General features: G+C 40.6%; 4 long non-coding RNA genes across 9 annotated transcripts; 2 read left to right on the forward strand and 2 right to left on the reverse strand.

Annotated features, from left to right (window-relative positions):
• The first annotated feature begins 12,129 nt into the window (after positions 1 to 12,129).
• On the forward strand, positions 12,130 to 15,125 carry LOC126994700 (uncharacterized). Its single transcript, XR_007749476.1, has 3 exons — positions 12,130 to 12,587; positions 13,390 to 13,521; positions 14,834 to 15,125. It is a non-coding gene; the product is annotated as an uncharacterized LOC126994700 (long non-coding RNA).
• A 4,011-nt stretch (positions 15,126 to 19,136) lies between these two features.
• LOC126994701 (uncharacterized) lies at positions 19,137 to 24,597 on the reverse strand. The gene is made up of 3 exons (XR_007749477.1): positions 22,977 to 24,597; positions 22,794 to 22,923; positions 19,137 to 22,403 (listed from the first exon to the last, which is right to left on the reverse strand). It is a non-coding gene; the product is annotated as an uncharacterized LOC126994701 (long non-coding RNA).
• A 2,689-nt stretch (positions 24,598 to 27,286) lies between these two features.
• On the forward strand, positions 27,287 to 55,990 carry LOC126994704 (uncharacterized). Of its 4 annotated transcripts, XR_007749480.1 has the most exons (7): positions 27,288 to 27,392; positions 30,367 to 30,583; positions 31,105 to 31,221; positions 35,320 to 35,386; positions 37,515 to 37,631; positions 51,096 to 51,167; positions 55,847 to 55,990. It is a non-coding gene; the product is annotated as an uncharacterized LOC126994704 (long non-coding RNA). The 4 variants fall into 4 exon arrangements; XR_007749481.1 differs by lacking the exon at positions 30,367 to 30,583 and having other exon boundaries at positions 27,287 to 27,392; XR_007749479.1 differs by lacking the exon at positions 27,288 to 27,392 and having other exon boundaries at positions 30,332 to 30,583.
• Positions 55,716 to 95,342, reverse strand: LOC126994705 (uncharacterized). 3 transcript variants are annotated; one of them, XR_007749484.1, is made up of 8 exons: positions 94,948 to 95,342; positions 91,859 to 92,075; positions 90,522 to 90,636; positions 82,517 to 82,588; positions 82,083 to 82,138; positions 78,081 to 78,197; positions 64,865 to 64,942; positions 55,716 to 55,896 (listed from the first exon to the last, which is right to left on the reverse strand). It is a non-coding gene; the product is annotated as an uncharacterized LOC126994705 (long non-coding RNA). The 3 variants fall into 3 exon arrangements; XR_007749485.1 differs by lacking the exons at positions 82,083 to 82,138; positions 82,517 to 82,588; positions 90,522 to 90,636 and adding an exon at positions 57,761 to 57,860 and having other exon boundaries at positions 94,948 to 95,328; XR_007749483.1 differs by lacking the exons at positions 82,083 to 82,138; positions 82,517 to 82,588; positions 90,522 to 90,636 and having other exon boundaries at positions 94,948 to 95,319.
• Positions 95,343 to 122,500: the final 27,158 nt, after the last annotated feature.

Consider the following 122,500-nt stretch of genomic DNA (forward strand, 5'->3'; position numbering starts at 1 on the left):
AGAAAATATTTTGGATTTGTCGTTAACTAATAGAGAGGACATAATAAGCAACATTGAGGTTGGGGATTCATTAGGTAACAGTGATCATAAGGAAATTAGATTTAATATTAAATGGGAGGATAGAGTAAGCAGTAACAACACATTAATACCTGACTTCAGGAAGGCAGACTATGAGGGTTAAGAAATCAGCTGCAGAAGCTTAGGGGAGTGTAGAGGCCAGTAGGAGCACAACAAACACTTTTCTCTGCAGTGCAGTTTATTTGCAGTGCAATTAAATTGAGTAACAGCAATAAGTAACAAGGGCTGCGCCAGTCGTCAGTAGCCAGTGGTCCGCTTCCCCTGATTCGCCGCCGCCGTCGTAGGCCTTCCCAACAGCGGGCACTCCGGACTCCGGCACACAGCCGACGGTGCCTCGCACAGAACCTCGCCCCGGGCGGTATGAAGGCCTTCTTTGCGGGGCCTCCTTCTGGTGTGCTTGCTGGCGGCCAACTGCCCCTCTCATAATCGGGAACAGCTTCTTCACCTCGCTTCATTCCTCAGGCCTTTCCGCTGCTAACACAGCGCGCATGACTCACATCACTTAAATGAGAAGAGGCTATTAATTACACAAACGAGCAATTCTCTCTCTCTCTCTCTCTCTCTCTCTCTCTCTCTCTCTCTCTCTCTCTCTCTCTCTCTCTCTCTCTCTCTCTCTCTCTCTATTTAATCACCCAACAAACCATTCTCACTTCCACACATACACTCCCCCCTGATATATCAATCACATACTAAACACTGTCGCCGTCTTGCTATCCTGGTCGAACGTCTTAATGGTTGTTCTGCCTCCCCTTCCTCGATAACCCTCCGTTGACCCACGTCGGCATCATCTTGAACAGGGAACGCCATTATCAATTCATCGTCACTACTTTCAGAGGCGATAATATCTTGCTCTTGTCGTTGACGGCTCGAACTACGCTTCCGGAGATCCTTGACATGCCGCGGAATTTGATCCACCTCCGCAACTTGATCAGAAACAATACTGGTCACCGTGCCCTCCTTATATCGGTCGTCGCAGCGTCCTCTTGGCGGCTTCACCCATACATTATCTCCCATTTGGTAAGGATTGTGTTGTACCCTGACATTTCTTTCTATTTCAGCCTCTCCTCGCACTCTCATGGCGTAATTGTAGATTACATTTCCTGGAGCGGAAGACTGCGTACAATCATCAGAAGGCGTGATGTTGTATAGATACACTGCCTCTGCTATCGAACAGCCTTTCCTTGCCGCAATCACCTTCACAGTACGGTGGCAGCGTTCCACTATACCATTACCAGATGGGGCATAGGCTCCCCTATAGTGGACACGCACATTCCACCGCAAGGCGAACTGAGAAAACAACTTACTGCGAAAAGCTGTGTCGTTATCCGTCAGTAGCTCCTGCGGCGCCCCACGTTCAAAGAACACCGCTTCCAGGTGCTTAATGACGCAATCACTTGTCTGAAGCTGAAGCAGGCGCCAAATGGTGAAGCGTGATGGTCCACAGTCTATCAGTGAGAGATAAGACTGTCCTCTGCAGTGCGTGATGTCCATCCCGACTCTTTGCCAAATGCCAGTCACGGGCAAGTCACCAGTATGCCACTTCGCAGGCGCCGGGTCGATAGATAGGCATTCCTGACAGGTGGTAGTAATTGAGCGCACCTGTCCCCTGGTTACTGCCGGGTTGACCCTCCTCGCGAAGTAAAGAGTCCGTCTCACACCAGGATGACCTCGAGAATGGTGAACGTCTGCCACTAACTGATCAATAGCAGGGTCTGCAGCAATGGCACAAACTGACGGTGACAGATCGACTGTTGATGATGCTTTCAGCCATCGCTGGGGCACACGTGTGAGGGAGTCTGCTTTGTTCTCCGCGGACGATATTCGCGTGATGGAAAGCGATAGACCGCACTCCTTGACCAGGGACACAATGATGCCAAGGCGTCTACGTATCAACATTTCGCTAGCCGCTTTCGTTTTCAGCCTTGCACGACCAGTGAGGGCATCCTCTACCCACCGACACACAGTGGTAGAGTCACTCATTAATTCTACAGTTTTCATCTGCCAAGCTAGTGCAAGGTTGAGTCCCTTGATGACTGAATCGAGTTCTGCCATATTTATATGATCCGTGCCTTCAGGGCGAAGCCAGCTAGCGTCTTCGATGATGCACCCGTCCACCTCAACCGCTGCGCCTAGAGCCAGGGAACTTGCATCCACCCACACTCTTGCAGTGTCTCCTTTAACATCCCACCTGCCTCGAGCTGGGTCGTCCTTCTTTACCCTAGTCAAGATCTCTGTTAGCAGCATCCGTGGTTCCTCACCAACAACGGCATCATCCCATCCTCGCGTTGAAAGATTAACCCTTCTCTTCACATAGGCAGATGCCACTCTCAACCATCCGCACACTGGAAAGTGACCAACCAATTTTCCACAGTAGGAAAACACACTTCTTCGAGTGAGCTGTTCAGGTAATTCGCTTATCCTGCCATCACGACCCCAAGCCAGTGAGTGATGCTCCCCCCAAACCTTCAAGCCCAACACTCTTGCTCCTTCAGCCACACGCTCGGGGGTTTTGGCAGCCAGTCCATATTGTTCAAGATGTTCTAAAACACGGTTGGCAGCAACGATGTCTTCGTTTACTATGATGTCGTCAATGTAGGCCGACGTTCCCCGCCTCACATCAGGATCTTGTGATAACACGCTGTTGAGCACTGCTTTCATCACTAATGGAGCAACATTCAGGCCGAATCCCAGACGGGTAAGGCAATACCTGCGGCCTTTATACATCACAGTCTGATATGGCCAGAGAGATTCGTGAATGTGTATTTGTAGGTAGGCCTTCTTTAGATCTACAATAGACACGTTTGTTCCTTTCCTTCGCCATTCCCGTATTTTGTCTGCACAGACATCCGCATCCGCTGTAAAGGTGTCTATGTAGGAATTCAGCTCCCTGAAATCGAGTACGGGCCTCACCTTCCCTTTGTTGTGTTGTATAACAACCATCAAAGGGATGAGTCCTAACTGGACCGTGTTTTCTTTCGTCGAATGGCACCATCCATTTGTCTTCTATCCACTTATCGATTTCTTCTTCATACTGTGCTCTCACTCCGCGGGGGACTCCGTATGCCTCCATCTGGTTTCTCAGAAGGCCTGGCTCTTTACCGTTTGACCACTTCCATGCCGCTGTCCAGGAGCGACTTGCTGTGTCGTAAGATGCAGTGAAGTCTCGTTCCTCTATCACTTTACCAACCGCTGCGGCACACACATTTGTATTTGCTGTCCCAAACCGCACTTCACGTCCATTGATGAAAACACCACCGAGTGCAGTAATGCCGTTCATTCCTAGTATAAACGTGAATCCTAGTGGTTTGACACTAACAACAATCACTTCAACCTCGGCAACAGCACCGTTACCCAATTGGATTCTTACAACACCTGTGCCCTCACACTGCTGCTCCTTCCCACTAATATTCAGGATGGACACTGCCTCTTTCTTCCAATTCTTACAGCAGGAGACATGAGCCACGCATCGAGAGCAGCCAGTATCAACCAATACGCTGTGCTTGTCCCCGTTCAATGTCACTACTGTAGTTGGTAGCGCCTCTTTCACTAATCTTTCTGAGGAGAGACTGGCGCTGACGCCTCCCTCCACTCGCGTTTCCCGAGCACGCTGATGAAACATGGCCCCAAACACCACAACGATAGCACCGCACACGGCGTCTCTGAGAAAGTCCTCTGTTGGTGCCTGCTTCCCCACGACGAGCCAAGCAGTTCCTGGCAAAGTGGTTCACGCCGTCGCAGATGTAACATCGTTGATTGGAGGCGCTGATCTGTTTACCGTCTCCTTGGGCGGCAAGACATGCTTCCTGAATACCAGAAGTCCCATCATCTCGTATGACAGCCCTCGCTCGAGTTAGGAGCTGTCCAATGTCCAGTGCCTCCATTCGTGATCCAGCTCTAAGTAACTGCCGAACACTCTCTGGAAGGCCAGAAACAAATGCACAAGCCAGGCCCTTCTCAGACATCCCGCCAAACAGAGAAGACAGGCGCCGCAGCTCAGCTAGAAAGACGTCAGGACTTTCACCTGGTGTCAATTTTCGGCTGACGAACTGTTCATAGGCTGCATAGGGGTCCGCGGCAAATGCGGCCAGAAGTGCTTCCTTTATCTTCTCTTTCTTCTTCTTTTCCTCTTCTCCTAATTGAAGATAAACAGCAAATGCACCCCCAGAAAGGCGAAGAGGGATCACACTGGCCACATCATCAATTTTCCGTAACTTGCAGACGAGTTCTAGTTTTTCTATCCATTCCACCACAGACGCAGTGCCACTGCCGTCATACTGTGGTATCAATTTCAGGTCGAGGGAGTGCTCAGACATAATGCCTAGATAGCTTGTAGAGGCCAGTAGGAGCACAACAAACACTTTTCTCTGCAGTGCAGTTTATTTGCAGTGCAATTAAATTGAGTAACAGCAATAAGTAACAAGGGCTGCGCCAGTCGTCAGTAGCCAGTGGTCCGCTTCCCCTGATTCGCCGCCGCCGTCGTAGGCCTTCCCAACAGCGGGCACTCCGGACTCCGGCACACAGCCGACGGTGCCTCGCACAGAACCTCGCCCCGGGCGGTATGAAGGCCTTCTTTGCGGGGCCTCCTTCTGGTGTGCTTGCTGGCGGCCAACTGCCCCTCTCATAATCGGGAACAGCTTCTTCACCTCGCTTCATTCCTCAGGCCTTTCCGCTGCTAACACAGCGCGCATGACTCACATCACTTAAATGAGAAGAGACTATTAATTACACAAACGAGCAATTCTCTCTCTCTCTCTCTCTCTCTCTCTCTCTCTCTCTCTCTCTCTCTCTCTCTCTCTCTCTCTCTCTCTCTCTCTCTCTCTCTCTCTCTCTCTCTCTCTCTCTCTCTCTCTCTCTCTCTCTCTCTCTCTCTCTCTCGTTTTAATCACCCAACAAACCATTCTCACTTCCACACACATACAGGGAGTGAGATCAGAAGTAGGTCAGGACCCAGAGCAGGGAGGGGCGGTAATCTCTGGTGAGGTCACTAGTCAGGTCAGTAGCTTGAAGGGTGAGTACAATAGTCTGGTCAGGGAGATTAAATTAGGACAGAAACAGTTTATACCTCACAGGGAAGTCAGGTCAACAGGTAATTACCCGCGATGGATGACAGACAGGCTAAAAACTGAAATAGGAAGGAAAAGAGGACTATATGTTTCATCCTGGGTGTGATCCACGGGGTGTCTGAGGGATGGACTCTTCGTGCTTTCAATGGGAAGAAGTGTTGGTAGGCTGTGGTGATGGTGGCGGTGTAGCGTTTCCACTTGTCATGGACATCTTCCACGGTGAGAACCTCAGTCCAGCGGTGGTGCGTGATCCACTGTCCGAAAGAACGGGTGGCTGAATCCGTTACCGGCCTGTAGGTCTTGGTGATGGGTGGAGCCTTGCTGGAAATGGTGGGTGCAGGTGTCCACAGGACTGAGGTGTGTGCTCCGTCCCATGGGGGGGGAGGGGCTTAGGGGGGAGGTAGAGGTGCGTCAGGTCAGTGAGGATTAGATCTAAGGTGTTTGGGCCGTGTGTGGGGAAATTAACCACCTGTGTGAGGTTTAGTTGTTCTTCTATGTCACTAGTTTTAAGCTGATTGAAGTCACCACAAACCATTACTTTTGCTGACGGAATAAGTGTGCGCTGTTGGTCCATGTTTTCTATGACGTGTTCGATTAGCGTGGAGGCGGAGGCAGCACGAGGAGGATGATACACAAGGCAGATGAGCATCGAGGCAACGTTGCGGGGGTGGGAGGAGGGGGACAGCCTCACCCAGAGGGTTTCGACACCCTCAGGGGGCTCCACCGGAAGGAGGGTGGGGTGCAGATGGGAGCGGCAGTAAAGCACTAACCCCCCACCTCGCTTGCCTGTCCTGAGGCGATGAAATAGTTGGTAGTCGGTGATGCTGCAAACTTCTGGAATTATCTGCCATGCTTCTGTTATCGCCACAACGTCGGCACTGGTGGACTTGATGGTAGTGATAACCTCGTCAAGCTTGTTAGTGAGTCTTTTCTCGCACTGCGGTTTCGGAAGAGTTTAGTTTCTTGATCATTTTCACTGGCGGGTAGGCAGAGGCACGGCGCAGGCGGTATAAGTCCGTTGCACTGTATCGTAGTGCTGGAGGGCACATTGCACTTAGCACCGATAACGAGAAGAGTAGTAAGATGATGATGAGCGTGGGCAGGGGGAAGGTCGACACCTGACCCGGGCTGCTCCGAGGAGCGCCAGCAACCATGTCCTTCCCGTGTGAGGTCGGAACACTACTACTGTAGTCGCCATTGCGACTGGAGCAGGATTAATCACACAAGACCTTGTCGCACACTCGCTTTAATGCGGTTTACCTGCGGGATAAGCGATACATTCACTTAATCATACAGCACACGCCACAGCATAACAGATAATTGATACAGACACATCGAGTATACCAAATTTGTCACCTTATCCTAACAGATCATTAACAATGCACTCTTAAACTCACGACATTGAGGGTCTAATGACAGCCTTTGCAGCAAGACTGCACAAGGAATCAGAGTGGCAAGACTGCACAAGGAATCAGAGTGGCAAGACTGCACAAGGAAGCAGAGTGGCAAGACTGCACTAATTAATCAGAGTGGCAAGACTGCACAAGAAATCAGAGTAGCAAGACTACACGATGGAGGCAGAGTGGCATGACTGCACAAATGTATCAGGGTGGCAAGACTGCAAAAAGAATCAGAATGGCAAGACTACGCAATGTGACAGAGTGGGAAGACCGCCCAAGCAATCAGAGAGGCAAAATCGTACAAAGTCGCAGCGTGGCGGGACCGCCCAAGTTAGTGTGGCGAGACCGCCCAAATCAGTATGGCGAGACCGCCCGAGTCTGTGTGGCGAGACCGCCCGAGTCTGTGTGGCGAGACCGCCCAAGTCAGTGTGGCGAGACCGCCCAAGTCAGTGTGGCGAGACCGCCCAAGTCAGTGTGGCGAGACCGCCCAAATCAGTATGGCGAGACCGCCCAAGTCTGTGTGGCGAGACCGCCCAAGTCAGTGTGGCGAGACCGCCCAAGTCAGTGTGGCGAGACCGCCCAAGTCAGAGCAGAGTGGCGAGAGAACCCACAATTCCGACATGGCGAGACTGCCCGCGGAATCAGGTCCCCATCCCTCTTGTCCTCTCCTTCGGTTGCCAATGTAAAGGTATACCACCTCCACCAGAACTCCTGTTGAGGGGTCTTGTCTCTTGTCCTCCTCTTCGGTTGCCAATATAGAGGCATGCCACCGCCTCCGTAACTCCCGTTGAGGACTCTGGTCTAGAAACCTTAAACATCAGGCTCAGGGCGTTGCAGTTGAGAGGTAGGCTCTACCCTCGCCGAACAGATGTATATCATCGCCCATTAGACTCTGCTCGTACTACCAAAGAAACCCTAGAGCGTCCGCGTGCTCTCCTTGCTACTCTTCATGAACAGGCCTCGATATCCGCCGACACTGTAGCGAGCTCCCTCCTGCCTTAGGTTGACCAGTAGTACTCCCAGTAACTAACTGCCCATGTCGTGTCCTTGATGACCCTCTGGAGAATCCACCAGATACCTTCACCTCCCAGAGAGTTCATTCGTTCCTGTAGTAGTGTAACATGTGTATCGTTCCCCTCCCCTTCTTTCTCTCTTGTGAGCAAGCAACTGAGTGCAGAAGCCGACCCCATCGTTATGAGTGGCTCGTTGACCATCCACCCCGATAGTGCGTAAAGACTCTGGCTACGGAGGTCCTGCTGAAGGACCTCTGCGTCATCGTCCGATTGGAGTAGTCTTCTTCAATTTCAATTCTTCAATTTGCGTCATCCCCAACCTGCTTATGGCACTGGTTTTCCGCCAACTGTTCCCTGCGAAACACCACTAGTAACTCGTGCCCAAACTGATAAACCCAGACTCTATCCTTCGACCGCGTTCCCGGTCCCTAGAAGTCTACTCTCCACGCTCTCTGTCCGTATCGCGGCGTGCCCTTGTTCTCGGCGTCTGCGGGCCTCCCAGAACGTGGCTCCTGTACTCCTCCCCCGGTAAGGTGGCCTCCCGCTACACTCCGCCGAGCCCTCGTGCACCTCAACCGCTTAGGGTGAGTCTTGGCTACCGATATTACTAAGTTAATATGGTGCCCACCGCTCACATGTCTACTATTCACGGACATGCCTTTGTCTACCTGACCCACACAGGCTGATTACGGCCCTGGTCACTATTTCCCCTTCCTCTCTATCTCCGCCGTTGCAGAGCGGCTCTCCACTCCAGGTTTCTCTCAGTGGTCGCCACATTCCAGCCACAGTCATCCTTGACAGCTCCTGCTTTGGCTCACAAAAGACTCTAGTGCCCGGGTCTATGGCAGTGTCATGCGTGTCAATACTTGTGTCGAAGATCTGGTCTAAAGTCCGTAAAGAGAGTCCTCGGCAGAACAGCCAGAGCTTGTAGCACGTAAATGCTAGTCTCAACGCAAACAGCATGCCCTCCATAGGTGTTGACCTCTCAGACAACCTGTCCAGCCTTTATACATACCCGTAAGACCCTGCGGAACCTTAATCAGTAGTCAGCGCTCTATTACTCTACTGCATACTTAGTAACAGACGGCGGAAGGCTCCCAGCTGACCCCTACTTGCCATGCATGAGTCACGCTGGAGGTCTAACATGACAACACAACTAATAACAAACGAACCACAGGATCCACAAACAGCGGACGCACCTAAATTGCATGTATCGTCAGTTGACCATTATCCCATTCAAACACCGCGCGCAACACCACTGTCGTGCACACTACTCTCACTACCACCGCCGTGCACACCGCGCTCAAAATCACTGTCGTGCACACCGCACTTATTACCACTGCCGTGCACACTGTGCTTATTACTGTCGTGCACGCCGCGCTTATTACGACTGTCGTGCACACTGCTTATTACTGTCGTGCACGCCGCGCTTATTACCACTGTCGTGCACACTGTGCTTATTACTGTCGTGCACGCCGCGCTTATTACCACTGTCGTGCACACTGCTTATTACTGTCGTGCACGCCGCGCTTATTACCACTGTCGTGCACACTGTGCTTATTACTGTCGTGCACGCTGCGCTTATTACCACTGTCGTGCACACTGCTTATTACTGTCGTGCACGCCGCGCTTATTACCACTGTCGTGCACACTGTGCTTATTACTGTCGTGCACGCCGCGCTTATTACCACTGTCGTGCACACTGCACTCAATACTACTGTCGTGCACACCGCACTTTTTACCACTGTCGTGCACACTGCACTCAATACTACTGTCGTGCACACCGCACCTTTTACCACTGTCGTGCACACTGCACTCAATACTACTGTCGTGCACACTGCACTCAATACTACTGTCGTGCACACCGCACCTTTTACCACTGTCGTGCACACTGCACTCAATACTACTGTCGTGCACACCGTACTAATTACCACTGTCGTGCACACTGTGCTTATTACTGTCGTGCACACTGTGCTTATTACTGCCGTGCACACTGCACTCAAGACTACTGTCGTGCACACTGCACTCAAGACTACTGTCGTGCACACTGCACTCAATACCACTGTCGTGCACGTCGCGTTTATTACCACAGCCGTGCACACTGCACTCAATACTACTGTCGTGCACGTCGCGTTTATTACCACAGCCGTGCACACTGCACTCAATACTACTGTCGTGCACGTCGCGTTTATTACCACAGCCGTGCACACTGCACTCAAGACTACTGTCGTGCACACTGCACTCAAGACTACTGTCGTGCACACTGCACTCAAGACTACTGTCGTGCACACTGCACTCAATACCACTGTCGTGCACGTCGCGTTTATTACCACAGCCGTGCACACTGCACTCAATACTACTGTCGTGCACGTCGCGTTTATTACCACAGCCGTGCACACTGCACTCAATACTACTGTCGTGCACGTCGCGTTTATTACCACAGCCGTGCACACTGCACTCAATACTACTGTCGTGCACGTCGCGTTTATTACCACAGCCGTGCACACTGCACTCAAGACTACTGTCGTGCACACTGTGCTTATTACTGTCGTGCACACTGCACTCAAGACTACTGTCGTGCACGTCGCGTTTATTACCCCAGCCGTGCACACTGCACTCAAGACTACTGTCGTGCACGTCGCGTTTATTACCACAGCCGTGCACACTGCACTCAAGACTACTGTCGTGCACACTGTGCTTATTACTGTCGTGCACACTGCACTCAATACTACTGCCGTGCACGTCGCGTTTATTACCACAGCCGTGCACACTGCACTCAGTACCACCGTCGTGCACGTCGCGTTTATTACCACAGCCGTGCACACTGCACTCAATACCACTGTCGTGCACGTCGCGTTTATTACCACAGCCGTGCACATTGCACTAATACTACTGTCGTGCACGTCGCGTTTATTACCACAGCCGTGCACACTGCACTCAAGACTACTGTCGTGCACACTGCACTCAAGACTACTGTCGTGCACACTGTCTAAGTAATGTCTTAATGTCGGGCATGATTTGGAGAGGGAAAATAACGAGGAATCCATTTCTGGTCTTGGTTTTGCGGTAGCTTAATTATTATAGAAATTATTAGCTATATTCTGAGAAATGGTCGTAACCCTCAATTTTATCCTCTCGTTTTTTCTCGTGTTCGTTGCACTCAGCTGGTGTAGAATTTGACGCTGAACATTTTGATGCTTATTAGAATCGGATCGGTAGAGTATTAACGGAGCTATGAACGATTTTGTGTTTCTACCGTTATGAAACTCTCCGGTGTTTACAGCCAGAATTTCACCTCCTCTAAAACCATCTTTTTTCAAATATGCAAGTTTCGTTATTCTTGCCTGCAGCTTGATCAGAGAGGTTCATAGACGTGAAGAAAACAATATTAGAATTTCTGGTGCTATCAGAATTGCGCTAGGCCTAAAACTGACGGAGATATCCACGATTTAAAAAAACGTGCTGAAACTTTGAAGGCCTATAACTCCATTAATACTGAAATGTTTTGTATGCCCAATTGTCGCCTGGGAGAACCAGTTACGGGGAACACGCTGGTGCCTTCAGAATGACGCTACGACCAATAGTTATGGAGTTATTATGATCTGTTTTTCGCGGTTTTTTTTAACTTTGATCCAACGTTCATCGTTTAATATCTATTTTTTCTCATTCGTCAATAGATAATGAAAGTTTTAGAATTTAACGATGAATACAACGCTGGTCTCGAATCTTCGCTACGACCTTTAGTTTTGGAGACAACACGTCATTTCTTTAACCACCTGTCACGCCTTTACTAGTGAAGATACGTTTATGGAAATAAGTATCACGAGTTGAACCGACATGAGCTATAATTTGACGTTTTCAAATTTAACTTTGAACGTGTTTGGTTCTTTTTTTTTATTTCTTGATATTTCTTGATGAACAACTGATACAAGGTGTAGAGTTTGCCGGAGAACACGATGGCGCTGTCAGAATCAAGATAGCTTTTTTCGTTATTGAGCTATACCGGTCCAAAGTTTGGTCTTAACGGTTTTCGCCTGCGCCTCTTGCTGTGTCCATGTTTTCCTCATGTTCGTGGAGCTCCCCGGGTGTAGTATTCGACGCTGAACATTTTGGTCTTTACTAGAATCCGATCGGTTGAGTATTAACGGAGTAATCAACGATTTTGTGTTTAGGGGGGGGGGAGTGGTCGGGTGGTATCACCGGGGTGGTGGTAGTGGCCTGGGGCGTGGGGGGGTGTCTGTAGGGTAACCCGGGGGAGGGGGCGTAGCGGGCGGAGGGGTAGGGTGAACGATGTCTCTTTTTTTTCGTTTAGTTTAAAAATGTTTCGTGCTGTGAATTCATGTGCTGTGTTTAGTTTTTATAATGTATCGTGTATTTTTTTTTTTATATTGGTGGCGTGTTTTACCATTTTTGAAGGGGCGCTGTAGACTTTTCTTACGTTACTGAGCCTAGAAATAAATAATATGTTCTCTGACGTTCCTAAAATTGGTGAATAAGCTTTAATATTGTCGATAGAGGTTTGTTTTGATCAAACCCTTACGGAATGATATACTCTTTTAAGTTTTTCATTTCGACTTGGTGATCTAAAATGGCGGCAGTCCAGTCCTGCTTATAACACCTTCTCCACTGCCTTGTCCACCTCCTGCTCCACCTCAACATTCTCCACAGCCTTCCCCTTGACCTGCACGGCCTACTAAACGCTCGTCGTTGCCCAACACGCGTTAATATTAAGCCATTAGACGGAAGATATTGTGGGCCATGGTGCCAAGTTGTGATTTTCAAGGGTGGTTTAAGCGCCAAGTGTCTACGAGAGTGCCACAAAGGGTATGGCCGTAGTATTCAAGGGCCATGGACCACCGAAGGGCCATTAGAGGGAAGATACTGTGTGCCATGGTGCCAAGTGTACGAGGGTGCCACAGAGAGTTAGGTAGACGCCCCTGCCATGGCCTTACTCAACCAGGGCCATGGACCACCGGAGGGCCATTGGAGGGGAGAAATAATGGTCCATAGTGCCGTATTTTGTGATTTTCAAGGTTAGTATCAGTGCCATGGTGCCTGGGTAGGCCTATATAAAGGTGCCATGGTCGAGGGATGCCACGTACCTACAGCCTGGGCCATAGTAAACAAGGCCTATGGACCAGAGGATGGCCATAGTGTGTGTGTGTGTGTGTTTTGAGGATATTGTGTAAGTATTTTAAGCCTGTGTGTGTGTGTGTGTGTGTGTGTGTGTGTGTGTGTGTGTGTGTGTGTGTCCTGGTAAAACTATTGAATCACACCCGGAAGTGCCTCTTTCATGTGCGTTTTTGTGTGTGTGTGTGTGTGTGTGTGTCTCCTGGTAAAACTATAGAATCACACCCGGAAGTGCCTCTTTCATGTGTGTTTTTGTGTGTGTGTGTGTGTGTGTGTGTGTGTGTGTGTGTGTGTGTGTGTGTGTCCTGGTAAAACTATAGAATCACACCCCGTAGCAGCTTCTTTCCATTTGTGTTTTTGTCATGTATGTTTTTTTTTTTTTTTTGTGTGTGTGTGTGTGTGTGTGTTTTGAGGAGATTGTGTAAATATTTTAAGGCTGTGTGTGTGTGTGTGTGTGTGTGTGTGTGTGTGTGTGTTGAGGAGATTGTGTAAATATTTTAAGGCTGTGTGTGTGTGTGTGTGTGTTTTGAGAAGATTGTGTAAATATTTTAAGGCTGTGTGTGTGTGTGTGTGTGTGTGCTGGAGTTTAATGGTGGTGTGGTGGGTAACACACACTGGGGATAATAGGTTACTATGCTAAATTCACTGTGGAATGTATTGTTATTATTATTATTATTATTATTATTATTATTATTATTATTGCAGGAGTAGCTGTGAATGGCCTCAATGAAGAATGCGAGAAGTCTGAACATGAGATACAGGAGGAGGAGGAGGAGGAGGAGGGCCTGATACGACAAGAATGTGGCTTCACCTACAGGGGATGCATTTGAGATTAAGGTAGGCCTATGTGTGTATTTACCTTGTTGTATATACCTCGTGAAATACTGGAAAAGAGATGTACTAGGTTCGTGCTGTCCCGTCTCCATAACGCTTAGTAGGCCTATGTGTGTGTGTGTGTGTGTGTGTTTAAGGTTAGATTAAGTTAGGCAAAGCTAGGTTAGGCAAGGTTAGATTAGGTTAGGCAAGGTTAGATTAGGTGAGGTAAGGTTAGTTTAGGTTAGGCATGGTTAATCAGCCTTCCAGCAGCTACTCGTAATGTGAGACTTTGTGAGACTGTACAGGGCAACGCTTACTGGTCTGAACATGCGTTGTTCATGAGAGACTAGTGTTTGTAAACTAAAGCGCCAGCTTTTGACGATGGGACACCAAATAACACAACACCGGGTGCCTTCAATACCATGGCATGCTCGCAAACGAATGTGGAATATCAAATTTGAGGCAGTGAATAATCATTTTTTGGGCAAAGTTAAATGATTTTTCTCTTTGATATATTGATTTTTGAGTCTAAAATAAAAAATAAGCTAGTGTTTTAATGTTGATGATCTAAGTATGAAATCTCTTCACTGAAGATATTTCATACCCCGAAGTTTTTTCATACAACGGAGATGTTTTTTCTGAGAGGCGGAAAAAAGTAGCGATTATTGCTAGTTTGGTTACAAAAGTAACGAAGATACTGATATATATTTAATTAAGTAACGGATGGCCGATAACCCAATTTTATTATCAGCAATAAAGTATCGCGATAACTTACCACGATAACGCCCAGCTATGAGATTATGTTAGGTAAGGTTAGATTAGGTTAGGGAAGGTTAGGTAAGGTTAGATTAGGTTAGGGAAGGTTAGGTAAGGTTAGATTAGGTTAGGGAAGGTTTAAGTAAGGTTAGGTTAGGTTAGGGAAGGTTAGGTTAGGTAAGGTTAGATTAGGTTAGGGAAGGCTAGGTAAGGTTAGATTAGGTTAGGGAAGGTTAGGTAAGGTTAGATTAGGTTAGGGAAGGTTAGGTAAGGTTAGATTAGGTTAGGGAAGGTTAGGTAAGGTTAGATTAGGTTAGGGAAGGTTAGATTAGGTTAGGGAAGGTTAGGTAAGGTTAGATTAGGTGAGGTAAGGAAAACCGAGGTTTGACTATTTTTATTTTATTTTATTTTCTCTTTTTTTGTGTGTGTTTCTCTTTCCTCTCTCTCTCTCTGTAATTACCTTTCTGTCTACCTATTTCTGGTTTTATTCTTTTCTCTCTCTCTCTCTCTCTCTCTCTCTCTCTCTCTCTCTCTCTCTCTCTCTCTCTCTTTCTTACTATTATTATTATTATTGCAGGAGTAGCTGTGAATGGCCTCAATGAAGAACATGAGACACAAGCAAAGATAGGAGGAGGAGGAATACATACATAGGAAGAATACATAGGAAGAACAGACACCAGAAGACCTATCGGTCTATGGCGAGGGTGTCTGTTTAAGGAGGAGGAGAGAAGGAGGAGGGCCTGATACAACATGAAAGCCTTCCCAAATGTGTGTGTGTATTTACCTAGTTGTATTTACCTAGTTGTAGTTTTACAGGGCCTGGGCATTATGCTCGTGTGGTCCCGTCTCCGTGTCTGCATTTATCCAACTTATCTGTAAGCTTGCACACTCCTCGCTGATACTATATCCTCGCTCAGACTGTTCCAAACCTCTACATTTCTTTGCGGGAAGCTATACTTCTTTGTGTCTCTCAAGCATCTCCCCTTCTCAATTTTTTACTGTGTCCTCTTGTATTTCTGCTTATGTTTCCTTCTGTTAGTAGCAGTTCTTCATTATCTACTTCATCTATTTTGTTTAATAATTTATAAATTTGGATTAGGTCTCCCCTTTCTCTTCTTTGTTCCAGTGTTGTTAAGTTCATTTCCTTTAATCTTTCCTCGTATATTAATCCCTCCAACTCTGGGACCATTTTTGATGCCATCCTCTGTATTCTTTCTAGTTTCTTTATATGCTTCTTCTTATGGGGGGACCACACTACCTCTGCATATTCTAATTTTGGTCTAATCATGGTAGTGATTAGCCTTCTCATCATGTCCTTGTCCATGTAGTTAAATGCTACTCCAATATTTTTCACCAAGTTATATGTGTCTCTAAAGATCCGATTTATATGACTCTCTGGTTGATTACACTGGGTAACAAAAAAATATTTTTTGAAAATCGTCCAGGGTTTTCCAGCTGAATTAGACTAATTTTGATGCTCTGAGTCCGAAAATGACCTTGGTTTTGCTCAATCAGGTCAAGATTTTTTGCTACAGAATTTTTTTTATAATCGATTTTTCGTAAAAAAACAAATTTCTGTGGATCATCAGCTGAGAAACCCTGACGATTTTTTCCGTTTTCCTCAAGAAATAAAAGTCAACGTATCCAAATTCATTCCGTTTTTATTTACTCCATCAAATTTGATAAGCATATAATACTTCTAAATAAACGTTACGTGACACAAAATTTCAGAGTTCACGGCATAAATCGGCGTTTCTTCGATTCCCGTGCGTGAGCAGCTGCTGGGTTGTCTCTTCAGCGACCAGCAGTAGTCCGCCAGCATGACTGCATCCCACCTCCCCTGGTACCTCTCCTCCATTTGGCGCATGTCCTGATGGAACCTTTCTCCCTGCTCGTCGCTCATCGCCCCAAGGTTTTCAGGAAACTTCTCCATGTGTGAGAATAGGAAGTGCATCTTTATACTCATCAAACACCCGAGTTTTTGAAAAGCCTCTATCATGCTGCTGATGAGTCTGGCGTGGTTTGCTGCCTTCGTGTTCCCCAGGAAGTTGTTCACCACCTCCACAAACGATTTCCAGGCGGCGCACTCTAGCGTGTTCATGGAGTTTTGGAACTCTGTGTCGTTGATGAGCTGCCGTATCTGTGGGCCATCGAAAATGCCGGCCTTCAGCTTCTCAATGGTCAGTCGAGGAAAGGCTCGGCACAGGTAGTTGAAGCACCTCCCATCCTTGTCCAAAGCGCGTGAACTGTTTCATTAACCCAAGCTTCATGTGCAGCGGTGGGATCAATATCTTCTCCCGGTCAACAAGAGGTTCGTTTATGATGTTTCTCGCCCCAGGTACTAACTGCTCTCGCGCCGGCCACTCTTTCTTTACATAGTGCTGGGCTCTGTCTCGACTGTCCCACATACATATAAAGCATGGGTACTTTGTGAACCCGTACTGCTGACCAAGTAGAAAGTTCACCATCTTGAGGTCGACGCAGATGATCCATTGGTGCTGCTCATATTGGATTTTGTCGAGCACGTACTTCACTGCTTCATAGTTCTCTTCGAGAGTTGTGGAGTGCAAGAGGGATTGAGGCGAACTGGTTCCCGTTGTGGAGGAGCACACACTTCAAAGAGCGCTTGCAGCTGTCAATGAAGAGTCGCCAATCTCTCGGATCGTATTGAGAAGCGCCGAGTTTAACAAAAAGACCGGCGACATCTCGGCAGTACACGAGGTCTTCCTCCTGGCAGAAGTAGCCCATGTAGTCCTCATGCCTTCTACGAAAGAAAGTGATACGCGTCCTCGCCAAGTAGATTTTTCTCTTTGAGTCTAGAGGCCAACAGCTCGGAGGAAGTCTTCACAAGCTGAGATCCCGAACCAGATCATTAAGCTCACCTTGTGAAAAGGGCTGCGGACCATACTCTTCTGTATCTCCTCCCTCGTCTGTAGTGGTGGCCTCGTCGTCGCTGTCAGGAAGCTCTCTGAACGCTGGTACAGGAATTTCTTCGCAGTGAGCAACTGGACGGCGGGCAGATGGAAGGTCGGGTACTGGAGGCTGTGCCGATTCTTCCGGTTGATGCCAGTAGTATTGATGGCGCAGAAGTAACAATCCGATGCATGGTCAAACGGCTCTCCAAACCATCGGAATCCCAAACTTCAGTGAAGTTTTCGCCTTCGTCCACCGCCGAGGTATTCCACGCACGTCTTGCACACCGTGTGCGGTGCCCAGGACTTATCTTGGTCACCCAGCTTGACTTCAAAGTAAGCCTGGTAGGCGCTTCACAAATCCTGTGATGTTCTTCCTGTCCACTGACAGCGTGTATTCTCCGCAGATGTAGCAGAAAACGTCAGGATTATTCCGGCATGACCGTCGCCAAGCCATATCAATGACCTGAAAAATATTAAAAAAAATATATGTAATATGTAAGAGCCGGATGCAGCTGACTGTCAGCAGGATGACTGACTGACACGTATGCAGCTAATTTAGAGAAGTTAGTTTTGTAATTCGATATATTCTTCAAGAAAAATATGATTGAACTCAAAACCCCTGATATTAGCATATGTATAGCTCGTCAGGTAGGCCTATGGCTGTATCTCAAAAAGTTGACCTGATAGAGCAAAATCAGTGTGATATTCGGACTCAGAACACCAAAATTAGTCAGAATCAGCTGAGAAACCCCTGACGATTTTTTGGTTGTTACCCTGTGTTATCATCCCTCATCACTACTCCCAGATCTCTCTCTTCATGCACTTTTTTTAATGTTTCACCATTTCCCATTTTGTATATCCAGATTGGTCTTGTTTCACTTTTACCCATTTCCATAACATGACATTTTTTCACATTAAATTCCATCTCCCAATCCATACTCCATTTCCAAATTTTGTATAGGTCTTCTTGCAATATTTCACAATCTTCTTTGTTTCTTATATGTTTTTGTAATTTAGCGTCGTCAGCAAACAGGTTTATGTAGCTATTAACTCCTTCAGCCATGTCATTTACATATACCAGGAAGATTATCGGTGCTAATACTGAACCCTGTGGTACTCCGTGTGTGTGTGTGTGCTTGCAGGGAGATGAACCTTTATCTGACTAATGAGACTTTCTTTCAGGTCTGTGCGGAGGTGGGGGAGGAAGACTGCAGGAGGCTGTAGAGGGGTGGATTGGGTGAGGGGGGACTTGACAACACTACCATGCAAGCTGGGCTAAGGTAATGTATGATTGGTTTTGTTACGCTCAAAGGGAAGGGCGATCCCAGATACGTCGAGGAGGCGCTGTTTTGGCCTGGCCGTAGTGAGTTTCTTTATGTGCACCATTTAATTCTGCATGTTTTCGTATATAATACATGATGATTATGTTGAGTTTATGGCTGAAAACTTGTTATATTCAATAGCGACATTTGAAATTTGGCGCGCACGGTGATCTCGGATACGGTCCGGGGCGCTGTTTTGGCCCGGCCGTAGTGAAGGGGTTAAGTGTAATCTATGAAGGCTAATTATCTATAAGTATTTAAGTGTAAGGTTCTGTGGGAATTACTTAAGTGTAATCTATGAAGGCTACATCTATAAGTATATAAGTGTGTAAGGTCCTGTGGGGTAACTAATCTAAGGTTATGTGCAACTACTGGTTCTGGTGCTGTGGGTAACTCCTACAAACCCTTTCTACTATGGCTATTAATTAACAAAAACCTCTTACTTTCAGCTTGTGTACTGGGTTAAAAAATAGTTAATGTTAGAGCCGGAAGCATCTGACAATTCCATCTTTTCTTACAGGCCAAGCACTGCGGAGGAGGAGGAGGAGAAGAAGGAGGAAGAAGAAGAAGAAGAAGAAGAAGAAGAAGAAGGAGGAGGAGGAGGAGGAGGAAGAAGAAGGAGGAGAAGGAGGAAGAAGAAGGAGGAGTAGGAGGAAGAAGAAGGAGAAAGAGGAGGAGGAGGAGGAAGAAGAAGGAGGAGAAGGAGGAAGAAGAAGGAGGAGTAGGAGGAGGAGGAGGAGGAGGCAACTTATAAATACAGGCAGAAGTATATGTGCCAAGGAAAATATTTAAATGATCTGTATTATGTAAAGTATTGAATTTAAAATATATCTACTAATAATTTCTATGCATGTTTACAGGGTTACATATTTAAGCTGTAATATAATTTGTATGTATTTAAATGGGGTTTTAGTTATAAGGTGTTTGGTATTGCTATACTTATAAAATCTTCGGTTTTGGGGTATATAATTCTAAGTAAGTGTTTCCCTACGTTATTTAAGTGTAAAGTAAGTGTGTAAGGTATTAAGTTATATATTAAAGTGTGTACCGGGTTCTCTAATAAGTGTGTAGTGATTGGAATCATTTAAGTGTAATGTATAAAGGTTACATATATATATATATATAAGTATTTAAGTGGGAGCAGCAAGTAGTGGGCTTTATTTTTCTACACGTTTTTGCCCTTGAAAAAAAAATACTGTGAAATCCTTAAGTGTACTGTATGAAGGCTATACATTTATAAGTATGTGTAACGTCCTGTGGGGGCTAACTAATGTAAGGGTGATTTCATAAGTGTTACCGTAGTGGTGTGACTTAATCAGCAACCTCTACTGCAATTAGTCTGAGTACAATTACTGGTTCTGGTACTCTGAGTATTAACAAAACCTTTTAATTTCAGCTACCAAGGACAACCTCTGCTTTTTTTTTTTTTTTTTTTTTACATTGCAGCCTATTGCGCCGGTAGGCTTCTTCCAGGTGGATCCTGATGGTCGGTCCAAGACTTCTTTCCGGTAGTTCCTGATGGTCGGCCCAGCCCGTTCTGGCGCAGGCGAGTGTTTATAGTGGCGCCATCTTGCATTGCATTGCATTGCGGGTATCAACTCCTGCACTCCTGGGACTGGTGTAACATCTGCATGCTCTCTTTTACAACTCACTCTGCTTCTGCTGTTCGTAACACCTCGCTCTGCGTCTGCTGTGGCTTCTGTGTACTAACTCCTGCTCGCTTAACCCGCATGGATTTTGTATAACGCCTCTTGTAGTTTTCGTGTGATGGTTCTCTTCGCCCTTCCTTCATAACTAATCGCACGGCTTTGCATGAACACTCCGGCAACTTACGGCTTAAATTTCGCATGAGAACTACTCCTGCTTGCGTATGACAATTCTCTCCGGCTTTCGTAACAACACATGGATTTTTCATAACCCCATTCCATTTCCGCTGTCATGCTAACCCATACTAATGCTGGCTGGAGTATCCTAACCCATAGTCTAAGCTGCCGGCCAGAGCTTCGGGTGACCCCTAACTTGAAGCCTGTCGGATCAGCGTCTAGCGAGGGAGGTTCCGTCAGGTTCCGTTCCCCCCTAGACCTGTCTCCCTTCACCTTAAAAAATAGTTTGACATCATTTGAGAGCAGCAGTACAGGCCAGGTATCAGAGAGGGGTTCAGGCCTATATGGGGGCACCTCCGTTAGGCTTGTACCTCAAAAAATAAAAGATTGAAAATTAAAAAAGACTGTATGTGAGAATCCTGACTATGGAAGGAGATTATCCTCAAACACGTACGGTTATATATATGTGTCTTTTACCCACCCATGCGTGCAGTACGGTTGAACGTAAGAACGTGGTGGTGGTGGTAGGGGGTCATGTTTCTTAATGGTCCCTCTAAGCGAGAAAAATGAGAAAAAAATCATCACTCACACAAACCATTTCATAATACATATCAAAGCATTTGTCATCACATTATGTATCATCTATTTTGGGGGGTTTATATCATGGCACAAATTTGGCCCGTCGCCGCTACATGGTAAAGCCACAAATTTGGCCCGTCACTGCTACACGGTAAAGCCACAAATTTGACCCGTCGCTGCTACCGTTTTAAAAAGCATTACCAAGCACATCAGACGCCCGGGAAACATACTATACTATATGAAACCCTTACCAAGCACATGCAACCTCTACCAAGCCTTACCTCATAAAATAATCTACCAATTAATATATTTGCCTACTCTAACAGTCTACATTTTCAGGACTTGTATTTATGTATTAATTTTTATTGTGTTATTTTACTGTTCAGCTGTATGTCTGTTGTTGATTGTATAATTCCAAGGCAGAAAAGGTCCGTAATTGGGTTCTCAAGGGTGTGTTTTGAGGTTGATGGTACAGAGGAAGGGTCACATTCCAACTGGGTCATAAAAGCACCCCTGCCTGTATATAACACCTCTGAAAGCCTTGTCAAATATGTGTTTTTTAGGTTGATGGTACAGAGGAAGGGTCACATTCCAACCGGGTCATAAAAGCACCCCTGCCTGTATATAACACCTCTGAAAGCCTTGTCAAATATGTGTTTTTTAGGTTGATGGTACAGAGGAAGGGTCACATTTCTACAGATCATAAAAGCATCTCGGAAAATGCCCAAACCTCCACTGAAAGCCTTGTCAAATATGTTTTATTTTTTTTACGTCATGGCCTATTGCACTGGTAGGCTTCTTCCCGGTGGATCCTGATGGTCGGCCCAAGGCTTCTTCCCGGTGGGGCCTGATGGTCGGCCCAGCCCGTTCTGGCGCAGGCAAGTGTTTATAGTGGCGCCATCTTGCATTGGCTCATGCTGCCCTCCCAGAGCGCATCTTTAATCCTAGAATCTAGAGTCCGGGTTGATAGGTGGTCTTCTGGACAGCATGTGGGTAGTTTTAACCCGGTAGCAGCGGGGATCATGTTTCTTAATGGTCCCTCTGAGCAAGAAAAATGGGAAAAAATCATCACTCACGCAAACCATTTCATAATAATATATATCAGCATTTGTGATAATTTTATGTATCATCTATTTTGGGGGGTTTAAATCATGGCACAAATTTGGCCCGTCGCTGCTACACAGTAAAGCCACAAATTTGGCCCCTCGCTGCTACCGGGTTAAGCCACTTGGCACCCATTGGTCTGGGTAAGTTATATTTTATTGGTGAACATTTTAAAGTAAGTGTTTTTTCCTTCATAGCCGGAGAACAGATGCAGCCACTCAGCCACTCAGCCCTTGGAAACTGCAAATAGCTTAAATTCATGCGAGGATCTAACCTAACTCCCAGCTTAACTCAGCCCTTGGAAACTGCAAATAGCTTAAATTCATGCGAGGATCTAACCTAACTCCCAGCTTAACTCAGCCCTTGGAAACTGCAAATAGCTTAAATTCATGTGAGGATCTAACCTAACTCCCAGCTCAACTCAGCCCTTGGAAACTGGAAATAGCTTAAATTCATGCGAGGATCTAACCTAACTCCCAGCTCAACTCAGCCCTTGGAAACTGGAAATAGCTTAAATTCATGTGAGGATCTAACCTAACTCCCAGCTCAACTCAGCCCTTGGAAACTGGAAATAGCTTAAATTCATGTGAGGATCTAACCTAACTCCCAGCTCAACTCAGCCCTTGGAAACTGGAAATAGCTTAAATTCATGCGAGGATCTAACCTAACTCCCAGCTCAACTCAGCCCTTGGAAACTGGAAATAGCTTAAATTCATGCGAGGATCTAACCTAACTCCCAGCTCAACTCAGCCCTTGGAAACTGGAAATAGCTTAAATTCATGCGAGGATCTAACCTAACTCCCAGCTTAACTCAGCCCTTGGAAACTGGAAATAGCTTAAATTCATGTGAGGATCTAACCTAACTCCCAGCTTAACTCAGCCCTTGGAAACTGGAAATAGCTTAAATTCATGTGAGGATCTAACCTAACTCAGCCCTTGGAAACTGGAAATAGCTTAAATTCATGTGAGGATCTAACCTAACTCCCAGCTTAACTCAGCCCTTGGAAACTGGAAATAGCTTAAATTCATGTGAGGATCTAACCTAACTCCCAGCTTAACTCAGCCCTTGGAAACTGGAAATAGCTTAAATTCATGCGAGGATCTAACCTAACTCCCAGCTAACTCAGCCCTTGGAAACTGGAAATAGCTTAAATTCATGCGAGGATCTAACCTAACTCCCAGCTTAACTCAGCCCTTGGAAACTGGAAATAGCTTAACTTGTGAGGTTCTGTCTACATATATCTATATTAATTTCATCTATAGCTTATCTTGGTCATTATTCTGCTTAGATGCTTATTACTGACTTAATAACAATGAGTCTATTCTTATGTGAGGAGAACTGTGTGTAGGAAGGGATTGAGTGAGGGAGTCTAGCCATCTGCAAAGGACTTGTATTCAGAATTTGCTATATATTTAACACTTGAAAGCTTATAATTAGTACCGGCAAAAATTCAAGGGGCTAAACCATCACATTGAAAGAGGGAGGGTTGACCTAGGAGAATGAATTAGCTCCCCAGCCACCCACAAACTATTTATATAGAGGGAATTTGACTGTTTGGAAAAGTCCTGTGCTGTCAGAATTTACTATGTATTTACTGTTGAAAGTTCAGACTTGTTTATAATCCAAGTTCCTGAGCATATCAATGAACAAGGATTGACCGAGAAGAATTAATGATGTCCCCAAACAGTATTTATCAGGATCAAGTAAGTGATTAATTACCCAACACAGCACTCGGATATATTAATACTGACTATGTATCCAAGTTCCAAGGCATCAGATTGAGTGAGGATTGGCCTACAAATTAATTACACCCCCAAAGGAAGAATTTTAATTGCTAAATCCAGTTGGTATAGAAAGAGAGAGGATCGAGGTTAGGTTGAATATGGAATGACTATATAGGCCTACACAGAATCACAAAAGTAGCCTATAAGTATTGCAAGTAATTTATAAGAACAGTTCATAAGGAAGAATTTTAATGTCTAAATCCAGTTGGTATAGAGAGAGAGAGGATTGAGGTTAGGTTGAGTATTATGGAATGTAGGCCTACACAGAGTCACAAAAGTAGCCTATAAGTATTGCAAGTAATTTATAAGTGGGGAAGGATTGGTCAACAACCTCATGGCCCAGAATCAGTCAGCATGTGTTAGTTTCCCATCTGAGCTCAGCATATGGGGGTTTATTAAGTCAGTAATGTTAATTCTCACTCAGCATAGCCTGTGTATCAATGCTGACTATTTTGAACTCAGGATGGTCAAGATATCAGCATGACAGCATTAAAGATTCAATGATGTCAGGCTGTACTCAGCATGACCGATTTTTTCATACCAATTCTATGCTATAAATATAATATGCTGACTTTGTTAATCTGAGTTTAGTAAGGATTTGATCAGCATGGCTTAATTAACATACAAGTTACAGCATGGCCATTTTTTATGCTCAATTTATATCAGCTCAGCATAAACGTTTTTGAGTGCTGTACGTGACCTTCCTTTAAGTCAGCATGCATTAATTGTCTGAAGCCAGTATCCATGGCCTCGTCCAACTCAGCATATGTTGTTAAATAGGAAGATTTTTGTAGCAATATGCTTCAGCTCGATCAGCATATGTATGGCCTCTATTTTCAGAGCTCAGCCTAGGCTTGATTGTTATAGATAGATGTCTTGTGGCTCTCAGCATTCAGCATGGCTCAGCTAGACTCGATGAAGAAAAGTGATATATGAAGTCAGCATTTAAAGTCAGCATCTCTCTCTCTTCCCGTATTTAGGGGGTAAACCTTACGAACGATCTTCCCATCACGGCTTAATTCGATATCAGCCCTTAATTGGTGTTACCGTTAAGTGGGGGCGAGAAAGGTGGAAAAATAATAAGATATGACGAGGCGGAAGCATTATTAAGGCAAGCGGGCGGTGTTGCCATTCTGAAAAAAAACGTTATTTTTTCGTAAGTCTATAAGATTATTTCAGCCATCCACCGGTCTTGGTATGGTAGGTCACAGGTCAAGTCATGCAATAGACATGTTCCGTACGAGTGTGATGACTCCGGAAACGATATATCAGTAGTGTGCTGAGGTGACCGATCAGCTGATTAAAACAGCTGATTGGGTACGCGGAGATTTAAACATTACATCATAGCTGTCGGATGGGTTTTAATTTACAGATTTACATAGAAAATCAGACCCCATGGTCCAGACTAAGTGGCCTGTCCTTAAACTAAGTGATTCTACATTAATCCGATGGCTCCATAACGTTGCATTTCAACTCTAGTTAATATATTGAGTTGAAGGAAGTGACGGCCGAGCTTGTTTTTAAAGGAAATCAATCGTGTGAGCACTGAAGGAAGGCAGGGAGCTTATTCCATTCTCGCACTACAACGTTGATGAAGAAAAATTTGGTTCAGTCTGAATTTACTTGTCTACATTTGAGTTTTACGCCTTAATTTGTTCCTCGTACGCAAAGTGTCATCGATCATAAACAATATTGATCTGTCTACATTCGTGAAACATATGGAGCCAAGCTCAGCAAATTCAGCATGGCCCAGAATTTCTTTAAGTCGGCATGGTCTGAAGTCAGCATGGCCTATAGCTGGCTCGCCCAACTCGGCATATGTCGGTACAGGAAGCTTTTTTGTAGCGATATGCTTAATTCAACTCAGCCTATGACCTTTTCTGAGCTCAGCATATTACTACTACTACTACTACTACTACTACTACTACTACTACTACTACTACTACTACTACTACTACTACTACTACTACTACTACTACTACTACTACTACTACTACTATTACTACTACTACTACTACTACTACTACTACTACTACTACTACTACTACTACTACTACTACTATTACTAGGGGTTTAATTATGAACAAGTCAGCAATGCTCACTCAGGATGGCGTCTAGCTGTTTCTCAATGCTGATCCTATTTTGAACTCAGCATGCATTAAAGAGTTACTGATTTCAGTCTGTATAGCCACTCTGAGCTCAGCATGGTGGTCTATATATGACAGCATGATCGTTTTCTTGATATGCTGAGTTCGGAGTTCAACATGGATTTAAGTTAAGATTAGCATATGAGTCAGCATGGCCATAAGTTTAAATCAGCTTGCATAAGATCGAGTCAGCATGGCTATCTCTTTTAATGCTGACTTTTTATAGGCTCAGCATAGGAGTTACAAGTGAACAATGCCGTCATTGAACTCAACCTGCTGAATGTTGTGACCTTTATTTCAAGTCAGCATGCATCATATGAAGTCAGCATGTGTGGCCGTAAGTTTAAATCAGCTTGATACCATAAGATATATCATTTCAGCATATATCCTTCAACTTAATATCAACTAGAGTAGAAATGCAACGTTTTGGAGTCTTCTGATTAATGTAAAATCACTTAGGTTTAAGGACAGACCACCAAGTCTGGACCATGGGGTCTGTGTGGTCTGATTTTCTATGTAAATCTATGTAAAGGTTGGAACAATTAGTTTTGAGGTACAACAATGAGTTTTCCTGTTCCAACGTCCACCTTCCCTTATTAAACATTTCAAAGCCATTATTTACACGGTTTTAGGTTTAATAAAAGAGAAAAAGCGATATAATGACCCGTTTATACAGGAAGAAACGTTGTAACCTATAAGATCTAATTAATACGTGATTCATTCCCCTTCCTCCCTTTATCTCTCTCTCCCTCTCTCCATGCTTCACTTAAGGGAGACTAAGTGTATTAAGAACTCCCTGAAGCCATTATTCCCACATATAAGCTCATTATATCATATTGTAAACCCGTCCTGAAGGGTGATAGAATTTTACACTTTCTGCAGTTTCGTTCGCAAAGTGTCAAGACTTAGACCTAAAGTACAGCAAGAGCAAGAGCAGCAGTGGTGTCGTTTTTTCGTGCGAAATAACTCCTTAAAAGATACCTCATCACACACCAGAAAGACTTATTGATTTGCCTTATTTTGATGTTATTTGTCCACCCGTGATCTTTATAAGGGTTAATATTGCCTGTAAGATAATAATACACCAGACACACGGACCATAGATGCAAGGAATGAGGGAAAATAACGTCTGCTATAATTCTGTCAATAATCAACCCTATTCCTTTGTTATTTAGCCTTCCAGTGATAACAAATGTTTCTCTGATGTTTGTGCCGTGTATTGGAGACGAAATAAGGTCATAGAACGATAGAAATGACACTGAAATATGGAAAAAATGGGAAGGTAAACATGTGAGAGCTATTTCGTGGAAGTTGGCGAAGTTATTCCCTTATGATCACGTGACTGCCCTTACTTCCTCCCTGTGTATTTGCTCCGTATAGACGCCATTACGAGTCATATTTGTTTTATGTGATTCCGTGGGATTTACCCGCCGCTTTAAAGACGCCATGGAGATCAAAGAGGTGAGGAATGCCTTGTGCTTGTTCTGACATGGGTGATAACGGCGAGAAGTGTGATGAACGTGATCAAAAGGGGATTTAAATGTGGGCTGACCGCGGGGCCTCGGGTTAAGATGGCGGCGCGGGTTGGTGAGGAAAATATTTGTATATATATATATTTTTTTTTTTTCTCTTAAACTACTGGGTATACCGAGACGGGGCTTGAGGTCATGACATATAAGGTCACTATGCTTCTTGAGGTCAAGCGGTGATGTGGGGAAAAGGCGGAAAATGTGTGATCTATGCAAGATAAGAGGCGGCCATCAGCTTAACGTGTGAACTTTTATCATCGATACCCAGTAAGCCCTTTGACCTCTACAGAGTGAAGAATTAAGGGGGATTGACCTGATATATGTGGTCAGATGAGGCGTGAATGTCGTAAACAATGAATTAGGTTTAGGGGTGAGCTCACAAAGGCGACCGTGTGACCTTATTTCAATGGCCGCCGTGGTCGTTCAGAAGCTCATCGTTTTTTACTGATTTCCGGTAAAGTAGAGTACGGGGCTTGAGGGGCAGGGCGACACGTGCATTGCATTCCTGTGTGTGTGAAGTTGGAGAGCGGGATATAAGCCGGTAAGGTCAGAAAGGTCACGTATATAACTGGCTTGGGGTGTCCGGCTCCATATATGACCTTAATTATTAATGACCTCTAAGACCTCCGGGCACTATGATAGGGAGAACTGAGATGAATGACCTAATGTATGGGGTCAAATGAGGTGTGAGGGTCTTAAATATTGAATTATGGGCGTTTAGCGGTGAGGTCATAAGGGCGTAACCGGGGGATGGGAGCGAACCATACGTGACCTTATATCCGTGAGTTTTGACCAGTGTAAGATGCCTGGGTACTCCTGTATTAAGGATTAGGGTGTATTTGTGTTGTATTATTGCAGATATGAGGTGTGGGTTGTGTTACTCAGGAAATATTGGAGGTTAACGTGAGCTAGAAGTGTTTTAAGGGTGACTCGTCTAGCGGGCGGGGTGAATTTTACGAATTTTTCAGATTTATTTATTTCAGTGTTATTTCTCTTGATTTTTTTGCGTTTTCATCGTCATGGTTGTGATTTCATGTGTGTCTGAGGTGGTATTGATGGTGATTGTGGTGATTTTAGGTGATGCATGTGGTGGTGATGACCCAGGGTGGTGAACCTATTAACTCTAAGGGGAATATGTAGGTTAGCGTTGTTGCCTTGACCACATGTGCTTACCCTAGACCACCGGGTGTCATTCTAGAGTTATACATGCTCCTGGTACTGTGAAGGCTGGCATGAACCTATATTTTGGCTGTCAACATTTTCTTTGCTCTCACAGGAGGTTAAGGTTAAAATCTAAGTTTAATCCAAGGTTAGGATAACTTAGCCATGACCAGTATCTTATCCTAGACCTGGGGGCTTCGTGGTGCAGTGGTTAGCAGTTAGCACACTCGGCTCACAACCGAGAGAGCCTGGGTTCGATTCCCGGGCAGAGTGGGAAAATTTGGGAGGCTTTTCAGATACCCTAGGCCCCTGTCCACCCAGCAGTGTACCAGGTATTAATCAGGGGTTGTGTCCCGTCTCCTGGGATCTGTTCCCTTCTTTAATTCCTTCCCCTTCTGTCTCTCTCTGGCATATGACCACAGATGTTGCGCCGACTAAATGAAATTTTCCAACTTTTTTATCCTAGACCATCGGGTGTTTTTCTAGAGGTCTGTTCATGGTACCGTGAGGGCAGGAATTGACCTTTGTCTGTCAATTTTTATCTTGCTCTCACAGGAGGTTACGTTAAAATCTAAGTTTAATCCAAGGTTAGGATAACTTAGTGCTGACCGAGCATTTTTTTGTTAATGTTTCCGATATTTTTTAGCCCTTGAATATATAAATAAGTGTGAAGTGATGAGACGTGGGTGTTTTTTCTGGAATAACACCCACTTGTTTAGGATAAATAGGCAGGATAGGCCTCTCACCACACTGCCGTTGATGTCACTGGCGGGAGAGGTGGCTACGGTCATCTCCATACTCCCCGCCTCTTAAAATATTGTCTTGGGGTGCAACTCAGTATATATTTGTTTTATTTCATTGTGGTAGTAGAGCGCACGGCAGGTACGGTTAATCCAGTAGCTGTGGGGATCATGTTTCTTAAGTCGGTAGCAGCGATGGGCCAAATTTGTGTCTTTACCGTGTAGCAGCGATGGGCCAAATTTGTGGCTTTACCGTGTAGCAGCGACGGGCCAAATTTGTGCCATGATATAAACCCCCCAAAATAGATGATACATAATCTGATCACAAATGCTTTATATATAACATGAAATGGTTTGTGTGAGGGGTGATTTTTCCATTTTTCACGCTTGGATGGACCATTAAGAAACAAGATCCCTGCTGCTACCACTGGGTTAAAGGCCTTCCTCAAAGCGAAAAATGAGAAAAATTCATCACTCACACAAACCACTTCATAATATATATCAATGCATTTGTGATCAGTTTATGGATCATCTATTTATTTATTTATTTATTTATTTATTTATTTTTACGTCTTGGCCTATTGCGCCGGTAGGCTTCTTCCCGGTGGATCCTAATGGTTGATGGTGGGGTTTATATCCTTCTTAATATATCAAGTTACATATCATGGCAAGAATTTGGCTCGTCGCTGGTACACTGTAAAGCCACAAATTTGGGCCCTTGTTGCTACCGGGTTAAGTTAGGTCTTGTTAGGATAGCTCAGCAAGTTTGGGCAGTTTAGGATGGCTTAGATTTAATTCTCTAAATATATGGTCTTGGGGGGGACACACCTGGAGATACATTTATGTTTATATTGTGTTTTGATAGTGGCTTGCTAAGACTAGATTAGGTTCATTAAAGTTTGGTTAGGTTAGGATGACTTAGATTTAATTCTCTTTATATATAGTCTGGGATGACACATTGAGGCATATGTTTTTACTTTTTGCATATTTGGCGTCGGAACACAGGCTGGGGAAGGAGACGGTGGCTGAGTGGTTAGCGTGCCGGTCCTGCGTTCGCCGCATCAAGGATGAGGAGGGTTTGAATCCACCGCTGCCACAGTCTACCTGTCCTGAAGACCACCACCATCATCCTGGACTGTATGGGACTGTCCAAGGGAAAGCAAGATGGGGCCGCTATAAACACTTGCCGGCTTGGGCCCACCACCAGGCCCAGCCAAGGGAGGTAAGGAAAAAAAGTATGGCTAGGTTTGAATAAGTTTTAGGTTAGAATAGCTTAGTATTAAATTATCTTGTAACTATTATTATTGTCAATATTATCATTCCTATTACGTGTAATATTATCCAGCTTGTAAGGGACTGTATGCATATACAAATACACTGTATTGCCAAAAAACAAGAGGAATTAACTATTTTAATGATAAATATAAGTGAATCTCGTTATTGAGGACCAGGAGACAGATTTTGTGTTGGAAGTCCGTAAATATAAGAGGCTGAGTACAACAGTCTGGCAATGTTGGCACTGCCTCAAAGTATAGGCCTGGCTGTATGTATAGACTTATGAGGGGAGAGAGAGAGAGAGGGAGGGTAGAGGAAGAAAAGTATGTAAAAAAACAAATATGAGAGAGAGAGTATCAATTAATTATCTTAATTATACAGCCCTTGATAGAGAGAGAGATTTCATAATATATTATCCCATGCTGTCTTTCCCGGTACAAGACTTTGAGAGTGGACACATATTTGCAGGTTGGTGTAGCAGTGCTGGGAGGTGCCATAACACAGGGCACTCCTCACCTCAACAACAGTCTCTTCACCGACAAGTAATTCTTCACCAACAAGCTTTTCAGCAGCTTGGAGAAATAGGTAAGCTTTCTCTACTCATTTCCTGCCCTGCCTTCATTACCCCCGCCAGAAGCCCCCAAAGGGTGAACCCGTTATATTGAGCTGTAAAATGTTCAGCAGCTCACTTAGTAACCCAGTGTGTTGTAAAATGTTCACTACCTCCCATTGCTTAGAGGGAAAGGCCTTTTAACCCAGTGGTGGTAGCAGCAGGGATCATGTATCTTAATGGTCCCCCCAAGCGAGAAAAATGAGAAAAAATCATCCCTCACACAAACCATTTCATAATACATATCAAAGCATTTGTGATCAGTTTACACATCATCTATTTTTGGGGGTTTAAATCATGGCACAAATTTGGCCCGTTGCTGCTACACGGTAAGGCCACAAATTTGGCCCGTTGCTGCTACACGGTAAAGCCACAAATTTGTCCCGTTGCTGCTACACGGTAAAGCCGCAAATTTGGCCCGTTGCTGCTACACGGTAAAGCCACAAATTTGTCCCGTTGCTGCTACACGGTAAAGCCACAAATTTGTCCCGTTGCTGCTACACGGTAAAGCCACAAATTTGGCCCGTTGCTGCTACACGGTAAAGCCGCAAATTTGGCCCGTTGCTGCTACACGGTAAAGCCACAAATTTGGCCCGTTGCTGCTACACGGTAAAGCCACAAATTTGGCCCGTTGCTGCTACACGGTAAAGCCACAAATTTGGCCCGTTGCTGCTACACGGTAAAGCCACAAATTTGGCCCGTTGCTGCTACACGGTAAAGCCACAAATTTGGCCCGTTGCTGCTACACGGTAAAGCCACAAATTTGGCCCGTTGCTGCTACACGGTAAAGCCACAAATTTGGCCCGTCGCTGCTACCGGGTAAGAAACATGATCCCCGCAGCTACCGTGTTAAGCATAGGGTGCATGATATATGTTTGCCAAAGTGCTTACTACACACTGGATACATATTATGCATGCAAGATTGGTTTTGCTTTATAATATAGTTAGATTAATTTAATTTATTTATTCAGCCCTTGACAGAGAGGAAAGTAATATTTCTTATTGTACAAGGGACTTACCACAGACATGTCGCCAACCTGATTTTGTATAAGTTTAAACCCAGGAATAAGTCACCTCCAATCCTGGCATCAAAGTTCCTTAAGCCCCTAACTCACTCACCGGTGCTAATGCAGGAGTCAAGTCATCATTATACAGTAAATATTGGTGTGAAAAAGACTCCTAATATTGGCCGCATCATGTGTGGAAATACATATTAAAAGGAAGCCTAGCCAGCAGGGAGGGAGGAGGAGGCTCACTACATGGTTTGGTCTCAAAAGCTAACAGGCTATATTTTCACCTGCAAGGGTAGATATATATTTTTCTACTTACTTTTTGCCTTATTTTACAGCCTTTGACAGAGAGGAAAGTAACACACACAAACTGATCACAAATGCTTTGATATATAATATGAAATGGTTTGTGTGAGGGGTGATTTTTTCTCATTTTTCTTGCTTGGAGGGACCATTAAGAAACATGATCCCTGCCACCACCGGGTTAAGTTAAAGTTTTCTAAAGAAAGAATTGCTACATTACATTTGTAAGTCACTGACACAACAAAAACACGTCCTCACACTCACCACCATCACTTTGTTGATGCGTCATGGACAGCGATATTAGGTAGGGTTAGATACACGGGAGCCAAGGTTCAGAGGAGCTGCCTCGTGCAGGTCTACCGGCCTCTTGCAGACTCCTATGTTCTTATGTCACTGGACGAGGTGGAAGGATGCTTGGGTGCCATAGTAGGGGTCAAAATGCAGTGTGTGTATTCCAGAGAAACGTTCCACTCACAGTGCTGGCTAGCTTCAGACTGAGGAGAAAGACAGCGTCTCCGCCATAGCAGGGCACGATAACAGAAAACCTTATTCCCGATAACCGATAACTGATAATGAAAAACCTTAACAACACCCTGCGCCGTATCCGAGATCGCCACGCTCGCCAAATTTCAAATGTCGCTATTGAATATAACAAGCTTTCAGCCATAAACTCAGCATAATCATCATTTTTATATATGAAAACATGCAGAATTAAATGGTGCACATAAAGAAACTCACTACGGCCAGGCCAAAACAACACCGCACCGTATCCGAGATCGCCACAGCGCTTAAATTTCAAATGTCGCTATTGAATATAACAAGCTTTCAGCCATAAACTCAACATAATCATCATGTATTATATATGAAAACATGCAGAATTACATGGTGCACATAAAGAAACTCACTACGGCCAGGCCAAAACAGCGCCCTCTGCTGTGTCCGAGATCGCCGCTAAATTTCAAATGTCGCTATTGAATATAACAAGCTTTCAGCCATAAACTCAACATAATCATCATGTATTATATATGAAAACATGCAGAATTACATGGTTCACATAAAGAAACTCACTACGGCCGGGCCAAAACAGCGCCCTCAGCAGTGTCCGAGATCGCCGCGCTAAATTTCAAATGTCGCTATTGAATATAACAAGCTTTCAGCCATAAACTCAACATAATCATCATGTATTATATATGAAAACATGCAGAATTAAATGGTGCACATAAAGAAACTCACTACGGCCGGGCCAAAACAGCGCCCTGCGCCGTATCTGAGATCGCCACGCGCTACAAATTTCAAATGTCGCTATTGAATATAACAAGCTTTCAGCCATAAACTCAGCATAATCATCATGTATTATATGAAAACATGAAGAATTAAATGGTACACATAAAGAAACTCACTACGGCCGGGCCAAAACAACACCCGCACCGTATCCGAGATCGCCATTCATGTAAATTTCAAATGTCGCTATTGAATATAACCAGGTTTCAGCCATAAACTCAACATAATCATCATGTATTATATGTGAAAACATGCAGAATTACATGGTGCACATAAAGAAATTCACTACGGCCGGGCCAAAACAGTGCCCTGCGCCGTATCCGAGATCGCCACGCTCTCCAAATTTCAAATGTCGCTATTGAATATAACAAGCTTTCAGCCATAAACTCAGCATAATCATCATTTTTATATATGAAAACATGCAGAATTAAATGGTGCACATAAAGAAACTCACTACGGCCAGGCCAAAACAACACCTCGCATTATCCGAGATCGCGTGTGCCAAATTTCAAATGTCGCTATTGAATATAACAAGCTTTCAGCCATAAACTCAACATAATCATCATGTATTATATATGAAAACATGCAGAATTACATGGTGCACATAAAGAAACTCACTACGGCCGGGCCAAAACAGCGCCCTGCACCGTATCCGAGATCGCCACGCGCGCCAAATTTCAAATGTCGCTATTGAATATAACAAGCTTTCAGCCATAAACTCAACATAATCATCATGTATTATATATGAAAACATGCAGAATTACATGGTGCACATAAAGAAGTATAAATTAATTGATAATTTTGAGATGTAAGCATAAATATAGAGATAAAATAACTCGTATATTGGCTAAAGCAAGCCAGTATGCGTCCTGTGATATGGTACGGGGCACACAAGGACACAGTATACTCGTGTTGAAGGGGTTAAACCCATTACTACGTGTCCTTCCCGGTTCTCTTACCAACAAAACCCTATGAATATCCCCCTTATTACAGGCCCTTCCTTCCCTCTAAGTGTGAAATATGAGAAAAAAAATCATCACTCCCACAAACCATTTCATGATATATATATATATATATATATATATATATATATATATATATATATATATATATATATATATATATATATATATATTATATATATACACATCATCTCATTTGTCATCACATTATGCAGCATATATTTTGTGTGTGTGTGTGTGTGAGAGAGAGAGAGAGAGAGAGAGAGAGAGAGAGAGAGAGTTATGCTTTCACAGTTATTGAGAAAATTTCTAAAGCTGAGAAAGTAAAGAGATTATTTTTTAAGATGAAAGAAAAAGTGAGCAAGTATGGCACCAGAATTAAATCTCTCTCTCTCTCTCTCTCTCTCTCTCTCTCTACCAATATCTATCTATATATTTTTTTACCTTGAAAATAATTTATTATCTCAAAAAATCCCAATTATTTTACAGCTGACTTATTTCCTTACCCTGTTTACAGAGGAAGAAGAGGAGGAAGAAGAAGAGAAGATGAAGAGGAAGAAGAGGAGGAGGAGGATAAGGACTTGGTGAGTGTTCAAATCAATTCTCTTTCCATTGCAAACTTCTTCCTTCCTTCCTTCCTTCCCTCTTGGCTCTTAGACCACTGAATAAAGAAAGGAGAGACAGAAGAGATGGTTAGATTATGATAATGCATTGCAACACCCAAACTCACATGTAATATTTAAGTCTTTTGTTGAGGTTTGGGGCATTTCCAGGGGTAGTTTTATGAGGCTGGTGGTGGTGTGACCCTTCCTCTGTGCTATGAAGCTAAAAAACACACATTTGACATGTTTTTTGTAGGAGTTTAGGGCATTTCCAGGGGTAGTTTTATGAGGCTGGTGGTGGTGTGACCCTTCCTCTGTGCTATGAAGCTAAAAAACACACATTTGACATTAGAGGGTAGCAGGACGCCTATCAGGTCAGGGGCAAGAACAAACACATGTTATCTAATAGGAGTGGCCATACAGGACGCGGGTAGCAGGTAAGCTTGGAGGGAACCCGCTACCTGCGTCCTGTATGGCCACTCCTATTAGATAACGTGTTTGTTCTTGCCTCTGACCCGCTAGGCGTCCCGCTACCCTCTACTGGGAACTCGCAGGGAGGGTTTAGCACCAGCGGCAAGTTACGCTAGTCCTCCCTGCAAGTATTTAGCAACCAAAGGGTTAATTTACAGTCCTTGATAGAGAGAGACTATAGAATATCTTATCCAGTGCTGTCTTTCCCAATACAAGACTTTGACAGTGGACACATATTTGCAGGGGGGCTTTGTGGTGCAGTGGTTAGCACACTCGGGTCACAACCGAGAGAGCCCGGGTTCGATTCCCAGGCGGAGTGGAAAAATTTGGGCGGCTTTTCCGATACCCTACATAGCCCCTGTCCACCCAGCAGTGTACCAGGTATTAATCAGGGGTTGTGTCCCGTCTCCTGGGGTCTGTTCCCTTCTATAATTCCTTCCCCCTCCTGTCTCTCTCCGGCATATGACCACAGATGTTGTGCTGCCCACAAAACCAAACTTTCCAAACTTAATAATTTGTGGGTTGTGTCATAACCTTGAAATAGTCATAGGTGGAGGGCATCATAGCTGAGGATCCCCTGTACAGTGCCTTGAATATGTAGCTTTCTGGATAATAGCAAAATTTGTCACTAAAGAAATAATCGCCTAAGCAGGGTTGGCAATGATTAAATCAAATTGATTTAATCAGATGATTAAATCTTTGATTTCTTTACTAAAAAATCATGATTGTTATTACCAAACAAAATCATGATTTTTTTTTTTATTTGATTTTTTTTAGTAAAAGTATTCCATGAGTTAAATGGTGTGCTCCAAAGATGGTAAAGGAAAACAACGTATTCATTTGCAATGATTCATTTATTCTCTTCAAGGTATATACCACAAAACAACAAGAAGAATCCTACATTATTATAAATTTATAAGTAGGCTTTGACAATTGATATGAATTAATCCTTGAACTCACTATTTAAAGTTTTGAACTCTCGATATAAAGTTATTGTACTTGCTAAAGTCCTGCTCTTGCCTTTCCTCCAACACTGAGGGAATTTTAAAAAGATAGGTTAGTAAGCTTTGGTCTGCCAGCTGATCAGCTGCAGGAAAACCCTTTTTCAGGTTAACCCTTTGAATCTCACTTTGTATGTCTCTGGTAAAGCAAAGAAAGCAACAGGACTTAACAAGCATACACGTAGATGCCACTGAGCTGGTAATCTCACAAAAGCAAACTGCCGAGGCACTGACTGTGACTGACCAACTGGTGGAAAATACATGTACTGAGTTTAGTGAGTTCTCTTGTGCTAATGTTGCCAACTGTTTCAGATATCAATATTCAACAGAAAGGACATATTTTATGAAATTAATGGAATATTGAGTTCCATATAGTTTTTTTGGGGGGGTGGCTTCGTGGTGCAGTGGTTGGCACTGCCTCAAAGTATAGGCCTGACTGTATGTATAGAGTTATGAGGGGGGAGAGAGAGAGAGGGAGGGTAGAGGAAGAAAAGTATGTAAAAAAACAAATATGAGAGAGAGAGTATCAATTAATTATCTTAATTATACAGCCCTTGATAGAGAGAGAGATTTTATAATATATTATCCCATGCTGTCTTTCCCGGTACAAGACTTTGAGAGTGGACACATATTTGCAGGTTGGTGTAGCAGTGCTGGGAGGTGCCATAACACAGGGCACTCCTCACCTCAACAACAGTCTCTTCACCGACAAGTAATTCTTCACCAACAAGCTTTTCAGCAGCTTGGAGAAATAGGTAAGCTTTCTCTACTCACTTCCTGCCCTGCCTTCATTACCCCTGCCAGAAGCCCCCAAAGGGTGAACCCGTTATATTGAGCTGTAAAATGTTCAGCAGCTCACTTAGTAACCCAGTGTGTTGTAAAATGTTCACTACCTCCCCTTGCTTAGAGGGAAAGGCCTTTTAACCCAGTGGTTGTAGCAGTGGGGATCATGTTTCTTAATGGTCCCCCAAGCGAGAAAAATGAGACAAAATCACCCTCACACAAACCATTTCATAATACATATCAAAGCATTTGTGATCAGTTTACACATCATCTATTTTGGGGGGTTTAAATCATGGCACAAATTTGGCCCGTTGCTGCTACACGGTAAAGCCACAAATTTGGCCCGTTGCTGCTACACGGTAAAGCCACAAATTTGGCCCGTTGCTGCTACACGGTAAAGCCACAAATTTGGCCCGTTGCTGCTACACGGTAAAGCCACAAATTTGGCCTGTCGCTGCTACACGGTAAAGCCACAAATTTGTCCCATTGCTGCTACACGGTAAAGCCACAAATTTGTTCCATTGCTGCTACACGGTAAAGCCACAAATTTGTTCCATTGCTGCTACACGGTAAAGCCACAAATTTGGCCCGTCGCTGCTACCGGGTAAGAAACATGATCCCCGCAGGGTTAAGCATAGGATGCATGATATATGTTTGCCAAAGTGCTTACTACACACTGGATACATATTATGCATGCAAGATTGGTTTTGCTTTATAATATAGTTAGATTAATTTGATTTATTTATTCAGCCCTTGACAGAGAGGAAAGTAATATTTCTTATTGTACAAGGGACTTACCACAGACATGTCGCCAACCTGATTTTGTATAAGTTTAAACCCAGGAATAAGTCACCTCCAATCCTGGCATCAAAGTTCCTTAAGCCCCTAACTCACTCACCGGTGCTAATGCAGGAGTCAAGTCATCATTATACAGTAAATATTGGTGTGAAAAAGACTCCTAATATTGGCCGCATCATGTGTGGAAATACATATTAAAAGGAAGCCTAGCCAGCAGGGGAGGAGGAGGCTCACTACATGGTTTGGTCTCAAAAGCTAACAGGCTATATTTTCACCTGCAAGGGTAGATATATATTTTCTGCTTACTTTTTGCCTTATTTTACAGCCTTTGACAGAGAGGAAAGTAATACATAAACTGATCACAAATGCTTTGATATATAATATGAAATGGTTTGTGTGAGGGTGATTTTTCTCATTTTTCTTGCTTGAGGGACCATTAAGAAACATGATCCCTGCCACCACCGGGTTAAGTTAAAGTTTTCTAAAGAAAGAATTGCTACATTACATTTGTAAGTCACTGACACAACAAAAACACTCACCACCATCACTTTGTTGATGCGTCATGGACAGCGATATTAGGTAGGGTTAGATACACGGGAGCCAAGGTTCAGAGGAGCTGCTTCGTGCAGACTCCTATGTTCTTATGTCACTGGACGAGGTGGAAGGATGCTTGGGTGCCATAGTAGGGTCAAAATGCAGTGTGTGTATTCCAGAGAAACGTTCCACTCACAGTGCTGGCTAGCTTCAGACTGAGGAGAAAGACAGCGTCTCCGCCATAGCAGGGCACGATAACAGAAAACCTTATTCCCGATAACCGATAACTGATAATGAAAACCTTAACAACACCCTGCGCCGTATCCGAGATCGCCACGCGCGCTAAATTTCAAATGTCGCTATTGAATATGACAAGCTTTCAGCCATAAACTCAACATAATCATCATGTATTATATATGAAAACATGCAGAATTAAATGGTACACATAAAGAAACTCACTACGGCCAGGCCAAAACAACACCCCGCACTGTATCCGAGATCGCCACTCTAGCTAACTTTCAAATGTCGCTATTGAATATGACAAGCTTTCAGCCATAAACTCAACATAATCATCATGTATTATATATGAAAACATGCAGAATTACATGGTGCACATAAAGAAATTCACTACGGCCGGGCCAAACAGCGCCCTCTGCTGTGTCCGAGATCGCCGCCGCTAAATTTCAAATGTCGCTATTGAATATAACAAGCTTTCAGCCATAAACTCAACATAATCATCATGTATTATATATGAAAACATGCAGAATTAAATGGTGCACATAAAGAAACTCATTACGGCCGGGCCAAAACAGCGCCCTGCGCCGTATCCGAGATCGCCACGCCAAATTTCAAATGTCGCTATTGAATATAACAAGCTTTCAGCCATAAACTCAGCATAATCATCATGTATTTTATATGAAAACATGCAGAATTAAATGGTACACATAAAGAAACTCACTATGGCCGAGCCAAAACAACACCCCGCACCGTATCCGAGATCGCCATTCGCGCTAAATTTCAAATGTCGCTATTGAATATAACAAGGTTTCAGCCATAAACTCAACATAATCATCATGTATTATATATGAAAACATGCAGAATTACATGGTGCACATAAAGAAATTCACTACGGCCGGGCCAAAACAGTGCCCCTGCGCCGTATCCGAGATCGCCACGCTCGCCAAATTTCAAATGTCGCTATTGAATATAACAAGCTTTCAGCCATAAACTCAGCATAATCATCATTTTTATATATGAAAACATGCAGAATTAAATGGTGCACATAAAGAAACTCACTACGGCCAGGCCAAAAGAACACCTCGCACCGTATCCGAGATCGCCGCGTGTGCCAAATTTCAAATGTCGCTATTGAATATAACAAGCTTTCAGCCATAAACTCAACATAATCATCATGTATTATATATGAAAACATGCAGAATTACATGGTGCACATAAAGAAACTCACTACGGCCGGGCCAAAACAGCGCCCTCTGCTGTGTCCGAGATCGCCATTCGCGCTAAATTTCAAATGTCGCTATTGAATATAACAAGCTTTCAGCCATAAACTCAACATAATCATCATGTATTATATATGAAAACATGCAGAATTAAATGGTGCACATAAAGAAACTCACTACGGCCGGGCCAAAACAGCGCCCAGCTCCGTATCCGAGATCGCCACGCGCGCCAAATTTCAAATGTCGCTATTGAATATAACAAGCTTTCAGCCATAAACTCAGCATAATCATCATGTATTATATATGAAAACATGCAGAATTAAATGGTACACATAAAGAAACTCACTGCGGCCGGGCCAAAACAACGCCCCGCACCGTATCCGAGATCGCCATTCGCGCTAAATTTCAAATGTCGCTATTGAATATAACAAGGTTTCAGCCATAAACTCAACATAATCATCATGTATTATATATGAAAACATGCAGAATTACATGGTGCACATAAAGTAATTCACTACGGCGGGCCAAAACAGTGCCCTGCGCCGTATCCGAGATCGCCACGCGCCAAATTTCAAATGTCGCTATAGAATCTAACAAGCTTTCAGCCATAAACTCAGCATAATTATCATTTTATATATGAAAACATGCAGAATTAAATGGTGCACATAAAGAAACTCACTACGGCCAGGCCAAAACAACACCTCGCACCGTATCCGAGATCGCCGCGTGAGCCAAATTTCAAATGTCGCTATTGAATATAACAAGGTTTCAGCCATAAACTCAACATAATCATCATGTATTATATATGAAAACATGCAGAATTACATGGTGCACATAAAGAAACTCACTACGGTTGGCCAAAACAGCGCCATCATCCGTTTCCGAGATCGCCGCGGGTGCTAAATTTCAAATGTCGCTATTGAATATAACAAGCTTTCAGCCATAAACTCAACATAATCATCATGTATTATATATGAAAACATGCAGAATTAAATGGTGCACATAAAGAAACTCACTACGGCCGGGCCAAAACAGCGCCCTGCGCCGTATCCGAGATCGCCACGCGCCAAATTTCAAATGTTGCTATTGAATATAACAAGCTTTCAGCCATAAACTCAGCATAATCATCATGTATTATATATGAAAACATGCAGAATTAAATGGTACACATAAAGAAACTCACTACGGCCGGGCCAAAACAACACCCGCACCGTATCCGAGATCGCCATTCGCTAAATTTCAAATGTCGCTATTGAATATAACAAGGTTTCAGCCATAAACTCAACATAATCATCATGTATTATATATGAAAACATGCAGAATTACATGGTGCACATAAAGAAATTCACTACGGCCGGGCCAAAACAGTGCCCTGCGCCGTATCCGAGATCGCCACGCCGCCAAATTTCAAATGTCGCTATTGAATATAACAAGCTTTCAGCCATAAACTCAGCATAATCATCATTTTATATATGAAAACATGCAGAATTAAATGTTGCACATAAAGAAACTCACTACGGCCAGGCCACAACAACACCTCGCACCGTATCCGAGATCGCGTGTGCCAAATTTCAAATGTCGCTATCGAATATAACAAGCTTTCAGCCATAAACTCAACATAATCATCATGTATTATATATGAAAACATGCAGAATTACATGGTGCACATAAAGAAACTCACTACGGCCGGGCCAAAACAGCGCCCTCTACTGTGTCCGAGATCGCCACGCGCTAAATTTCAAATGTCGCTATTGAATATAACAAGCTTTCAGCCATAAACTCAGCATAATCATCATTTTATATATGAAAACATGCAGAATTAAATGGTGCACATAAAGAAACTCACTACGGCCAGGCCAAAACAACACCTGCACCGTATCCGAGATCGCCAGCCAAATTTCAAATGTCGCTATCGAATATAACAAGCTTTCAGCCATAAACTCAACATAATCATCATGTATTATATATGAAAACATGCAGAATTACATGGTGCACATAAAGAAACTCACTACGGCCGGCCAAAACAGCGCCCTCTGCTGTGTCCGAGATCGCCACGCTAAATTTCAAATGTCGCTATTGAATATAACAAGCTTTCAGCCATAAACTCAACATAATCATCATGTATTATATATGAAAACATGCAGAATTAAATGGTGCACATAAAGAAACTCACTACGGCCGGGCCAAAACATCGCCTCTGCTGTGTCCGAGATCGCCGCTCTAAATTTCAAATGTCGCTATTGAATATAACAAGCTTTCAGCCATAAACTCAACATAATCATCATGTATTATATATGAAAACATGCAGAATTAAATGGTGCACATAAAGAAACTCACTACGGCCGGGCCAAAACAGCGCCCTGCGCCGTATCCGAGATCGCCACGCCGCCAAATTTCAAATGTTGCTATTGAATATAACAAGCTTTCAGCCATAAACTCAGCATAATCATCATGTATTATATATGAAAACATGCAGAATTAAATGGTACACATAAAGAAACTCACTACGGCCGGGCCAAAACAACACCCCGCACCGTATCCGAGATCGCCATTCGCGCTAAATTTCAAATGTCGCTATTGAATATAACAAGGTTTCAGCCATAAACTCAACATAATCATCATGTATTATATATGAAAACATGCAGAATTACATGGTGCACATAAAGAAATTCACTACGGCCGGGCCAAAACAGTGCCCTGCGCCGTATCCGAGATCGCCACGCCGCCAACTTACAAATGTCGCTATTGACTATAACAAGCTTTCAGACATAAACTCCGCATAAGCATCATGTTTATATATGAAAACATGCAGAATTAAATGGTGCACATAAAGAAACTCACTACGGCCAGGCCAAAAGAACACCTCGCACCGTATCCGAGATCGCCGTGTGGGCCAAATTTCAAATGTCGCTATTGAATATAACAAGCTTTCAGCCATAAACTCAACATAATCATCATGTATTATATATGAAAACATGCAGAATTACATGGTGCACATAAAGAAACTCACTACGCCGGGCCAAAACAGCGCCTCTGCTGTGTCCGAGATCGCCACGCCGCTAAATTTCAAATGTCGCTATTGAAAATAACAAGCTTTCAGCCATAAACTCAACATAATCATCATTTATATATGAAAACATGCAGAATTAAATGGTGCACATAAAGAAACTCACTACGGCCAGGCCAAAACAGCCCTGCGCCGTATCCGAGATCGCCACGCGCGCTAAATTTCAAATGTCGCTATTGAATATAACAAGCTTTCAGCCATAAACTCAACATAATCATCATGTATTATATATGAAAACATGCAGAATTAAATGGTACATAAAGAAACTCACTACGGCCGGGCCAAAACAACGCCCTCTGCTGTCCGAGATCGCCATTAGCTAAATTTCAAATGTCGCTATTGAATATAACAAGCTTTCAGCCATAAACTCAACATAATCATCATGTATTATATATGAAAACATGCAGAATTAAATGGTGCACATAAAGAAACTCACTACGGCCGGGCCAAAAAAGTGCCCTGCTATCCGAGATCGCCACGCCAAATTTCAAATGTCGCTATTGAATATAACAAGCTTTCAGCCATAAACTCAACATAATCATCATGTATTATATATGAAAACATGCAGAATTAAATGGTGCACATAAAGAAACTCACTACGGCCAGGCCAAAACAACGCCCTCTGCTGTGTCCGAGATCGCCACGTGCCAAATTTCAAATGTCGCTATTGAATATAACAAGCTTTCAGCCATAAACTCAACATAATCATCATGTATTATATATGAAAACATGCAGAATTAAATGGTGCACATAAAGAAACTCACTACGGCCGGGCCAAAACAGCGCCCTCTGCTGTGTCCGAGATCGCCATTCGCTTAAATGTCAAATGTCGCTATTGAATATAACAAGCTTTCAGCCATAAACTCAACATAATCATCATGTATTATATATGAAAACATGCAGAATTAAATGGTGCACATAAAGAAACTCACTACGGCCGGGCCAAAACAGCGCCCTGCTCCGTATCCGAGATCGCCACGCAGCCAAATTTCAAATGTTGCTATTGAATATAACAAGCTTTCAGCCATAAACTCAGCATAATCATCATGTATTATATATGAAAACATGCAGAATTAAATGGTACACATAAAGAAACTCACTACGGCCGGCCAAAACAACACCCGCACCGTATCCGAGATCGCCATTCGCTAAATTTCAAATGTCGCTATTGAATATAACAAGGTTTCAGCCATAAACTCAACATAATCATCATGTATTATATATGAAAACATGCAGAATTACATGGTGCACATAAAGAAATTCACTACGGCCGGGCCAAAACAGTGCCCTGCCGTATCCGAGATCGCCACGCGCTAAATTTCAAATGTCGCTATTGAATATAACAAGCTTTCAGCCATAAACTCAACATAATAATCATGTATATATGAAAACATGCAGAATTAAATGGTGCACATAAAGAAACTCACTACGGCCGGGCCAAAACACGTATCCGAGATCGCCACGCCAAATTTCAAATGTCGCTATTGAATATAACAAGCTTTCAGCCATAAACTCAGCATAATCATCATGTATTATATATGAAAACATGCAGAATTAAATGGTGCATAAAGAAACTCACTACGGCCAGGCCAAAACAACACCTCTGCCGTATCCGAGATCGCCAGCCAAATTTCAAATGTCGCTATTGAATATAACAAGCTTTCAGCCATAAACTCAACATAATCATCATGTATTATATATGAAAACATGCAGAATTACATGGTGCACATAAAGAAACTCACTACGGCCGGGCCAAAACAGCGCCTGCGCTGTATCCGAGATCGCCACGCCGCCAAATTTCAAATATCGCTATTGAATATAACAAGCTTTCAGCCATAAACTCAGCATAATCATCATTTTATATATGAAAACATGCAGAATTAAATGGTACATAAAGAAACTCACTACGGCCAGGCCAAAACAACACCTGCACCGTATCCGAGATCGCCATTAGCCAAATTTCAAATGTCGCTATTGAATATAACAAGCTTTCAGCCATAAACTCAACATAATCATCATGTATTATATATGAAAACATGCAGAATTACATGGTGCACATAAAGAAACTCACTACGGCCGGGCCAAAACAGCGCCCTGCTGTGTCCGAGATCACGCCGCCAAATTTCAAATGTCGCTATTGAATATAACAAGCTTTCAGCCATAAACTCAGCATAATCATCATTTTATATATGAAAACATGCAGAATTAAATGGTGAACATAAAGAAACTCACTACGGCCAGGCCAAAACAACACCTACCACCGTATCAGAGATCGCCGTGCCAAATTTCAAATGTCGCTATCGAATATAACAAGCTTTCAGCCATAAACTCAACATAATCATCATGTATTATATATGAAAACATGCAGAATTACATGGTGCACATAAAGAAACTCACTACGGCGGGCCAAAACAGCGCCCTCTGCTGTGTCCGAGATCGCCACGCTTAAATTTCAAATGTCGCTATTGAATATAACAAGCTTTCAGCCATAAACTCAACATAATCATCATGTATTATATATGAAAACATGCAGAATTAAATGGTGCACATAAAGAAACTCACTACGGCCGGGCCAAAACAGCGCCCTCTGCTGTGTCCGAGATCGCGAGATCTAAATTTCAAATGTCGCTATTGAATATAACAAGCTTTCAGCCATAAACTCAACATAATCATCATGTATTATATATGAAAACATGCAGAATTAAATGGTGCACATAAAGAAACTCACTACGGCCGGGCCAAAACAGCGCCCTGCGCCGTATCCGAGATCACCACACGCGCCAAATTTCAAATGTTGCTATTGAATATAACAAGCTTTCAGCCATAAACTCAGCATAATCATCATGTATTATATATGAAAACATGCAGAATTAAATGGTACACATAAAGAAACTCACTACGGCCGGGCCAAAACAACACCCCGCACCGTATCCGAGATCGCCATTCGTGCTAAATTTCAAATGTCGCTATTGAATATAACAAGGTTTCAGCCATAAACTCAACATAATCATCATGTATTATATATGAAAACATGCAGAATTACATGGTGCACAAAGAAATTCACTACGGCCGGGCCAAAACAGTGCCCTGCGCCGTATCCGAGATCGCCACGCTCGCCAAATTTCAAATGTCGCTATTGAATATAACAAGCTTTCAGCCATAAACTCAGCATAATCATCATTTTTATATATGAAAACATGCAGAATTAAATGGTGCACATAAAGAAACTCACTACGGCCAGGCCAAAAGAACACCTCGCACCGTATCCGAGATCGCCAAGGTGCCAAATTTCAAATGTCGCTATTGAATATAACAAGCTTTCAGCCATAAACTCAACATAATCATCATGTATTATATATGAAAACATGCAGAATTACATGGTGCACATAAAGAAACTCACTACGGTTGGCCAAAACAGCGCCCTCTGCTGTGTCCGAGATCGCTGCCATTAAATTTCAAATGTCGCTATTGAATATAACAAGCTTTCAGCCATAAACTCAACATAATCATCATGTATTATATATGAAAACATGCAGAATTAAATGGTGCACATAAAGAAACTCACTCCGGCCGGGCCAAAACAGCGCCCTGCGCCGTATCCGAGATCGCCACGCTCGTCAAATTTCAAATGTCGCTATTGAATATAACAAGCTTTCAGCCATAAACTCAGCATAATTATCATTTTTATATATGAAAACATGCAGAATTAAATGGTACACATAAAGAAACTCACTGCGGCCGGGCCAAAACAGCGCCCTGCGCCGTATCCGAGATCGCCATTACGCTAAATTTCAAATGTCGCTATTGAATATAACAAGGTTTCAGCCATAAACTCAACATAATCATCATGTATTATATATGAAAACATGCAGAATTACATGGTGCACATAAAGTAATTCACTACGGCCGGGCCAAAACAGTGCCCTGCGCCGTATCCGAGATCGCCACGCTCGTCAAATTTCAAATGTCGCTATTGAATATAACAAGCTTTCAGCCATAAACTCAGCATAATTATCATTTTTATATATGAAAACATGCAGAATTAAATGGTGCACATAAAGAAACTCACTACGGCCAGGCCAAAACAACACCTCGCACCGTATCCGAGATCGCCACGTGTGCCAAATTTCAAATGTCGCTATTGAATATAACAAGGTTTCAGCCATAAACTCAACATAATCATCATGTATTATATATGAAAACATGCAGAATTACATGGTGCACATAAAGAAACTCACTACGTTGGCCAAAACAGCGCCCTATGCTGTGTCCGATATCGCCGCTAGAGTTAAATTTCAAATGTCGCTATTGAATATAACAAGCTTTCAGCCATAAACTCAACATAATCATCATGTATTATATATGAAAACATGCAGAATTAAATGGTGCACATAAAGAAACTCACTACGGCCCGGCCAAAACAGCGCCCTGCTCCGTATCCGAGATCGCCACGCGCGCCAAATTTCAAATGTTGCTATTGAATATAACAAGCTTTCAGCCATAAACTCAGCATAATCATCATGTATTATATATGAAAACATGCAGAATTAAATGGTACACATAAAGAAACTCACTACGGCCGGGCCAAAACAACACCCCGCACCGTATCCGAGATCGCCATTCGCGCTAAATTTCAAATGTCGCTATTGAATATAACAAGGTTTCAGCCATAAACTCAACATAATCATCATGTATTATATATGAAAACATGCAGAATTACATGGTGCACATAAAGAAATTCACTACGGCCGGGCCAAAACAGTGCCCTGCGCCGTATCCGAGATCGCCACGCTCGCCAAATTTCAAATGTCGCTATTGAATATAACAAGCTTTCAGCCATAAACTCAGCATAATCATCATTTTTATATATGAAAACATGCAGAATTAAATGGTGCACATAAAGAAACTCACTACGGCCAGGCCAAAACAACACCTCGCACCGTATCCGAGATCGCCGCGTGTGCCAAATTTCAAATGTCGCTATCGAATATAACAAGCTTTCAGCCATAAACTCAACATAATCATCATGTATTATATATGAAAACATGCAGAATTACATGGTGCACATAAAGAAACTCACTACGGCCGTGCCAAAACAGCGCCCTCTGCTGTGTCCGAGATTGCCTTGGCATAAATTTCAAATGTCGCTATTGAATATAACAAGCTTTCAGCCATAAACTCAACATAATCATCATGTAAGTCTAGGTGAGTAGGTAGTAGTAGCCTATTATAGAAAAATCACAGAGAGCTTATTTCTACATATATATATATATATATATATAGATATATATATATATATATATATATATATATATATATATATATATATATATATATATATATATTTATATATGTAGTGGGTATTGGGTATATCACACACACACACACACACACACACACGTCAATATGGTCACTGGGCACAGCATGGTGAGCTCTCTTCCTCTCCTTGCCAGCCTCACTGGTTATTTGTTTTCCTGAGACAGATTTATTTACGATAATGACCATTTTTTAGTAAGTATTAAACTGTTTGCATGGAGAAAATAAGGAGAAAGAAAAGGTGTGAAATATGCACTTTAAATTTGGTATTGGCCAGCAGCCTCATCAGTGGCTGTCAGCCAGTGAGGAACAGGGAAAACTGACACGCTCTCCCTGTGGAAGGTGCTTCTCCTCAGCCAATCCATTTTAGTAGTACTGGGAATGAGGAGGCGCAACAGAGGTGAGCGGGGGAGGACAGGTCGACTGGTGTTCAGTAAAATTGTAAGATACGAATACCCTACGACGTGACGTGTTATATTAAGTGTTAGCAGTACTACATTGTAATTGCAGGAAGGTGGGTGGTGAGTTATGCGCATAGCTGGGCGTTATCGCGATACTTTATCGCTGATAACAAAATCGGGTTGTCGGCCATCCGCTGCTTATTTAAATATATATCGGTATCTTCGTTATTTTTGTAACCAAACTAGTGATAATCGCTACTTTTTTTCCGCCTCAGAAAAAAAAAAACGTTGTCTCCTCCCTACTCGCATGCGTGGCCCGGGTGCCCGGTATTTTATGAAAAAACTTGGGGGTATGAATTATCTTTGGCGAAGAGATTTCGTACTTAGATCATCAACATTAAAATACTAGGTTATTTTTTTATGTTAGACTCAAAAATCAATATGTCAAAGAGAAAAATCATTTAACTTTGCCCCCAAAATGATTATTCACTGCCTCAAATTTGATATTCCATATTCGTTTGTGAGCATGCCATGATATTGAAGGCACCCGGTGTTGTGTTATTTGGTGTCCCATCGTCAAAAGCTGGCGCTTGTGTTAACAAACACTGGTCTCTCGTGAACTGCATGTTCAGACCAGTAAGCATAGACCTGTACAGTATCACAAAGCTTTTAACACATTAAGTTGCTGGAAGGCTGAATCAGACATACAGTACAACCATCCTCGCTGTTTCTAGAACGACACTCTGTACATATAAATACAACTCGTACAGAGTGTCGATCTAGAAACATCGGGGATGGTGGTAGTGGTACTGTATGTCTGATTCAGCCTTCCAGCAACTCTAAATTACGGTTAAAAAGCTTTGTGAGACTGTTCAGGTCTACGCTTGCTGGTCTGAGCATGTGCAGTTCACGAGAGACCAGTGTTTGTCGGTGGGGACGCCAAATAACACAACACCGGTTCAGGCGTTTCTAGTATTACCGTCCATATGTACGTGTCAACGTGTGGTTTTCAGATTTTGTAAGTTTTTAAAAATACAGATAATGAAAATATGAATTCATCTATGTTTTTTATTTGAAATATCAATATAGTATCGTTTTCGCCTATCGGACTTATCGCTAGCTAGTATCGGAGTTGTGGATTAATATCGGGTATCGGTTATCGCCTATATTTGTGTTTCCAGTTAACGAATATCGGTTATCACCGATAAGGTTTTCCATTATCAGTTATCGGTTATCGGGAATAAGGTTTTCTGTTATCGCGCCCTGCTATGGTTATGCGAGCCAGGGTGGGCACCTGCTGGAGGCTAGGTGGGCGCGGGGTGGATAGGTTTAGTAGGGTTGAGTAAACGTGAGAATTACAATAACATTAATCCTCATGATTCCCTGGTAGCACGTATATAATTTGTTTAATATTATTAGGTAGTATTAATGGTTTATATGGATCATGTGTCCCTCGTTCAGTAAAAATAGTAGTAGTTGCTAATAGGCGCACCTAACACAACCAAAATATGGGCTACACACTTGGCGCAGGGACTGTTTTGGGGCGTCATTGAAGGTAACGGGCTCAAGAGTGGCCTGTCCAGATATTTTGTTTTTTATTTATTGATGATCCACGAGACATCCTAGAGTTAAATCAAAGTATGTGGTTATCTTTGTATTCATTCCTACACACTCTGGTAATATCTCTGTGGGGTCTGATTCACTTATTAGAGTGAAATTCTATTGTGGAAATTCGTGTTACTGGTGAAAATGAAACTGACAATTTAAATTTTGCCACCATGAAATATATACAAATAGATAAATTTGAGTGACTTCACCTGCTTGATGTTTACACAGTTAATTGACACCAAACTTGATTTGCAGACACTACCAAACGAAGAAGAGGAGGAGGAGGAGGAGGAAGAAGAAGACGAGGAACACAGGAGGAACCCATTGGTGAGTGTTAATTTATTTTTTTCTAAAATGGTTAACGAGCAATCAAGGAATTTTTATAATAAGGAGGGAAAGTGTGATGCTTTTTTGTAGTTTTGATAAGTTGTTGAGGGGGAGAAGGCCCCCATTAGATAGCTTACACTATAGCTGGTCTGTTTCATTAGGGGGGTCCATGGGCGCAAAGGGGGGATTATATACATCCATTTAGACTTTGTGGATCATTTTAGTGGAGGTAATTCTCTCTCTCTCTCTCTCTCTCTCTCTCTCTCTCTCTCTCTCTCTCTCTCTCTCTCTCTCTCTCTCTCCATTATCTATCTTGGTCGCTTCCATTAAAATCTTTCTTATATTTTCTCCCTCTCAGCAACAGCTTTCTCCCTCTCCGTTCCATCCTTCTTGCCTCTTAAACAAGGCGTCACAGTGCAGGGAGGCGTTAACATGAGCCCAATCAGAGTGGGATGGACGCAGGAGAGGATTGAATTTAATCTGGGTTTTGATGACACAGTATTAACTATATCCTGGGATTGGTTTTATGAGACACTTTTGCTTCTCATGTCAACTATGTACTGTATTTCTGAAGGTCAAAGAGGGGGCAATCGGGTTCTAATGAGTGTTACTTCATGTTCAGGGTACAGAGGAAGGGTCAAACTACCACCAGGTCATAAAACTATACTCCTGGAAATGTCAAAGACTCCTAGGAAAGCCTTGCCAAATATGTGTTTCTTTAGTTCATGGTACAGAGGAAGGGTCAAACTACCACCAGGGTCATAAAACTACCCCTGGAAATACCCAAACTCCTATGAAAGCCTTGCCAAATATGTTTTTTTAGGTTCATGGTACAGAGGAAGGGTCAAACTACCACCAGGGTCATAAAACTTCTACTGGAAATACTCAAAACTCCCTTGAAAGCCTTGTCAAATGTGTGTTTCTTTAGGTTCGCGGTACAGAGGAAGGGTCACACTACCACCAGGATCGTAAAACTACCCCTGGAAATACCCAAAACTCCCTCGAAAGCCTTGTCAAATGTGTGTTTCTTAAAGTTCATGGTACAGAAGAATGATCAAACTACCACAAGTGTCCTAAAACTACCCCTGGAAATGCCCCAAACTCCTACGAAAGCCTTGCCAAATATGTTTTTTAGGTTCATGGTACAGAGGAAGGGTCACACTACCACCAGGGTCATAAAACTACCCCCTGGAAATGCCCTAAACTCCCTTGAAAGCCTTGTCAAATGTGTGTTTCTTTAGGTTCATGGTACAGAGGAAGGGTCACATTACCACTAGGGTCATAAAACTACCCCCTGGAAATGCCCTAAACTCCCTTGAAAGCCTTGTCAAATGTGTGTTTCTCTAGGTTCACGGTACAGAAGAAGGGTCACACTACCACCAGGGCCATAAAACTACCCCTGGAGATGACCAAAACTCCTACGAAAGCTTTGCCAAATGTGTGTTTCTTTAGGTTCATGGTACAGAGGAAGGGTCAAACTACCACAAGTGTCCTAAAACTACCCCTGGAAATGCCCCAAACTCCTACGAAAGCCTTGCCAAATATGTTTTTTTAGGTTCATGGTACAGAGGAAGGGTCACACTACCACCTGTGTCCTAAAACTACCCCTGGAAATGCCCCAAACTCCTACGAAAGCCTTGCCAAATATGTTTCTTTAGGTTCATGGTACAGAGGAAGGGTCACACTACCACCATGCATAAAACTACCCCTGGAAATACCCAAAACTCCTACGAAAGCCTTGCCAAATATGTTTCTTTAGGTTCATGGTACAGAGGAAGGGTCACACTACCACCAGGGTCATAAAACTACCCCCTGGAAATGCCCTAAACTCCCTTGAAAGCCTTGTCAAATGTGTGTTTCTCTAGGTTCAAGGTACAGAAGAATGGTCACACTACCACTAGGGCCATAAAACTACCCCTGGAGATGACCAAAACTCCTACGAAAGCTTTGCCAAATGTGTGTGTCTTTATGTTCATGGTACAGAGGAAGGGTCAAACTACCACCAGTGTCTTATAACTACCCCTGGACATATCCTACAAACACTCGCCACTCCATTCACTCACCAAGAGGGTACTTTCATGAGTCCAGTACCTTGATTCACTTCCTTTAAAGTTCCTTGATTCACTTCCTGATGTCCAGCACTCTATAAGTCTTTCTCCTTGGGTGCACCTTCTGAAAGCCCAGTCCATGTTCAGATGTTTTCGTACAGTGCACTTCTTATCAAAAGTTAGCCTGTTCTCACGCCAAGCATCTTTCATTCTCCTTAAACATGATATTATTGTACCGTGTGGGACCCAGCCTCCTGGTACTGAAGGGAAGTGTGCTGTTACGTATATGCGGTTACAGGTATGTGGTACCTAACATTGGGACCTGTTTGGGTGAGCTACGAGTGCGGATCTTTGCTCTATCTCCAGAGTCTGTGTAGTCCACTGTAAGTCAGATTATACTGCTTACTGTACCAGGAATGACCTTCTGAATAAAGCCTGTATTCTTGAACTTCATGACACCGCAGTTTGCTTGTTTGAAAAGCTGTTATGACTGTTTCCCAAAGCCACAGAGAAGGCTAACCGGGTTTTCATGGGTGGTTTAACCGTTCATGGTGCAGAGGGAGTGTAACCCTTCTACTGTACCAAGAACCTCAAACATTGTATTGGTTGTAATAGTGTCGTATTCAAAAACATTTTGTCCCCTGAGTGAGGTCAACTGACAGGGCTTTCATAGGAGTTTTGGGCATTTCCAGGGGTAGTTTTATGACCCTAGTTGTAGCAAGACCTTTCCTCTTTACCATGAACCTATAAAACAAGTCAAAAGAACCCAATTCATCTCCTTTACGGCCTTTGGAAGTAGCTGATGTGAGGAGCGGAAATGTCCGAGGCTCACATTCTTGAAAAAGCCATCCCGAGAGACTTGTATTTAAGGCTTCCGTAGGAGGTTTGGGCATTTCCAGGGGTAGTTTTATGACCCTGGTGATAGATTAACCCTTCCTATGTACCATGAACCTTCAAAACCACTCAATTAGAACCCGATTGATCTCTTTTTTGGCATCTGACAGTCACATTCTTAAAAAATATTGTTCCAAGCGCACACATTTGACAGGCTTTTGTAGGAGTTGTGAGAATTTCCAGGGGCAGTTTTATGACCCAGGTGGTAGTTTTAACTCTCCTTACCATGAATCTTAAAACAAGACTCGTGAGACCTTGATTGATCTCCTTATTGACCTTTGCAAGTAGCTGACGTGAGGGGCGGAAGGGTCTGCCTAATAGATCTTAGGAAGGGAAGTTTGAGACGTACCTTGAATCAGCTCCTTGACGCTAGTAGACTCCACGGCTGGCGTTCCTTCCTCCTTGTCTTCCTCAAATTCCAGACTTTCCTCCTCTGTGATGTACCTTTCTCTCTCTCTCTCTCAGTTCTAATCATTCCTTCTTTATTTAGTTTTATTTATATATATCCTCATCGTCAGTTTTACTTCCCTTTACTTACCTTAATCTCTCTCTTCTCCGCCTCCTCCTCCTCTCATACGTACATCCTTCTCGGTAAATCCTTTTCACTGTATCGTATATATAGAGTTCCATTATTTGCTTGTTTCCCTTCCTCCTCATCTCTTAACGTATAAACGAGGCTTACGGCAGAGAAATCCTAAGGCACGATGACCTATTCTTACGTATACTAGAGTACGTTCACACACTGAGAACAGATTACGAGACTTCCAGCCCTCCGCTCATCCTATGCAAGGTTTATTTTCCCTTGCAAGTAACTATATCTTGTTCTTCCTTTCCCCCCTTGCTAACTAGAACATAATTATTGTTATATTGCTCGTCATGATGTACGTTACAAGGGAAAGTGACCCTCCGTCTGCCCCATAAAAGTTGAGCTTCCATTTTGATTCGTCCCTTGTTCATCCTTGGAGGGGTAGTCTGTCTTTCCCAGTGCAAATTAGAGTTAAATTGCTATGTTATGATACTAATTGCGTACAATTTACACAAGGGTCGCCATTCCTAATGTCACCTCACTTCTCTGCCGTACGCCTCAAATATTTTAGTCTGTGATATGTTATCTGCTTTCTCTTTGTCTAAGGTATTATGTCATAGTAATAATCTCATGTCTGATTTTCTTCTTGGTTGTATATCTAAGGTCTCGTCTTCCTCTGTCTTTGAGTTCTCATCTTTTAGAGTACTTGTTTCCACGTCTTTTATTTCATATGTTATTATTGTCTCTTAATTTCCATTGCTTTTTCAATGACTTTTGAGCTCTTTATGTATACAATCTCTCCTCTTGTTAGTTCCCTTCGTTGTCTTCTCTTATATCTTGTTTCCAATTCATATATAATTCTTTTTATATTATAAGTTTTTTTTTCTGTATGAAAATTAGTTCCTCCCTTTAATATATATAGAATTAGCTTTTAAAAAAGATCAAAGCAATTAGATATATCAGCTTACAGCTCAAAAACATCTTGAAAAGTAGCCTGAAAAATGTACTTAAGTCAATTATACCTAAAAAAGTGTCCGGGGATATTAGCTAAATGGGTTTGAGGCAAGATAAAGTCATAGGTGTAGCCTTTAACTTTATTTATAAGACTTCATAGTACAGATACAGTTCACATCTTCTGTGACTGGCTTACAGAACAGGTAGAAAAGTACAAGTCATCAGAGTTGACTAACACGACTTCCTTCCCTCGGCAGAATTGAATGGCTGGCGTCTCGGTCTGCCTGCCTGCGGGACACCCCACACTCTGGAAGAAGAAAGAACAAGATGTCAAGTTCCTGCATAATCAGCCTCTTAGTGAAGGAAATGTGCTCTATTTATTTAATAAATGATTGACAAAAAAATAATTTTGTATTTATTTTAGATAAATATATATATATATATATATATATATATATGTTGCAATACTATGCAATAAGTATATCATATATATATATATATATATATATATATATATATATATATATATATATATATATATATATATATATATATATATATATATATATATATATATATATATATATATATATACTATAACATATCAATATAATAGTAAGTAAAATGTTTAAAGTTCTTAACAAAACCTATTAGAAGAGGAATGGAAAGAGGAGATGAGTAAAAGAAGGTTGAGTAAAAGATGAGTCAAAATGAGGGAGAAAATGAGTTAAAAGTAGAATAAAAAACAAGGAAAAGTTGAGAGGAGGAGCTTGGAGAGAGAGCAGAAGAGAGGAGTGGTAATGAGAGCATAGACGTATAAACAATTACCAAAACGCCAAATGAAATTAAACAAATATGTCAGCAAGAGAAGCCTGAACCACACACAGAAAGAGAACAGAGGTGAAATCTGTGACAGCCGAAGCAAATTTTACATAAACTACAAGACGTCCAGCTAAGATAGGCAGAGAGAGAGAGAGAGGATTTATTGAGAAGGGAGAGGATTTATTGAGGAGAGAGAGAGAGAGAATTTATTGAGGAGGGGATTTATTGAGAAGAGAGGATTTATTGAGGAGAGAGAGAGAGAGAGAGGGGATTTATTGAGAAGAGAGGATTTATTGAGGAGAGAGAGAGAGAGAGAGAGAGAGAGAGAGAATTTATTGAGGAGAGAGGATTTATTGAGAGGGGGATTTATTGAGAAGAGAGGATTTATTGAGGAGAGAGAGGAGATTTATTGAGAAAATTAATTGAGGAGAGAGAGAGAGAGAGAGAGAGAGAGAGAGAGAGAGAGAGAGAGAGAGAGAGAGAGAGAGGGGATTTATTGAGGAGAGAGAGAGAGAGATGATTTATTGAGAAGGGAGAGGATTTATTGAGGAGAGAGAGAGAGAGAGAGAATTTATTGAGGAAAGAGGATTTATTGAGAAGAGAGGATTTATTGAGGAGAGAGAGGAGATTTATTGAGAGGATTTATTGAGTAGAGAGAGAGAGAGAGTGAGAGAGAGAGAGAGAGAGAGAGAGAGAGAGAGAGAGAGAGAGAGAGAGAGAGAGAGAGAGAGAGAGAGAGAATTTATTAAGGAGAGGATTTATTGAGTAGATATAGAGAGAGAGAGAGAGAGAGAGAGAGAGAGAGAGAGAGAGAGAGAGAGAGAGAGAGAGAGAGAGAGAGAATTTATTGAGGAAAGAGGATTTATTGAGAGAGGGGATTTATTGAGAAGAGAGGATTTATTGAGGAGAGAGAGGAGATTTATTGAGAGGATTTATTGAGTAGAGAGAGAGGGGATTTATTGAGGAGAGAGAGAGAGAGAGAGAGAGAGAGAGAGAGAGAGAGAGAGAGAGAGAGAGAGAGAGAGAGAGAGAGAGAATTTATTAAGGAGAGAGAGGATTTATTGAGTAGAGAGAGAGGGGATTTATTGAGGAGAGAGAGAGAGGCTGTATGTCGAAGGGAGAGTATGTATGTAGGAGAGAGAGAGAGAGAGAGAGAGAGAGAGAGAGAGAGAGAGAGAGAGAGAGAGAGAGTGAGGTTTTATTGCTGATAATGGTGATATTGAGGAGAGAGAGAGAGAGAGAGAGAGAGAGAGAGAGAGAGAGAGAGAGAGAGAGAGAGAGAGAGAGAGAGAGAGAGGATGAACAAAATACTATATGATAGACAAGAACATTTATATAATCTTAATTACCAGGCACACCATGAGGCACTCAACAGGAGAGAGGAAGTCCTCCACCGCTTCAAGCTAACCTCCACAATGGGTTAAGTAGCTCACTCCTTCAGACACTTCCCTAAGGTATAAAATCTCCTTCAACGAATGTATTTTCCTCCCTTACTGACGTACAGAATCTTCATCCTAGGAGCTGCTATAGAAAGGTTACTAAGGTAGGTATACTTAGATGCCTCACTCCTTAACATCAGATATTTCCAAAGGCCAAAAATGAGGTCAGTTAAGTCTTATTGAATGTTTTGGCAAGTTCATGGTTCAGAAGAATGGTCACACTACCACCAGGGTCATTAAACTACCCCTGGAAATGCCCCAAACTCCTCCGAAAGCCTTTTCAAATATGTGTTTTTCAGGTTCGTGGTACAGAAGAAGGGTCACACTACCACCAGGGTCATTAAACTACCCCTGGAAATGCGCAAAACTCATCCGAAAGCCTTCTCAAATGTGCATTTCTTCTGTTCATGGTACAGAAGTCACATTACCAGAAGGGTCATTAAACTACCTCTGGAAATGCCCCAGACTCCTCCGAAAGCCTTGCCATGTATGTGCTGCTGGGTGCAATACAGGCTTAGTCCTCACGCAGGAGCCCAGCCAATGCGAGACTAGACTAGCCGTGCCGTGTGAGGTCAGAGCGTCAAAATACAATTAACCCGGTATCAGCGACGGGCCAATTTTATGACTTTACCGTGTAGCAGCGACGGGCCAAATTTTTGCCATGACATAAACCCCCTAAAATAGATGATACATAGGGTCGCATTATAAGACATTTCGCCGCCCAAGAACATATATTTGACAAGGCTTTCCTCGGAGTTGTGGGTATATCCAGGAGTAGTTTTATGACCCTGGTGGTAGTTTAACCATTCTTCCGCACCGTGAACCTCAAGAAACACTCATTAGAACCCGACTGACCCCCTCTTTGGCCTTTTGAAATAGCTGATGTGGGAAGCAAAAGTGTCTTATGATACCGGGCATAAACTGATCACAAATGCGTTGATATATATTATGAAATGGTTTGCGTGAGTGATGATTTTTTCTCATTTTTCTCGCTTTGATGGAGGAGCCTTTAACCCGAGAAGTTTCTGGTCCCTACAGAGTTTGGGATGAATAACTCTGTAGGGACCCAAAACTCCTCGGATTGGCCCTGTAAAACGGCCCCTAAACCGACCTTTGGAGGGACCCAAAACTTCTCGGGTTTAACTCGTAATACTTTGCACAGTCCCAACACTTATTTTTCCCTCTCATGTATTACCTATAGATAACATAGGAGAGGGAGGGAGTCCAACACCCAAACAGACTATTTGAAATGGTTATACTGAAGTCGTTTGATCCTAATTCTGTCCTTTCATGGGTTTTTTCTTTATTTCCAGGGGTAGATTTGTGACCTCGATGGTAGTTTGATCCTTCCTCTGTATCATGAACCTAAAAACACAGATTTGCCAAGGTTTTCGTAGGAGTTTTGAACATTTCCAGGAGCAGTTTTGTGGCCCTGGTGGTAGTGTGACCTTTCCTCTGTACCATGAACCTATAGAAACACACATTTGTCAAGGATTTCCTAGGAGTTGTGGGCATTTCCAGGGGTAGTTTTGTGGCCCTGGTGGTAGTGTGACCCTTCCTCTGTACCATGACCCTGAAGAAACACACATCTGGCAAGGCCTTCCTAGGAATTGTGGGCATTTCCAGGGGTAGTTTTATAACCCTGGTGCTGGCCTAACCCTTCTTCAGTTGCATGAACCCCACAAAACACTCATTGCAACCCAACTGATCCCCTCTTTAGCCCTTAGAAATAGCTGATGTAAGAAGCAAAACTGTCTTACTATACTGGCCAAAGACATGCCCAAGTTGGTGGCAATGCAGACCCCACAAGACCGCCACAAAGTCATCATTATCCTTGACGGTGAAGGCCTCAGTCATCATCAAATAGCACAGCTGATTAGTGTGTCCATCTCTAACGTATGAATGGGTCTGCAGACAACATGTGGTCACAGGCTCCACTAGTGACAGGCCTCAAAGCCTTGCAGCAGATTTTTAACAGTGTAATCACAGCAGGGGTGCATAGACTCATTATTAAATAGATACCTATCATCCTCATATATCGTATAGCTATGGTGCAGTATGTGCTTTACGTATTAATTTTGGCAGATATTATAATTCTGTATACTTTTACCGGTAATTATGGTTCTATACCACCACCTAGAGTTATCATTGACTCAATTAAATAAGGATGAGGTCAGCCCCAGCATTTAAACTGCCTGAGAATGGTCCATGTTATTAAGGATGTACCAATACCAAAATTTTTACCGATACCGATACCCCAATATTTGACCTATACTTGTGCATTAATTTTTTTATACAATAATTCCAGCAGCTAAAAGGCAATATCAAATGTTAATAAAAAAAAACACTACTCATTGTTCCCCCATAGAAGGGAAGAAAAAGGAAAGTACATTAGTACTCTTAAAATGTGCCGATACCACCCATACCGATACATCCCTACATGTTATCAAGGGTTTCTGCACCCAAGCACACACACACACACACACACACACACACACACTTAACATGGCTTTGGTAGGAGTTGTGGGCCTTTCCACGGCTAGTGTTTTGACCCTGGTGGGAGTCTGACAAGGCTTCTGTACCCATAACTCTAAAAACTCCTGAGAACACATTTTCCTCTTTTTTGGCATTTAGTCGGAAGCGTCTCAGAATAGCGATCAATGTCCTGAGTGGAATGGCTGACAAAATAATTGCATCCACACCACAGTCTCATAATAACTGTCAATAATCTCTGTAATGCATTGAGGACCAAATGTCAGTGACTGAGCTGAGTTAGTTAGCACCAGAATGACATCTTACATACGAACAAGCACCCTTACGGTCAAGAATTATCAATTAGTATAGTACGCTTACGTCAACAATGTATTCACAGCATATGAGCAATGCATTATCTTGTCAAGGCTCATCAGTGCACTTGTGATCCTGAGTCACTGGCACCTCTCTCCTTCACTGAGCTTGGGTACACAGGGCTAACACGTAGTTTGGAAAGTTTTGTTTAGTGTGCAGGGACGAGGGGCCAAATTTGTGGCTTATTGTGTAGCAGAAATTTGGCTTATTGTGTAGCAGCGACGGGCCAAATTTGGCTTATTGTGTAGCAGTGACGGGCCAAATTTGTGGCTTATTGTGTAGCAGTGACGGGCCAAATTTGTGGCTTATTGTGTAGCAGTGACGGGCCAAATTTGTGGCTTATTGTGTAGCAGTGACGGGCCAAATTTGTGGCTTATTGTGTAGCAGCGACGGGCCAAATTTGTGGCTTATTGTGTAGCAGTGACGGGCCAAATTTGTGGCTTATTGTGTAGCAGCGACGGGCCAAATTTGTGGCTTTACCGTGTAGCAGCGACGGGCCAAATTTGTGCCATGTTGTAAACCCCCCAAAACAGATGATACATAATCTGATCACAAATGCTTTGATATATATTATGAAATGGTTTGTGTGAGGGGTGATTTTTTCTCATTTTTCTCGCTTGGAGGGACCATTAAGAAACATGATCCACGCTGCTACCGGGATAAACCTCTCAAGGTGACACTACCAATGGCTCTGAAGGAATAAGGCACAGGACTTTTATTGCAGAACCTGTGCAGGGACCAGAACTGACCACTACATCAATAAAACTACCACTGGTGTCATCAAACTACCCCTGGAAATACCGAGAACTCCAACAAAAGTCTTCTCAAATGAGTGTTTCTCAGGTTCATGGTACAGAACAAGGGTCTCTCTACCACCAGTGTCATAAAACTACCCCTGGAAATGGTGAGAACTCCCACAAAAGTCTTCTCAAAAGTGTGTTTTTTAGGTTCATGGTACAGAAGCAGGGTCACACTACCAGCAGGGTCATCAAACTACCTCTGGAAATGCTGCAAACCTTCATGAAAGCCTCGTCAAATGTGTGTTTCTTAGGTTTATGGTACAGAAGGAGGGTGTCTCTCTACCACCAGGGTCATACAAGTGCAGCATACAATAACTAATGAGGGAGTCACCTATATGCCTGATGGAGGTCACAAAATCTGCAGTCAGAACCAGCTTCCCAGGATTCAGAATACCCAGGCTAAGACATTAGTGGTAACAGCTCCATACCATAGTGCCCTGATACTGCCGCTTCATGCCATATAGCATAGTAAGACACACTCGTAGGACTCGACGGAACTTTTATTAGTATTAGTATTCATTTTATCAGTTATTATTATTCGTATATATTAATCTGTGCTTTAATAGGTCAAGTAAGTTCAGCGCACACAAGTTTTAGCTGGAAATACTTGTGGTTGAGGCTGACATTTTATCCTAGCCATAGAAGTGGACCCATAGTTATGGAGGGATTTTTTCAGGCTCAAAAAGTAGACTTGTACACTAAAATTTAGGTCATATCTTCTTCATCTGCTATCTAACTCTACCTGGTATTATAATTTGCTATGTAACTCTACCTGCGACATATTCTATTTGGTATTATAATCTGCTATTGTATTCCAGCATCCATCTTGCTCTCTCGTGGTACAGAGGAGAATTATCTGTGCCATTACCAAGATGGCACGTGCCGCCACCATGCCAGTTAACCTCTGAGGGTGCCACGGCCCTGCTGTCAAGATCCTGAGCCCTAAGGAAAGCTGCGTCAGGGAGCACATCATTCTTTTCCAGGGCTTAATGCTACATGGCCTAAGACTGTACCTTTGGCCACACAGAGGGGAAAACAATGAACGAGGGAGTTGTCTTTACGCCCACTGACTACAAGGAGGCCACAAAATCTCCTGTGGTAATTAGTTTCCCGGGGAATAGAGTGACTCAACAGGGCTTCCTAGACTACAGTGCCCTTGGAATATTAATTCATCACCAAACGCAAGGCACCGGGAACACCCTTCGGAGACTGCCTGCTTCATCTGGGGTATGGGGAAGGGGCAGGTTCATATCATTAAACATTGCCACACACGCACACACACTTGACAAGGCTTTCAGTGGAGTCTTTGACATTTCCAGGGTAGTTTTGTGACCCTGGAACCCATGAACCTAAACACACAGATTTGATATGGCTTTTGTAAAAGTTTTAGGCTTCCCTCTGTACCATGAAGAGAATCACACATTTGACAAGGCTTTCATTCCTAGGGGTAGTTTAATGACCCTGGTGGAAGTTCAACCCTCACCTCAACCGCCGGAGGTTAGAAGGACCGAAAAGATGTTAAGTGGCGTGCTCATCGTAGAAAGTGACATTTTACGCACAATTGAAAAGATTAAAGTAAGCAAAGCTCCTGGTCCGGACAAAATTACCCCTAGGGTCTTAAAAGAAATCAAACATCAAATTTGTAAACCGCGCTCCATCATATTCAATAAATCTTTAACAGCTGGAAAAGTTCCGTCAGATTGGAAACTTGCAAATGTCACACCAATTTTCAAAAAGGGGGACAAGTCTCATCCAGGAAACTATCGACCAATTAGCCTGACATCTATTGTTTGTAAGTTAATGGAGACTATCATTCGCGACAATATGGTGAAATTCTTCGAAGAAAATAATATAATAAATAATTCGCAACATGGCTTTCGTAGTAAACGTTCGTGTTTGACTAACTTACTTGATTTTTTTCACTATATTTTTGAGGTGTTCGATGAAAGCAGATCAGTAGATATCATATATTTGGATTTTCAAAAGGCATTTGATAAGGTCCCCCACCAACGATTGCTCAGCAAACTACTGGCGCACAGTATCTCGGGTAACATTCACAATTGGCTTGCGGACTGGCTCTCTGAGCGGAAACAGAGAGTAGTTCTAAACGGTGTTACATCTAACTGGCTCGATGTCAAAAGCGGCGTACCTCAAGGATCAGTGCTTGGCCCCATGCTCTGCTTAATCTATGTTAATGATATCGATGATGGGCTCACTTGCAAAGTATCAAAATTTGCTGATGACACAAAAATTGCTAGTAAAGTAACTGCGATACTTGACGAAGAAGCTTTACAATCAGATATAGATCGACTTGCACGTTGGGCCAATCAATGGCAAATGAAATTTAACGTTGAGAAATGTAAAGTGTTGCACATCGGAAAAAATAACAATCGCGTTCGGTACGTAATGAATGGCCAACAACTTTCTGCAGTAAGTAAAGAAAAGGATCTTGGAATCACTATATCAAGCGATTTAAAGCCCGGTCAGCATTGTTCAGAGGTAGTTAAAACTGTTAAAACCCTTCCTCTGTACCCTGAACATGAAGAAACACATATTTGGCAAGGCTTTCCTAGGAGTCTTTGACATTTCCAGGAGTATAGTTTTATGACCAGGTGGTAGTTTGACCCTTGCTCTGTACCCTGAACCTAAAGAAACACATATTTGGCAAGGCTTTCCAAGGAGTCTTTGACATTTCCAGGAGTATAGTTTTATGACCAGGTGATAGTTTGACCCTTCCTCTGTACCCTGAACATGAAGAAACACTCATTAGAACCCGATTGCCCCCTCTTTGACCTTCAGAAATACGGAACATAGTTGACATGAGAAGCGAAAGTGTCTTATAATACCAATCCCAGGATATAGTTAATATTGTGTCATCAAAACCCAGATTAAATTCAAACCTCTCCTGCGTCCATCCCACTCTGATTGGGCTCATGTTAACGCCTCCCTGCACTGTGACGCCTTGTTTAAGAGCCCCCGAGCCAAGAAGGACGGAACAGAGAGGGAGAAAGCTGTTGCTGGGAGGGAGAAAATATAAGAAAGATTTTAATGGAAGCGACCAAGATAGATAATGGAGAGAGAGAGAGAGAGAGAGAGAGAGAGAGAGAGAGAGAGAGAGAGAGAGAGAGAGAGAATTACCTCCACTAAAATGATCCACAAAGTCTAAATGGATGTATATAATGCCCCCTTTGCGCCCATGGACCCCCCTAATGAAACAGACCAGCTATAGTGTAAGCTATCTAATGGGGGCCTTCTCCCCCTCGACAACTTAACAAAACTACAAAAAAACATCACACTTTCCCTCCTTATTATAAAAATTCCTTGATTGCTCGTTAACCATTTTAGAAAAAAATAAATTAACACTCACCAATGGGCTCCTCCTGTGTTCCTCGTCTTCTTCCCAGTCCTCCTCCTCCTCCTCCTCCTCTTCTTCGTTTGGTAGTGTCTGCAAATCAAGTTTGGTGTCAATTAACTGTGTAAACATCAAGCAGGTGAAGTCACTCAAATTTATCTATTTGTATATATTTCATGGTGGCAAAATTTAAATTATCAGTTTCATTTTCACCAGTGACACGAATTTGTGGCTGTTTTCCACAATAGAATTTCACTCTAATAAGTGAATCAGACCCCACAGAGATATTACCAGAGTGTGTAGGAATGAATACAAAGATAACCACATACTTTGATTTAACTCTAGGATGTCTCGTGGATCATCAATAAATAAAAAACAAAATATCTGGACAGGCCACTCTTGAGCCCGTTACCTTCAATGACACCCCAAAACAGTCCCTGTGCCAAGTGTGTACCCCATATTTTGGTTGTGTTAGGTGCGCCTATTAGCAACTACTACTATTTTTACTGAACGAGGGACACATGATCCATATAAACCATTAATACTACCTAATAATATTAAACAAATTATATACGTGCTACCAGGGAATCATGAGGATTAATGTTATTGTAATTCTCACGTTTACTCAACCCTACTAAACCTATCCACCCCGCGCCCACCTAGCCTCCAGCAGGTGCCCACCCTGGCTCGCATAACCATAGCAGGGCACGATAACAGAAAACCTTATTCCCGATAACCGATAACTGATAATGGAAAACCTTATCGGTGATAACCGATATTCGTTAACTGGAAACACAAATATAGGCGATAACCGATACCCGATATTAATCCACAATTCCGATACTAGCTAGCGATAAGTCCGATAGGCGAAAACGATACTATATTGATATTTCAAATAAAAAACATAGATGAATTCATATTTTCATTATCTGTATTTTTAAAAACTTACAAAATCTGAAAACCACACGTTGACACGTACATATGGACGGTAATACTAGAAACGCCTGAACCGGTGTTGTGTTATTTGGCGTCCCCACCGACAAACAGTGGTCTCGTGAACTGCACATGCTCAGACCAGCAAGCGTAGACCTGAACAGTCTCACAAAGCTTTTAACCGTAATTTAGAGTTGCTGGAAGGCTGAATCAGACAACCAGTACCACTACCACCATCCCCGATGTTTCTAGAACGACACTCTGTACGAGTTGTATTTATATGTACAGAGTGTCGTTCTAGAAACAGCGAGGATGGTGGTACTGTATGTCTGATTCAGCCTTGCAGCAACTGCTCTTAATGTGTTAAAAAGCTTTGTGATACTGTACAGGTCTATGCTTACTGGTCTGAACATGCGCAGTTCACGAGAGACCAGTGTTTGTTAACACAAGCGCCAGCTTTTGACGATGGGACACCAAATAACACAACACCGGGTGCCTTCAATACCATGGCATGCTCACAAACGAATATGGAATATCAAATTTGAGGTAGTGAATAATCATTTTGGGGCAAAGCTAAATGATTTTTCTCTTTGATGTATTGATTTTTGAGTCTAACATAAAAAAATAACCTAGTATTTTAATGTTCATGATCTAAGTACGAAATCTCTTCGCCAAAAATAATTCATACCCCCAAGTTTTTTCATAAAATACCGGACGCATGCGAGTAGGGAGGAGACAACGTTTTCTTTTTTTTCTGAGGCGGAAAAAAAGTAGCGATTATCACTAGTTTGGTTACAAAAATAACGAAGATACCGATATATATTTAAATAAGCAGCGGATGGCCGACAACCCGATTTTGTTATCAGCGATAAAGTATCGCGATAACGCCCAGCTATGCGCATAACTCACCACCCACCTTCCTGCAATTACAATGTAGTACTGCGAACACTTAATATAACACGTCACGTCGTAGGGTATTCGTATCTTACAATTTTACTGAACACCAGTCGACCTGTCCTCCCCCGCTCACCTCTGTTGCGCCTCCTCATTCCCAGTACTACTAAAATGGATTGGCTGAGGAGAAGCACCTTCCACAGGGAGAGCGTGTCAGTTTTCCCTGTTCCTCACTGGCTGACAGCCACTGATGAGGCTGCTGGCCAATACCAAATTTAAAGTGCATATTTCACACCTTTTCTTTCTCCTTATTTTCTCCATGCAAACAGTTTAATACTTACTAAAAATGGGTCATTATCGTAAATAAATCTGTCTCAGGAAAACAAATAACCAGTGAGGCTGGCAAGGAGAGGAAGAGAGCTCACCATGCTGTGCCCAGTGACCATATTGACGTGTGTGTGTGTGTGTGTGTGTGTGTGTGTGATATACCCAATACCCACTACATATATAAATATATATATATATATATATATATATATATATATATATATATATATATATATATATATATATATATATATATGTAGGCATCAGCTCTCAGTGATTTTACTATACTAGGCTACTACTACCCTACTCACCTAGACTTACATGATGATTATGTTGAGTTTATGGCTGAAAGCTTGTTATATTCAATAGCGACATTTGAAATTTAGCGCGCGCGGCAATCTCGGACACAGCAGAGGGCGCTGTTTTGGCCCGGCCGTAGTGAGTTTCTTTATGTGCACCATGTAATTCTGCATGTTTTCATATATAATACATGATGATTATGTTGAGTTTATGGCTGAAAGCTTGTTATATTCGATAGCGACATTTGAAATTTGGCACACGCGGCGATCTCGGATACGGTGCGAGGTGTTGTTTGGCCTGGCCGTAGTGAGTTTCTTTATGTGCACCATTTAATTCTGCATGTTTTCATATATAAAAATGATGATTATGCTGAGTTTATGGCTGAAAGCTTGTTATATTCAATAGCGACATTTGAAATTTGGCGCGCGTGGCGATCTCGGATACGGCGCAGGGCACTGTTTTGGCCCGGCCGTAGTGAATTTCTTTATGTGCACCATGTAATTCTGCATGTTTTCATATATAATACATGATGATTATGTTGAGTTTATGGCTGAAACCTTGTTATATTCAATAGCGACATTTGAAATTTAGCGCGAATGGCGATCTCGGATACGGTGCGGGGTGTTGTTTTGGCCCGGCCGTAGTGAGTTTCTTTATGTGTACCATTTAATTCTGCATGTTTTCATATATAATACATGATGATTATGCTGAGTTTATGGCTGAAAGCTTGTTATATTCAATAGCAACATTTGAAATTTTGCGCGAGTGGCGATCTCGGATACGGCGCAGGGCGCTGTTTTGGCCCGGCCGTAGTGAGTTTCTTTATGTGCACCATTTAATTCTGCATGTTTTCATATATAATACATGATGATTATGTTGAGTTTATGGCTGAAAGCTTGTTATATTCAATAGCGACATTTGAAATTTAGCGCGAGAGGCGATCTCGGACACAGCAGAGGGCGCTGTTTTGGCCCGGCCGTAGTGAGTTTCTTTATGTGCACCATGTAATTCTGCATGTTTTCATATATAATACATGATGATTATGTTGAGTTTATGGCTGAAACCTTGTTATATTCAATAGCGACATTTGAAATTTTGCTCTCTTGGCGATCTCGGATACGGTGCGAGGTGTTGTTTTGGCCTGGCCGTAGTGAGTTTCTTTATGTGCACCATTTAATTCTGCATGTTTGCATATATAAAAATGATAATTATGCTGAGTTTATGGCTGAAAGCTTGTTATATTCAATAGCGACATTTGAAATTTGGCTAGCGTGGCGATCTCGGATACGGCGCAGGGCACTGTTTTGGCCCGGCCGTAGTGAATTACTTTATGTGCACCATGTAATTCTGCATGTTTTCATATATAATACATGATGATTATGTTGAGTTTATGGCTGAAACCTTGTTATATTCAATAGCGACATTTGAAATTTGACGAGCGTGGCGATCTCGGATACGGTGCGGGGCGTTGTTTTGGCCCGGCCGCAGTGAGTTTCTTTATGTGTACCATTTAATTCTGCATGTTTTCATATATAATACATGATGATTATGCTGAGTTTATGGCTGAAAGCTTGTTATATTCAATAGCGACATTTGAAATTTGGCGCGCGTGGCGATCTCGGATACGGCGCAGGGCGCTGTTTTGGCCCGGCCGTAGTGAGTTTCTTTATGTGCACCATTTAATTCTGCATGTTTTCATATAATACATGATGATTATGTTGAGTTTATGGCTGAAAGCTTGTTATATTCAATAGCGACATTTGAAATGTGAAATTTCGAGCGCGCGGCGATCTCGGACACAGCAGAGGGCGCTGTTTTGGCCCGGCCGTAGTGAGTTTCTTTATGTGCACCATGTAATTCTGCATGTTTTCATATATAATACATGATGATTATGTTGAGTTTATGGCTGAAAGCTTGTTATATTCAATAGCGACATTTGAAATTTGGCCCGAGAGGCGATCTCGGATACGGTGCGAGGTGTTCTTTTGGCCTGGCCGTAGTGAGTTTCTTTATGTGCACCATTTAATTCTGCATGTTTTCATATATAAAAATGATGATTATGCTGAGTTTATGGCTGAAAGCTTGTTATATTCAATAGCGACATTTGAAATTTGGCGTGGCGATCTCGGATACGGCGCAGGGCACTGTTTTGGCCCGGCCGTAGTGAATTTCTTTGTGCACCATGTAATTCTGCATGTTTTCATATATAATACATGATGATTATGTTGAGTTTATGGCTGAAACCTTGTTATATTCAATAGCGACATTTGAAATTTAGCGCGAATGGCGATCTCGGATACGGTGCGGGGTGTTGTTTTGGCCCGGCCGTAGTGAGTTTCTTTATGTGTACCATTTAATTCTGCATGTTTTCATATATAATACATGATGATTATGCTGAGTTTATGGCTGAAAGCTTGTTATATTCAATAGCAACATTTGAAATTTGGCGCGCGTGGCGATCTCGGATACGGCGCAGGGCGCTGTTTTGGCCCGGCCGTAGTGAGTTTCTTTATGTGCACCATTTAATTCTGCATGTTTTCATATATAATACATGATGATTATGTTGAGTTTATGGCTGAAAGCTTGTTATATTCAATAGCGACATTTGAAATTTTGAGCGCGTGGCGATCTCGGACACAGCAGAGGGCGCTGTTTTGGCCCGGCCGTAGTGAGTTTCTTTATGTGCACCATTTAATTCTGCATGTTTTCATATAATACATGATGATTATGTTGAGTTTATGGCTGAAAGCTTGTTATATTCAATAGCGACATTTGAAATTTAGCGGCGATCTCGGACACAGCAGGGCGCTGTTTTGGCCCGGCCGTAGTGATGTTATTTATGTGCACCATGTAATTCTGCATGTTTTCATATATAATACATGATGATTATGTTGAGTTTATGGCTGAAAGCTTGTTATATTCAATAGCGACATTTGAAATTTGGCACACGCGGCGATCTCGGATACGGTGCGAGGTGTTGTTTTGGCCTGGCCGTAGTGAGTTTCTTTATGTGCACCATTTAATTCTGCATGTTTTCATATAAAATACATGATGATTATGCTGAGTTTATGGCTGAAAGCTTGTTATATTCAATAGCGACATTTGAAATTTTGGGCGCGTGGCGATCTCGGATACGGCGCAGGGCACTGTTTTGGCCCGGCCGTAGTGAATTTCTTTATGTGCACCATGTAATTCTGCATGTTTTCATATATAATACATGATGATTATGTTGAGTTTATGGCTGAAACCTTGTTATATTCAATAGCGACATTTGAAATTTAGCGCGAATGGCGATCTCGGATACGGAGCCGGGTGGTGTTTTGGCCCGGCCGTAGTGAGTTTCTTTTTGTGTACCATTTAATTGTGCATGTTTTCATTTATAATAAATGATGATTATGCTGAGTTTATGGCTGAAAGCTTGTTATATTCAATAGCGACATTTGAAATTTGGCACGCGTGGCGATCTCGGATACGGCGCAGGGCGCTGTTTTGGCCCGGCCGTAGTGAGTTTCTTTATGTGCACCATTTAATTCTGCATGTTTTCATATAATACATGATGATTATGTTGAGTTTATGGCTGAAAGCTTGTTATATTCAATAGCGACATTTGAAATTTAACGCGCGATCTCGGACACAGCAGAGGGCGCTGTTTTGGCCCGGCCGTAGTGAGTTTCTTTATGTGCACCATGTAATTCTGCATGTTTTCATATATAATACATGATGATTATGTTGAGTTTATGGCTGAAACCTTGTTATATTCAATAGCGACATTTGAAATTTAGCGCGACTGGCTCTCTCTGATACGGAGCTGGGTGTTGTTTTGGCCCGGCCGTAGTGAGTTTCTTTATGTGTACCATTTAATTCTGCATGTTTTCATATTTAATACATGATGATTATGCTGAGTTTATGGCTGAAAGCTTGTTATATTCAATAGCAACATTTGAAATTTGGTGCGTGGCGATCTCGGATACGGCGGAGGGCGCTGTTTTGGCCCGGCCGTAGTGAGTTTCTTTATGTGCACCATTTAATTCTGCATGTTTTCATATATAATACATGATGATTATGTTGAGTTTATGGCTGAAAGCTTGTTATATTCAATAGCGACATTTGAAATTTAGCGCGCGGCGATCTCGGACACAGCAGAGGGCGCTGTTTTGGCCCGGCCGTAGTGAGTTTCTTTATGTGCACCATTTAATTCTGCATGTTTTCATATAATACATGATGATTATGTCGAGTTTATGGCTGAAAGCTTGTTATATTCAATAGCTACATTTGAAATTTAGCGCGCGGTGCGATCTCGGACACAGCAGAGGGCGCTGTTTTGGCCCGGCCGTAGTGAGTTTCTTTATGTGCACCATGTAATTCTGCATGTTTTCATATAATCCATGATGATTATGTTGAGTATATGGCTGCCTGATTGTTCTAGTCGAGTGCGAAATTTGTAATTTGGACCTCGCGGCGATCTCGGATACGGTGCGAGGTGTTGTTTTGGCCTGGCCGTAGTGAGTTTCTTTATGTGCACCATTTAATTCTGCATGTTTTCATATATAAAATGATGATTATGCTGAGTTTATGGCTGAAAGCTTGTTATATTCAATAGCGACATTTGAAATTTAGCGTGGCGATCTCGGACACAGCAGAGGGCGCTGTTTTGGCCCGGCCGTAGTGAGTTTCTTTATGTGCACCATGTAATTCTGCATGTTTTCATATATAATACATGATGATTATGTTGAGTTTATGGCTGAAAGCTTGTTATATTCAATAGCGACATTTGAAATTTGGCACACGAGGCGATCTCGGATACGGTGCGAGGTGTTGTTTTGGCCTGGCCGTAGTGAGTTTCTTTATGTGCACCATTTAATTCTGCATGTTTTCATATATAAAAATGATGATTATGCTGAGTTTATGGCTGAAAGCTTGTTATATTCAATAGCGACATTTGAAATTTGGCGAGCGTGGCGATCTCGGATACGGCGCAGGGCACTGTTTTGGCCCGGCCGTAGTGAATTTCTTTATGTGCACCATGTAATTCTGCATGTTTTCATATATAATACATGATGATTATGTTGAGTTTATGGCTGAAACCTTGTTATATTCAATAGCGACATTTGAAATTTAGCGCGAATGGCGATCTCGGATACGGTGCGGGGTGTTGTTTTGGCCCGGCCGTAGTGAGTTTCTTTATGTGCACCATTTAATTCTGCATGTTTTCATATATAATACATGATGATTATGTTGAGTTTATGGCTGAAAGCTTGTTATATTCAATAGCGACATTTGAAATTTAGCTCGCGATCTCGGACACAGCAGAGGCGCTGTTTTGGCCCGGCCGTAGTGAGTTTCTTTATGTGCACCATGTAATTCTGCATGTTTTCATATATAATACATGATGATTATGTTGAGTTTATGGCTGAAAGCTTGTTATATTCAATAGCGACATTTGAAATTTGGCGCGCGTGGCGATCTCGGATACGGCGCAGGGCACTGTTTTGGCCCGGCCGTAGTGAATTTCTTTATGTGCACCATGTAATTCTGCATGTTTTCACATATAATACATGATGATTATGTTGAGTTTATGGCTGAAACCTTGTTATATTCAATAGCGACATTTGAAATTTAGCGCTAATGGCGATATAGGATACGGGGTGTTGTTTTGGCCCGGCCGTAGTGAGTTTCTTTATGTGTACCATTTAATTCTGCATGTTTTCATATATAATACATGATGATTATGCTGAGTTTATGGCTGAAAGCTTGTTATATTCAATAGCGACATTTGAAATTTGGAGAGCGTGGCGATCTCGGATACGGCGCAGGGCGCTGTTTTGGCCCGGCCGTAGTGAGTTTCTTTATGTGCACCATTTAATTTTGCATGTTTTCATATATAATACATGATGATTATGTTGAGTTTATGGCTGAAAGCTTGTTATATTCAATAGCGACATTTGAAATTTAGCGCGGAGATCTCGGACACAGCAGAGGGCGCTGTTTTGGCCCGGCCGTAGTGAGTTTCTTTATGTGCACCATGTAATTCTGCATGTTTTCATATATAATACATGATGATTATGTTGAGTTTATGGCTGAAAGCTTGTTATATTCAATAGCGACATTTGAAATTTAGCACAAGCGATCTCGGACACAGCAGAGGGCGCTGTTTTGGCCCGGCCGTAGTGAGTTTCTTTATGTGCACCATGTAATTCTGCATGTTTTCATATATAATACATGATGATTATGTTGAGTTTATGGCTGAAAGCTTGTTATATTCAATAGCGACATTTGAAATTTGGCGCGCGTGGCGATCTCGGATACGGTGCGAGGTGTTGTTTTGGCCTGGCCGTAGTGAGTTTCTTTATGTGCACCATTTAATTCTGCATGTTTTCATATATAAAAATGATAATTATGCTGAGTTTATGGCTGAAAGCTTGTTATATTCAATAGCGACATTTGAAATTTGGCGAGCGTGGCGATCTCGGATACGGCGCAGGGCACTGTTTTGGCCCGGCCGTAGTGAATTTCTTTATGTGCACCATGTAATTCTGCATGTTTTCATATATAATACATGATGATTATGTTGAGTTTATGGCTGAAACCTTGTTATATTCAATAGCGACATTTGAAATTTAGCACGAATGGCGATCTCGGATACGGTGCGGGGTGTTGTTTTGGCCCGGCCGTAGTGAGTTTCTTTATGTGTACCATTTAATTCTGCATGTTTTCATATATAATACATGATGATTATGCTGAGTTTATGGCTGAAAGCTTGTTATATTCAATAGCGACATTTGAAATTTGGCGTTCATGGCGATCTCGGATACGGCGCAGGGCGCTGTTTTGGCCCGGCCGTAGTGAGTTTCTTTATGTGCACCATTTAATTCTGCATGTTTTCATATATAATACATGATGATTATGTTGAGTTTATGGCTGAAAGCTTGTTATATTCAATAGCGACATTTGAAATTTTGAGCGCTAGGCGATCTCGGACACAGCAGAGGGCGCTGTTTTGGCCCGGCCGTAGTGAGTTTCTTTATGTGCACCATGTAATTCTGCATGTTTTCATATATAATACATGATGATTATGTTGAGTTTATGGCTGAAAGCTTGTTATATTCAATAGCGACATTTGAAATTTGGCACGTGGCGATCTCGGATACGGTGCTGGGTGTTGTTTTGGCCTGGCCGTAGTGAGTTTCTTTATGTGCACCATTTAATTCTGCATGTTTTCATATATAATACATGATGATTATGTTGAGTTTATGGCTGAAAACTTGTTATATTCAATAGCAACATTTGAAATTTGGCGTGCGCGACAATCCCAGATACGGCACGAGGCACTGTTTTGGCCCGGCCGTAGTGAGTTTCATTATGTGCACCATTTAATTCTGCATGTTTTCATATATAATACATGATGATTGTGTTGAGTTTATGGCTGAAAACATGTTATATTCAATAGCGACATTTGAAATTTAGCTCGTGGCGATCTCGGATACGGTGCGGGGTGTTGTTTTGGCCCGGCCGTAGTGAGTTTCTTTATGTGCACCATTTAATTCTGCATGTTTTCATATATAATACATGATGATTATGTTGAGTTTATGGCTGAAAGCTTGTTATATTCAATAGCGACATTTGAAATTTAGCGCGCGTGGAGATCTCAGATACTGCGAAGGGCGCTGTTTTGGCCCGGCCGTAGTGAGTTTCTTTATGTGCACCATTTAATTCTGCATGTTTTCATATATAATACATGATGATTATGTTGAGTTTATGGCTGAAAGCTTGTTATATTCAATAGCGACATTTGAAATTTAGCGCGCTGAGATCTCGGACACAGCAGAGGGCGCTGTTTTGGCCCGGCCGTAGTGAGTTTCTTTATGTGCACCATGTAATTCTGCATGTTTTCATATATAATACATGATGATTATGTTGAGTTTATGGCTGAAAGCTTGTTATATTCAATAGCGACATTTGAAATTTAGCGGCTGGCGATCTCGGACACAGCAGAGGGCGCTGTTTTGGCCCGGCCGTAGTGAGTTTCTTTATGTGCACCATGTAATTCTGCATGTTTTCATATATAATACATGATGATTATGTTGAGTTTATGGCTGAAAGCTTGTTATATTCAATAGCGACATTTGAAATTTGGCACGTGGCGATCTCGGATACGGTGCAGGTGTTGTTTTGGCCTGGCCGTAGTGAGTTTCTTTATGTGCACCATTTAATTCTGCATGTTTTCATATAAAATGATGATTATGCTGAGTTTATGGCTGAAAGCTTGTTATATTCAATAGCGACATTTGAAATTTGGAAGCGTGGCGATCTCGGATACGGCTCAGGGCTCTGTTTTGGCCCGGCCGTAGTGAATTTCTTTATGTGCACCATGTAATTCTGCATGTTTTCATATAATACATGATGATTATGTTGCTTTTATCGCTGAAACATTGTTATATTCAATAGCGACAATTGAAATTTAGCTCGATAGGCGATCTCGGATACGGTTCTGGGTGTTGTTTTGGCCCGTCCGTAGTGAGTTTCTTTATTTGTACCATTTAATTCTGCATGTTTTCATATAAAATACATGATGATTATGCTGAGTTTATGGCTGAAAGCTTGTTATATTCAATAGCGACATTTGAAATTTAGCGCGCGTGGCGATCTCGGATACGGCGCAGGGCGCTGTTTTGGCCCGGCCGTAATGAGTTTCTTTATGTGCACCATTTAATTCTGCATGTTTTCATATATAATACATGATGATTATGTTGAGTTTATGGCTGAAAGCTTGTTATATTCAATAGCGACATTTGAAATTTATATAGCTCGTAGATCTCGGACACAGCAGAGGGCGCTGTTTTGGCCCGGCCGTAGTGAGTTTCTTTATGTGCACCATGTAATTCTGCATGTTTTCATATATAATACATGATGATTATGTTGAGTTTATGGCTGAAAGCTTGTCATATTCAATAGCGACATTTGAAATTTTGCGTGCGTGGCGATCTCGGATACGGTGCGGGGTGTTGTTTTGGCCTGGCCGTAGTGAGTTTCTTTATGTGCACCATTTAATTCTGCATGTTTTCATATATAATACATGATGATTATGTTGAGTTTATGGCTGAAAGCTTGTCATATTCAATAGCGACATTTGAAATTTGGCGAGCGTGGCGATCTCGGATACGGCGCAGGGTGTTGTTAAGGTTTTTCATTATCAGTTATCGGTTATCGGGAATAAGGTTTTCTGTTATCGTGCCCTGCTATGGCGGAGACGCTGTCTTTCTCCTCAGTCTGAAGCTAGCCAGCACTGTGAGTGGAACGTTTCTCTGGAATACACACACTGCATTTTGACCCCTACTATGGCACCCAAGCATCCTTCCACCTCGTCCAGTGACATAAGAACATAGGAGTCTGCACGAAGCAGCTCCTCTGAACCTTGGCTCCCGTGTATCTAACCCTACCTAATATCGCTGTCCATGACGCATCAACAAAGTGATGGTGGTGAGTGTTTTTGTTGTGTCAGTGACTTACAAATGTAATGTAGCAATTCTTTCTTTAGAAAACTTTAACTTAACCCGGTGGTGGCAGGGATCATGTTTCTTAATGGTCCCTCCAAGCAAGAAAAATGAGAAAAAATCACCCCTCACACAAACCATTTCATATTATATATCAAAGCATTTGTGATCAGTTTGTGTGTGTTACTTTCCTCTCTGTCAAAGGCTGTAAAATAAGGCAAAAAGTAAGCAGAAAATATATATCTACCCTTGCAGGTGAAAATATAGCCTGTTAGCTTTTGAGACCAAACCATGTAGTGAGCCTCCTCCTCCCTGCTGGCTAGGCTTCCTTTTAATATGTATTTCCACACATGATGCGGCCAATATTAGGAGTCTTTTTCACACCAATATTTACTGTATAATGATGACTTGACTCCTGCATTAGCACCGGTGAGTGAGTTAGGGGCTTAAGGAACTTTGATGCCAGGATTGGAGGTGACTTATTCCTGGGTTTAAACTTATACAAAATCAGGTTGGCGACATGTCTGTGGTAAGTCCCTTGTACAATAAGAAATATTACTTTCCTCTCTGTCAAGGGCTGAATAAATAAATCAAATTAATCTAACTATATTATAAAGCAAAACCAATCTTGCATGCATAATATGTATCCAGTGTGTAGTAAGCACTTTGGCAAACATATATCATGCACCCTATGCTTAACCCTGCGGGGATCATGTTTCTTACCCGGTAGCAGCGACGGGCCAAATTTGTGGCTTTACCGTGTAGCAGCAATGGAACAAATTTGTGGCTTTACCGTGTAGCAGCAATGGAACAAATTTGTGGCTTTACCGTGTAGCAGCAATGGAACAAATTTGTGGCTTTACCGTGTAGCAGCAACGGGCCAAATTTGTGGCTTTACCGTGTAGCAGCAACGGGCCAAATTTGTGGCTTTACCGTGTAGCAGCAACGGGCCAAATTTGTGCCATGATTTAAACCCCCCAAAATAGATGATGTGTAAACTGATCACAAATGCTTTGATATGTATTATGAAATGGTTTGTGTGAGGGGTGATTTTTTCTCATTTTTCTCGCTTGGGGGACCATTAAGAAACATGATCCCCACTGCTACAACCACTGGGTTAAAAGGCCTTTCCCTCTAAGCAAGGGGATGTACTGAACATTTTACAACACACTGGGTTACTAAGTGAGCTGCTGAACATTTTACAGCTCAATATAACGGGTTCACCCTTTGGGGGCTTCTGGCGGGGGTAATGAAGGCAGGGCAGGAAGTGAGTAGAGAAAGCTTACCTATTTCTCCAAGCTGCTGAAAAGCTTGTTGGTGAAGAATTACTTGTCGGTGAAGAGACTGTTGTTGAGGTGAGGAGTGCCCTGTGTTATGGCACCTCCCAGCACTGCTACACCAACCTGCAAATATGTGTCCACTCTCAAAGTCTTGTACCGGGAAAGACGGCATGGGATAATATATTATAAAATCTCTCTCTCTATCAAGGGCTGTATAAGATAATTAATTGATACTCTCTCTCTCATATTTGTTTTTTTACATAAAGAAAACATTTGACAAGGCTTTCAAGGGAGTTTAGGGGCATTTCCAAGGATAGTTTTAAGACACTGGAGGTGGTAGTATGACCATAGGTCTGTGCCGTGAAGCCAAAAAACACATATCTGACACACTTTTTCTAGGAATTTAGTGCATTTCCAGGGGTAGTTTTAAGAGCCTGGTGGCGGTGTGACCCTTCCTCTGTGCCATTAAGGAACAGTGACCCCTGCAAACACACAAAAACTATCTATTTATAACTATCTATCACCCTTTATCTATCTATCCTTCTATCCACTGGTTCCCAAACTGGGGACCATATAGCACAATGAAGGGCGCCGTAGGTTAAGGTTAGTTCAAGACTTAAACTAACCTTGAACTATGGGCTCCTTCAGTCTGCTATATGGGCCCCAGTTTGGGAATGGCAAAGACATGGATTTTAAAGGAAATTACATAGATTTTAGAGGAAATTACATGGATTATAGTGCAAGCAACTGAAGTACAGGCCCACAAGATTATATGAGATGAAGTCCATGCATGTGAGGGCCCCAGACATTGTGTGTGTGTGTGTGCAGGCTGCCTTCATGGTACCATTTTAGCACATTGAAATAAGGTACCATCTCTCCATCTCCTTCAATGTGTCATTACATGTTTTTCCCAAGGCCACAGAGAAGGTTTTCATGGGCAGATCATAGCCATGGATGGAGGTTTTGCAAGTACTCTACTGGTATATTTTCCCACACACTAAATGCAAACAAACACCAACTTGGATATTTTGTAAGCTCATCCCGGCGCTAATTCAGCGATATTTCTTTGCTTCCTGCATGTTTATCTAACAAACACTAGTACTATGGTATTCTTGTATACCAATACTGCACTAACATAACTACAGTAGAGCCCCACTTAGCGCGAGATCAATTAGCGTGAACCGCATAACTGATGACTGCGTATTTTGAGTAATTATCAAACCCAAAAGTCAGACCCACGTGTGCACCAAATAACTTTTTTTCATATTGGTTACTTTATTCAATTAGCGCGAATTTAGTTAGCGCGACCGCGTTCATCCACCTAATTCTCACGCTAAATGGGGCTCTACTGTACTAACATAGCTCATAGTAGTATTCCCACTTTTAATTAACATCTTGTACAGCAGTGTTTCTCTCTCCCTGTGAACTGTTTCCCTGCACATGAATGCCTCGGCTGTGACGGGTCTTCATCAACAGTGCTGCCAGTGAGTGGCCTCACCTGAACACGAGTCATCGCTCCACACAGCAGGTGACCTGACGAGCCTGCCCTGACAAGCACCTGACAGCTGACCACCACCTTAACAATGAGGGAAATGACACTTGAGCGGCTTGACAGTTCAGGGCCAAGGCCGCCTCCACCCCCATTCCTATTCAAATACACTGGAATACCATATTTGGGTGTGTTTGTATTGGTATAACTATTGATAGAAATCAAAGCATTCTCATTGTGATAGGAATACAAGGGAAAAGTATTTGTATTGTGCAAATAATTATCTGAGGAACACTTCAAAATCTATCATCTGTAATAGCAGGCGTTACAAGTCCACACAGCCTCCCGGGGGACTTGTTAGCACTGTGTTGAGTACAGGGTTATGAGCTCTTGTACATCTTTACAACACTGCTGCTGTTATGCCAAGAAGGTGTATTCATTCATATCAAAACAGCCTTCTTGTTAGCACTGTGTTGAGTACAGGGTTATGAGCTACACTACCTTGTACATCTTTAGAACACTGCTGTTATGCCAAGAAGGTGTATTCATTCATATCAAAACAGTATTTCTATTCACTGTAATTTGAAGTACTGTATTGGTATTGTAATCCACAACACTTGTATTCCCTCCCTGATCTTAGATAACTTTACAACACTGCTAAACCCAATTATGACAAGAAGGTATTTGTATTCATATTAAAACAACTTCATATGTATTCAATGTAATTTGAAGTAATTGTATCCCCTCCCTCCCTGGTCAGGGGGAGTCGCTTGGGGGGGGGGTTGAGCCCACGGCACATCTTCCCGGCCCCACACAGCGTGGTAGCGTGAGGATTCGAACCCGCGTCGTCCATCACGCGGCGAATGTGGGTCCAGTACGCTATCACTTCGGCCTATTATTATTTTGTCATGTTGTTGTTGCCTGATGAGTGATATACCACCTTTACTGAGTCAGGTTCATCTGCTAGAGTTTAATGTGACCCTGCTGACAGTTTCACAAGACTTCTGCACCTGGAACAGGAAACCAACACATGAAAAGTTCTGTTAGTAGTATTACACCGCACTGCTATATAAAACCTTCACTTTTGGGGCACTGCGGAGGACATTTCTCGGGTATGGCGGACATGGGATTCAATTGGTGGACGGTGTACCCCACTCTGACTGGGTTCATTTCAGTGGCCACATGCAATGACTGAACACGGGCGGTGGTCTGCCCACACCAAGGCTGTCTCAGGCTGGGCTGGGTCATGGGCGCGTAACATTGACCGTAAAGTGTCGGCAAATACGACACCTTGTGGTCACTTACGCCTGTGTCGGACGCGTCTTGGATTTTTTTCCTTGGAGTAACCAATCTTGAATGTGGGAAAGAAATGGCGGACATTGCCAACAACTGACTGACGCACAAGATAGTCCTACATTCATTTTCTCTCCCTCTTTCCCTCCCTCCTTCCTTTTCTCTCCTCTCCCTCCCTCCCTTCCTTCCTTCCTTCCTCCTTCCTTCCCTCCCTCCTCCTTTAGTCCTTGCCTCCCTTCCTTCATTCCATCCTTTCCTCCATTCCTTCCTTTCCTTTTCTCCTCTTCCCTCCTTCTTTCCTTCAATCCTTCCTTCCTTCCTTTCCCTCCCTCCCTCCTTTAGTCCTTGCCTCCCTTCCTTCATTCCATCCTTTCCTCCATTCCTTCCTTTCCTTTTCTCTCCCTCTTTCCCTCCTTCTTTCCTTCAATCCCTCCTTCCTTCCCTCCCTCCCTCCTTTAGTCCTTCCCTCCCTCCCTCCTTTAGTCCTTGCCTCCCTTCCTTCATTCCATCCTTTCCTCCATTCCTTCCTTTCCTTTTCTCTCCCTCTTTCCTTCAATCCCTCCTTCCTTCCCTCCCTCCCTCCTTAAGTCCTTGCCTCCCTTCCTTCATTCCATCCTTTCCTCCCTCATTCCTCTCCCTCCCGTCCCTCTTTCCTTCCTTCCTTCCCTTCCCCTCCTACATACATACATACATACATAGTGAAGGAAGGCAGGAAGGTGACCTCTCTCCCCTGACCTCTCCTTGACCTTTTAATTGCTATTTCTGTGTTTAGTAAAAAAAAATTGATCCCATGTTTGTGTTCTTACAAACTGATACATTCTTACTGAGCTTCCTTCCTTCCCTCCCTCCCTTCCTTCCTTCCTTTATTACTGTTCTTTCTGTTATTCACTTGTTCTTTTCTCTCTCTGTTCCTTCCTTCTCTCCTTCCCTTTCCTTCCTATCTTTTTCCTTCCTTCCTTCACTCCTTCATTCCTTCTTTCTCTCCCTCCTTCCTTCCATTCTTTCCCTTCCTTCCTTCATCCCTCCCTCCCTCCTTCCTTCCTCCCTTCTTTCCCTTCCCATTGCTCCTTCCTTCCTTCCTTCCTTCCTTTCCTCTCCCTCCCTCCCTCCTTCCTTCCTTCCTCAGAACAATCCATTACAGAAAGAAAATGAAGACAGGAAAACAAAGAAGCAAGGAAAATATTGATAAATGGAAAAGAAATAGAGGAAAATAAATTAACACTTACCAAGGAATTCCTGTGTCCTCCTCTTCTTCTTCTTCTTCTTCTTCTTCTTGTTCTCTCTGTAATTCAAGTAAGGAGTCATTGCTCTGTGTAAACCTTAAGATACATTTTACATATAAATATAAATTCCTTTCAACTTTGAACCCTTCCTTCCTTCCTTCCTTCCACACAGCCACTACCACCAGAGGGTCACTTCAGGGGTCGGGGTCAGAACCTTCCCAAGACACAGGGTCATAGTTTTAAACATTTTCCTGCCCAAACTTACAAATTTAAAACAACATTGTGGTATTAAGGCATCTTGAAAACATTCCAGTTGATGTGTGTGTGTGTGTGTGTTTGCAGTACCAAGGTGTTCCTGGCTGCAAACTTTCCCTCCTTATTATCAAAATTCCTTGACTGCTCGTTAACCATTTTAGAAAAAATAAATTAACACTCACCAATGGGCTCCTCCTGTGTTCCTCGTCTTCTTCCCAGTCCTCCTCCTCCTCCTCTTCTTCGTTTGGTAGTGTCTGCAAATCAAGTTTGGTGTCAATTAACTGTGTAAACATCAACATACTTTTTATTTTTACAGTAAAAAAAAAGCCCATCACTCACTGCTCCAAAATGATATCATTATAAACTGGGTGCAACTCCAGCGTGTGGTGTACCCAGTGCAGTCTAGCCCAGTATCACAAGTCTACAAAATGACCTGACCTGTCTCCCAAAACCTAGTCCTGATTTGAGTATGTAATGACCTAACCACAATGTCCAGGCTGAAGCTCCTAGGCCAGAGGAGTGCGCACGCCTTTTTGAGGGTGTCAGATGCCTGAAATAGCATATTTTTACTGTGCAAAGCAGGTGAAGTCACTCAAATTTATCTATTTGTATATATTTCATGGTGGCAAAATTTAAATTATCAGTTTCATTTTCACCAGTGACACGAATTTGTGGCTGTTTTTCACAATAGAATTTCACTCTAATAAGTGAATCAGACCCCACAGAGATATTACCAGAGTGTGTAGGAATGAATACAAAGATAACCACATACTTTGATTTAACTCTAGGATGTCTCGTGGATCATCAATAAATAAAAAACAAAATATCTGGACAGGCCACTCTTGAGCCTGTTACCTTCAATGACACCCCAAAACAGTCCCTGCGCCAAGTGTGTAGCCCATATTTTGGTTGTGTTAGGTGCGCCTATTAGCAACTACTACTATTTTTACTGAACGAGGGACACATGATCCATATAAACCATTAATACTACCTAATAATATTAAACAAATTATATACGTGCTACCAGGGAATCATGAGGATTAATGTTATTGTAATTCTCACGTTTACTCAACCCTACTAAACCTATCCACCCCGCGCCCACCTAGCCTCCAGCAGGTGCCCACCCTGGCTCGCATAACCATAGCAGGGCACGATAACAGAAAACCTTATTCCCGATAACTGATAATGGAAAACCTTATCGGTGATAACCGATATTCGTTAACTGGAAACACAAATATAGGCGATAACCGATACCCGATATTAATCCACAATTCCGATACTAGCTAGCGATAAGTCCGATAGGCGAAAACGATACTATATTGATATTTCAAATAAAAAACATAGATGAATTCATATTTTCATTATCTGTATTTTTAAAAACTTACAAAATCTGAAAACCACACGTTGACACGTACATATGGACGGTAATACTAGAAACGCCTGAACCGGTGTTGTGTTATTTGGCGTCCCCACCGACAAACACTGGTCTCGTGAACTGCGCATGCTCAGACCAGCAAGCGTAGACCTGAACAGTCTCACAAAGCTTTTTAACTGTATTTAGAGTTGCTGGAAGGCTGAATCAGACCAACAGTACCACTACCACCATCCCCGATGTTTCTAGATCGACACTCTGTACGAGTTGTATTTATATGTACAGAGTGTCGTTCTAGAAACAGCGAGGATGGTGGTACTGTATGTCTGATTCAGCCTTCCAGCAACTGGTCTTAATGTGTTAAAAAGCTTTGTGATACTGTACAGGTCTATGCTTACTGGTCTGAACATGCGCAGTTCACGAGAGACCAGTGTTTGTTAACACAAGCGCCAGCTTTTGACGATGGGACACCAAATAACACAACACCGGGTGCCTTCAATACCATGGCATGCTCACAAACGAATATGGAATATCAAATTTGAGGCAGTGAATAATCATTTTGGGGCAAAGCTAAATGATTTTTCTCTTTGATGTATTGATTTTTGAGTCTAACAAAAAAACAACCTAGTATTTTAATGTTGATGATCTAAGTACGAAATCTCTTCGCCAAAGATAATTCATACCCCCAAGTTTTTTCATAAAATACCGGGCACCCGGGCCACGCATGCGAGTAGGGAGGAGACGGTTTTTTTTTTCTGAGGCGGAAAAAAAGTAGCGATTATCACTAGTTTGGTTACAAAAATAACGAAGATACCGATATATATTTAAATAAGCAGCGGATGGCCGACAACCCGATTTTGTTATCAGCGATAAAGTATCGCGATAACGCCCAGCTATGCGCATAACTCACCACCCACCTTCCTGCAATTACAAATGTAGTGCTGCTAACACTTAATATAACACGTCACGTCGTAGGGTATTCGTATCTTACAATTTTACTGAACACCAGTCGACCTGTCCTCCCCCGCTCACCTCTGTTGCGCCTCCTCATTCCCAGTACTACTAAAATGGATTGGCTGAGGAGAAGCACCTTCCACAGGGAGAGCGTGTCAGTTTTCCCTGTTCCTCACTGGCTGACAGCCACTGATGAGGCTGCTGGCCAATACCAAATTTAAAGTGCATATTTCACACCTTTTCTTTCTCCTTATTTTCTCCATGCAAACAGTTTAATACTTACTAAAAAATGGTCATTATCGTAAATAAATCTGTCTCAGGAAAACAAATAACCAGTGAGGCTGGCAAGGAGAGGAAGAGAGCTCACCATGCTGTGCCCAGTGACCATATTGACGTGTGTGTGTGTGTGTGTGTGTGTGTGTGTGTGATATACCCAATACCCACTACATATATATATATATATATATATATATATATATATATATATATATATATATATATATATAGGCAACAGCTCTCAGTGATTTTACTATACTAGGCTACTACTACCCTACTCACCGAGACTTACATGTTGATTGTGTTGTGTTTATGGCTGAAATCTTGTTAGATTCCAGAGCGACATTTGAAATTTAGCTGCGCAATCTCGGACACAGCAGAGGGCGCTGTTTTGGCACGGCCGTAGTGAGTTTCTTTATGTGCACCATGTAATTCTGCATGTTTTCATATATAATACATGATGATTATGTTGAGTTTATGGCTGAAACCTTGTTATATTCAATATAGACATTTGAAATTTGGCACAATGGCGATCTCGGATACGAGCAGAGGTGTTGTTTTGGCCTGGCCGTAGTGAGTTTCTTTATGTGCACCATTTAATTCTGCATGTTTTCATATATAATACATGATGATTATGTTGAGTTTATGGCTGAAAGCTTGTTATATTCAATAGCGACATTTGAAATTTGGCACACGTGGCGATCTCGGATACGGAGCCTGGTTCCGTTTTGGACCGGCCGTAGTGATTTTCTTTATGTGCACCACTTAATTCTGCATGTTTTCATAGATAATACATGATGATTATGTTGAGTTTATGGCTGAAAGCTTGTTATATTCAATAGCGACATTTGAAATTTGGCGAGCGTGGCGATCTCGGATACGGCGCAGGGCGCTGTTTTGGCCCGGCCGTAGTGAGTTTCTTTATGTGCACCATTTAATTCTGCATGTTTTCATATATAATACATGATGATTATGTTGAGTTTATGGCTGAAAGCTTGTTATATTCAATAGCGACATTTGAAATTTAGCGCGCGCGGCGATCTCGGACACAGCAGAGGGCGCTGTTTTGGCCCGGCCGTAGTGAGTTTCTTTATGTGCACCATTTAATTCTGCATGTTTTCATATATAATACATGATGATTATGTTGAGTTTATGGCTGAAAGCTTGTTATATTCAATAGCGACATTTGAAATTTGGCGCGCGTGGCGATCTCGGATACTGCTGAGGGCGCTGTTTTGGCCCGGCCGTAGTGAGTTTCTTTATGTGCACCATTTAATTCTGCATGTTTTCATATATAATACATGATGATTATGTTGAGTTTATGGCTGAAAGCTTGTTATATTCAATAGCGACATTTGAAATTTAAGCGCTGTGGCGATCTCGGAGACAGCAGAGGGCGCTGTTTTGGCCCGGCCGTAGTGAGTTTCTTTATGTGCACCATTTAATTCTGCATGTTTTCATATATAATACATGATGATTATGTTGAGTTTATGGCTGAAAGCTTGTTATATTCAATAGCGACATTTGAAATTTGGCGCGCGTGGCGATCTCGGACACAGCAGAGGGCGCTGTTTTGGCCCGGCCGTAGTGAGTTTCTTTATGTGCACCATGTAATTCTGCATGTTTTCATATATAATACATGATGATTATGTTGAGTTTATGGCTGAAACCTTGTTATATTCAATAGCGACATTTGAAATTTGGCACACGCGGCGATCTCGGACACGGCGAGGTGTTGTTTTGGCCTGGCCGTAGTGAGTTTCTTTATGTGCAGCATTTAATTCTGCATGTTTTCATATATAAAATGATGATTATGCTGAGTTTATGGCTGAAAGCTTGTTATATTCAATAGCGACATTTGAAATTTGGCGAGCGTGGCGATCTCGGATACGGCGCAGGGCACTGTTTTGGCCCGGCCGTAGTGAATTTCTTTATGTGCACCATGTAATTCTGCATGTTTTCATATATAATACATGATGATTATGTTGAGTTTATGGCTGAAACCTTGTTATATTCAATAGCGACATTTGAAATTTTGCGCGATTGGCGATCTCGGATACGGTGCGGGGCGTTGTTTTGGCCCGGCCGTAGTGAGTTTCTTTATGTGCACCATTTAATTCTGCATGTTTTCATATAATACATGATGATTATGATTAGTGTATGGCTGAAAGCTTGTTATATTCAATAGATACATTTGAAATTTGTGGCGCGTGGCGATCTCGGATACGGCGCAGGGCGCTGTTTTGGCCCGGCCGTAGTGAGTTTCTTTATGTGCACCATTTAATTCTGCATGTTTTCATATATAATACATGATGATTATGTTGAGTTTATGGCTGAAAGCTTGTTATATTCAATAGCGACATTTGAAATTTAGCGCGGCGATCTCGGACACAGCAGAGGGCTGTTTTGGCCCGGCCGTAGTGAGTTTCTTTATGTGCACCATGTAATTCTGCATGTTTTCATATATAATACATGATGATTATGTTGAGTTTATGGCTGAAAGCTTGTTATATTCAATAGCGACATTTGAAATTTGGCACACGCGGCGATCTCGGATACGGTGCGAGGTGTTGTTTTGGCCTGGCCGTAGTGAGTTTCTTTATGTGCACCATTTAATTCTGCATGTTTTCATATATAAAAATGATGATTATGCTGAGTTTATGGCTGAAAGCTTGTTATATTCAATAGCGACATTTGAAATTTGGCGAGCGGCGATCTCGGATACGGCGCAGGGCACTGTTTTGGCCGTAGTGAATTTCTTTATGTGCACCATGTAATTCTGCATGTTTTCATATATAATACATGATGATTATGTTGAGTTTATGGCTGAAACCTTGTTATATTCAATAGCGACATTTGAAATTTAGCGCGAATGGCGATCTCGGATACGGTGCGGGGTGTTGTTTTGGCCCGGCCGTAGTGAGTTTCTTTATGTGTACCATTTAATTCTGCATGTTTTCATATAATACATGATGATTATGCTGAGTTTATGGCTGAAAGCTTGTTATATTCAATAGCGACATTTGAAATTTGGCGCGCGTGGCGATCTCGGATACGGCGCAGGGCGCTGTTTTGGCCCGGCCGTAGTGAGTTTCTTTATGTGCACCATTTAATTCTGCATGTTTTCATATAATACATGATGATTATGTTGAGTTTATGGCTGAAAGCTTGTTATATTCAATAGCGACATTTGAAATTTTGCGCGCGTGGCGATCTCGGACACAGCAGAGGGCGCTGTTTTGGCCCGGCCGTAGTGAGTTTCTTTATGTGCACCATGTAATTCTGCATGTTTTCATATATAATACATGATGATTATGTTGAGTTTATGGCTGAAAGCTTGTTATATTCAATAGCGACATTTGAAATTTAGCGCGGCGATCTCGGACACAGCAGAGGAGCTGTTTTGGCCCGGCCGTAGTGAGTTTCTTTATGTGCACCATGTAATTCTGCATGTTTTCATATATAATACATGATGATTATGTTGAGTTTATGGCTGAAAGCTTGTTATATTCAATAGCGACATTTGAAATTTGGCTGCGGCGATCTCGGACACAGCAGAGGGCGCTGTTTGGCCGTAGTGAGTTTCTTTATGTGCACCATGTAATTCTGCATGTTTTCATATATAATACATGATGATTATGTTGAGTTTATGGCTGAAAGCTTGTTATATTCAATAGCGACATTTGAAATTTGGGCGTGGCGATCTCGGACACAGCGCAGGGCGCTGTTTTGGCCCGGCCGTAGTGAGTTTCTTTATGTGCACCATGTAATTCTGCATGTTTTCATATATAATACATGATGATTATGTTGAGTTTATGGCTGAAAGCTTGTTATATTCAATAGCGACATTTGAAATTTTGCGCGCGTGGCGATCTCGGATACGGTGCGAGGTGTTGTTTTGGCCTGGCCGTAGTGAGTTTCTTTATGTGTACCATTTAATTCTGCATGTTTTCATATATAATACATGATGATTATGTTGAGTTTATGGCTGAAAGCTTGTTATATTCAATAGCGACATTTGAAATTTGGCGCGCGTGGCGATCTCGGATACGGCGCAGGGTGTTGTTAAGGTTTTTCATTATCAGTTATCGGTTATCGGGAATAAGGTTTTCTGTTATCGTGCCCTGCTATGGCGGAGACGCTGTCTTTCTCCTCAGTCTGAAGCTAGCCAGCACTGTGGAACGTTTCTCTGGAATACACACACTGCATTTTGACCCCTACTATGGCACCCAAGCATCCTTCCACCTCGTCCAGTGACATAAGAACATAGGAGTCTGCACGAGGCAGCTCCTCTGAACCTTGGCTCCCGTGTATCTAACCCTACCTAATATCGCTGTCCATGACGCATCAACAAAGTGATGGTGGTGAGTGTTTTTGTTGTGTCAGTGACTTACAAATGTAATGTAGCAATTCTTTCTTTAGAAAACTTTAACTTAACCCGGTGGTGGCAGGGATCATGTTTCTTAATGGTCCCTCCAAGCAAGAAAATGAGAAAAATCACCCTCACACAAACCATTTCATATTATATATCAAAGCATTTGTGATCAGTTTGTGTGTTACTTTCCTCTCTGTCAAAGGCTGTAAAATAAGGCAAAAAGTAAGCAGAAAAATATATATCTACCCTTGCAGGTGAAAATATAGCCTGTTAGCTTTTGAGACCAAACCATGTAGTGAGCCTCCTCCTCCCTCCCTGCTGGCTAGGCTTCCTTTTAATATGTATTTCCACACATGATGTGGCCAATATCAGGAGTCTTTTTCACACCAATATTTACTGTATAATGATGACTTGACTCCTGCATTAGCACCGGTGAGTGAGTTAGGGGCTTAAGGAACTTTGATGCCAGGATTGGAGGTGACTTATTCCTGGGTTTAAACTTATACAAAATCAGGTTGGCGACATGTCTGTGGTAAGTCCCTTGTACAATAAGAAATATTACTTTCCTCTCTGTCAAGGGCTGAATAAATAAATCAAATTAATCTAACTATATTATAAAGCAAAACCAATTTTGCATCCATAATATGTATCCAGTGCATAGTAAGCACTTTGGGAAACATATATCATGCACCCTATGCTTAACCCTGCGGGGATCATGTTTCTTACCCGGTAGCAGAGACGGGCCAAATTTGTGGCTTTACCGTGTAGCAGCAACGGGCCAAATTTGTGGCTTTGCCGTGTAGCAGCAACGGGACAAATTTGTGGCTTTACCGTGTAGCAGCAACGGGCCAAATTTTTGGCTTTACCGTGTAGCAGCAACGGGACAAATTTGTGCCATGATTTAAACCCCCCAAAATAGATGATGTGTAAACTGATCACAAATGCTTTGATATGTATTATGAAATGGTTTGTGTGAGGGGTGATTTTTTCTCATTTTTCTCGCTTGGGGGACCATTAAGAAACATGATCCCCACTGCTACAACCACTGGGTTAAAAGGCCTTTCCCTCTAAGCAAGGGGATGTACTGAACATTTTACAACACAATGGGTTACTAAGTGAGCTGCTGAACATTTTACAGCTCAATATAACGGGTTCACCTTTGGGGCTTCTGGGGTAATGAAGGCAGGGCAGGAAGTGAGTGAAAGCTTACCTATTTCTCCAAGCTGCTGAAAGCTTGTTGGTGAAGAATTACTTGTCGGTGAAGAGACTGTTGTTGAGGTGAGGAGTGCCTGTGTTATGGCACCTCCCAGCACTGCTACACCAACCTGCAAATATGTGTCCACTCTCAAAGTCTTGTACCAGGAAAGACAGCATGGGATAATATATTATGAAATCTCTCTCTATCAAGGGCTGTATAATATAATTAATTGATACTCTCTCTCATATTTGTTTTTTACATACTTTTCTTCCTCTACCCTCTCTCTCTCTCCCCTCATAACTCTATACATACAGCCAGGCCTATACTAGCTTTACCGTGTAGCAAGCAACAGGCCAAATTTGTGCCATGATTTAAACCCCAAAATAGATGATGTGTAAACTGATCACAAATGCTTTGATATGTATTATGAAATGGTTTGCGTGAGGGATGATTTTTTTCTCATTTTTCTCGCTTGGGGGGACCATTAAGAAACATGATCCCCGCTGCTACCGGGTTAAGAAACATGATCCCCGCTGCTACCACCACCACTGGGTTAAAAGGCCTTTCCCTCTAAGCAAGGGAAGTAGTGAACATTTTACAACACACTGGGTTACTAAGTGAGCTGCTGAACATTTTACAGCTCAATATAACAGGTTCACCCTTTGGAGGCTTCTGGCGGGGGTAATGAAGGCAGGGCAGGAAATGAGTGAAAGCACCTATTTCTCAGGCTGCTGAAAAGCTTGTTGGTGAAGAATTACTTGTCGGTGAAGAGACTGTTGTTGAGGTGAGGAGTGCCTGTGTTATGGCACCTCTCCAGCACTGCTACACCAACCTGCAAATATGTGTCCACTCTCAAAGTCTTGTACTGGGAAAGACAGCATGGGATAATATATTATGAAATCTCTCTCTCTATCAAGGGCTGTATAATTAAGATAATTAATTGATACTCTCTCTCTCATATTTGTTTTTTTACATACTTTTCTTCCTCTACCCTCCCTCTCTCTCTCTCTCCCCTCATAAGTCTATACATACAGCCAGGCCTATACTTTGAGGCAGTGCCAACATTGCCAGACTGTTGTACTCAGCCTCTTATATTTACGGACTTCCAACACAAAATCTGTCTCCTGGTCCTCAATAACGAGATTCACTTATATTTATCATTAAAATAGTTAATTCCTCTTGTTTCTTGGCAATACAGTGTATTTGTATATGCATACAGTCCCTCTCCATTAACATGAGTTGCAATAGGAATGATAATAATGACAATAATAATAATTACAAGATAATTTAATACTTAGCTATTCTAACCTAAAACTTATTCAAACCTAGCCATACTTTTTTTTCCTTACCTCCCTTGGCTGGGCCTGGTGGTGGGCCCAAGCCGGCAAGTGTTTATAGCGGCCCCATCTTGCTTTCCCTTGGACAGTCCCATACAGTCCAGGATGATGGTGGTGGTCTTCAGGACAGGTAGACTGTGGCAGCGACAGATTCAAACCCTCATCATCCATGACGCAGTGAACGCAGGACCGGCACACTAACCACTCAGCCACCGTCTCCTTCCCCAGCCTGTGTTCCGACGCCAAATATGCAAAAAGTAAAAACATATGCCTCAATGTGTCATCCCAGACTATATATAAAGAGAATTAAATCTAAGTCATCCTAACCTAATGAAACTTTAATGAAACTAATCTAGCCTTAGCAAGCCACTGTCAAAACAATATAAACAGAAATATATCTCCAGGTGTGTCCCCCCCAAGACCATATATTTAGAGAATTAAATCTAAGCTATCCTAACCTGCCCAAACTTGCTGAGCTATCCTAACAAGACCTAACTTAACCTGGTAGTAACAAGGGCCCAAATTTGTGGCTTTACAGTGTACCAGCGACGGGCCAAATTCTTGCCATGATATGTAACTTGATATATTAAGAAGGATATAAACCCCACCATCAACCATTAGGATCCACCGGGAAGAAGCCTACCGGCGCAATAGGCCAAGACGTAAAAAAAAAAAAAAAGAAAATATATGATGCATAAACTGATCACAAATGCATTGATATATATTATGAAGTGGTTTGTGTGAGTGATGATTTTTTTCTCATTTTTCTCGCTTAGAGGGAAGGGCCTTTAACCCAGTGGTAGCAGCAGGGATCATGTTTCTTAATGGTCCCTCCAAGCGAGAAAAATGGAAAAAAATCACCCCTCACACAAACCATTTCATATTATATATAAAGCATTTGTGATCAGATTATGTATCATCTATTTTGGGGGGTTTATATCATGGCACAAATTTGGCCCGTCGCTGCTACACGGTAAAGACACAAATTTGGCCCGTCGCTGCTACACAGTAAAGCCACAAATTTGGCCCGTCGCTGCTACACGGCAAAGACATAAATTTGGCCCGTCGCTGCTACACGGTAAAGACACAAATTTGACCCATCGCTGCTACCAAGTTAAGAAACATGATCCCCACAGCTACCGGGTTAACCGTACCTGCCGTGCACTCTACTACCACAATGAAATAAAACAAATATATACTGTGTTGCACCCCAAGACAATATTTTAAGAGGCGGGGAGTATGGAGATGACCGTAGCCACCTCTCCCGCCAGTGACATCAACGGCAGTGTGGTGAGAGGCCTATCCTGCCTATTTATCCTAAACAAGTGGGTGTTATTCCAGAAAAAACACCCAAGTCTCATCACTTCACACTTATTTATATATTCAAGGGCTGAAAAATATCGGAAACATTAACAAAAAAAATGCCCGGTCAGCACTAAGTTATCCTAACCTTGGATTAAACTTAGATTTTAACATAACCTCCTGTGAGAGCAAGATAAAAATTGACAGACAAAATAGGTCAATTCCGGCCCTCACGGTATCATGAGCAGACCTCCAGAATAACACCCGATGGTCTAGGATAAAAAAGTTGGAAAATTTCATTTAGTCGGCGCAACATCTGTGGTCATATGCCGGAGAGAGACAGAAGGGGAAGGAATTAAAGAAGGGAACAGATCCCAGGAGACGGGACACAACCCCCAATTAATACCTGGTACACTGCTGGGTGGACAGGGGCGTAGGGTATTGGAAAAGCCTCCCAAATTTTCCCACTCTGCCCGGGAATCGAGCCCAGGCTCTCTCGGTTGTGAGCCGGGTGTGCTAACTGCTTATAACCACTGCACCACGAAGCCCTCAGGTCTAGGATAAGATACTGGTCATCACTAAGTTATCCTAACCTTGGATTAAACTTAGATTTTAACCTTAACCTCCTGTGAGAGCAAAGTAAATATTGACAGGCAAAATATAGGTTCATGCCAGCCTTCGCAGTACCAGGAGCATGTATAACTCTAGAATGACACCCGATGGTCTAGGGTAAGCACATGTGGTCAAGGCAACAACGCTAACCTACATATTCCCCCTTAGAGTTAATAGGTTCACCACCCCGGGTCATCACCACCACATGCATCACCTAAAATCACCACAATCACCATCAATACCACCTCAGACACACATGAAATCACAACCATGACGATGAAAACGCAAAAAAATCAAGAGAAATAACACTGAAATAAATAAATCTGAAAAATTCGTAAAATTCACCCCGCCCGCTAGACGAGTCACCCTTAAAACACTTCTAGCTCACGTTAACCTTCAATATTTCCTGAGTAACACAACCCACACCTCATATCTGCAATAATACAACACAAATACACCCTAATCCTTAATATAGGAGTACCCAGGCATCTTACACTGGTCAAAACTCACGGATATAAGGTCACGTATGGTTCGCTCCCATCCGCCGGTTACGCCCTTATGACCTCATGACCTCACCGCTAAACGCCCATAATTCAATATCTAAGACACTCACACCTCATTTGACCCCATACATTAGGTCATTCAGCTTAGTTCTCCCTATCATAGTGTTCAAAGTTCTTAGGTGTTATTGATAACTGAGATAATACGTCACATATGGTTCGCTCCATCCGCCGGTTACGCCCTTATGACCTCACCGCTAAACGCCCATAATTCAATATTTAAGACACTCACACCTCATTTGACCCCATACATTAGGTCATTCATCTCAGTTCTCCCTATCATAGTGCCCGAAGGTCTTAGAGGTCATTAATAATTAAGGTCATATATGGAGCCGGACACCCCAAGCCAGTTATATACGTGACCTTTCTGACCTTACCGGCTTATATCCCGCTCTCCAACTTCACACACAGGAATGCAATGCACGTGTCGCCCTGCCCCTCAAGCCCCGTGCCGCCACGTACTCTACTTTACCGGAAATCAGTAAAAAACGATGAACTTCTGCACGACCACGGCGGCCATTGAAATCCACCTCTCTCCCCCACCGATACATTTTCCCTATTTCCACCTATTACAAGCCTTCATTCACTGCCCTCACCCGCCCAAAACAATCACGAGGGACTATTTACCGTTTCCAGATGCATGGCTCCCTCGGCAACAGGATAATTCGCTTCAAAAAACACAAAAATAACACACCAGCCTCCTCCCTCCACGGCTGGGGCCGGGTGTGTACGAGAAATGCCTCCTCGGGGAAATAAGTCGCGATACTACCCACTACACATGTCCAATGGGGTAAAGACAGCAAAAAACGTCTTAATTTGCCTTGATTTATGTCTCTTTAACCACCTGTGATCTATATATAAGCGTTGAGATTGCCCAAACCAGGAGTGAGTATCAGCTCAGAGTAGTTCCTCCTATGTAATCTCCTATGTGTTTGTTTTAAAGCCTTCTACTGATTTTAAGTGTTTATCTGATGTATTTGCAGTGTATTGAAGTCGCAAAGGGACAGTTAAACGATAGCAGTGAGTGATATATTGAAAATTAAGGATGTTTCAAGTCCCCTTCGCGAGCTATTTTCCGGCTGCGAGCTGATTCCTGCCAGCTCAATAGATTCTCGTACTTGAATTAAATGACCCTGGAACTGTCTTTTCCGCTCCAATAACTAGATTTATTTAGAGATAGGGTCGAAATGTTTAATTAATAGGGCTTTTTTTTGCAGTCCTTAGGTATATTATCGCTGACATAAATAGTTTTAGTTTAACCTCGGAAACATTAATTACTCTATTTAACTGCCCCTTTGCCCTTTTATCGCGTGTTCTGTCATTAGTAAACCCCAATTAAGTCCTGCCGGGGCCTTAATAACAGCGGTAAGGCCTTGGAATCATTATTATTCGTTATTAATGGGTTGGTCTGGGTCTGGGTCTCGGCACATGTTGTGAACGAAACTGCAGAAAGTATAAAATCCTATCACTCTTCAGCACGGGCTTACAATATGATGTAATGAGCTTATATGTGGGAATAATGGCTTCAGGGAGTTCTTAATACACTTTTTTGTCTCCGTTCCGTGAAGCATGGAGGGAGGGAGGGAGGGAGAGGGAGATAGAGGGAGGGAGGAAGGGAAATGAATCACGTATTAATTAGATCTTAAAGCCATTGGTTACAACGTTTCTTCCTGTATAAACTGGTAATTATATCGCTTTTTCTCTTTAATTAAACCTAAAACCGTGTAAATAATGGCTTTGAAATATTTAATAAGGGAAGATGGACGTTGGAACAGGAAAACTCATTGTTGTACCTCAAAACTAATTGTTCCAACCTTTACATAGATTTACATAGAAAATCAGACCACACAGACCCCATGGTCCAGACTTGGTGGTCTGTCCTTAAACCTAAGTGATTTTACATTAATCAGAAGACTCCAAAACGTTGCATTTCTACTCTAGTTGATATTAAGTTGAAGGATATATGCTGAAATGCTATATCTTATGCTATCAAGCTGATTTAAACTTACGGTCACATGCTGACTTCATGATGCATGCTGACTTGAAATAAAGGTCACAATATATGCAGTAAGTTGAGTTCAATGACGGCATTGTTCACTTGTATAACTCCTATGCTGAGCCTATAAAAAGTCAGCATTGAAAGAGATAGCCATGCTGACTCGATCTTATGCAAGCTGATTTAAACTTATGGCCATGCTGACTCATATGCTAATCTTAACTTAAATCCATGTTGAACTCCGAACTCAGCATATCAAGAAAACGATCATGCTGTCATATATAGACCACCATGCTGAGCTCAGAGTGGCTATACAGACTGAAATCAGTAACTCTTTAATGCATGCTGAGTTCAAAATAGGATCAGCATTGAGAAACAGCTAGGCGCCATTCTGAGTGAGCATTGCTGACTTAATTGTTCATAATTAAACCCCTATTAATAGTAGTAGTATACAGTAGTAATAGTAGTAGTAGTAGTAGTAGTAGTAGTAGTAGTAGTAGTAGTAGTAGTAGTAGTAGTAGTAGTAGTAGTAGTAGTAGTAGTAGTAGTAGTAGTAGTAGTAGTAGTAGTAGTAGTAGTAGTAGTAGTAGTAGTAGTAGTATGCTGAGCTCAGAAAAGGTCATAGGCTGAGTTGAATTAAGCATATCGCTACAAAAAAGCTTCCTGTACCGACATGCTGAGTTGGGGGATCGAGCCAGCTATAGGCCATGCTGACTTCAGACCATGCCGACTTAAAGAAATTCTGGGCCATGCTGAATTTGCTGAGCTTGGCTCCATATGTTTCACGAATGTAGACAGATCAACATTGTTTATGATCGATGACACTTTGCGTACGAGGAACAAATTAAGGCGTAAAACTCAAATGTAGACAAGTAAATTCAGACTGAACCAAATTTTTCTTCACCAATTAACGTTGTAGTGCGAGAATGGAATAAGCTCCCTGCCTTCCTTCAGTGGTCACACGATTGATCTCCTTTAAAAACAAGCTCGATCGGCCGTCACTTCCTTCAACTCAATATATTAACTAGAGTTGAAATGCAACGTTATGGAGCCATCGGATTAATGTAGAATCACTTAGTTTAAGGACAGGCCACTTAGTCTGGACCATGGGGTCTGATTTTCTATGTAAATCTGTAAATTTAACCCATCCGAAAGCTATGACGTAATGTTTAAACCTCCGCGTACCCAATCAGCTGTTTTAATCAGCTGATCGGTCACCTCGGCACGCTACTGATATATTGTTTCCGGAGTCATCACACTCGTACAGAACATGTTTATTGCATGACTTGACCTGTGACCTAGCATACCGAGACACAGGGATGAATGAGATTCTCTAATATATAGACTTACGAGAAAATAACAAGTTTTTTTTATCTCAGAATGGCAACACCCCCGCCAATGGACTCGATCGCTCGCCATATATAATTCTTCCGCCTCGTCATTTTACTTTTTTCTTCAGCTTTCTCGTCCCCTGCATGCATAATATTTAATGCTATACTTAACGGCAACATCAATTAAGGGCTGATATCGAATTAAGCCGTGCTGGGAAGAGAGAGAGAGAGAGAGAGAGAGAGAGAGAGAGAGAGAGAGAGAGATGCTGACTTTAAATGCCGACTTCATAAATGCTGACTGATTCTGGGCCATGAGTTTATTGACCTTATAACACAAATGCATGCTGACTTGAGGTACGTGTTGGCCGATCGACATGAAGGATACTCAGCACTCAGCATAAAACTGATTTTCACTGCTGAACTAATTAACTATAAGAGATGAAGAACCCTTAGAATATATATCATTCTAGATCTCTTCCTTTCCTCTATGAAACACATAGGAATGTATAACTATCTCCTATAAGTCACCCTAAGGACCTTGCTCATGGTACAAGATACAGTAATGTCTTTGATAAACTAAAAGATGGACAATTGTAACCTATATGAGTGATAATATATATTGAACAAGCCCTCTTTCCATTATTTTTGCAGTATTAAGGAATATATATCAAGCTGCTAACTCATCCCTTGCTCATGGTGGAAGGTTCAGTGATATGTCTTTGATAAACTAACTCAAAAGATGGACAATTGTGCCTGATATATATATACTGAACAAGCCCTCGATCCATTGTCTATGCAGTATTAAGGAATATATATCAAGCTGCTAACTCATCCCTTGCTCATGGTAGAAGATTGTGATATGTCTTTGATAAACTAACTCAAAAGATGGACAATTGTGCCTGATATATATACTGAACAAGACCTCGATCCATTGTCTATGCAGTATTAAGGAATATATATCAAGCTGCTAACTCATCCCTTGCTCATGGTAGAAGATTCAGTGATATGTCTTTGATAAACTAACTCAAAAGATGGACAATTGTGCCTGATATATATATACTGAACAAGACCTCGATCCATTGTCTATGCAGTATTGAGGGATAGGTATATCAGTTTCCTAACTCACCCCTTGCTCATGGTATCTTCCTAAGGCATTGCTAGACTTGTTTTTATATGCCAAAGATTGAGTACATTAAGACCTTCTCAAAGTCTTACCCAAGAGTTAGTGCTTGATATAAAACTATGCTCATGATAATTAAGGCTTCACAAATGCTGACACTGCCCATGGGAAGACTTAATGTCAGGTAATTATCAAAACTAACACATAATTAATGGTTTTGATCCCCCAGAAAATAAGGTAGCTACTGGGGGGGTCTGGAAGAGGCTGATCGAGGGTCTGGGGGCTTGAGCTAGGGGGCTTCAGGTAAGAGAAAATACATATAATTAATAGCTTGGACATCAATAATCTAGACCAACCCTTGCTTATGGTAGCTTTCCAAGGCATCGCTTATAGACTTTTTATAATATAGCAAAAATAGAGTACCATCAAGGCTTTCTCAGTCCAATTACTCAAGAATTAGTTCAGTGCTTGTTATAATATTGTTTTCTCGGCCAACCCTTGACAAGGCTATTAAAACTGTTCTTGACAATGCTAGTAATTATCTAACATATACTGGAACCCTTACTAATGTTACATAACAAAGTGGAGACTTAATTGCTGGGGATATTTGATTCATAGTTCCATATTAATTCTTTTTGCTCATTGGAAAGGTTAATTAAAATGTTACCACCAGTATTATGCTAAGACACTTGCTAGGTTAGGTTAGGTGACCAATTACTGGGGCCTGAGGGTCTTAGGGCTGACACAGGAAGGGAAAACACTTATATATAATGTCTTTGACCCCCAGAATAAAGGTAATTGGGAGATGAGACTGGGGAGGACTGCACTGGGGACTTGAGGGGGCTGGGTACATACTGTTTGGGCAGGTAAATCATTCTTCTACATCAATCCTCTGTTATTTTTAAGCTCAAGAACTTTGACTAAAAGCAGCGATGGACCTTCAACTGTAAGGACGTGGCAAATTCTATGAGTCTGAGGCCTTTTCAAGCACTCAAAATCTCTCTTTAAATAGTTTGGGGGAGATAATTCATTCCTTTACATCAAGCGTGTTATTTTTTAAGCTTGAGAACTTTGACTAAAAGCAGTGCTGGACCTTCAACTGTAGAGACATGGCAAATTCTATGTTTGAGGCCTTTTTAAATAGTCAAATCCCTTCTTATATGTTGTTTGAGGAGGTAATTAATTCTCCTATGAACTTACATGGCAAATTCTGAGTGTACGAAGCCTTTCCAAATAGTCAGTCTCTTTAAATACTGTATGGGGAAATAATTGATTCTCCTACATCAACCCTTGCTCAATGTGATGCTTTAAAGCTTGATATCTAGCCAGAACTAAGCTTTCAAGGGTTAAACATGGCAAATTCTGAGTGTACGAAGCCTTTCCAAATAGTCAGTCTCTTTAAATACTGTATGGGGAAATAATTGATTCTCCTACATCAACCCTTGCTCAATGAAGATCTCACTCACTTTAAAATATTCCACCCCCCAAAATATACATACTGGGATCAGAAATCTATGTGGTTGCAGCTATCCACTGGCTATGAAGGGTAAATTTCACTCACCAAAGGCCGCCGAGTGGCTTAACCCGGTAGCAGGGACGGGCCAAATTTGTGGCTTTACCGTGTAGCAGCGATGGGCCAAATTTGTGCCATGATTTGAACCCCCCAAAATAGATGATACATAAACTTGTCACAAATGCTGATATATATTATTATGAAATGGTTTGCGTGAGTGATGATTTTTTCCCATTTTTCCCGCTTAGAGGGACCATTAAGAAACATGATCCCCGCTGCTACCGGGTTAAAACTACCCACATGCTGTCCAGAAGACCACCTACCAACCCGGACTCTAGATTCTAGGATTAAAGATGAGCTCCGGGAGGGCAGCATGAGCCAATGCAAGATGGCACCACTATAAACACTTGCCTGCGCCAGAACGGGCTGGGCCGACCATCAGGCCCCACCGGGAAGAAGCCTTGGGCCGACCATCAGGATCCACCGGGAACGCAATAGGCCACGACGTAAAAAAAAAAAACAAAAAAAAACAAAACATATTTGACAAGGCTTTCAGGAGTTACAGACAAGGTAAAAACACATATTTGACAAGGCTTTCAGGGAGTTACAGACAGGGTGCTTTTATGACCCTTCCTCTGTACCATCAACCTAAAAAACATCATTGAGAACCCAATTACTGACCTTTTGGCCTTGGAAATATACAACAGAAACTACCAGACCCAACCACGCCCCTCAATAAACAGACATACAACTGAAATTTGTGCCATGATATAACCCCCCAAAATAGATGATGCATAATGTGATCACAAATGCTTTGATATATAGTATGAAATGGTTTGTGTGAGTGATGATTTTTTCTCATTTTTCTCGCTTAGAGGGACCGTTAAGAAACATGACCCCTACCACCACCACCACTGGGTGAAATATGTTAGGTTGCAAATATTTCCACGAGTCACTACATCATTTGAAGGCTTTCCATATACGCTGTGTTGCTAGTATTTCCAAGGGTGGTTTTACGAGCCTTGACACCGTGACAAGGCTAACGTAACAGCCACCCATGACAGCCTGACCCATACCCTTAACAGCCGTGGGAAATTGCCGTCTCGAGATTCCAAAACAACGCCCGCCAGACTCAACGTCATATGGTGGTGAAGATTTTAACGCAGGTACACAAAGACGCAGGGATGGACACTCAACTCTAAGGTCGAGACGTCGGCCGAAGATGTTGACGTAGCGATCCCAGACGCAGGGACGAACGGTCAACTGTGGGGTCAAACATCAGACATCAACCCGTTTTTCAACCTGTACATATCTGCTGCCGAATATGGATGAGGGAAATATATTTTAAACCAATTAATTTTTTTCCTGTTACGTATATTTATTTCATAGAGGTCAGAGTTCACCACCCGTACTGCACGCATGGGTGGGTAAAAGACATGTATATATATAACCGTACGTGTTTGAGGATAATCTCCCTCCATAGTCAGGATTCACACATGACTAGGTTACGTATGGTCATTGTTTAACACTTTCCAACTTTTTTTCTAGTTATTTATTGAGGTACAAGCCTAACAGAGGTGTCCCCATATAGGCCTGAACCCCTCTCTGATACCTGGCCTGTACTGCTGCTCTCAAATGATGTCAAACTATATTTTTTAAGGTGAAGGGAGACAGCTCTAGCGGGGACGGAACCTGACGGAACCTCCCTCGCTAGACGCCGATCCGACAGGCTTGTTAGGGGTCACCTGGAGCACTGGGCGGCAGCTTACAGAATGGGTTAGGTCGTTAGGATACTCAAGCCAGCAGTGTGGGTTAGTGTGCAGCAGAAATGAAATGCGTTCACATGCAAAAGCCATACGTGCTGTTATGGAAGCCAGAGAGAATTGTCATACGTAAGCAGGAGTAGCTGTTATGCGAAATTTTGCCGTAAGCAGCTGGAGTTGTCATGCAGAGAAGCCGTGGGATTAGTTACGAAGGAAGGCGCAGAATGTGTTGATAGGTACGAAAGCCAGAAGCAGAGAGAGAAGTGTAAATCCATGCGGGTTATGCGAGCAGGAGTTAGTATACAGAAGCCATGCCCTGTTACGACAGCAGACGCAGAACGGGGTGTTATGAATAGCAGAAGCAGAGTGAGTTGTTACAAGGGCATGCAGATGTTATGCCAGTCCCAGGAGTGCAGGAGTTGATACCCTTAGAATAATATGTTTTCATTTGTAGATGAAATTAAAATTTTTTGTTAATACTCATATTACGGAAGTGTTGTAAGTTATGGACAGCACCAGTAGTAGTAGTAGTAGCTATTGCAGAAGGGGTTGTTAAGTTAAGACAAATCCTACAGACATTATCATATTACCCCAACATAAATACCCTTCCATCCAGTATCTTAACCTTCAAATACATATCTCCAATACATAATTAAATCTATACACAAGCACCAGTAGGAGTTGTTGCAGGAGAGGTTGTTAGTTACGACACCCCCACTACAGACCTTTCCCCTACATAAATTCCCCTCCATTCAGTACTTTAACCTTGAAATAAATACCCCCAATACACAATATATACCCCAATACATTGAATGCACATACACATGCAACTCAGTAACACGCACATTTAAATCCATACCAAGTTCCTTATACGTACTGGGATAGGAAATACCTTATGAAGAAATAACCACAGACTTTGTATATAAATAACCCCAGTGCATAACATTCTTTCCCAACAAAACACCATTCTTAGGATATATATATATAAAACACAGAAGACGAAAATCCCAAATACACATTTTAGTATACATGCAACTCAGTAACTCACACATAAATCCATACCCAAGTTTCTTATACGTACTGGGATAGGAAATACCTTAACCTAAAGAAACACTAAAGGCTGTATATGTAAAATCATGCGTAGTACCTTATAAGAAATAGCCCCGGCCCTTTACGTAAATACTCTCAGTGCATGACATTTCAATACATGCCAAGTAACTTTCTAACCCCGTACACATGCTGAAAGAGAGATTGTTGTTAATAGCCATAACACACTTCCATACTTATTGATATAGCCTTCATAGATAACATGCACCCTTTAACTACTTTCTGAGCCAGTACACAAGCTGAAAGAAAGAGGATTTTGTTAATTAATAGCCATAGTAGAAAGGCTTTGTAGGAGGTACCCACAGCCACAGAACTTATAAGTAAAATCCTAAGTACAACCTTATAAGTAAAAAAAAACACCACAGACCTTGTAAGTAAATCCCATAGCCTTATACATACAAACATCCAAGTTCATAACATTTCAATACATGCATAATACAAATCATTTAAATATTTTCCTTGGCACATAAACTTCTGCCTATATTTACAAGTTAACCTTCTCCTCCCTCTTATCCTCTTTAATACATAGAATGACATATTTCCTCTACTCCATAAGCTTCTATATATTGATCTGCCTTTATGTATAGAACTCCAATCCTCCTCTTCGTCTTCCTCCTCCTTCTCCTCTGCACTGCTTGGCCTGTAAGAAGATGGGATTGTCAGATGTTTCCGACTCTAACATTAACTACTTGCAAAGGCTAAAAAAAGAGATCAATTTGGTTCTAATGAGTGCTTCTGTAGCATTATGGTACAGGGGAAGGGTCACACTACCACCAGGGTCATTAAACTACCCCTGAAAATGCCCACAACTCCTATGAAAGCCTTGTCAAATATATGTTTTCTTAGGGTCATGGTACAGAGGAAGGGTCAGACTACCACCAGGGTCATTCAACTATCCCAGGAAATGCCCACAACTCCTATGAAAGCCTTGTCAAATATGTGTTTTTAGGTTCACGGTACAGAGGAAGGGTCACACTACCATCAGGGTCATAAAACTACCCCTGGAAATGCCCACAACTCCTAGGAAAGCCATGTCAAATATGTTTTCTTAGGGTCATGGTACAGAGGAAAGGTCACACTAACACCAGGGTCATTAAACTACCCCAAGAAATGACAAACTCCTATGAAAGAACTGTCAAATATATGTTTTCGTTGGGTCATGGTACAGAGAAGGGCACACTACCACCAGGGTCATAAAACTGCCCCTGGAAATGCCTAAAACTCCTAGGAAAGCCTTGTCAAATATGTGTTTTTAGGTTCACGGTACAGAGGAAGGCTCACATTTTCATATATTATTTTTTCCTTCTTTTTGTAACTTCATTTTCCTTTCCTTTCCTTTCCCTTCCCTTCCTTTCCTTTCCCTTCCCTTCCCTTGCGTGAAATTCCCCCCAAAACATAAAAATCAGTTATACAACAGAATACAACAGAATACAACAGAATAAAAGAGAATACAACAGAATAAAAGATAATACAACAGAATACAACAGAATAAAAGAGAATACAACAGAATACAACAGAATAAAAGAGAATACAACAGAATACAACAGAATAAAAGAGAATACAACAGAATACAACAGAATAAAAGAGAATACAACAGAAAACAACAGAATAAAAGAGAATACAACAGAATACAACAGAATAAAAGAGAATACAACAGAATACAATAGAATAAAAGAGAATACAACAGAACACAACAGAATAAAAGAGAATACAACAGAATAAAAGAGAATACAACAGAATAAAAGAGAATACAACAGAATACAACAGAATAAAAGAGAATACAACAGAATACAACAGAATAAAAGAGAATACAACAGAATAAAAGAGAATACAACAGAATAAGAGAATACAACAGAATACAACAGAATAAAAGAGAATACAACAGAATACAACATAATAAAAGAGAATACAACAGAATAATAGAGAATACAACAGAATACAACAGAATAAAAGAGAATACAACAGAATAAAAGAGAATACAACAGAATACAACAGAATAAAAGAGAATACAACAGAATACAACAGAATAAAAGAGAATACAACAGAATACAACAGAATACAACAGAATAAAAGAGAATACAACAGAATACAACAGAATAAAAGAGAATACAACAGAATAAAAGAGAATACAACAGAATACAACAGAATAAAAGAGAATACAAAGAGAATACAACAGAATACAACAGAATAAAGAGAATACAACAGAATACAACAGAATAAAAGAGAATACAACAGAATACAACAGAATAAAGAGAATACAACAGAATACAACAGAATAAAAGAGAATACAACAGAATACAACAGAATAAAAGAGAATACAACAGAATACAACAGAATAAAAGAGAATACAACAGAATACAACAGAATAAAAGAGAATACAACAGAATACAACAGAATAAAAGAGAATACAACAGAATACAACAGAATAAAATAGAATACATCAGAATACAACAGAAAAGAGAATACAACAGAATACAACATAATAAAAGAGACTAAAACAGAATACAACAGAATAAAAGAGAATACAACAGAATACAACAGAATAAAAGAGAATACAACAGAATACAACAGAATAAAGAGAATACAACAGAATAAAAGAGACTACAACAGAATACAACAGAATAAAGAGAATACAACAGAATAAAAGAGAATACAACAGAATACAACAGAATAAAAGAGAATACAACAGAATACAACAGAATAAAAGAATACAACAGAATAAAAGATAATACAACAGAATACAACAGAATAAAAGAGAATACAACAGAATACAACAGAATAAAAGATAATACAACAGAATACAACAGAATAAAAGAGAATACAACAGAATACAACAGAATAAAAAGATAATACAACAGAATACAACAGAATACAACAGAATAAAAGAGAATACAACAGAATACAACAGAATAAAAGAGAATACAACAGAATACAACAGAATAAAAGAGAATACAACAGAATACAACAGAATAAAAGATAATACAACAGAATACAACAGAATAAAAGAGAATACAACAGAATAAAAGAGAATACAACAGAATACAACAGAATAAAAGATAATACAACAGAATACAACAGAATAAAAGAGAATACAACAGAATAAAAGAGAATACAACAGAATACAACAGAATACAAGAGAATACAACAGAATACAACAGAATAAAAGAGAATACAACAGAATAAAAGATAATACAACAGAATACAACAGAATAAAAGAGAATACAACAGAATACAACAGAATAAAAGAGAATACAACAGAATACAACAGAATAAAAGAGAATACAACAGAATACAACAGAATAAAAGATAATACAACAGAATACAACAGAATAAAAGAGAATACAACAGAATACAACAGAATAAAAGAGAATACAACAGAATACAACAGAATAAAGAGAATACAACAACAGAATACAACAGAATAAAAGAGAATACAACAGAATAAAAGATAATACAACAGAATACAACAGAATAAAAGAGAATACAACAGAATACAACAGAATACAAAAGAACACAACAGAATAAAACAGAATACAACAGAATAAAAGATAATACAAAAGAATACAACAGAATAAAAGAGATAACAACAGAATACAACAGAATAAAAGAGAATACACCAGAATACAAAAGAATACAACAGAATACAACAGAATAAAAGAGAATACAACAGAATAAAAGATAATACAACAGAATACAACAGAATAAAAGAGAATACAACAGAATACAACAGAATAAAAGAGAATACAACAGAATACAACAGAATAAAAGAGAATACAACAGAATACAACAGAATAAAAGAGAATACAACAGAATACAACAGAATAAAAGAGAATACAACAGAATACAACAGAATAAAAGATAATACAACAGAATACAACAGAATAAAAGAGAATACAACAGAATACAACAGAATAAAAGATAATACAACAGAATACAACAGAATAAAAGAGAATACAACAGAATACAACAGAATAAAAGAGAATACAACAGAATACAACAGAATAAAAGATAATACAACAGAATAAAAGAGAATACAACAGAATACAACAGAATAAAAGAGAATACAACAGAATACAACAGAATAAAAGAGAATACAACAGAATACAACAGAATAAAAGAGAATACAACAGAATACAACAGAATAAAAGAGAATACAACAGAATACAACAGAATAAAAGATAATACAACAGAATACAACAGAATAAAAGAGAATACAACAGAATAAAAGATAATACAACAGAATACAACAGAATAAAAGATAATACAACAGAATAAAAGAGAATACAACAGAATACAATAGAATACAACAGAATAAAAGAGAATACACCAGAATACAACAGAATAAAGAGAATACAACAGAATAAAAGATAATACAACAGAATACAACAGAATAAAAGAGAATACAACAGAATACAACAGAATAAAAGATAATACAACAGAATACAACAGAATAAAAGATAATACAACAGAATACAACAGAATAAAAGAGAATACAACAGAATACAACAGAATAAAAGATAATACAACAGAATACAACAGAATAAAAGAGAATACAACAGAATACAACAGAATAAAAGAATACAACAGAATACAACAGAATAAAAGAGAATACAACAGAATACAACAGAATAAAAGAATACAACAGAATAAAAGATAATACAACAGAATAAAAGATACAACAGAATAAAAGAGAATACAACAGAATACAACAGAATAAAAGAGAATACAACAGAATAAAAGAGAATACAACAGAATAAAAGATAATACAACAGAATACAACAGAATAAAAGAGAATACAACAGAATACAACAGAATAAAAGATAATACAACAGAATACAACAGAATAAAAGAGAATACAACAGAATACAACAGAATAAGAGAATACAACAGAATACAACAGAATAAAAGAGAATACAACAGAATAAAAGAGAATACAACAGAATACAACAGAATAAAAAAGAATACAACAGAATAAAAGAGAATACAACAGAATAAAAGAGAATACAACAGAATACAACAGAATAAAAGAGAATACAACAGAGTAAAAGAGCATACCCCAGAATACAACAGAATAAAAGATAATACAACATAATACAACATAATAAAAGATAATACAAAATAATACAACAGAATAAAAGATAATACAACAGAATAAAAGAGAATACAACAGAATACAACAGAATAAAAGAGAATACAACAGAATAAAAGAGAATACAACATAATACAACAGAATAAAAGAGAATACAACAGAATACAACAGAATACAACAGAATAAGAGAGAATACAACAGAATAAAAGAGAATACAACAGAATACAACAGAATAAAAGAGAATACAACAGAATACAACAGAATAAAAGAGAATACAACAGAATACAACAGAATAAAAGAGAATACAACAGAATACAACAGAATCAAAGAGAATACAACAGAATACAACAGCATAAAGAGAATACAACAGAATACAACAGAATAAAAGAGAATACAACAGAATACAACAGAATAAAAGATAATACAACAGAATACAACAGAATAAAGAGAATACAACAGAATAAAAGAATACAACAGAATACAACAGAATAAAAGAGAATACAACAGAATACAACAGAATAAAAGAGAATACAACAGAATACAACAGAATAGAAGAGAATACAACAGAATACAACAGAATAACAGAATACAACAGAATACAACAGAATAAAAGAGAATAAAATAGAATACAACAGAATAAAGAGAATACAACAGAATAAAGAGAATACAACAGAATAAAAGAGAATACAACAGAATACAACAGAATAAAAGAGAATACAACAGAATACAACAGAATAAAAGAGAATACAACAGAATACAACAGAATAAAAGAGAATACAACAGAATACAACAGAATAAAAGAGAATACAACAGAATACAACAGAATAAAAGAGAATACAACAGAATAAAAGAGAATACAACAGAATAAAAGAGAATACAACAGAATACAACAGAATAAAAGAGAATACAACAGAATAAGAGAATACAACAGAATACAAGAGAATACAACAGAATACAACAGAATAAAGAGAATACAACAGAATACAACAGAATAAAAGAGAATACAACAGAATACAAAGATAATAACAGAATACAACAGAATAAAAAGAATACAACAGAATACAACAGAATAAAAGAGAATACAACAGAATAAAAGATAATACAACAGAATACAACAGAATAAAGAGAATACAACAGAATACAACAGAATAAAACAGAATAAAAGAGAATACAACAGAATAAAAGAGAATACAAAAAAATACAAAAGAATAAAACACAATAAAAAAGAATAAAAAAAAAAAAAAGAGAAAACAAAAGAATACACCAGAATAAAAGAAAATAAAACAGAATACAACAGAATAAAAAGAATACAACAGAATACAACAGAATAAAAGAGAATACAACAGAATACAACAGAATAAAAGAGAATACAACAGAATACAACAGAAAAAAAAGATAATACAACAGAATACAACAGAATAAAAGAGAATACAACAGAATACAACAGAATAAAAGAGAATACAACAGAATACAACAGAATAAAAGATAATACAACAGAATACAACAGAAAAAAAGAGAATACAACAGAATACAACAGAATAACAGAGAATACAACAGAATAAAAGAGAATACAACAGAATACAATAGAATACAACAGAATAAAAGAGAATACAAAAGAATACAACAGAATAAAAGATAATACAACAGAATACAACAGAATACAACAGAATAAAAGATAATACAACAGAATACAACAGAATAAAAGAGAATACAACAGAATACAACAGAATAAAAGAGAATACAACAGAATACAACAGAATAAAAGAGAATACAACAGAATACAACAGAATAAAAGAGAATACAACAGAATACAACAGAATACAACAGAATAAAAGAGAATACAACAGAATACAACAGAATAAACGAGAATACAACAGAATACAACAGAATAAAGAGAATACAACAGAATACAACAGAATAAAAGAGAATACAACAGAATACAACAGAATAAAAGAGAATACAACAGAATACAACAGAATAAAAGATAATACAACAGAATACAACAGAATAAAAGATAATACAACAGAATACAACAGAATAAAAGAGAATACAACAGAATAAAAGAGAATACAACAGAATACAACAGAATAAAAGAGAATACAACAGAATACAACAGAATAAAAGAGAATACAACAGAATAAAAGATAATACAACAGAATACAACAGAATAAAAGAGAATACAACAGAATACAACAGAATAAAACAGAATTAAAGAGAATACAACAGAATACAACAGAATACAACAGAATAAAAGATAATACAACAGAATACAGCAGAATAAAAGAGAATACAACAGAATACAACAGAATAAAAGAGAATACAACAGAATAAAAGAGAATACAACAGAATACAACAGAATACAACAGAATAAAAGAGAATACAACAGAATAAAAGATAATACAACAGAATACAACAGAATAAAAGAGAATACAACAGAATAAAAGAGAATACAACAGAATACAACAGAATAAAAGAATACAACAGAATACAACAACAGAATAAAAGAGAATACAACAGAATAAAAGATAATACAACAGAATACAACAGAATAAAGAGAATACAACAGAATACAACAGAATAAAGAGAATACAACAGAATACAACAGAATAAAGAGAATACAACAGAATACAACAGAATAAAGAGAATACAACAGAATACAACAGAATAAAAGAGAATACAACAGAATACAACAGAATAAAGAGAATACAACAGAATAAAAGAGAATACAACAGAATACAACAGAATAAAAAGAATACAACAGAATACAACAGAATAAAAGAGAATACAACAGAATACAACAGAATAAAAGATAATACAACAGAATACAACAGAATAAAGAGAATACAACAGAATACAACAGAATAAAAAGAATACAACAGAATACAACAGAATAAAAGAGAATACAACAGAATAAAAAGAGAATACAACAGAATACAACAGAATAAATAATAGAGAATACAACAGAATAAAAGAGAATACAACAGAATACAACAGAATAAATGAGAATACAACAGAATACAACAGAATAAAAGAGAATACAACAGAATACAACAGAATAAAAGAGAATACAACAGAATACAACAGAATAAAAGAGAATACAACAGAATACAACAGAATAAAAGATAATACAACAGAATACAACAGAATAAAAGAGAATACAACAGAATAAAAGAAAATACAACAGAATAAAAGAGAATACAACAGAATACAACAGAATAAAAGAGAATACAACAGAATAAAAGATAATACAACAGAATACAACAGAATACAAGAGAATACAACAGAATACAACAGAATAAAAGAGAATACAACAGAATACAACAGAATAAAAGATAATACAACAGAATACAACAGAATAAAAGAGAATACAACAGAATACAACAGAATAAAAGATAATACAACAGAATACAACAGAATAAAAGAGAATACAACAGAATACAACAGAATAAAAGAGAATACAACAGAATACAACAGAATAAAAGAGAATACAACAGAATACAACAGAATAAAAGAGAATACAACAGAAAAAAGAGAATACAACAGAATACAACAGAATACAACAGAATAAAAGAGAATACAACAGAATAAAAGAGAATACAACAGAATAAAAGAGAATACAACAGAATACAACAGAATAAAAGAGAATACAACAGAATACAACAGAATAAAAGATAATACAACAGAATACAACAGAATAAAAGAGAATACAACAGAATACAACAGAATAAATGAGAATACAACAGAATACAACAGAATAAAAGAGAATACAACAGAATAAAAGAGAATACAACAGAATACAACAGAATACAACAGAATAAAAGAGAATACAACAGAATAAAAGAGAATACAACAGAATAAAAGAGAATACAACAGAATACAACAGAATAAAAGATAATACAACAGAATACAACAGAATAAAGAGAATACAACAGAATACAACAGAATAAAGAGAATACAACAGAATAAAAAATAATACAACAGAATACAACAGAATAAAAGAGAATACAACAGAATACAACAGAATACAACAGAATAAAAGAGAATACAACAGAATACAACAGAATAAAAGATAATACAACAGAATACAACAGAATAAAAGAGAATACAACAGAATACAACAGAATAAAAGAATACAACAGAATACAACAGAATAAAGAGAATACAACAGAATACAACAGAATAAAGAATACAACAGAATACAACAGAATAAAAGAGAATACAACAGAATAAAAAGAGAATACAACAGAATACAACAGAATACAACAGAATAAAAAGATAATACAACAGAATACAACAGAATAAAGAGAATACAACAGAATACAACAGAATAAAAGAGAATACAACAGAATACAACAGAATAAAAGATAATACAACAGAATACAACAGAATAAAAGAGAATACAACAGAATACAACAGAATAAAGGAGAATACAACAGAATAAAAGAGAATACAACAGAATACAACAGAATAAAAGAGAATACAACAGAATAAAAGAGAATACAACAGAATAAAAGATAATACAACAGAATACAACAGAATACAAGAGAATACAACAGAATACAACAGAATAAACGAGAATACAACCGACTACAACAGAATAAAAGAGAATACAACAGAATAAAAGATAATACAACAGAATACAACAGAATAAAGAGAATACAACAGAATACAACAGAATAAAAGAGAATACAACAGAATACAACAGAATAAAAGAGAATACAACAGAATAAAAGAGAATACAACAGAATACAAGAGAATACAACAGAATACAACAGAATACAACAGAATAAAAGATAATACAACAGAATACAACAGAATAAAAGAGAATACAACAGAATACAACAGAATAAAAGATTATACAACAGAATAATAGAGAATACAAATGAATACAAGAGAATAAAAGATAATACAACAGAATACAACAGAATAAAAAGAGAATACAACAGAATACAACAGAATAAATAAAAGAGAATACAACAGAATACAACAGAATAAAAGAATACAACAGAATACAACAGAATAAAAGAATACAACAGAATACAACAGAATAAAAGAGAATACAACAGAATACAACAGAATAAAGAGAATACAACAGAATACAACAGAATACAACAGAATAAAGAGAATACAACAGAATACAACAGAATAAAAGAGAATACAACAGAATAAAAGAGAATACAACAGAATACAACAGAATAAAAGAGAATACAACAGAATACAACAGAATAAAAGAGAATACAACAGAATACAACAGAATACAACAGAATACAACAGAATACAAGAGAATACAACAGAATAAAAGAGAATACAACAGAATACAACAGAATAAAAGAGAATACAACAGAATACAACAGAATAAAGAGAATACAACAGAATACAGAATACAACAGAATAAAAGAGAATACAACAGAATACAACAGAATAAAAGATAATACAACAGAATACAACAGAATAAAAGAGAATACAACAGAATAAAAGAGAATACAACAGAATACAACAGAATAAAAAGAGAATACAACAGAATACAACAGAATAAAAAGAGAATACAACAGAATAAAAGAATACAACAGAATACAACAGAATAAAAGAGAATACAACAGAATAAAGAGAATACAACAGAATAAAAGATAATACAACAGAATACAACAGAATAAAAGAGAATACAACAGAATACAACAGAATAAAAGAGAATACAACAGAATACAACAGAATAAAAGAATACAACAGAATAAAAGAGAATACAACAGAATACAACAGAATAAAAACAACAGAATAAAAAGATACAACAGAATACAACAGAATAAAAGAGAATACAACAGAATAAAAAGAATACAACAGAATACAACAAAATAAAAGAGAATACAACAGAATACAACAGAATAAAAGAGAATACAACAGAATAAAAGAGAATACAACAGAATAAAAGATAATACAACAGAATACAACAGAATAAAGAGAATACAACAGAATACAACAGAATAAAAGAATACAACAGAATAAAAGAGAATACAACAGAATAAAAGATAATACAACAGAATACAACAGAATAAAAGAGAATACAACAGAATAAAACAGAATACAACAGAATAAAACATAATAAAAGAGAATACAACAGAATAAAAGATAATACAACAGAATACAACAGAATAAAAGATAATACAACAGAATACAACAGAATAAAGAGAATACAAGAGAATACAACAGAATAAAAGAGAATACAACAGAATAAAAGAGAATACAACAGAATACAACAGAATAAAAGAGAATACAACAGAATACAACAGAATACAACAGAATAAAGAGAATACAACAGAATACAACAGAATAAAGAATACAACAGAATACAACAGAATAAAAGATAATACAACAGAATACAACAGAATAAAAGAGAATACAACAGAATACAACAGAATAAAAGAATACAACAGAATACAACAGAATAAAAGATAATACAACAGAATACAACAGAATAAAAGAGAATACAACAGAATACAACAGAATAAAGAGAATACAACAGAATAAAAGAGAATACAACAGAATACAACAGAATAAAAGAGAATACAACAGAATACAACAGAATAATAGAGAATACAACAGAATAAAAAGATATTACAACAGAATACAACAGAATAAAGGGAATACAACAGAATACAACAGAATAAAAGAGAATACAACAGAATACAACAGAATAAAAGAGAATACAACAGAATAAAAGATAATACAACAGAATACAACAGAATAAAAGAGAATACAACAGAATACAACAGAATAAAAGATAATACAACAGAATACAACAGAATAAAAAGAGAATACAACAGAATAAAAGAATACAACATAATAACAGAGAATACAACAGAATACAACAGAATACAACAGAATAAAAGATAATACAAAAGAATACAACAGAAAAAAAGATAATACAACAGAATACAACAGAATAAAAGAGAATACAACAGAATAAAGAGAATACAACAGAATAAAGAGAATAAAACAGAATACAACAGAATAAAAGAGAATACAACAGAATACAACAGAATATAAGAGAATACAACAGAATACAACAGAAAAAAAGAGAATAAAACAGAATACAACAGAATAAAAGAGAATACAACAGAATACAACAGAATAAAAGAGAATACAACAGAATACAACAGAATAAAAGATAATACAACAGAATACAACAGAATAAAAGAGAATACAACAGAATACAACAGAATACAATAGAATAAAGAGAATACAACAGAATACAACAGAATAATACAACAGAATAAAGAGAATACAACAGAATAGAAGAGAATACAACAGAATACAACAGAATAAAAGAGAATACAACAGAATACAAGAGAATACAACAGAATAAAAGAGAATACAACAGAATAAAAGATAATACAACAGAATACAACAGAATAAAAGATAATACAACAGAATACAACAGAATAATATAATACAACAGAATACAACAGAATACAACAGAATAAAAGAGAATACAACAGAATAAAAGATAATACAACAGAATACAACAGAATAAAAGAGAATACAACAGAATAAAAGAGAATACAACAGAATACAACAGAATAAAAGAGAATACAACAGAATACAACAGAATACAACAGAATACAACAGAATAAATGAGAATACAACCGAATAAAAGAGAATACAACAGAATACAACAGAATAAAAGAGAATACAACAGAATACAACAGAATACAACAGAATACAACAGAATAAAAGATAATACAACAGAATACAACAGAATAAAAGAGAATACAACAGAATACAACAGAATAAAAGAGAATACAACAGAATAAAAGAGAATACAACAGAATAAAAGAGAATACAACAGAATAAAAGAGAATACAACAGAATACAACAGAATAAAAGAGAATACAACAGAATAAAAGAGAATACAACAGAATAAAAGAGAATACAACAGAATAAAAGAGAATACAACAGAATACAACAGAATAAAAGAGAATACAACAGAATACAACAGAATAAAAGAGAATACAACAGAATAAAAGATAATACAACAGAATAAAAGATAATACAACAGAATACAACAGAATAAAAGAGAATACAACAGAATACAACAGAATAAAAGAGAATACAACAGAATACAACAGAATACAACAGAATAAAAGATAATACAACAGAATACAACAGAATAAAAGAGAATACAACAGAATAAAAGAGAATACAACAGAATACAACAGAATAAAAGAGAATACAACAGAATAAAAGAGAATACAACAGAATACAACAGAATAAAAGAGAATACAACAGAATACAACAGAAAAGAGAATACAACAGAATACAACAGAATAAAGGAGAATACAACAGAATAAAAGAGAATACAACAGAATACAACAGAATAAAAGAGAATACAACAGAATACAACAGAATACAACAGAATAAAAGAGAATACAACAGAATACAACAGAATAAAAAGAGAATACAACAGAATAAAGAGAATACAACAGAATACAACAGAATAAAAGAGAATACAACAGAATAAAAGAATACAACAGAATACAACAGAATAAAGAGAATACAACAGAATAAAGAGAATACAACAGAATAAAAGATAATACAACAGAATACAACAGAATAAAAGAGAATACAACAGAATACAACAGAATAAAGAGAATACAACAGAATACAACAGAATAAAAGAGAATACAACAGAATAAAAGAGAATACAACAGAATACAACAGAATAAAAGAGAATACAACAGAATATAACAGAATAAAAGAGAATACAACAGAATACAACCGAATACAACAGAATAGAAGAGAATACAACAGAATACAACAGAATAAAAGAGAATACAACAGAATAAAAGATAATACAACAGAATACAACAGAATAAAAGAGAATACAACAGAATAAAAGAGAATACAACAGAATAAAGAGAATACAACAGAATACAACAGAATAAAAGAGAATACAACAGAATAAAAGAGAATACAACAGAATACAACAGAATAAAGAGAATACAACAGAATACAACAGAATAAAAGAGAATACAACAGAATAAAAGAGAATACAACAGAATAAAAGAGAATACAACAGAATACAACAGAATAAAAGATAATACAACAGAATACAACAGAATATAAGAGAATACAACAGAATAAAAGAGAATACAACAGAATACAACAGAATAAAAGATAATACAACAGAATACAACAGAATAAAAGAGAATACAACAGAATAAAAGAGAATACAACAGAATAAAAGATAATACAACAGAATACAACAGAATACAAGATAATACAACAGAATAAAAGAGAATACAACAGAATACAACAGAATAAAAGAGAATACAACAGAATAAAAGATAATACAACAGAATACAACAGAATAAAAGAGAATACAACAGAATACAACAGAATAAAAGATAATACAACAGAATACAACAGAATAAAAGAGAATACAACAGAATACAACAGAATAAAAGATAATACAACAGAATACAACAGAATAAAAGAGAATACAACAGAATACAACAGAATAAAAGAGAATAGGATAGGTAGGGAAGGGATGGAAAGGAAGGCATGGGAAGGGATGGGATGAGAAGAAATGGAGTATGATAATCCTAAACACACACACACACACACATAGACACACACTCACCCACACAGAGACATACATATTCAAAGTGTGTGTGTGTGTGTGTGTGTGTGTGTGTGTGTGTGTGTGTGTTATGCTCCTGAGACTTCCATATAGTTGTGTGTCACTTTCATGAGGTGCTTTTCCTACTAGTGTTTTTAGGGCGAGTCCATTCAAGGCACCTGTGTACCACCCCATACAAGCTCGAAGTCTTGACAAATGTGTGTTTCTTTAGCTTCATGGTACAGAGGAAGGGTCACACTACCACCAGGGTCATAAACTACCCAAGGAGATGCCCCAAACTCCTATGAAAGTCTTGACAAATGTGTGTTTCTTTAGGTTCATGGTACAGAGGAAGGGTCACACTACCTCCAGGGTCATAAAACTACCCAAGGAGATGCCCCAAACTCCTATGAAAGTCTTGACAAATGTGTGTTTCTTTAGCTTCATGGTACAGAGGAAGGTCACACTACCACCAGGGTCATAAAACTACCCCAGGAAATGCCCACAACTCCTACGAAAGCCTTGTCAAATATGTGTTCTTGGGCGGCGAAATGTCTCATAATACGACCCTAAGAGCCACCTTGCCACCAGGGTCTGACCACCAACTGACTCCAAACCAACCCACTCCTCTCTTTGAACCCAGTCATGATTAGGACCACCCTATATATGGCAGGGACTTCACTATTCTGTACAACCACTCCCACAACATGTCACGCTCGATGGCAGAGTCCCTTTTCATATGACAACTCTGCCCCACTGTGACCTGACATTGTACCGAGGGCAGCTGTGTGGCAGGAACTAACAGGAAGGAGAGAAGACTGAGAGCTGGAAATGGAAATAAAAAGACCGAGAATTTTGCACAAAGGAACAATTGCATGAAGAAAATTGGTGCAATAAGATGAACAAGGAAAATAGTTATAAAGTTAACAACACTCAACATTTGATTCCTGTGTGTCCCCTTCATCCTCCTCATCATCCTCTGGTTCTTCCTCATCTTCTTCTTATGTCTGCAAATTAAGTTAGGAATGAGAACTGTATAAACACGGAGTCTTTTGGGAATAATAAATTCCTTCAAGAATTTTAATGTTTATTTTATGAGAGAGAGAGAGAGCGAGAGAGAGAGAGAGAGAGAGAGAGAGAGAGAGAGAGAGAGCATTACCTATATGAACAGTAGAAAAGGTTTATCTTGAGGGCAAGGAGGAGGTGTCGGCCAGTGTTCAACACTGACCCTCAAAGCTAACAGGAAACAAGACAAAGGAAATATTACCTGAGAACCTAACCTCCCTTATCTATGGCCTCCTGTGACCTACAAAGACTTATTCTATTACAGGGTTTAGACAAGAATTGCTCCGCTCTTTATAATGATTCTAGGACCACAGTACGTATGGAAATAGTTCGCATGCATAAAATTCGTATGCAATTTTTTGTAAGCAAATGTTTGTAAGGGATAAAGTTCGTTTGAAAAAAGTACGTATGCAATTCAATATTATAATAAATAAATAAAAATCACGGGCCGGGGCCAGCCGAAAATTTAGCAGGCAGAAGTATGGGGCCATCCAGTCCCCATTAAAGCTAATGATACATATATGGAAAAATTAACATCTATATATATAGTGAGTTATCACCTTCATATCACAGGTAAAACTCCAGAAATACACCCACCAACTACCAGTGACAATGGAGCAGTGCAAAGCCTGCCCCATTTTTACCAAGGCAACCTGACCAAATCTAACCTAACCATTGAGTAAATAGAACGTTAAATGGTAAAAAGCGCTCAAAATAACGGAAAAGATGAATAAAAAGATGAATTAATCTAACCTAACCACATCTGATTTCTGGAATAACACCCAAATAGTTAGGGATAAATGTATAAATAATTAGGCTACCCTTTCTTCAATAATCCCTTAATGATAACAGAAATACTCTAACCTATCACTGACGCTGCCGCCGATGTCAATGGAGGTGGAATTGGTGGAGTGGACATGGCGGCTGACCCCAATCACTGCTGAGGGTCTAACACCATCATCACCACCACCACCATCAACACTGCCATCACCATCACCACCACCACCATCACTGCCATCACCACCATCACCATCACCATCACCACCACCACCATCACTGCCATCACCACCATCACCACCACCATCACTGCCATCACCACCGCCGTCAACACCACCACCACCACCACCACCGCCACCAACACCACCTCCAACACCACCACCACCACCAGCACCACAACCGCCGTCAACACCACCACCGCCGTCATCACCACCACCACCATCACCGCCGTCATCACCACCACCACCATCACCACCGCCGTCATCACCACCACCACCATCACCACCGCCGTCATCACCACCACCACCATCACCGCCGTCATCACCACCACCACCATCACCACCGCCGTCACCACCACCACCACCATCACCACCAACACCTGTCACCACCACCATCACCGCCGCCATCACCACCATCACCACCGCCGTCACCACCACCACCATCACCGCCGCCATCACCACCACCACCATCACCGCCGCCATCACCACCACCATCACATGAAACAGATTTTCCAATTTTCCCCTCTTTCCACGCCCTGATTTCCTGTCCCTGCACACCAAAATAAGGGCAAGGGATCCACCTACCTTCCCACAGCATGGCGCTTCCTGGCACTTTATAATAACCTGAAAAAACAAGAAAAATAGATCGCTGTCTCGGCAGCCTTCCCAGACGACAGGGAAGATGGCGGCCGTGACGTCATCATAGTGTTGGAACTTTAATACACGACAACCTTAGAACTTGACGACGGATAAATAGAGCAAGTTCACGGGTAAAAACACGCTCAAAATAACAGATAAGGGGAGACAAGTAAGATCAGGGTATGCTATTAAGTATTAACGAAAGGAGAAAACGATACACGAAGGGAAAGTTTGCATCAGTAAAGTCTTCAGAACACTTGAACTCGGGGCATAATAACGTGTTTAAGTGTGCAGGCTGACGTGGGTAAGTGTGGAAAAGTGTACAAAAGTGTGCAGAAGGATATGAGAAGCGAGGCAGAGCGGGGAAGGTCAAAATATTAATAGTTTTCTCTTCCTTCTCTCTCTCTCTCTCTCTCTCTCTCTCTCTCTCTCTCTCTATCTATCTATCTGTTTATCTGTTTGTCTGTCTCTATCTCTCTGCCTATCTATCTATCTATCTATCCATCTATCACTGTGCAATAACCTCAGTATCTATCGGTCTATTAATATCTGTTATCATGCACTAACCTGTGTCTATCTATCTGTCTATATCTATCTATCCGTGTATCTGTTTGTCTGTCTCTCTCCATCTCTCTGCCCATCTATCTATCACTGTCAACCAGTCAGCCAGTTAACCACGTCGTCAGTCAGTCAGTCAATCAGTCAGCCAGTTAACCACGTTGTCAGTCAGTCAGTCAACCAGTCAGCCAGTTAACCACGTCGTCAGTCAGTCAGTCAACCAGTCAGCCAGTTAACCACGTCGTCAGTCAGTCAGTCAACCAGTCAGCCAGTTAACCACGTTGTCAGTCAGTCAGTCAACCAGTCAGCCAGTTAACCACGTCAAGTCAGTCAGTCAGTCAACCAGTCAGCCAGTTAACCACGTCAAGTCAGTCAGTCAGTCAACCAGTCAGCCAGTTAACCACGTTGTCAGTCAGTCAGTCAACCAGTCAGCCAGTTAACCACGTCAAGTCAGTCAGTCAGTCAGTCAGTCAAGTCAGTCAGTCAACCAGTCAGCCAGTTAACCACGTCGTCAGTCAGTCAACCAGTCAGCCAGTTAACCACGTCAAGTCAGTCAGTCAGTCAAATCAGTCAGTCAGTCAGTCAGGTCAGTCAGTTAGCCAACCACGTCAAGTCAGTCAGTCAGCCAACCAGTTCTAACCGCGTCAAGTCAGTCAGTCAGTCAGTTCTAAATTATCAGAAATATTTTGAGAGCATGAGATGAAGTTCATTATTATTATTATTATTATTATTATTATTAGTAGTAGTAGTAGTAGTAGTAGTAGTAATAGTAGTAATAGTAGTAGTAGTAGTAGTAGTAGTAGTAGTAGTAGTAGTAGTAGTAGTAGTAGTAGTAGTAGTAGTAGTAGTAGTAGTAGTAGTAGTAGTAGTAGTAGTAGTAGTAGTAGTAGTAGTAGTAGTAGTAGTAGTAGTAGTAGTAGTAGTAGTAGTAGTAGTAGTAGTAGTAGTAGTAGTAGTAGTAGTAGTAGTAGTAGTAGTAGTAGTAGTAGTAGTAGTAGTAGTAGTAGTAGTAGTAGTAGTAGTAGTAGTAGTAGTAGTAGTAGCAGTAGTAGTAGTAGTGGTAGTAGTAGTAGTAGTAGTAGTAGTAGTAGTAGTAGTAGTAGTAGTAGTAGTAGTACTTAATAATAATGGTAAATAATTATAACATCAATCAATCAATCGTTCGTGTCCCCAGAACAGCTGACCATATCCGCCCCGGTGACAGATTATCGTACTCGGCGCATGGCAGTATATCCCGGTTTCTGACGCCTAACTATTGCCAAGAAACATCAGGAATCAACCATTTTAACATTAATTATAAGTGCATCTCGTTATTGGGGTCCAGGAGACAGTTTTTTGGGTCGGAAGTCGGTATATAATGAGGCTACGTACGACAATTCCGCCCTTTT

The sequence above is a fragment of the Eriocheir sinensis genome, unplaced genomic scaffold, assembly GCF_024679095.1.
Source record: "Eriocheir sinensis breed Jianghai 21 unplaced genomic scaffold, ASM2467909v1 Scaffold851, whole genome shotgun sequence".
Taxonomy (NCBI): domain Eukaryota; kingdom Metazoa; phylum Arthropoda; class Malacostraca; order Decapoda; family Varunidae; genus Eriocheir; species Eriocheir sinensis.